Source organism: Anopheles arabiensis, chromosome 2, assembly GCF_016920715.1.
Source record: "Anopheles arabiensis isolate DONGOLA chromosome 2, AaraD3, whole genome shotgun sequence".
NCBI classification, from domain to species: Eukaryota; Metazoa; Arthropoda; class Insecta; order Diptera; family Culicidae; genus Anopheles; species Anopheles arabiensis.
The window spans coordinates 56,217,409-56,361,587 of NC_053517.1; the positions used below are offsets into that span (position 1 = coordinate 56,217,409).

The window sequence follows — 144,179 nt, forward strand, 5'->3', positions numbered from 1 at the left end:
GCTCAAATGAGCCACAAAACAGCTAACAAAAGATCTTTTTTCTCCGTCCCATCGCTGATCTTTGCCGCGCAAAGCCAAATTTCAAATCCTCGCTTCCAGGTTACCCATACTTTTCTCATATCAATCAATGATACGCCCGCTATGCCGAGCGGCGGTAATTTTGCAAATACAGTAGAACGTCGATTATCCGGGTAGCTCGGGACCTTACGGTTGCCGGTTAATCGATTTGCACGGATAATGGTCCAAGAAATGTCATATTCATATAAAAATTATAAAATACACTAGTTTTATGATAAATTTACTTTGAATCAATCGATAAATCGTTAGTAGAATATTATTTTAATCAATAACTATAGGTTTTACAACTGTTCATGAACAAAAATGAATTTCGAAAACACCACTAGACACTACAGAGCTGTACAAAACACTGGTTGCCCACTTGGCTAACGCTGCAAATGTTCGCTGTACGCTTGAACAGCTGTCACATTTATGCTCACGGTTAAACCGCCCGCCGGTTAATCCGTTCCCGGATAATCGACGTTCTACTGTAGATTCGTATCACCCATTTCTCTCTCTCTCTCTCTCTCTCTCTCTCTCTCTCTTTCTCTCTCTCTCTCTCTATCTTTTCTTGTTATCTACCCCCGTCACACGCTTACTCACACTACCGCACGACGCAGCTTGATCGCCGCTCTCTAGCCGCGATTCTGGCACGCACACTATCAGATGCTCTTTTCTGCCTATGGCTGGTATTATTGAATCCGTTCGTAGCGGCGGCGTACGTCCCGACACTCATTTTCCTAACGTACTAGATCAGCGGTCGGCAAAGTCCGGCCCGCGGGCCAAATGCGGCCCGCGGGCCAAATGCGGCCCGCCGCAACATTCAAACCGGCCCGCGAAAGGATTTGACTGATTTTGAAAGATGGGAAGAAACTATTCGTATATAAATTAACGAAGATCTTTTAGTATGCCATTTTATACCATCTTACTCTTTCAACTTTAACTAGAGTACTATGGAAAGACGGACCAATCAGTCTTCATAACGTTTGCAAAAATTTACTTTTTTTGGCTTATTGCAGAAAAAAAAACTAGCAGGTATAGTTTCTTTACATGTACATCATTTCAAAGGTAATTATTTAAGCTAACTTGCACAAATGAATCTAAGACTTTGCGAGCTGTGTTTTGTAAGTTACGGGGCTTTCTCGCGATTTATTGGTTGGTTCCCTTAATTTTTTAGTCGCTTCCCATATTTTTTTCCCATATAATCGTGTGACGAGCACAAATAATTCTGAGAACAGACCAATAAATCGTGGGAAACCCTGTATCTAGAATTTTTGCCATGGCCGACTAAGATATGTAAGTCGGCATGATTTAAGTTCTACCTTCGATTTTTATTTTTCGACATGATTGCTACTTCCTGATCTGTTTATTCATGTTTCCCAGGTACTATTTCACTGTGTGGCCGATTGCATCGATCTCCTGGCCCAGCTAACGCAGTAATGTAGCCACTTCTCCATCTGTCTTCATTTTAAGCTTCTTCTGCAACCTTAACAATGGAACTGGGCTTTCTTTCAATGCTTTGATTGCTGCCTAATAGCGCCAAGATATTGGCTACCAAGATGCAGAAACGGGCTTATACGACGTCCACAAACTTCTGCACGGAGTCCATTTTAGACGCTACGGGTTGCCATTCTTTGATCGCACTCGCTTCTCAACGAGGTTGGTTCACTATTTTGGTAAGAGTTCTACTGATAGAGGTGTTAAACTTAAGCGTCTGCGTGGACGGATGGGATAATCAACAAGCCCGCTCCTGGGCCGCGGCTATCGATCATTTACTAAATTTGGCCCTTTGCCTTGAAAGTTTGCCGACCGCTGTACTAGATGGTTGCTACAGTTATTCACCGCGGCGTTGTAGGACAGGGCTCAAGAAATGTGTTGCCATCTCTAGAATTTCATGTGAGCACTTTCTACCTGATTTTTCTTGCTGCTTACTAGACGCAGTTTTTTTCCACGCTGCTTACTAGACGCAGTTTTTTTTTCGCAGCTTACAAGACACAATTTTTCCACGCTGCTTACTAGACGCAGTTTTTTTTCTATTGTTTTGCTTACAAATGCGATGCGTCCTTTTTTTCCACACCTCGCTTATACGCTCATACGCGATCACTTCTACACCATGGCTGGTATTATTAAACCCGTTCGTAGCGGGAACGTACGGCGCTCACATGAAATTCTAGGGATGGCAACACATCTCAAGAGCCCGGCCCTACAACGCCGCGGTGAATAACTGTAGCAACCATCTAGTACGTTAGGAAAATGAGTGTCGGGACGTACGCCGCCGCTACGAACGGATTCAATAATACCAGCCCATGTGTCCTGTGTGTGCTTTATCTCACCGCATTTGAACTCGTTTGCACTGAACTCCTTTTTTTGTTCTTCTCAATAGAAAAATAAAACCCAATTCTCGTCGCCAATTTGTGGTACTCAATAAAACACGTGTGGTTTGCTCGGTTGATAACTATCAAGTGCTCTCTTTATTATGTGCTCATCGCACTCTCGGCTGCTGTGTTCGATGACACAGAACCAATACTTATCTAACGATCGCTATCGTTAGAAGCTCACTACCACAAACACCATTAAAAAAGTAAAATTAACAGTCTCAAATCTCCGTTTAGTATCACTAGCTGCATTGATATCCACGCTCAATTAATCGTACAATTGATGGAGCGATGTAATAATTTACCCCCCTCCACTGTTGTATGTGTGGCTGAAATAAGCTCTTCTAAAAAATTAGAGACTTATTCTACTGATAACACCATATTTGAACACAATTTATATCTCCTGATAATTATTCATATTTCTTCATTTGGAAGCTATACCGAAGCTAGCTACCATTTCAGCACGAGATACAGAGGAGCGCAAATCAGGGTGGCCTGTTTGAATTGGTTTAAATCGAAGAAGAATTGTAGCCATTGCCCAACTATCTTGAAGATACTTCCAGTCAATTATGCTCTAAATATCGATCAGAGAAGAACAAGTGCGCATTTGGTAATTGTACGATATTTGGTACAACGAAAGTTAGTTGTACCAATAATGAACCTACGGAAAAAGGCATATTTTCGATGAAGTTTAGGTAGATTTTGATGTGTAGTCGTTAAATAACTAATATTTTGCACCAAAATTGATTTTGAGATAAAATTTTGGTTAGGTGCTTGAAAATCGCTCTTAGCAAAATGGTAAGAGATACCAAAAATCTTGGTAACACAATTTAAAAGGGTGATATTTAACAAACGGAAGTGAGCAGTATGGAGCTAATGAAGCACAAATGTGTCAAAATGTTCATATTTAAAATGAAAAATCCTCCCGCGGTTTTAGAATACAAATAGACTGTTTTAGAGCAAAAATAGTGTTCGTTATAGCCATAATTGATGCTATAGCCACTTACTTCAACGATACTGACCCTACGCAATGCCCCAGGAATACTCTAAAAATGGGCTCATGGAACGTACGCACTCTAAGCGAAGCCGGAGCCTTGAAAAAACTTTATGACGCCCTAGCAACACTGAGCATGGACCTCGTAGCTCTACAAGAGATTCGTTGGCTAGGGAACGGTGTGCAGAACAGGCGTGGTAAGCATTGCTACGACATTTACTACAGCTGCCACGACCGCCACCGCGTGCTCGGAACGGGTTTCGCCGTAGGTCCTCGGTTGAAACCCGAAATCATGGATTTCAAGGCTATAAACGATAGGCTATGCACCCTGCGCATGCGAGGCAAATTCTTCAATATAAGCCTCATAAACGTTCACGCCCCTACCGAAGAGAAAGAGGAAGAGGAGAAGGACCTGTTTTACGGCCGCCTCGCTAGAACCATAGATGCGTGCCCCAGGCATGATCTCATAATCATCCTGGGGGACTTGGGAACGCAAAAGTCGGTAGGGAGCCAATGTACCTTCAATACACTGGCTGTCACAGTCTGCATGAGCACAGTAACGATAATTATAGTAGATTGGTCCACCAGGAAGTACCAAATTTGCGCGGAGGGACATCCACAAAATGACGTGGGCGCACCCGGATGGCGAATCCTTCAACCAGATCGACCACGTTTTAATAAGCCACCATCAGAACTTATCGAGGAGCCAATATCGATTCCGATCACTACTTGGTTGGATTAGTGATACGTTTTAGAATCGCTCACTCCCGTGCCAATGGGGGCGGAGAAAACACGCAGCCTCGGTTCAACACGGACTCTCTAAGGGAAATTACCGTCCTACAGGAATTCAAAGCCGCTTTAGACGAGTCTCTACTACCAGAAAACAGATATGATGATATGATAACTACGAGCAAGAGATGGATCGCACTAAAAACATAAATAATAAACTGTGCATGAAATATACTCCCACCACGTCGTGGCAACACCAAATCTGGCTGGTTCGACGATGAATGCAGACAAGTGACCGAACGTAAGAATACTTCATACCGAGCAATGCAGTAACGGCGTAGAACGCGGGCATGCGCAGAGGAATATTCACGGCTTAGACGCGAAGAGAAACGAGTTCACCGCTCCAAGAAGCATGCTTTGGAAGAGCAAAACATGTGGGAACTCGAGCAAACCAGAGAGGCGTACGGACCGACACGAAAGTTTTACCAAGCGATAGCAGGTCACCGAAACAACGTTGTACCTAAGGTAATCTGCTGTCGCAACAAGGATGGAGATCTGGTTAGTAACCATCCAGAGGTCCTCTTGCGATGGGCTCAGTACTTTGATGAATTACTCAACGACCAGTTCAACGAGCAGCTAGAAGCGCCACTAGCCGATAGTGTCATGCTACTGCCACCTAGCATAGAGGAAAACACAAAAGGCTATCCACCGGCTGAAAAATAACAAGGCACCCGGAACCGACGGAATTGCAGCTGAACTGTTCAAGAATGGAGGTGTTTGACTAGAAAACAAGATTCATCAAATTGTTACTGAGGTGTGGGATAGCGAATCGATGCATTGTGATTGGAATCTCGGCATCATTTACCCCGTATACAAGAAGGGAGACAGGTTGGACTGCAACAATTACAGGGGTATTACGGTGTTCAATACCGCCTATAAAATATTCTCCCTGATCCTTCAGGATCGCCTTACCCCTTACGTCAAAGAGATAGTAGGAAACTATCAAAGAGGATTTCGAAACAGAAAATCAACCACTGATCAGATCTTCACCATGCGGCAGATCTTGGAGAAGATGGCTGAAAACAGACACGACACATACCATCTCTTCATTGATTTTAAAGCCGCATATGATAGCATAGCCAGGGTAAAACTGTATGACGCTATGAGCTCATTTGGAATCCCGGCCAAACTGATAAGGCTAGTTAGAATGACAATGACCAACGTCATTTGCCAGGTGAGGGTGGATGGAAAAATCTCAGGACCTTTTGCTACCACCAAAGGTCTGCGCCAAGGGGACGGGCTTGCCTGTCTCCTATTCAACCTGGCGCTAGAGAGGGCCATCCGTGACTCGAGGGTGGAGACTACGGGAACCATCTTCTATAAGTCAACCCAGATCCTGGCATACGCTGATCATATAGACATCATTGGTCTGCGGCTCTCCTATGTAGCAGAAGCCTACCAAGGGATCGAGCAGGCGGCAGAGAGCTTCGGATTGCAGATAAACGAGGCAAAGACCAAACTGATGGTGGCAACATCAGCGGGCCCACCAACAAATAATCAGAATCTACGTAGGCGTGACGTGCAGATAGGTGAACGCACTTTTGAAGTCGTCCCACAATTCACCTATCTAGTACACCGGTGGACAAAAAGATAGGAAATTTTTTTTTTGTGTTTTTTTGCGTGCAATAGGTTTGTCATTGCCAACAGTTGTTGTTGTTGTTAGTATGGTTTAGAGAGGCTTTGGCTCCTGCGGAGTTCGTTGGCCTCTTATCGCCAACAGATCGAGGCGTATGTTGTTGTTAGTATGGTTTAGAGAGGCTTTGGCTCCTGCGGAGTTCTTTCGCCTAACGTTCGAGGCGTACTGAATTTGCAATCGCTGTTTGTTTGCCTTTTATACTCGCATTTGTGGTGCGCTACTTATCTGAGTTTTGAGTAACGGCAGCGTTTTTCGGTAGTATAAAAAGAGATCCAAACCGTGTTGCGCTTCATTCTTCATTCAGTGGTAAAGGTGAAAGTTTGCGATTTGAAAATTGCAGGTAGTAGCATAGTTTCGTCGAATCTTCCTGGCATCGAACGTCTTACCGGTAGAGAAAATTGGGACACTTGGAAGTTTGCGGTACAAACCTTCATTGAGCTCCAAGATCTCTAGTGCGTGGTAAAGCCGACAAAGAATGACGACGGGAGCTACGTAGCCATGGATGCAGTTAAGGATCGCAAGGCAAGAGCAAAAATCATCCTTTTTCTTGATCTATTGAATTATGTGCACGTCAAGGAAGCAACTACAGCAAGAGAAGTTTGGGCTAAGCTGGAGAGAGCTTTTGAAGATTCTGGTCTTACTAGAAGAGTCGGACTGCTCCACAAGCTGATAAAAACGGATTTGTCGTCTTGCGAATCCATGTCCGAATACGGTAACCACATAATTTTGCAAGTTCATCATGGGTCGCGGAAAGCACTGCACTCCAGAGGAGCGGAAACATATTCAGGGTTTGAATCGTGAGAACGTGCCTATCAAAACCATCTGCAAGGCGTTCGGCCGTTCGCGGACGTTTGTGGACAACGCCATTCGTAACGAGGATACGGGTAAATCCACAGGTCGTCCGCGAAAAACAACGGCTGACGTTGACGCGCAGATGGTTGAGATAATCAGGGCGGACCCTTTCAAAACTTGCAATCGTATTAAGCAGGAGCTTAGATTGCAAGTTTCGGCGAAAACGGTGTCGCGCCGTTTACACGCCGGTGGGTTCTGTGCCCGGAAACCACGAAAGGTTCGTAAGCTAATGCCGCACCACGTAGAAGCGCGCATTCGGTTTGCCGAAGAGCATTTAGCTGCATCCATCTTTTGGTGGAGCAAAATAATTTTTTCGGATGAGTCCCGAATCAATCTGGATGGTTCGGACGGCACTAAATACGTCTGGCGCCTTCCTAAACAGGCGTATCATCCAAAAAATACTATAAAAACCCTAAAGCACGGAGGCGGCCACGTAATGGTGTGGGGTTGCTTCTCCTGGCACGGCCCGGGTCCTTTGTTCCGTATCAAAGGGACACTGAACTCGGAAGGGTATAGAAACATACTACGTCGTAAGATGTTGCCACACGCCCGACAAAAATTCGGAGACGAAGAGCATTACATCTTTCAGCACCATAACGACTCAAAGCATACATCGCGATTAGTTAAATGTTTTTTGGCAAACGAGGATGTGCAAGTTCTACCGTGGCCTGCGTTGAGTCCAGAGCTCAACCCGATTGAGAATCTGTGGTCAACTCTCAAGCGTCAGCTTAAGAACAAGCATGCACGTTCTGCCGATTCGCTATAGAGACGCTGCAAGGCTATGTGGAAACGCATAGACAGAAGCGAATGCCGTATTCTCATCGGCGATATTGCCCTACGCTGTGAGGAAGTGATAGCGGATAACGGTCAACACATTGACCGTTAGAATATGTTTCCGCTCTGTGGAACACCGCAACATCACCTCCCAACAACCACTTAAACAGTCCTTTTCAGGGCTACCAAATATTTCCGACAAGAACCATGTTTTTCGGTCACAGAAAAAAGTTCCTATTTTTATGTCCACCAGTGTACCTATATAGTACCAGTACTCACATACGCCTCTGAGACATGGACACTGTCCAAATCTGACGAAACCCTCTTAGCCGCGTTCGAGAGGAAGATGCTCAGAAGGATACTTGGCCCCGTATGTGTGGAAGGACAATGGAGGAGCCGCTATAATGACGAGCTATACGAGATGTACGGCGACCTCACTGTCGTACAGCGTATAAAGCTCGCCAGGCTCCGGTGGGCTGGCCATGTTGTACGCATGGAAACGGACGACCCAGCTCGTAAATTCATTTTAGGCCGTCCACAAGGACAGAGGAGGCGTGGATAACGGACTGGAAGACGAAGGCGTGAGACCGTGAGCGGTTTCGGACACTCCTGAGGCAGGCCAAGACCGCAAAGCGGTTGTAGTGCCGGATAAGTAAGCCACTTACTTACTTGATATACTGATATACTTACCCTAAATCTGATTACTTACCCTAAATCTACAGAATGGAATCTTATGAAGCGGTGCCTGTTACCATTATTGTCGGGATAAATATAACTCCAAAGCCTCACCAAGCGTCAAATGTCAAAAGCATCGGCCCATTTTGCCCCAAGCGTAACTGCCCATTTTGCCCCACGTCAAGCATTTTTGTATTTTTTGTTACATTAGTAAAAATACGCATTCATTCGCCTTACTTTCTTGAGACAAATTGTATAGAAATATCATATCTTTAAAAACATATCATGTAAAACTTCAACGCATCCCTGTGACACTGGTTTAATATCATTTTCGAAGTGGCAAAAATTACATCAATATGCTAATAAACCTTATATTTCATTTTTCTTGGTTATTTGTTTTGTAAGGGTTATGAAATTTACATGGTGTTCATTGAACACTCTAATAAATACATTTTGAGCAGAGAGTGAAATATAGTGAAATAATGATGAAATAAGAGGGGCCCATTTTGCCTCACATGCCCATTTTCCCCCGCTTTTCCGACTGACACGGCAGGTAAACGTCGACCAGCACATCACTAGTAAACATACATGTCAAAAATTAGCAAATACCCAAGCGAGTGAAAATGTCACTTTTCGGCTGTGTTTTCGATTGATATTTCGTGCACGATTTGACAAACGAAATAGTGTACGAGATTCAGACTTTTTTCGGCACATAACTACAACCGCGTGCAATGGCATATTTGCTATCTTCATTGCACGTCTAGCGTTAGACATTTTGAAGTTTAATAGTTTTTACATTGTTGGTGTTTATATGAATGATACGATACGAAAGAACACAACTGATTTAAATGCAAACTGCACATAATAGTCAAAAAGAAATACACATAACCTGCTTCAACGCTTGGCTTGGAGAGCGAAATGTTACGAATGGATGAACCACACATACTGTCATATATTGCTTGTTAAATTATGAGAGTGTATGAGTTATCGTCCGAAAATTTCCGCTTGGGATGTTACGAATGGAAGAACCACACATACTGTCATATATTGCTTGTTAAATTATGGGAGTGTATGAGTTATCGTCCGAAAATTTCTGTTTGGGTATAACGCTTCGAAAATATCTTATTTACAGGAATGTTTTTATATTCTAATCGATTGAAATAAATTAAAATTTATTATCTTAAAACCATAATGACAAAAAACACAAAAAAGGCACCTAAGCAACCGCATATTCGCAAAAATATTCGCATTGTTTATAATTTTGCTCTTGTTAACATTACTTTACACTTCTGTGGGACCATTGCCCAAATAACCAAATCGGCCTTAACCCATTGTAAAGCCACTTCAAACCCACGTGGGTTAGTGGTGGTCGATTCAGCCGTTAACCCACCAAAATTTAGAACAATTGGAGCTGTCAGTTCTAATAATATGTATTTGTTATGAGTTTATAGTATGCTGATATTTTGTATAACGAATAACTTTAATCATAGTAACCTCTTATTCACTGTGGTTATAAGTTTCTATCTGAAACAAATTCATTCTGTTCCTAACCATACAATTCACTGGTTGTTTGCACTACTGCCAATAGGTTATGGGCCCAGAATAGTACGATATTTGAAGCAGTGTAATTTTCAATCAAGTGGTAAGAAAGCGAAGATGAATTCAAGTTTCACTGGATCCTCAAGCGCTGCAGGTAGTAGCATAGTTTCGTCGAATCTTCCTGGCATCGAACGTCTTACCGGTAGAGAAAATTGGGACACTTGGAAGTTTGCGGTACAAACCTTCATTGAGCTCCAAGATCTCTAGTGCGTGGTAAAGCCGACAAAGAATGACGACGGGAGCTACGTAGCCATGGATGCAGTTAAGGATCGCAAGGCAAGAGCAAAAATCATCCTTTTTCTTGATCTATTGAATTATGTGCACGTCAAGGAAGCAACTACAGCAAGAGAAGTTTGGGCTAAGCTGGAGAGAGCTTTTGAAGATTCTGGTCTTACTAGAAGAGTCGGACTGCTCCACAAGCTGATAAAAACGGATTTGTCGTCTTGCGAATCCATGTCCGAATACGGTAACCACATAATTTCAACTCAATGGAATAGGCTTTGCGAATTCCGAAGAGTGGATTCCCAAGCGAGTGAAAAAGTCACTTTTCGGCTGTGTTTTCGATTGATATTTCGTGCACGATTTGACAAACGAAATAGTGTACAAGATTCAGACTTTTTTCGGCACATACCCAAACGAATGAGAATGTCACTTTTCGGCTGTTTTTTCGATTGATATTTCGTGCACGATTTGACAAACGAAACAGTGTACGAGATTCAGACTTTTTTCGGCACATAACCACAACAGCGTGCAATGGCATATTTGCTATCTTCATTTCACGTCTAGCGTTAGACATTTTGAGGTTAAATAGTTTTTAAATTGTTGGTATTTATATGAATGATACGATACGAAAGAACACAACTAATTTAAATGCAAACTAAACATAGTAGTCAAAAAGAAATACACATAACCTGCTTCAACGCTTGGCTTGGAGAGCGAAATGTTACGAATGGAAGAACCACACATACAATCATATATTGCTTGTCAAATTATGAGAGTGTATGAGTTATCGTCCGAAAATTTCCGCTTGGGTTGGAACGCTTCTATTAGCTGGTTTGTCTGAGCAATATCCTCAAATGATAATGGCTTTGGAAAATTCAGGTATAGCCATCACTGGAGACGTTATTAAAACAAAACTTTTACAAGAAGTGCCAGCCACATTCACTGAACCAGCGTTTGTTGCAAAAAGGAAAGTTTCTGGGATTTTTTTTAAAGAACAGAATCCTCCGAAAGGGCCGAGATGTCGGAAATGTTCCAAGTACGGCCATATAGCAAAGGATTGCTACAGTTCGAAAAAAATAATACGTTTTGCACAGTGCTTTCTACTATCGGTGCTACCAATGGCGAAGGTTGGTATTTTGACTCGGGAGCTAGTGTTCACATGACACGAAACGCGGAACTCCTACAAAATGTGAAGCCATCGAATGGTACTGTGGTAGCGGGTAACGGCGCTAATATGAAAATCACCGGAACGGGATCGTACATAGCGAAGCCTTCGTATAGTTCAAGTATTACCAGACCTATCAATGAATCTATTGTCCGTCAACCAGATCGTCAGGGAAAGGATACATCGTCGTTTTTAACAACGATGGATGCAAAGTAATTGACAAAGATGGCGATGTCGTAGATACCGGCAGCCATGAAAACGACCTCTTCAAGCTTGAAGAACGCAAGCAAGGTAAGAAATATGCTTTGGCGGTTTCATCTACAGGAAGCTTGGAGTCATGGCACCAAAGGATGGGACACCTAAACATCAACGGTGTGCGCAGCCTCGCTAACGGATTGGCAGAAGGAGTCAATATCGACGGAGGAAGCATGGCCGACTGTAAGGTGTGTCCGATGGGCAAACAGAGTCGCCACTCGTTCAGCAAGGAAGGATCGCGTGGTGCTGAGATATTAGATTTAGTTCATTCTGAAATCTGCGGGTCGATGGAGGTTAAGTCACTAAGTGGAAACCGTTTTTTTTATTGTCTTTATTGACGATAAATCCCGCAGGATGTGGATCCGGACGGCAATCCGGAAAAAAGCTTAAGGTCCTCGGAATAGATAACGGTAAAGAGTACGTAAATGCTACATTCAAAAAACATCTGAGTAAGCACGGAATAGTTCATCAGAAATCCAATGCGTACACCCCGGAAACAAAACGGTATGGCGGAACGAGCGAACAGATCGATCGTAGAACGTGCAAGGTGCATGCTTTACATGGCTAAGCTTGCAAAAAAAAATTTGGGCGGAAGCTGTGGCAATGGCTGTATATTTGCTGAATCGTCCCCTAACCAAAGGCAACGAAGTAACTCCAGAGGAAGCCTGGACAGGAAATAAACTCAACCTTTCCCATATAAAGATATTTGGAACACGTGCGATGGTCCTAGTACCAAAACAATATCGAAAAAAATGGGATCCGAAGTCAGAAGAGTGCATTTTCACCGGAATTGACGAACATACGAAAGGGTATCGGAAGTGAAAGGGCTAGGGAAGTGAAATTCATTGATGAAGGTGTCGCTATTCCTTTAGAGGAAAATACGAACATAATTTCTCTTGCACCGAGCTATCCTTTGACTGAAACACCGCCGAGTGAAGAAGATAGCGATAACGATGAACCCTTCAATGAATTTTCCAATGAGGTTGGAGATATTAGCGAAGATTCCATTTGCATTGGTTGATTCTGATGCTGCTGCTGATAATTCTGTGATCGACGTGACCCCCGTGCTCCCACCGCAACAAGATTCATATCCACCAAGGTCACCGGTGTTGAGGCGCAGGGGTCAGGAGCATAGAATTTCAACAAAAGGACTACCTAGCTTCTTTCCTTCTCAGCACGAATCCAACAGTTGCCAAACTAGTGGTTCATCGACGGTGATCCGGATCCAGGAAGGAATCAACAATGCTGAGGAAACAGAGGAAAGCAGTTCACGAGCAGCTAGAGAATTTAGTGGTATTGCCATGACCGAATCCAACGCCAGGAAGGAAGTTACAGATGACGATCCTGTTAGCCATCAGGATGCTTTGTCGCGTATCGACTCCGAATGATGGAGGGTAGCGATGGAAGAAGAGTACCAGGCGCTGATGGAAAACAACACGTGGAGTTTATCAGCGCTGCCAGAAGGAAGCAATTAAGCTTAAATGGGTTTTCAAGACCAAGTATGATGCTGCTGGAAACATCGACCGCTACAAGGCACGTTTAGTGATCAAAGGATTTTCTCAGCGAAAGGGGGTGAACTACGATGAAACATACTCGCCAGTGGTACGTCACAGTTCACTGAGATACCTTTATGCGCTCGCTGCTAGACACAACCCAAGTCCACTAAACAGCCACTAAACGGCTTCTAAACGACTCAAGTTCTCTACCTAAACGGAATATAGAAAGACTTCGTTTAGCAGACGGCAAACGACTCATGCATTCTAAAAATAGCCAAAAAGCTGGTGGCGCTCTCTGTTGGTGGGATACCCCAACCAGTTGAGCTTCATCGCTTGGAGGAGAGCTTTCTCATTTCCTCTGTACTGTTGTATGGTTTCGCATTGAAGTTATGCATCGCTAGAACTAGAACGGCGATACGATTGTTTAAATACTAAACTCCAACGAAAACTACCTGCACTAAAGCAAGTGAGATTTAAGTGATGGTCGTTGTGTTGATACCCACGTATCTGACCACACGACCATTCATATAGATTTTTGCTCAGAAAGTTAGAAGGCTATATAGGTCATGATAAGATGAAACTTGTCGAAACACATTGCAAGAAAAGGATAGCAATATAATGATGAGTTGTAAGTAATACGCCATCTATTGATCAAACCAACGAAGCTGTGGAGCTTTCTTTTTTTTTCTATGGATATTCAATTTTCCAGTCGTTTAAGCTTAAACTGTGGCGCTTGGGAATCTTATGGTAGCTCAGATGGATGCCATCACCGCTTTTCTACAAGGTGATCTAGACCAAGAGATATATATGGAGCGACCCCCATGCTTTGAGCAGCATAATAAGCGAACAATGGTGTGCCGCCTTAACAATTTTATTTGTTGCAATCTATGTGGATGACTTGATGATTTTTTCCAAATAACGTGGACATGAAAAATCAATTGAAGGTGCAGTTGAGCAATACGTTCAAAATGAAAGATCTCGGACCAGCAAAAAGTTGCCTAGGGATCCGCATTACGTATTCGGAAGATGGAATATCGCTGGATCAGGAAGCCTATATTGAAACAGTCTTAGCCAGGTTCAACATGCAAGATTCGAAAGCCACGTCCACTCCAATGAACACTGCCATCAAACTTACGTCGAAAATGTCGCCTTAAACGGAAGAAGAGCTGGAACAAATGGCGAATATACCGTATCAAGAAGCCGTAGGATGCCTAATATATCTTGCTCAATGTTCCAGACCTGACATCCTGTTTGCTGTCAAACAGCTGAGTCGGTACAACACCAACCCCGGATCAAGTCACCGTCAAACATTTGATGCGCTTTCTCAGAGGGGCATCTTCTATGAAGTTGAAATATTTCTCATCTGGTGATAACAAGATCGTCGGCTATTCAGATGCTGATTGGGCCGCTGACGCAGATGATCGTAAATCAACAAGTGGATATATATTCAAAAATCCAAGGAGGAGCGGTTTCTTGGAGTTCCAAAAGACAAGCAACTGTGGCGTTATCCACATGTGAGGCAGAGTATATGGTATTATCTGCAGCTGTACAAGAAGCGTCCTGGTGGCAGGGACTCTTAACGCAGTTTGGTAAGCATGTCCCAATCAAGTTGTTTTGTGATAATAAAAGCACAATATGTATTGCTAAAAATGGTGGATACACACCAAGAATCAAACATAATTGATATTAGACATCATTTTATATGAGATGTGTTGGATCGAAAAATTGTGCAGCTCGATTATTTGAATACCGAAGATCTGGTTGCAGATGGATTACCGAAACCACTACAACGCATTAAATTAGAACGTACCCGGACATTTATGGGTATAACAAAATAATCGGCTGAAGGAGGAGTGTTATGAGTTTATAGTATGCCGATATTTTGTATAACAAATAACTTTAATCATAGTAACCTCTGATTTACTGTGGTTATAAGTTTCTATCTGAAATAAATTCATTCTGTTCCTATCCATACAATACGCTGGTTGTTTGCACTACTGCCAATAGTATTGACCTTGCCCGCGCTTGGTCCATCTTTTCCAAATATGTTGACTAGGAGAACATTGATCAAATACGGACTAAGGTCAATATGCTGAACAGGATTTTGCACACATCGATCGAAACACATCGATTACTTTAACTCATTCACTTACATCACAGCATAACTCCGGCAATATTATAAATCTATGAACTGTGCACTTACCTGCGAAATGGATGAGTTCATTTGCATGTAAACATACACACAAATATGTTTTACAACAATCGAACTTAAACCCACACGTATAATCGCTTCCTTTGCATAATTCAACACATATTGGGGTCAAACATGTTTAGCAAATGAATTACCCGTGTATAAAAAATTACTTTAACAAGATTGAAGTGGCTGCTTCTGAGGCCGTGTGGTTTAACCCACCAAACTGACAGTGTTTGGTGGCGTTTTCGGTATCTTGGTTATTTGGAAAGCCATTACAATTACAAAAAACATGCAATAATAATAATAATAATAAATTTACTGCTTAATCAAGGAGAAGGGTTGTTGTTATACTTAGTTGGTATAATGCAATTTCGAAATAATCTAACGATGCGTTTTTCAATGCAGCTTACACATGTTGTATTCATTATTATTCTAATAAAGTTCGCAAAAATCATACACATTGTTGTTGGGATTGATATTTACTCTAAGCATAACACATTTATTGAATATAGTGTCTTCTGTCTAACGTAATGTTTAAATTTCAGCGAGTAGTTTCAAACTGTTCTTCATGTGATAAAATATAGATGGTCCGTAAATAGGCAATGTTTTGAGCTATTATTGATATAAATAGGTTTATTTTGTTCTCTCTTGTCCTGTTTTTTGTTCATTTCAGATAGTTGCTCCACATTGAAGTTGAAGTGACTGTAGGTGAATTTAGTTGTTTTTTTTTTAATCTAGAAAAGGTTAATCGGAAGGTTACTTAATGCTGTATACATAATGTAACTCCATCCTAAACGAGATTAAGTCAAGCAGTTTTATCGAACGAAAACTGGTTAAACTGTTAAGATTACTGGATTATTGGCTTTAATTGATTATTTCAATAACACAATATCTTCAATGCAAAAAAGATACAGAAAAGCAGTAAATAGATCAGGATCATATCGTAGGCAGTATTAATGTAGTTTAACGGGATGAGATAAACATGATGCTGCGGGTTGCTTCTGTCCAATCTCAGGACTTCATGTCTAGATATTTGTTGGTAGCTGTTCATCTCGAAAATGTTGAATCCTGCCAATCAACCTGTAAAGATTCTGTTGTGTTTATTCAAACAAACTTGATAACAATATCGACTATAATTTAAAATGGGAAGTGTGGTAGATGTATATTACCTCCTGTTCATCCTGCCCAAATATTGCCGGGTTAAGATATCCACCACGCTTTCCGAATCTATAAGACAAAGATGACAAAGGTAGTTTAAGTTGTAACACCGATTTGCCTTGGTGATGGGTAAGCTAATAGTTTCGAATGGTGTAATTTAAACATATCTTAAATGTTTGTCAGTTGTCATTGGTGTGCCTAGCAGGCCGCATAAAATTATACCCAAAATAGCAGCGATCAAAATGAGTTTAGTTAAAGGACATTACAAAGAAAAGAACATTTTTGTTTGGTTCGGGCTTGGTGACAGCGGCTCACCTGGGTCTAGCGTCAGTCGAGTGTGCTCTGTCGATAGCTTCTAAGATGAAATATCCAATAATTTTATCAAGTCCCGAGTGAACACCATTAATATTGGGAGGGAGTTCACTTCGTATTAACCTACAAGAAAACACAAAGACACACACAGAAATTTGAGAGAAAAACTGGCACGAGCTTAACAGAACATAGAACCCGGAATGAAACATAGAAATATAAATTAAAAAGTGTGCTCATTTTACAAGTAAAACAGATTCAAATTTGAAAGTGAATAAAAAGAACATATCTAAGGAAATACAGCTGGTCCCTGAGATACACGATTAATGGGGACCGTAAACGGCCGCAAAATACCGCGTATCTCGAATTTCAGCGTCAGTCGAATTTCGTGATTTCCAGGCTAAATATAACTAATTTTCGTGTAACTTTGCACGCAGGGGATGGTCTTAGCCACTTAATTAATTATTTGATATTATTCTGTCTGAATTTAACAGTTTCAAACCTTTTGAATTAGTTTTAAACATTCGATTAAAAGCGAAATTATATGGTATATGACAATTTATGTGTCCAATCAGTACAAATTATTCAAAGAACTGTCAAATTTAGAAAACCACGTATAAGAGATATCGTGTATCTCGGGGACTATCTGTACACAGGTTTACCTTTAAATTTACGCCAGGATAGATTTATTTCATTAGCGCAATAAGCACTGACTTATTATTAACATCGATTTATTGAACTGTATCTGAAATTTATTACTTTTAATAAACCACATTTTTCCAAACATTTCTTATGGAAAAAATCAAGTTCCCTTAAAACATACTATTGCATGTGCATATGCATGTTTGCATTTAAAAGCGCGTGTTTAAGTTGATATTAACATTTATAATCAAGTGTACATTCGTACTGTCACAACGACAAACATTACTAACGTGCGTTACAGGAAGTTGACGACATGCTTCCGTATTCCGTTTTGTGTTTTCTAGAGATTAAGCTAAGTAACTACTGTCTTTCTTATCGCATCAGTCAGCAACAAGCGGTGCACACATGGCCTATTATTTGATCTTAAGAAACTTAATTTAAGTTACTGGATAAGATCGTTTAGTCTTTAGATATCTTGGAAACCCTGTGCTGTGTAGTCGACGCATACTTGTGTAGTGTGCTGCATTTTGTGAATGCAGTATTGTGCTCTCTGATTACTGTACCTATTTTAGTGAGACCATATCTCGAACCATCGCGGTTGAGGCAGTGACTGAATGCCATACTATAATCAACAATCAGAAAGATGGGTCTTGAAGATATTTCTTCTCCGGTGTTTACCATCGATAGCAACAAAGTATCAATGCCGGATATTGCAGGAAAGACTCATACTTTTGACGAAGTGATAGATATTATAGGTTGGTAGTTTGAGGTAGAATAACATTTCTAAAAATAAAAATTGTTGTTTCTTTTTTGGATGGAATGACAGGTTTTGGTCAAACCACATTGCAGATCTTTATAGCTTCTTCTATAATAATGATGGCAGTCTTGAATGAAACAATGGGTATTTCAATAGTAATTCCAGCGGCACAGTGCGATCTTAATCTATCGGCCACTGATAAAGGCATATTGACTGGAGTAAGTTTTGCTGGTAAGTATTCGACTGTTAATGAATGAATGTGTTTTACTCCGTATTTATGTGGAGGCTTATTTATGTTATATTTTTATTAAGGCGAGGATAGCTGAAGTATAGCTAATTTCTACTTGAGTTTGGTTTTAATTTTTAATTATGTGCATTTGCCTAATACTGATTCGAGCACTTGTCTAGTTCGCGGTGATCAGACGAGGCTTTTTTTCAGAAAGAACGGTTCAAAGAGGACGAATTGTTTAAGCAGTGGCGGGCTTAACGGTGGGCGGACTGGACGGCCGCCACGGGTCCCGGCTAGGGGGCCCGGTTAATGTGAACTTTCGACATTGACTCAATTCCACCCCCTCCGTTGACTGCTATAGCTAATGTTCATATCGTTATAGTTGATTATGTAGCCATTTTATACTTAAATAATAGTGATTTTTAAATGTCACACAAAATCAGCTTTTGTTTTTCATCATAAACCAAAACTATGCATGAAAAATGAGCTAGACGGCCTCGTCCATCGATAGAAGAAAGTTTATTTTACGAACACACACATTCTTGACGCATTCAACACACTTGGTCATACACAAATGCACAATTTAAGGCGTATCGAGTACTAGTCGAGCAGATATGGAAAAAATAATTTTGAGCAAATGTCACGTTGGTTGGGGCATGTTGTACAAAAGTCCTACTATTGATATTATTGAGCAGTCAATTGTTTCGTTTTCACCCAGTGCCAAAACGTGTAATTTTCATAAAATTCTTAAAAGTAGTAAAAAATCATTCCCCATAGTAAATAATCAGTTCTGTTGGCAGTATTGTAGCAATACCTTGCTGATACGGAAGTGGATCCGAAGCCTCTACAACTTAGAATCTCCACCTCCTCCTCCACTCCTACTCAATACGTCCCCGTCGTACAGAACGGTAAGGCCGCGGGGCCACGGAGCATTCTCAAGCTGAGAAAACATTCTCAAGCACTTTAAGCATTTAAGTTTCTCAAGCATTCAAAACATGTTCTCAGACGTGAGCTCGTGGCCGTCTTCAATTTTTTTCACTCTGAGAAACTGATAAAGCCACTCAAGCTTTATTTGAAGCTTTAAATAGAAATTTAGTTTTTGATCACAATTTTTTTAAAAAAATTTCTTTTATAAACATTGAATACGTTTTCCAAAGTGATTGCCGAAAAACAAATAGCACAATTGCTCATATTTCAGTTAGCCGATCGCTGCATCGTCCACACAGACAAGTCCACAAGATTCTCAAAACCGATTTTGTTCCGATTCGACAAACGCTGAGAACGAGGATTTCTCAAGAGCACTCATGAGTGCTTGAGAAAATGAGCGTTGAGAATCCCCATGGCCCCGCGGCCTAGACTGGAGGTCAGCGGAGAGGCCTTGCAAGCCACCCTCGCAAAAACTTCACTGCAATGAATAATCGACAAGAAAAAGTACCGTATCGGACCAATCGATCTAGACCCACGCAAGGAAAAAGGACTTACGATTGGAAGCTCGGGACATGCAACTGCAAAACCCTCTCATAGGATGTAAAGACCCGAATTACGTTCGATGAGGTCTGGTCGATCGTCAATATTCTGTGAAGTTAGGCCCGTACATGTCAAATCCAGTGCATGCATCTTCTGGAGTCCCGCAGGGCAGCAACCTGGGTCCTTTGCTGTTCCTTCTTTTCATCAACGACGCGACGTTGATCCTTCCGGCTGTTAATCATCTACTGTACGCTGATGACGCGAAAAATTTTCGTGTTTTTCGTGAACCAGAAGACCACGCCCGACTGCAAACTTCATTGCATGAGTTCCAGTGTTGGTGCAACCGTAATGCTTTATCCCTTTGCACAGACAAATCCCCAGTTATCACTTTCAGTCGTTCTCGCTGTCCATCATTATATATCCGCTTGATGGACAGCCCTTGGCGCGAAAACAATGTGTTAAAGATATAGGCGTTTTGCTCGATAAAAACTAGCATTTAAGGATCAGCTGGATCACGTAGTAGCCAGTAGCAATAGAGTGCTAGGACTAGTTATCAATATGACTCGCGAGCTGAACGATATACCTTGCACCAAGGCGCTCTATTGTTCACTTATCCGGTCGTTGATGGAATATGCAAATATCGTATGGTGGCCAACTGCAGCGTGTCCGTTAGCACGACTGTAATCAATCCAGCGCAAAATTACACGATTTGCACTTCGCTCATGGAATCAAAGGCTCGATTACCGGACTAGGTGTTTACTACTCGGGTTACCTACCCTAAGTGAGCGAATACGAAAAGCCAGGTTGTCGTTCAACACCGGAGTTCTCGACGGCCGTATTGACTCTCCGTCACTACTGGCTGCCATCAACCTGTACGTTCCTGCCAGGGCGCTCCGGACTCGGGTAATGTTGGCCCTCGACGACCGTAGAACGCAATTTGGATCCTCGGACCCGTTCCTTCTCATGTGCCGAGCTTTCAACGCCGTCAGCGACGATTTTGAGCCGAGGATTTCGCCAACTGAGTTTAATGATCGTGTTTCTGTGTTAAATTTTGTTCCATAGTGCTCATTTTTATGTTCTTTGTTATTGTAATCCATTATAAACCACACATTGTAAAACATTGTAAACAATGGTTCGAGAGGGCATTACTGTCCATCGATAGACAAATAAACAAAAACATAAACAACACGATCTACCAGATCGGTGAAGAGGTGCGCGAGCTCGGTACTGCGTTCATGGTGCTGGGTGCGATGCAACAGAGAGTGATCGAGTGGTGACCGATCAGCGAACGGATTGCAGGTTAAGGATTCGTGGCAGATTCTTCGACCTGAGCATTATAAATGTGCACAGTACGCACCTTGGGAGCATCGATGACGAGAAGGAGGTCTTCTATACGCAGCTGGAGAGGGAGTACGACCGCTGCCCTAAACATGACGTGAAGGTCGTCATCGGAGATTTTAATACTCAGGTCGGGCAGGAGCAGGCATATAAACCAACAATCGGAAGTTTCAGCGTCCACCAGCTGACAAACGACAACGGCCTTAGGCTGATAATCTTTGCCTCCTTCAAGCATATGAGCATCCGCAGCACCTTCAGCATGCACTCCGCATTATTTACACCTGGAGACACCCGAGGGGTGATCAAAAGTCTCAAATCGACTACGTTCTGATTGACGGAAGGCACTTCTCGGATATTATCGACGTTAAAACGTATAGAGGTGCAAACGTCGACTCGGACCATTTCCCTGGTCATGGTAAAGCTGCGTCAGAAACTCTCCGTGGTTAACAACCAACGGAGTCAGCCCACTCCTAAGGCTCAACCTGGACCGGTTGAAGTGTGGTGGAGGGATATGCGACAGCACTCGGGGAAGCAGGCCGACAACAACATCGCTGCGATGCCCCTCGCAGACCACTGGCATATGGTAGAACGAGTCATCAGCACCGCAGCCGAACACAAGATCGGCCGCTTACCACGTAGAGAGAAAAAGGAATGGTTCGACGAAGAGTGCAGACGAGCACCATCCGAGAAGAATGCAGCGCGCGCCCGCGTGTTACGGCATGAAACCCGTCAGAACGTGGAGATCTACAGACGACTGAGGAAACAGTAAACCCTACTCTTCCAGGCCAAACAGTGCCGTTTTGAAGAGTCAGATGAACAGCTGATGGAGCAGCTTTCTCAGTCGAGGGACACCCACTTGTTTTATAGGAGATTGAAGAAGGCATGGAGTGGGTTTACTCCTAAATCCGCAATATGCCGGGATGCGGAAGGAAATCTCCTGACGGACGAGCGGAGGGTGATCGTAAGGTGGAAGTACTACTACGAAGGACACCTGAATGGATCAGAGACCAGAGAGGATGACTCAAGTGGCAGAACAATGCAACCACCAAAGCAACAGCACAGCAGTATAAACAGCGACAGCATCGATGCAGACGACGAGGTGCCCCGCCATCTCTGGACGAGATAGCCAGCGCCATCAAGAAGCTTAAGAGCAATAAGTCTGCTGGCAGTGATGGACTTGTGACCGAGCTGTTCAAATTGGGGTCGGAGAGGCTTTTCGTCGAAATGCATCGTGCTGATCGTGAAAATCTGGGAGCTGAAGGAACTACCGGAGAAGTGGAAGCTGGGTGTCATTCACCCAGTCTACAAAAAGGGCGACAGGCTGGATTGTTCGAATGTTCGAGCCATCACAGTCCTTAATGCCACCTACAAGATCCTGTCCAAGATCGTGTTCTGCAGACTTGAGCCCGTTGCTACAAATTTTGTCGGCAGCTACCAAGCTGGGTTTGTTCGAGGCAAATCCACCACCGACAAAATTTTTACTCTACGGCAGATCCTTCAGAAGTGCCGCGAGCGACAGATCCCTACGCACCCCCCTGTTCATCGATTTTAAGGCGGCCTGCGACACCATAGACCGGAAGGAGCTATGGAGCGTCATGCAGCGGTACCACTTCCTTGGGAAGTTGATCCGGCTGTTAGAGGCCATGGTGGCAGTGAGAATGGGGTGCAGTGCGGAACGTCGGAATCGTTAGAATCTCACAGGGCTCTGAGGCAAGGTGACGGACTCTCCTTTCTGCTCTTTAACATCGCCCTGGAAGGTGTCATACGAAGCGCGGGGCTAGTCAACGACATCCATGGAACGATCCTCTACCGGTCTCTCCAATTTCTGGGCTTCGCGGATGACATCGACATCATCTGCAGGACAACAGCAAATGTGTGTGAGGCGTACACCCGATTCAAACTTGAAGCAGCAAGAATTGGATTGAGAATCAATGCGACGAAGACGAAGTACCTGCTTGCCGGAGACTCAGACCATCTGGAAAGCAGTGTATTAGTTGACGACGACAATCTCAAGATAGTAAAGGAGTTCTGCTATCTTGGAACGGTCGTTACTTCGGACAACGACAACAGCAGCGAAATCCGGAGACGAATTGTGCAGGAGAATTGTGCATACTATGGGCGTCACCGACTGCTGAGTTCCAGAAGACTTCGAGCCCCCACGAAATGAGAGATTTATCGCACATTGATTTGCCCGGTGCTCTACGGACACTAATCCTGGACCATCCAAACGGAGGATACAAACGCTCTGGGCGTGTTTGAGCGACGCATCCTCCGGACCATCTTTGGCAGTGTATTCGAGGACAAGGATGAACCACGATCTTATTGAGCTGTACGGCGAACCGAACATCCTGACGGTGGTGAAGGCTGGCAGGATACGATGGCTGGAGCATGTCATGAGGATGCCGGCCTCATGCCCCACCAAGAAGGTGTTCAACAGCGATCCCCAGTTCGGCATAAGGCGCAGGGGAGCACAGCGAACTCGATGGCTGGATCAGGTGAAGCGAGACCTGTGTCATAATTTCATATTTTATTTTATATGTCTCATTTGTCCTTTGTTTTATGACATTTTTTACACGTGGATCGTTTAACAATTGGTACAATATCCATTGTAACAGGGAATTTGTATTCCTTTATTCAAAGTTTTCTCCTATCTCTGATAAGCTTTTGCTAATGCTGAGTTTTAATGGTTGGAACCGTACCGTACAAACCGTACAAACAAAATTCAGTGTTATTTCAATAAATTGTTACGAATCATGTCGTAACTCTTCTACTTCTTCTTCTTCTTTTTTTGACATAACAACCGTTGTCGGTCAAGGCCTGTTGTCTAAACCAACGCCAACCTGTGTTCCGCGGATTGAAAATGATTTTTAAATAGAAAAGCTCGGTACATATAGTGCAATTAAATTAAATTATTCATCAGACCAAATTAATTCAATAAGATTAAATTTGCAATAACCACGTCTAGAATAAGATTTAACATACTTTCGATTACAAGGTTTTCGAGGATTATATAGACATGTTCAGCGAGTTTTAGTTTATTCCAGGCATATAATAAACTCTTTCAGTGAGATGTAGCATTGTTCCCAAGTAGGCGTTGACAAGATCAGCGATTCTGATGAACGATTTAAGCTTTGTGAGCTGGAGTTGAATCCTGTTTCAAAAACTGTTTTTAGCTTAAGCCTGTAAATGACTTTTGATAATGAAAAACAATGGCAATTTCTCTTTTCGAACAAATTTGAATCTGCTTCTGCGACTTTGATCTCTTTCTACTTATGTACCGTGAATTTAATGTTAATTTTGATCGTCATTAACCTGACTGCTAGGCGGCCTACTATGTGTTAATTTATTTTTACTGCGTTTAATTTCACGTTTATCGTTTTGTGTGCCTATTTTGTAACCTCGCTTCGAGAAGGCCACATACGTCCCGTTGAATTTAATAAATATCAAATATCATATTGGTACCATTATGATTCAAATTACGGAATGATTCCAAATCCGAACGTTAATTTAATTGAATTTATTCTTAGCCAGCCTCTGACCATGCCGATTTTTAATTTTATATACCATGATGTCAATAGTTGGTCTGCATTTCATTGATTCTTATTCGCAACTAATCACGGTTTGCGATGGTTCGCTGTTCCTGACCATCTGCTTGAGTTGATCTTTCTTCGCAACCGTTTATGAACTTTCTTCTCATTTTCTTCGTCTTCATTTCGGCAATCCATTTGTCTCGCAATTGTATCTATTTATCGCTTTCCCTCTATCCATGGCGCCATGTGGTGGATTTACGGACGTCTTTTCAAGCAGTCCTTGACAGCTTGTTATTATGTAAACATTGTGCTGCTTAATCTCCACAAGGATGGTATCGTGCAAACATTCCTAGTAAGATCTGATGTCACGAAAAATAAATATTTTTTTGTTGGTCAGTTTACCACTCGAGAAATTCTACGTAGTTTTGCGTAGAATTGTAAGTTTTTCAACAATTCATCTTAATCTGATCAAAATGTACTGAGGTACTTACACCGGTATTCATTTTAAAGGTAAAAAAAAGTTACATCTTTTTTTTCATGTTATGCTCATATTTCAACGAGAAAAAAACCTTTAAAATTATGCCGAGAATTCGAAGGAAAACTGTTAATGTAGTACTCAATTTCGGATAGCCGAAACAAAATTGTGATTTGTTGCTGTCAGGATTTACAATGAAAACGTCCGTAAGAGCTTTAAACTGTAAAAAATGAATGAAAATATCGATAAAATAAGATGAGTATTTTTTGGAACGGTGGAAGAAAAACTGTTGAAAATATATTTTTTTCCCTTCAAGAAAGATTGCCTGAATGGTCCGTAATTCGAAGCAATTAAGTAGTTTATAAATAAAAGCATGTTAAAGTGATGGAGCATATTAAAGTTGTGTAGAAATTAATTTCATTGCACCCCCCCCCTTCCGTCCTAGAAGGATTTTGTTATGGGGCCCTGGCTACCATAACGCCTAGGGCCTCGAAGAGGCTTGTTCCGCCACTGGGCTTAAGGAACAAAAGTTTTGAATTAAAGAATTTTTCGTAACTCGACTGAAAATGAGACACACGTTTTTAAAGATTTAAATTAACTAGCTCTGAGCTATTCTATATGTTGAGAATTTACTGTTAATAGTTAAGCGGTCGGCCAAGGTGAAACGCACAGCGAAATTTACTATTTGACTAGTGACCGGTAAAATCCCGCTAAAATTTGCGAGATATCAGGTGCCATATACTATTAGAATATTGTTGAAATTTTTGGTTATTTTTACATTACTTGCATGACATTGAATGTATTCACTGTAGTTTTTCTGCATTATAATTTACTGTTTTTTTAGTGGATTTAAAAGCAAAAAAATATCAAATTTATAGTATTACGTAAGCTACAATTTGTGCTGTTCTTACTTTTCGCTGGATGCTATAATTATAACTGCCGAAACTATGGGCGAACAAACTGCTTACCCTCACAAGCTGCTTTCATGCGAGGTCGCTGACAGTTTGAAGTTGTCGCAATTGGGAAACCTCATGCGAGCTTGCAGACTACTCCACTTATGCGGGCTATCTGATAGGTAAAGCTAAGGGACCGTCAAACATTGCGAGGGTTGTGAGTAGTATCATCTGCTCGAAATCTTATGGTATTTTAAATAATCTTAGTTTTTTATTCATTGATTATTTTTGTTGCAGTGTTATTTGTCGAACGTCAACTCGTACGACTTAACAACATGCTCGTTATGGGTTCAAGCTTCAAATGGACCGTGCCGCCATACGTAGGACTGACTATCCTGCTATGTGGGGGATCAATAAGTCACTAATAGCCGAGCCCACAAGTAGTAGATGATACAGACAGGCCTTGACCGATAACGGATGTTGAGCCAAAAAAAAAAGAAGAAGTTATTTGTCTAAAAGATTACTATTTCAATTTTTGTGGTTTTTTTAAAAAAAGAATGTCAAAATTCAGGGGTTAATGCGGACTGGAGGCAATAGCGTATCTCGAATTTCGAGGTTTTCAGTCTAATTATAGCTCATTTTCGTATAATCTTGCTTGAAGTGGTAGGTTTTAGTCACTAATTAGTTATTTGATCTGATTTCAACTGAAGATTACAATGTTGCACCTTTTTAAATGGTTTTAAAAATTCTAATTTATTTTGCATTTGACTATTGATGAATCAAATCAGTACAATGTGCTCGAAGAACTGTCAAATTTAGAAAATAGCGTAAAGCAAAATTGCGTATATCCAGTATGGCGTATATCGGGGAATACCTGTATAGTGAAATCGCGTATATCGGGGAATACCTGTATATTATTAAGTGAAAAATTCACAAACTGGAAGAAACTTTGAAATTATTTTGGTTCCAATGGAGAACATTCGTGTAAAGGGTTTCAGTGATTTCTAAACGGTAAAGATAAGTGTTAATGACGAAGCCGGTCTCTTGGTACAATCTTCTACTCGTACGACTTAACAACATTCCGTTATGGATTCAATCCCCAAATAGACCGTGCCGCCATGCGTAGGACTGACTCTTCTGCTGTGGGGGGTAATCCATAAGTCACTGAAATTCAACTCCTCAAGTGGGTACAGGCAGACCTTGTCCGACAACGGTTGTTTAGCCGAAGAAAAAGAATGTGTATACGTTCATAAAATCGCCATTTTCGAATCTTATGAAGAATCGTGCTATGGAAACGCAAAACTGTTCGCGAATCTTTTTTTGACAGTTGAAGAGCAAAGATTCAACATCAAACAATCGTTACAATCGTGGAGAGTTACCAATTGCCTGCCAACTATGTAATACAATCTAAACTCATTGGTTTAACCCTATTCCAGGCAACCGCCTATCCGGGTAGCCGTATCGAATTTGATTGCTCATTTCTCTAATTCTAGGAATCTGATTGACTTGAAATTTGGAATATGTGTGTCCATCTTCCAATGGATTTTTTCGTAGTATTTTTTGGGTATAATTAACCTGATTATTAGAATTAAATTTTATCGATCGATCATAAAGTAACGGTTTTTATTCAAATGGAAACTCATTAATATTTTTAATTCCTTGTAAAAAAATGTAAAAAAATATAAGAGACGTGCAACATACAGTTTTCCAAACTACTAGAGCAATTTTGCTGTGAAAATTTTGTAAAGTACTGAAAAAATATTTTTTACATTTTGTAGATCTTTTCAAAAAAATCCTGTCAACTTTGAAAAGCTATAACTAACAAAGGGTAGCGAGTTGAATCAATTTATGCACAGCTATAGAAACTGCATTAGTTTGTTTAATTTTCATCCTAATATTGCATCGATATTGGATTGCGCATTCAAAAGTTATAAGCTTCCAAATTCGCTGGCTACCCGGGTAGCCCGGTTGCCTGGAATATGATGTGTTTTTGGATATCAGTGAGAGGGTTAACTTTGATTTCCTGACAACTATTGAATATGTGCTTTTTAGTTGGAACGTTTTTCCATACAAAAAAAAATTGAATTAAAAAAAATGGTGCTCATTCCGAGTACCTAATACTTGAATGATATTATAACAATAAAGGGTTTCATGTTTCATCTCAAGACTGCAGAACCCCTTGCAGAATCAGTCTTAGCCAATGCCAAGCAGCGGCGGATCTAACGGTAGGCGGATTAGGTGGTCGTCTGGGGCCCCGCCGATTTAGGGGAAAATCTCTAGTCTGTAGTATCTGCAAGTGGACAGAGTATAAGCGACAAGGGCCCCCAGAAAGATGGTCGATGGTTCCCCGTGGCTGGAGAACCATTTGCACCCCTCGCCCCATTTCGGCATCAATTTTAGGGCCTGTGACCGATTCCCCGCCTAGGGCCCCCGATTCCCCTAATCCGCCACTGATGCCAAGACTACGGTATGATGCTTGAAAACGTTGACTTTACCTGAAAACGTTGATGATACCTGAATTCATCGGATGCAATGCTGAATTTCCGGCACAATTCTCGAACACACTGTTCCACACCGAGGATATGCGGTTGAATAAATTGTTCACTCGTATTTGATACATTAGTACATCAGTGTACTGGAAACACAATTATTCTTTTTGTAACAATGTGTATTTTCGTAATGTTGCTGTTGCTTTTCTGTTGCTGTTGCTTATGTCATGTCTCAATTACATATCGGTTGATCAACATGGTTTCGTACCTAAACGATCTGTAACCACCAAATTAGCTCAGTTCGTTTCGGAATGTCATACATCGTTTGAATCGGAATATCAAATGGATACAGTGTACACTGATTTCCAAGCTGCGTTTGATAGCATCAATCACAACATCCTTCTTGCAAAACTCGCACAGCTTTCACCTCTTGTCATCGATTGGTTAAAATCATATCTTATGGACAGAATGTATTCTGTAATAGATAACATCTTTTCGCAACCATTCACAAATACGTCGGGAGTTCCCCAAGGCAGCAACTTGGGGCCGCTATTATTAACACTCTACATAAACGACGTGACTCTTATTCTCCCAAAACATTCTGTACTACTTTATGCTGATGATATTAAACTTTTTTCAGTTATCAGGTCAATCGATGACTGTTTCGCGCTCCAGAACAATCTCAACCTATTCAGCAATTGGTGTGTGGCAAACCAACTAAGCCTCTGTGTGGATAAATGCAGCGCGATTACATTCAGCAGGAAACGAAACCCTTTCAACTTTTGTTACTCATTGCACAATTACAATTTGTCTCGCGTGTCATCAGTCAGGGATCTTGGTGTGATCCTTGATTCATCACTATCCTTTCGCGAGCATTACCATTATATTATTAGCAAGGCCAATAGGATGTTAGGATTTGTAATCAGGCAAACTCTTGAGATAAAAGATCCAATATGTCTGAAAGCATTATATACCGCATTAGTACGTTCCATCCTAGAGTCTAATTCAGTTCTTTTCTCCCCATCCTGCACGTGTGGACGGCTAGGATAGAAAGCATACAAAAAAGATTCTCCAGAATAGCAATACACCGATTACAATGGGCTTCATCACAACATTTAGATTACCTGTCACGGTGCATGCTTCTTGGTCTACAAACCTTAGAATATAGACGTCGGGCATTGCAAGCTACTTTTGTCGCGAAGTTAATCAGTGGGGACATAGACTCTCCCTACCTGCTTGAAAAGCTGAATCTTTCTGCTCCTGAACGACCTCTCAGGATACGTGAGCTGTTAAGACCTACGTTATCAAGATCTGCACATTCCTACAATCCGCCTATTAACCAAATGATACATAGCTTCAACAAATACCAAAGATTCTTCGACTTCAATATTAGTTTAGCTCAGTTTAAAACCAATTGTCTCTCGTTTCCTTATTGATAGCGCTGTAGCTAAGTTTGTAGATGAATTAAGGATTTATTATATAAGTACGTGTTCCAGCAAATCTATGCAAGATACTAAATGAGAAATAAATAAATAAATAAATAAATAAATAAATAAATAACTTATCACATTCTTCTTTTTTTGTTAAATTGATTCGTTCCAGTTAGAAAATGCAAGGGAACTTTTAAGATACAAAATCGTTTAATATATATTGCTCTCGAGCACATAAACTACATACAACTTTAGAACCAATTTCATGCTGCGTTAATTTTGACTGTTTAATGCAGTCAACGTTGCTAGATGTTCACACCTTTTGCCGTTGAATGCCACTAAGCTATATGCGGGATAAAGGAACCAAACTCATTCTATTTTTTTGTATTCTTCCTTCCTTTACATCCAGGCATTATCGTTTCGTCACACTTCTGGGGTTATATTGCAGATACAAAAGGTCGTCGTAGGACGCTAATCGTGTCACTGCTGTTAACCGCAGTCTGTTCTCTGGTGTCCAGTTTATCCATCAACTACACAATGATGGTGGTTATGCGCTTTCTGGTGGGAGTTTTGTAAGTGTATATCGAATATCGTCGGATCGTCAATTCACATGGTTTGTTTTTGTTCTTTTTAATTTTAGCATTTCTGCACCGTCGGCTACCATATTCGCCTATCTGGGAGAATTTTTCAAAACAGCAAACCGTACCCTGGTAATAACTTATGCAAGCACTGCAGTGGGACTGTCTGCCGTTTTTACAGCAAGTTAGTTTTCACAATAACACGTACGAGTTAATAGAGATTTTGACTGAATTTATTTTTTACTTGATGATTTCTTATACTATGTATCGTGCTCTTCTTACAACAGCTGCTGGATGGTATGTGCTATCGTTGCACTGGATGCTAGATATTCCCGGGACGGAACTCACTATAAAACCGTGGCGTCTCTTGTTTTTTGTGTACACCATACCCACGTTGATAGGAGCATTTTGGTTAATGATTCTTCCTGAAAGTCCAAAGTTTTACCTTTCGCGTGGACGAGAATCGGAAGCATTCGAGATTTTGTTGCGGTTGTATCTAGAGAATCATCCCCATGCAGCCGTGGATGATTTTGCCGTTAAACATATAGCGCCTGAAGCGGGACAAAAAGATCGCAGTACGTCACTCAAAAGGACCGGTAGTTGCTGGAAAGTTGCGTGTAGCGTATGGAACCAAACGGTTCCACTCTTTCAGAAACAGAACGTTATTAACTTCGTCATTTGTTGCGTGGTGCAATTTGGACTGTTTGTAGTGTAAGTACATTTAAGACGACGGCTAATGAAATCTAAAAATAATTTGCAACATGATTTGTTTTGATTTGTATTTCAGTTCAGCTGGAATGGGGCTTTGGTTTCCAGATATAATTAATCGTCTAACTACAACAAACGTTTCAGATATTTCTGTCTGCGAAGCACCTCGAAGTATCAGCAAACCCTGGCTACATATTGAATGCTGAGACAATCATCGATGAAGCGTGCAATGACAATATCAATGAACGTGTGTTCATCTACGCTATTAGTTTGGGTATATTGTATACAGTGGTGTATCTAGCTATGTCGGTACTAATGCGCAAGCTAGGACGTAAGTGTTTGGTAGCATTCAATTTATTCTTTTCCGGATGTTCTGGGATTGTGTTGCAGTTTGTAGCCAACCCCTACATCACTATTGCACTGTTTTGCTCGTTTTTGGTATTTGCTGGTACATCAATTTCTATTCTTAACGGCGCAACTGTATCAATATTTCCAACGAATGTTCGTGCGATGGCCGTTTGTTTGAGCCTGATGATGGGACGGCTAGGCAGTGTTTTCGGAAGTAACCTAGTGGGACTTATCTTGGAGGAAAACTGTACGCTAACATTTTATCTATTTGCCAGCGGTTCAATTATCTGCGCCGTTCTAACATTATTTTTGCCCAGTTAATAGACACTTTAGCTTTAAGCAACGAACGATCTAATATGTTTGTCAATTGTAGCACTAAAAGTAATGAAAAATATTGCACCTTAGTGTTAATTTTATATTCAGAAGGAACGGCTTCAGCCGTATTGCTTAGTGACAAATTTGTGTAGTAAAACAACCCAATTTGAATAGACGGTACACAAATATGAGTACACAAATAAAACATAAGAATAACTTGTTTATGCCTCATTCGTACTCAATGATAAAAAAGCTGCATTTTACAATCAATTTTGATGGTGGCTTTATAACATGCAAGTAGTTTCAGTAGGTTCGGTTGACATTATCAAACGGAGTTGGAACGACATCAAACGGTACAGCAGGCAATGGATTTGTTTTGATTTTGCGCGAGATCAGTATCGTTTATTCCCCAAATACTGCGATTCTTTTACTTCTTGGTTTTGTGGCCACTTCTTCGAATATCATATAACACGGTTGGTGGGACGTCACATCATCCGATATTGTTATGCGTACGCGTTCTTGCATGACATGAAGTTCGTATTGATTTATTTTTTTATCCATTCAAAGGAAAGCCGAGTTTGTGATACAACAGGGACACAAGACGACGCGATCAAAAGTTTTGTTGTAGAATGTTATTTCAAAAATGTGCTTTATGAGATAAGTTCTATTTGATAATGTTATGATTAGAAAGGGAAATATTCGAATCTTAAAATAATATATGAGAAAATAATAACAAATCTTCAAAGCTTGTTTTTATTGTTGTTAAAAATAAAGTTTTACTTTATATTATTTAACATTGAATGCACATGAATTGGCGTACAGTTTTCATTTGCGTCGAATGTATGAGATCATAAGTATTGTTTTAATTACTCTTTCTAGTAATACAAGATCAGGGCAACCCAAACTGCGGAATGGTGCTTAAATGTAGGCTTCAAAGGCAAACAATGCACTGCAAATAACCAATTAGTTATATTTCATATTAAAAAAAGCAAATTTAGCATATATAAATAAAAAATATTCCCTAGTAGTATTATCATTGTCCAAGTAAATTTACATATCTTCAGTACTTTACTGTAATGCCATACAATATTTTATTGTTTTAAAATAAAAAATATTGCCTTTCAATTTGTGTTTTTATTATCTATTTAATAAAAAAAACAATTTAAACACAAATTCTTCATGTTACCACGGGGGAAAACGAGAAAGATAAAGGTTGTTCTCGTGTTATAATCATCAACAACATGCCCGTCATGGGTGCAAGCCCTGAATGGACCGTGCTCCCATACGTACGACTAACTACGTAATCAATAAGTCACTGAAAGCTTAGTCAGTGAATCCCACTAGTGTTACAGGCAGGCCAAGAAACACTAAAAAGGTTTAAATTCGGTAAACCACCCCCCCTCTCCCCAAACACTATCATATGTCTCATCGTTTCATTAGTTTTACTTAAAATATAACTTAGTCGCAGTCTTCAGAATTTTTTTTAATTTTTTTAAATGATTTAATACTCATGTATTTAATCAAACATGGGTTTTCATTCAATTAACCCATTAAATTTCATTCAATTACGATGAAAAAAATTACTTAAAGTTGTAAGTAGTGCGAAAAATGTTGCAGAATAGAGAACCATGATGAAACTCTATGATTACCACATCAATGAAAGATTACCGCCGAACTTGTTAAAGAGCCAGTAATTTGAATTTGTATGAAAAGGTTACAATAACAACAATAACAGCTAGAGGTGATCGACATATCATCAACACATCTAGCAGCGGGGAGAATGCGGTGTGGCAACTTAAAGACAGTGCAATCTTGTAGGTCAGACACTGCAATCTTCTTCCGATACGAGTAGGAACGGACAGCAGCATTGTAAATATTTTTTAACTTGGCCGATGACCGGTTTGTGGGTTACTTAGCCTTCCGTAATCGCTCATCCCAGAATGTGCAATGAGTAAATGTTTCGATTTGCTGTTTTCGGACCTTTCGTAAGATGTTTCAATCAACGTAGGTCAGAGTAAAGTAAACCGATGTAAATAAAAAAGAAAAATGAGTGAATCTGCAGCTGCAAAGAATGCCAGCACTTTCATGAAAAAAGGAACAAATATACTGATAGTACGTAATCGTTGCCACGACGCGATTCTTCAATAGTGAGAGCAAAAGGTCAACGAATTGGAAAGAATGTAAAAACCCAGGAAAACTAGTATTCGTATGCCCCCGCTGGTTGAATTCGAGACAACCTATTACACTTGTGTACAATTGCCTGTTTATTACGTGTGTGTAAGAAGGACAACCATCTCTAAATGGAAGAAGAAGGTTAAGCGACATTATGTACTCCGGAAGCACCGAATCAACAAAAAAGGCAAACGAGTAGAAAGATCGCATGTAAATGTTATTTCCTTCGTTGTTACGGAGGATACCGTGAAGCACACGCACCCTGACCTGTCATCGTTATTAATGTGAGTGAGTTTATTTACGGCTTGCCAGCCTTGACCAGACTCAAGGATGATTGCGGATGCTTTAAGGCAACGCCCTATGAACAACTGACAACACGGTTGGTGGGGATTATTAAGCGACATATCGTAACCCCTCTCACGAAGAAAGCAGTAGGTGGTGCATAATTTCAACCTTTCGAGCACTAACCTGGGTCTAGCATGTTGGGCATGCTTAGTTTCAAGCTCCTGGAGGTATCTAATTGCGGCAGCTACAGAGGCAGCGTCACTATCTTGCGGTCGGGCTGCAACTAGTGTGCTAAGGTCGGCAATCAGGGCGAATATCATAAGAGCCACCAGCAAACGCTGAGTAAAAGTGCCTGACGCCATCGTCGAGATCTAGTGTATGAATGATCGCTCAGAAACCTAGAATATCTGTAAGAGATAGAAAAGCAAGTCCTGTTAGAGCCAAGCCCATGGGATGGATAAAAAAGGAATGTACAAAGAAAAAGATTCTACGACGTTACACCAATGAAATAGCAATCAAACAAAAAAGAAAATATAATCACCACATTTTATATTAATGCCTTTCATAAATTGTGGATTTCCCTGAAGCATGAACATAAATCGTAATCGAAGTTCTTGCTTTTTATTATTTAGGAGGAACGGTCCGAAAATGCTGTATTGCCTTAAGTTCTTGGTTTTTAATCCTAATTAAAAATGTTAAACTAAAAACTTTACTGACAGTTTTACAATATTAAATTTATAAGTGAGATTGTTCATTAGATGGAGATGGTGTTATGGCGATTGGCCGATGTGCTGCCCTAAATGTTATGTATGGAATTAATTATATGGCGGGGTCTTTTACTTGTATCACACTTTGTGCTCTGTGTATGTTTAATGTTTAATATTTAGTAAACGAAAAGGACGTGTCTTATCTTAGATTTTAATGTTGCTACCAAGGAACCGTCATGTAACTCATATTTTGAACTACCGGGAGCTTTCACAACGGCTAGAAAACACATTTCTTGCATAATACTGTCGTGGTCAAACACGAAGCTTGTGGCCGATTGTTGAGTCTTCAGGGCATACATATGGTACACTGGTCCAACAAAAAAAGTTGGAATTCAAATGTGGCAAATTAACATATTTGCATATAAATTAGTAAAGTGTATATTATACTTCATTTATCATAACACTATTTTTAAGAAGCCATACATGTGGAACACTATAAATTGTGTACCACTATAAATACATATCATTACTAATTATTATTGTCATAATAATCAGAGGTGAAAAAAAATGACAGTCTTGTATTTTGTTTGTGATTTTTCACCCACATTTTTAGATGCTAACGTCATGAAACTTTTCCATCAATGTTTTGTGATTTTTCATAAACTCTAGTTGAATATTTTTGCATATAACGACGTCATGATCGTATGAGTGATGTAATTACTGTCAAACAATTGTTACGCGTTTGCCGTGCATGACTTATTGTTGAATACCATTTGATAGCCTTCTTGTGCGATTGTATTTGGGCAATGTATGCAGGAATTCACAGAGAAACTAGTGAAATATTTAATTAGCTATTACTCATCAAGCTTGGCAATGACCTTCCTTTCCACTGGGGAAGGGAAATTCTGTTTACCTATTTTTGGGGGCATGACCAAGGTTTCTAAACAAATATGGACTGTTTATGCGTAATATTAAGTTATGATTAGCACTTCATGAATTGTAAACACTTAGAAAGACTCGTATTGCGTAAAAAACTATCGTTTGCAGAAGATTTAGCATGAAGGAGAATCTCGATGAATCGTTACCAAATGAAACGTAAAATTCTGCTATGTGAATTCGGTGGAAGTTTAACAGCGTTATTAACGTCATCGACCAACAAGAACAAAACTAATATTGTTGGGACCGGAGCTGGACGGAGTTGTGATCGTGAAGAATGTATATGATGTGGTATACATGCGTAAGGATTGTGTAAAAACGTACATGCATGAATATAAATATGCGTGCATGTAGGCTTGAAAAATGTTATCATCAAATTTATCATGACAATCGATGTGTTTGTATTATTTATCAATATTTGCTTAACAACGTAGCGCAAGCTCGAACCACCAGACTATTAGAAGAGCAAAAACAAAAAAAACAGATGGTTATCATTTAATAATGATATCTTGCATTTACTTTTACAAAAGAGAACTACAAAAGATTTGTATGTTTATGATGAAATGTATTATGATAAAATACTCGAGTGCGCTAAAGCACACTCAAGAGAATCTTTTATTTTTTGATTAATAAAAATATGTAGCCACAAATGAAATTCACTATATTATTCACAAAAACACAATACATTCAATAAATAGTGACATAAGACACTTCAAAATTTGTTTTGAGCATGAAGAATGATAAATATTATCTGCACGTCAACTTGTCATTATTTGCTAACATGCAGTGAAACCAAACTATTTTTTTCAAATAAATGTGTTTGTTAACTTCACATTGAACTTATGGTAAAATATTTAATGTAAAGAATCACCTTTTAACTGTCACGTAAGTAGATTGCGATGAATGAATGAAACGCAGAATGTACGCTTTCACTATTTAGACAAGCACTATTAGCACCGAATGTTTTCTTCAAACGAATATTTCGATCTAACGCCGGAACCGCATGCAGACCAGCTTTTTATACGCGATTTATTCTCACCGGAAGTGTCATCAGCGGTGTGATCCTGTTGGGAGTGTAAGCAACACAAACTCTCTCCAAACCGTTTTTAGAAAGTTTTTTTTGCCCTAACTGTGAACGAGTTGATGAGAAATCATTCTCTCTCCATGTCCTTATGTTGAGGTGTGCTGTGCAGTGTGCTATGTTTTTACCAGGCCCAGTGTAAAATACTCACTAGTTGAGCTATCGAGAGGAAAAGAGTTTCCGCGCAGGGTTTCACGCGCTGATAAATAACTTTTCCTCTGTTGCGCGTACTAGGACGACCCAACCCAATGCCCTTTGACGGTGAAAAGAGATTACAGATTCAAGAAATTTGAAGCCTAGGTTGTAAGATTTGCAGAGAAACGAAAAGAGAAAGAATATTGGTTGGTATGAAATGCTCTTGTGAGTGGCTGAAATAGTGAGTACCAACTTGTTGATCGGTTGCGTGCTATCGGATTTCTTAGCGCACTTGCATCGATTTGGAAAGTTAATTAATTCGTGAAAAGGCGAACGCTGTCCTATCAGCGATCTCGAGGAGCTAATGGGATGGACTTCGGTAGAGGCAACTCGGTTAACTAAACGGTTTGAAACGTCGAGCACAAAATGTATAGTCAGACATCATAAGATTTAACCAAGCATTTCTATATGTAAACTTGACTAAACCCAAAAGTGATACAAATTGAAATGAAATCAACTAATGATTCCACGTTCGAAACATAATTTGTGACATTTTCAGTACGTAACAACTGGTTCAATCAAGTTTTTCCAACGGTGGCTTATCAGTTTTAACCAGGTTGTTATCGTATGATGTTGCGCACTATCTACAGTGACGAGCATTCTAGCAATTACGCATTCACGCTAGACTCAAATGATATATTAGATCGGAACCATGTGATACAATTGAGGAAAATCTACGTATCTATTACATGTGGGCTATAAATTAATTTACGTAATCAACAAGCGATAATCAGTCCGGGTTTCCGCTTCAATAATGCGAACCGTTACTCATATTATTCAGTGAAAATCAGACTGTTATTTATGTTTTTATTTAAAAGAAAAGAATCTACGCAGCAGTTATTATTTAACTCAGTAACTAAAACTCAGTTGAAACAATAATTTTAGAAAAAAAATTGCTGGTAAATAACGAATTCGTACAGTACATTTTTATTCATTCTGTTGAGCCATTCAATATGCACATATCAAGATATATCATTAAAAAAACATTTTACTTATTGAATTTTCACACTACACATCACCTTCTTAAGAACTTGGTATAATGTTAAATTGGTAAGATGTTATGAAATCATGACTGGTAACTCATGATAAAAAAATAACGCATAGTATACTTTTATCCTTAATTTTCTGTTCAATTTCAATGCGAAATGAAAATTGCGCAACTTTTAAAGAATTGGTTGAAGAAGCGAAAATAAATTGATAAAATCGACATAATTGAACATCGACTTTGTTTTCAACCATGTACTATGCCCGTGTACATGACTAAACAATAAAGTTTTTTTTACTATTAATTTTGCTATTCAATTTAGTTCAGAGTGAAAACACGCAATCTCATGAACGGATAGCAAAATATATACAATCAAAAATTCCTTACTTTCGCAGGTAATGGAAACTTAAGCCCAATGGTTACTTCCGCATACTCTTAATAATTCATTACCCCACGTGGGCGACCGTTGAACCTCATTGCATATGTGACTAGGATTAGGGCAGTAACCATTATTGCAATTACTGCACTTACTTAGAACAGTGCTCTTCAATCTTTTTAAAAACGCGGACTACTTGGCGTTAAAAATGGATTTGCCGCGGCCTACATCAATCGAGGCCATACATTTTGTAGACTTATTTCAAAGTTTTAGATCAATAATATGTTTAAATCTTATTCTTGATAAGCCTGTAGACCAGTGCCAGGTTTACAGTGTCGAGGGCCCTAAGCAGTAAAAATTATTGAGGCCCTCTGTACATGATTACCGGGGGGTACCGGGAATCCGTCTTGGATAATGTAACATTTAAACTTAAAATTTGTTGTTGCTGGAGGGGGGGGGGTTGGGCTCAGGGTTCGTCCAGCACGGGGCCCCAACGTCCATCACACGCGGGGCCCTCCTTTCTAATACAGTGCCATATTCTATCAACTGTTATAGATGCTGGACTAAAGATATGTGGGGCTCCTCATCGACGCCCCCCCGTAATTGCTTACTTTGCATACCGTTAAAATCGTCACTGCTGTAGATAATTTAATCTTTATTGTGAGAAACATTGCACAATTTGAGCAAAAAGCTTTTCTTTTTTTATGGATTCCTTCGCGGATCACGTCTGTTAACGACATGGACCACAGGCTGTAGACCACTGACTTATAGATGACGTAATTACATTATCGTCAGCAAGTTAATATATAAGTCGTAAGTAATCTAGAAACAATTATAAGTATGAAAGCTAAATTACATGCATAATTAGCATAAAAACACCTTGTCTAAGTGTCAACCATTAAGATATAGTTATGTATCACGTTTAGGATAAGTTGACACTATTATTGAATTTAATAGAATTAAAAATTCTTACTTTTTCTTTATTCCCAAGGACATTTTTTTTAAATAATCCAATATCAATTCATACAGGCAGCGAGGACAATTTAAATGCTACAAGGTGATTCGGATTTTTGCAACGTGGCAGCGCGGTACTCTGTTGGAAACACGTGTAGGCTCTTACAAGGCTGGACATGACAACATGATACCCATAGTCTCTCATACTGTAATGCCCAGGGGCGGTCCCGTGGTACAGTCATCTTCTCGTAAGATTTAATACCTGTTCGTTATAGGTTCAAGCCCCATATGGACCGTCCCCCATAGCATGGACTGTTGTGACTATTCGGCTACATGACACTTGCTAAAAAAATCGAAAGCATGACCACGTTACGCCAAATAGAAGAAGTAAGTAATGGCTGGAAATTGAAAAACTGACAAACTTGTAAAACTTTCTGGGACATATCACCATTTTACTAAATACTAATCAAAATGCATTGGTCATCTTAAGTACCCAAGAGATCCCCACACTTACGTCAACGAAAAATAAAAGTAATTTAGTTTATGGTAGCCGATTCAATCTCACCCATTGCGTCTCTGGCCTTCTGACGTAGTACCGAGGCTAATGACGTCAGTTTGGTGGAACAACCCAAAAGATTGGATGTTGTTTTTGGCGGTATGCTAAAATATTATTCATTTAGAAAAAAGGAAAACAAATATGCAATTATTTTTATTGTAATAGCGTAAAACCATTTACTTGTTCCAAAAGCGTAAAATTACGTATGTAAGAGTCAGTACTTATCAAGTTCAAAGTTGAAAAAGAATAACGGATTTAAATCTATCACTGTCAAGACCTCGAGGTAGATCGACCGAAAGCAGTCATCCGCATTCCAGCACTAATGTTATGATACTGTTGACGATGTCGTTGGCATGGCAGTGTCAAGTGTTGCGTCTGCTCAGATTTAGTCAATGAATGGAAAGATCAGACTATGCGAGAGTTACACATGAACACATGTAGAGGAGCCGCAACAACCCGCGTAACAAACATGAGCCGAAGTGCAGGTGCAGGTAGAAAACTGGGCGACTTTGATCTTCATTCGTTATTTTCACGGTCTCGAGTGCTCGTAAATCGAGAGTAAGGAGAACTACGAGCTGTTATGCAATGGCAAATACGAGTCCGTGTGCCATCGAAGCATGCAAGGCAAAAGACACAACCATTAAAGTGCATGTAAGCAAGTAAGTGATTATAAATATACATGATACATGATTACATGATACATGATTATATATATATATATATATACATATATATATATATATATATATATGTATATATATATAATAATAAAAACAAAATAAATAAGTAATTATTTATGTGTGTGTGTGTGTGTGTGTGTGTGTGTGTGTGTGTGTGTGTGTGTGTGTGTGTGTGTGTGTGTGTGTGTGTGTGTGTGTGTGTGTGTGTGTGTGTGTGTGTGTGTGTGTGTGTGTGTGTGTGTGTGTGTGTATGTGTGTGTGTGTGTGTGTGTGTGTGTGTGTGTGTGTGTGTGTGTGTGTGTGTGTGTGTGTGTGTGTGTGTGTGTGTGTGTTTGTGTGTGTGTGTGTGTGTGTGGGTGTGTGGGTGTGATTGTGAGTGTGTTTGTAAATGCTATCAACAAAATCTGCATCCACAGAGCTCAATGGAATCAATCTCCATCATATCTATCCATTCATTCCGGCTCGGGTGGACAACGTTCATGACCAACGAACCGTCAGTAGGACAGCGCTGGATGTGTTTCAACGTGTGCGCTTGCATCTCGAGGGCACGTACACGCGCAGATGCACGCGACTCATGAGAGCAGGGTCAATGCAGGTGAACTGAGGGCATGTTTGTGCTGCAAAACTTGTTCAATGTTGATGAATTATTTATCCCCTTGAGATATTTAGTATTGTATCTTGTGTTCTAAATTGTATTGCAATTGTTGTGTTCTTACCAACCTTTACGGATTACCTATATCTTTGGTACTTTTTAATATTTGAGCACTGCACATACTAATCAGCAGAATAGCAGAATAGTGTATATATATATATATACACTATACTACATATATATATATATACTATATATATATATGTATATATATATATATATATATATATATATATATATATATATATATATATATATATATATATATATATATATATATCTCAGGGAATGTTTGGTATGTTATGACAATGTTATGAATGTTACCCATAAATTTATATTGTTAGGAACGATTAAAGACATTATGGAAAAAAATTGGCCATTTCTTGGCAAACAAATTCACTTGCAATCAAAATAATTAAGACTGAAAGACTTGAAATGGTACATCAATAAAGGTTGAAAATCATTAATATTTCCTCATCGTGTTTAAAAGTAGACTTAGTCAACAAATTGTTCTCTAAACACGAACAAAATAAATGATAATTTATCATTCGTATGTTTGAGCGTTGTTCTTTTAAGTTCAACGGAACTCATTTTGGACAAATCATACTTTTGTCATTTTATATATGTAACCCATATTGCTCGACACATTAATTATGACCGCAAAGAAGACTCTTTCGCTCATTTAATCCTAGATGTACCATCAAAAGTTTGATTTACTTTTATTTGTAAATTTCTATACAAGATGTAGGATAATAATATTCCGTTAAAAAAAACTCAATAAATGTGCCGGTACATGCATTTAGAAAAAAAAAAACAATAACAGATGTGAAAGATCTTCTCGTCCGACATTCTCTTTGCGTTGAAAATTATAGTTGGCTATATTCAGCTTTTTAACTTTTTTTTTACTTTTATTTTAAAATTACTTTTCGGTTAAATTAATAATAAATTGTTAAAAAATTTAAAACAGAATAATATTTGATTTTAGTTTTTTTCTTGAGTAGCACAAGCTAAAGATACTAATCAGCTAACGGATGAGCATCGGCTTTTAGTCGCGATCTCGTGTGCTGACGAACGTACGAACAAGTAAACGAACGAATAACGAAAGAACGATGGAAGGTAACGATCAGCGCAGTGAGGTGGAGGCGACACGTAGTAGCTGCATTTGGAGCTTATATAAAGATCAGAACATTTGCTCTGATCCTATTTGCACTATTACTCTCCAGCATACAAGATCTTCTGTTGCAGGGGTTTGTAATAACACCACTATCAGCAAAGATCTCTAGCTCGTTGAACATGATGCAAAAGTAATTTTTGAATCATTACAAAAACTAAGATAATTTCCAGAAGCGTTAATCGTATGTGCATTGATATATTGATAAAAAGTGTATCCAATGATGTTTAATGTGCTTCAAATGTAGTCCGTTATCTAATGAGTAGAAGTGGTGTTGAGTGATAGTTGAGTTCAAGTGAAATGTGTATTAGACCTTCATATAAACTTTGAAAACTGTGTAAAAAATTGATCTTAATTTATAGTGAATGTTAAAAGTGATAAAGTGAAAGGTGCAAAGTGAGTCCCTAATAGTAGCTAAGTACTCAAGTAATGCAACTTCTAGCCTTGGCAGCAATTAATTCTTTTTCATTAGTATTCAATATATTTCAATGATTAAACACAAAATATTGTTATTAGTAATATTTAAAAGTTAGTATAATATGTTCTATTTGCCTGAACAGCGAACGAAACTCATACAAATATAGCATAACAAACAAAAAAACAAATTCTTTTTCTTTTTATGCAATCTAGCAATATTGAAGATTTTTTTTAAATATTTCTTTAACTATGACCAGATCAATCAAAACACAAAAACAAAAACATTTATTTTACAAAAATTAGTAGATGGGTTACATACTACTACAAGAATTCATTACACTACAGTTGAACTGTTGGTTCGATTTCAAAATTCTTGGTGATTTTTCTTAGAATGCGAAAATATGGAAACCCCATTGGAAACGTGTGGGTGCTTACATTTAAATTAATGATATGATAATTATTGATAAACAAACTCTGATATAATTTCTGATCCAAAACATAATTTATTAACGGTTTAAGTTTGGTTATAGCAAAACTGGTACATTGTTGAGTGCATGCCTATTTTCTTTGTTTTTTTTTATTTAAGAAAAACATTGCAATTGTTAAATGGTTTAAATACGACAATCTCCATTGGAAAACGATTTAAAATGACAACAACGCCAGCATTCGCAATCGTCTCGAAAAAAAAACGTAAGTAACTTTTTCTGTGTTTTTTTGTTTCACGTGCCTTATTCAGTTAAAAATGTAATGGGTGACATTTTTTTATTCAAAGTCTAGTGTAAAATGTTGAAAGGGTGTATAGTTAGATTAAAAACGTTTCACCTTATTTTAAAGCACTTACATATTTAACGTGAAGTTATTTTTTTGCACTGAATAGTCCGCTAAAAAATCCTCAGTGTTTATAGTAAGTACAGCGAAAGACGTCACGTATGTTAATCGTGTGTGTTTATTACCCTGTGTTTCTTCTGAGTATCTGACCTCTGGGATTTGGCTCACTTGTGTGATATGCGAGAGCAAAGATAAAGGGATAATTTAGAAAGACTGTTTTAATAAATTTATAAAAACGACCAAACTCAATGTTACTTGAGAATGGTTACAGTGGAGGACGCACCTACATTTACTCACATTGCTATATGTTCTTGGCAATATTAATGATGGTCAAAGGTTAACGAAATGCAAAGCCTTGTCTCCCGGAAAAAAACTAGATATTGTCACATTACTAAACAAAACGTAAAATTTAATTACACAGTCTACAGTGTTCGCCACAAAGATTTGCAGCTTTGTGTAGTAGTCAAGTTTTGTCTAGTATCAAGTGTTTGATTTACTGTTGTCTTAAACGAGAGGGATAAGAGTAAAGCACATTTCGTTCTATGTTAAGCGATTGTAGAATAGATATTGGACACTCTCCGTAAAGCTTATTGTTAGAATTTGTTTTGAATGATTTGTGGAATAAAACGAATGAGGTGTTTGAATGTTTAATTCATCTATTTTATATTATCGCAAAGGATTAGATCTTTTTCAGAATTAGTAAAAAGTGTATGAAAATTAGTTTGCTTCATTATTGTTTCCATATTATACTAAGCCAACGATCTCACTTGCATAATGTAAGAAACTTAAAAGTCTAGCATCATGGGACTATATATATCTGATCGTTAAGTTCAGCTTAGTGTGTATGTCAGTCAGTGCATGTAAGTCTAAAAATCCTTGAAACTCTAGACGCCTTGTCCTTCTGACCGTTGTGCAATACTACACTAACGCCATACACACCTACAGTTATCGATAATAGCTCTGAATGTGTATTATATTGCTTTCGTAAGCATTTTAAATCAGTTCGAGTACGAAAGTTTTATCTCGTGAGATATCAGTACCTCAATTAAATGGGAATGTATGATGAGAATACGGATGCCTAAGAATCATTGAATTAATTACAAGATTTATCTTTTCTCACCGTCTATCTCACAAACTGATATGACTCCACACTCTTATCAATCTTACAAAGAAGGAAGGAGCTAATATCTGAGAATAATCAATTAGTACTATGAAAATCAAGGCAATCATAAGATATGTTTTGTCTCTTTTGTGTTATAATTAGTTCGAAAGTATGGGATATGAAAGTCTTTCAAGATGGATCATTTAAAACTATTTATGATGAACATACTACTGATGGATATGGTCTTCTAGGTACCTATTGTTTTTAAAAACATTTGTTGAAAAGAATCTGAGCAAGGATTTTTCAAGCCATTTAAAATAATAAGCAAGTGTTATTTTTACTTGATATAGGCAGCAAAATTTCGCACTTCGTGTAAATCTTGATTTAGCGTACGTATCTTGCGCTTTAATCATGAACTGAGTGAAGCTAGCTATTAAAATGTGATATAGTCTAATTAGCATTGTATTTCATACATACAAGAAAATAACAAGAAAGTTGTGCAAAGGGGCGGATAATAAAACGTGCAAGATATCAGACATTTTGCCATCGATCCAGACCACTGTGAAAGTAACCGGTTTAGTAGTTCATTGTTAACGCCGTACGAAGAGTTTTGTACTACAGGATATAGGACAAAAGCATGCGATAGATGGTAAACTTATAGTCGTTTAATTCTGTTTCGATTACGGGGTTGATCACTCAAGAGCTATTCACGTGCAAAAACGAGCTATTGCAACGTGTTCGACACCGACAACAACAAGCTTGTATCGTTTGATTACTCATATAAACAAAGAGTTAACCACAATTCATTGAGAAAAACTCAAATAGGTCACATAACTAAACTGATGCTAAGGTCGGGTTCGTCGTCTATGATTAACCGTCATGTGTCAGGTCAGTTGCGGAAGTGAAATGATTATCTAGTTCCTTGTATCTTGATCGGAAGGCATAGTATACGAAACATGTGGTACATTTGAATGCAGGAAATTTTTCTGTTTCGTTGTAGAGTGGCTGTTTCAGTCAGTGTAATGATGTGGTATGGAATACCGGTAGTAATACAATTACAGTTATTTTCAGTCGCATATGTTTACAGGTTTTAAATGTGCAATTTACGATATAAGAAGTTTGATCATCATACTATATTATAAGTTTGAGGGAAACGTGCACTTAAAATGTTTATAGCAGGTAGTTCCTTCAGGAATATTAGTACCAACACAACTCTTTTTGATATTGGATTCATAGCGCTTCATGGTAACACTGATTATACATGCAGACAACTGATGCGTTAGATTGATTTGCAGGGAACGTCCTGTTACAGTTCATGGGAATCATATTCCAGCTTGTGGCTGGAAAATATGCAAAAATCATAACCACAGGTTTGCGATGTAGTACTTTTATCTTCAGTACAGTGCTAACATCTTCAGGCAGTTAGTTAAAAAAACATTGCAGATCGATATGCTAGTTGTGTGCATAAATAAATCAATAGTAAATCATAGTTAATAAAATAAAAGTGTAAATGAAAATGTTTACTATTCACCTGATAAATGGAAGATGGGAATATATATAATCAGCATCATTACGTAGACGGAACGTTATGTGAGGTGAAAAGGGTTCATATGGATTGTTTATACGGTTCACTTGGTCTCAAGGGTACGAAACATTCAACTTTATGTTTACTGTAGAAAGCCTTTGACTTACCCGGCTGAAGATGAGGATTGTTCAGTTCAATGAAGTTAAAGGCCTCAGTCACTTGTTTGAAACGTGACCAAGATCATCTTGCCCCACTTCGTCATACATTGGTTGACACGCATTCGGTTGATTTCCCATTTCTGCCGGTCTTAGGGCATTAAACCTATGGAGTCAACACAAACAAACACTTGCCTTGAATAATGACATTGAGAAGCTATACTTGTTATTCGGTGAATCAGCAATTGTGTTTTTTTTAAGTGGATTGAAATGAGTGCACATTTTGATTAGTTAAATTATTAAAAAGGCTATTGTAATCTTTTTCTTTTTTCTTTTCTCTTTCCTTGATCGACAATTTGTAATAATGTTTCATAGGTGTTGTTAAGCTATGTTGCCTTGGAGTGTTGTTCTTGACACTAGCGTATGCAGTCATTGTGATAGATCCCACCGAAGTAATTGTCGAAGACGTATGTGTTAAAATGTGTAATTTCTAGTACTGAGTCTTACCTTTATTTAATGTTAATATTGCATGTTTCTGTATATACATATGTTTAGAAACTGTCCATGTATGAAGGATCCTATTTAAACCGCTTATGGAAGAAGCCACCGTTAGAGGTTTTCATCAGTATTTACGTGTTCAATGTTACCAACCCGGTGGCCTTCATGCGGGGCGAGGAGCGCTTACGTGTACAGGAAATAGGGCCGTACGTATACCAGGAATTTTTGGAACACCGCAACTCTACCTTCAACCAGAATGGTACGCTTAGCTTTGTACCCGTGCGAAGACAGGTGTTTGTACCGGAACGATCGGTGGGTGATCCGAAGCAAGATCGTATTATGATACCGAACATAGCGTTGTTAGGTGTGTCAAGCGCTGCCTATCGCATGTCTACGTTTGCCGCATTTGCAGTAGCCGCTGCTCTCAAGCCTCTCGGCATGTCGCCTATTCTAAACATTACCACTCATGATCTCCTCTGGGGCTACGATGATCCTCTGGTAAGGATTGCTTCAACCTTGCTGCCAGATATAATTCATTTTCAAAAATTAGGCGTATTAGATCGGGTAAGTTACGCCATTTAATAGAGCCCTATCTTTGATTCTGTATCAAACGGAATATTTAACGCTGATATTGACCTTTTCAAACTATACTTAGGCTTTTCATTCTATGGTTGTAGATGTTTGACGATGGATTCGATACGGTCACCATAAATTTACCCCAATCGGTACATAACCAACGACACGATGCGGAAATCGACATATTACCTGAAGATATCTCGGATGATCTGATCGTAGGCTTAGAAGAAGAATATTATCATGATTTAATATCGCGTTCAACAACCGAAGAACTGATCCGTGACTATTCAATTGACGTTTGGAATGGATCTCCTGGTCTAGCTCATTGGGGTTATGTCGCAAAGGATCATTGGGATGCGAATAGACGGTAAAGCAAACATTTGCTTAAATAAATAGAGCAATTGAATTGTATATATATTTTTTTTTTTAGAAACACACCATGTAATACCTTACAAGGTTCATATGATGGCTCAGTTTTTCCTCGAAACATTTCTAAAACAGAAGTATTTAAGGTGTATCGTAAAGCTTTCTGTCGCACCTTACCGATAGCATTCGAACGCGAAGGCGAAGTGGATGGCATCAAGGCATACTGGTTCTCAATTAAGGAAAATGCATTCGAAAGCTCTATGGATGATCCGTACACATCGTGCTACTGTAAAAACAATCGATGTTTACCAAAAGGACTAGGGGATTTGAGTCCCTGCTGGTACAGTGAGTAAATTAATGATATACCATAGAAAGATTAGTTCTATTTAACATGTTGCTTTCAAAATGTTTCAGACATACCCGTAGCGGTCTCCTTACCGCATTTCTACAAAGGGGATCCATCTCTTTCGCAAGCGATTGATGGGTTAAGCCCAAACAAGGAAAAACATGACGCTGTTATCATTATGCAACCGGTTAGTTATAACAATAACAAAATGATGCAACTAAACTCAGCTGTACGTTTTCCACTAACTATTGCACCATCTCTATCATTTGACAGCAACTTGGTATTCCTATGAAAGCAAACATTCGTGTACAGATCAGCCTATTAACAAACGTAAGCTTCAATTCAGAGCTAAGACCATTCCACAATACTGTGATTCCGTTGATATGGGCTGAAATGGTAAGACAGTAGACAAACAAGCTTTGATATATTACATTTAATTTCATTAACCATGTAAATTCATATGTCCTTTCAGTCTTTAGAAAAGCTCACGCCAGAGTTAATACTTCTGCTCAACTTACTATTCGGTATTGCACCTTATTTGCAAACAGGATTCGTTTGCGTACTAGCATTGCTGGGAGCCTCTTTAATTGCAACTGCGGCGTTAGTATTGCTCTGCTCATCTGATGCGACTACATTCGAATATGATCCAAGGAAGTCTATCAGATACTCTACTGTAAATATAATCCCATATCCGTTGAGAAAAGAATTAGAGAAATATGGAGAAACTGAAGTTATACGTCGCGAGCCGCTACTTATTGAAAATGTCGCATGATGTTTTCCATGATTTTGATGTGATCGTGAAGGCTTACTGCTCTGCGATTCTATGTGTAATACGAAATAGTTGTGATGGAAAAGGACTGAATTTCTATTCTTATAGAATAGATTACTACCTGCGCCCACGGTTCTAACAAGGGACAGTAACCAATTCCTCCATATGGTTTAAAGGGTTTTGAGTCAAATAATGTACTAATTAATCTACTCGGTGAAATGATTCAGATAGTTCGGGAAAGTTATCAACGTTACTATGGAGGTTTGCAAGCATATAGGGGAATATAGCCAACTCTCTCTTACTTGAAAGCCGATGGGATTGTCAAATAAGATGGGTTTTCAAATTAGAGACCTAAGTATATAAAATTGAGAGGTCGATGGATCGCTTGATTTTGGTCCACCATTTTCAAAGCTTGTTTTTGACAGTTATATGAAAAGGTGTTCACAAACGATTCCACATAGCCAAACACTGTTTAGGGCCAATTGCGCATTTTCTCTACAAATCCTAGTGTAACTAAAAATTTCCTTCTCATGTACGTGGCATGAAGTAGTTTTTTAAGTACAAACATTATGAACAAACATTGTAAAAATGACCAAAAAAGCATTCAGACCACTGTATGCACAACAACTAAAACCTCAATGCATGCTGCGATGAAACTATTGAAGCTTTTCCATCTAGTTGTCAAAACTTTCCCACGCTTTTTGATCATATGTTCTGGATGAATCGACCTTTGTATTAAATAGACTTTGTTAGAGACGTTGAAAGTGAAAGACAAGTTCATAAATGCTAGAAATATTTAGGGATAGAATATTTAGTATGCAACCTTGATTGATGCTATAGGAAACTGCGAACACGATTTTCAATAAGAGGATGCAGGTATTCCCCGATATACGCCATACTCGATATACGCAAATTCGTTATACGTGATATTCACAGTTCTTCGAGCAAATTGTACTGATTTGACACATCAATAGCCAAATGCAAATCAATATTCCTATAAATTACCTTTCGGTGGAATTTCAAGAATCATTTTAAAAGGTACAAGAGTGTTATCTTCCGTTAGAATCAAATCTAATAACTAATGTAGTGGCTAAAACCAACTACTTAAAGAAAAATTACACGAAAATTCTCTATAGTTTGACTGCAAACTTCTAAATTCCATGTACCCGAATATTCGAGATACGCGATTGCCTCCGGTCCGCATTTGAATCCCTATACAGTCATTATCCGATAAACGCTATCGTACGGGACCGAGCACAATAGCGTATCTTAAGTTTTCGCGTATAGCGGATTCCTATGGAAAATAGTTTACACTACCGGTTCGAGGGTTGAAATATATCGCCACAAATTTATGCATTAATGTTTTTTGTTGTAAAACAGGTATCTTTTGCACAAATTTAATGCAAAATGCTTTAAGAACATTAAGGAAATCCAAAAAGAGCATAAAATATTTCAATGAATTAAAATAATCGCAAACACACAGAGCTGGCAAATTTAGAGGAATCGCGAACTGCGAATTCGCGTATATCGAGTATCACGTACCGCGGATAATTGCTGTACATTATTCAATGGCAATGGCAGAACCGTTTGTGTATGGTAAGAAAAACACAGATTTCAGAGGTTTTCTAAATTCGATGGGCAAAAATCTACTAAAAATGAAGATACTATGATGGAATGGGAAATGATCAAATAAGAGGGGGATTTCGAATTGGAGAGGTCTCAGGTTAGAGAGCAAGGATTATGTATTAAGAAGGTGAAGTCTTATCGCGTTTGCCTACCGCATATCATGACGAATGTTATCGTTCTCCTATCCTCCCCGACTCTAATATCCGAGCCCCTAGAATTGTTATGTCAAGTCGTGAATTGTCAATCTGTTCTGAATCTGTTCGTTGTATGCGAAACGCTCTGGGGAAGAGTTCAAAAAAGGTATGGAGTTTTGCATCCAACTATCAAGCCAAAATGTATAGCGATTTCGTTGGATTGGCGGACTGGTAGATATGGAGTAAGGGTTGCTTCCCAATTTTGTTTGAATCTTTGGATTCCCTAGCTGACAAATGAAGACTTGTCAATGTACACTGAACGGGCCAACTCGTAATAATTTATTGACCTTCATCCAGCTATGGAGCGGTCGGTTCAAGGGCTATAGAATTTATGTTTAAGAATCACGTGATGTATTATGAGTTTAAGGTGTATAAACTCTTGTTTTAGGATCGTTATTAGGAAATCGTAATTAATGCGCAATTACATGTAGTAGGACTAACTATTCACTATGTAAGTATTTCTTACATCCTATCCGATTCTACATCATTTTTTATTATTTCTTCTGAACAACATCTGACGTACTTCAACATCTGACGTAAGGTGTAGATTTATAATGGGGTGTTCAAAGTTTTTGAAGAAATTATTTGACAAACGTCTATCTTTAGTCATTTGAGACAGGTGTTTAGAAAAAGATTTAACGAAGAAAATTAAAGACGGAGGGAGGGGTGATTTGATAACAAGGTAGGACTATGAAGGACACTATTAAAATATGTATAGTCAAATATGAGGAGAAATGTTGCTGCAGAGAAGATATAGTAGGGTAGAAGATGTAAAACAAAAAAATGTTTCAATAGCAGGACATTACAATTACATACAGTAGAGCGTCGATTATCCGGGCAGCTCGGGACCGGACGGTTGCCGGTTAATCGATTTGCACGGATAATGGTCCGAGAAATGTCAAACGCATATAAAAATTATGAAATTCACTAGTTTTATGATTAATTCGCCTGGAATCAATCGATTAATCGTTAAAAGATTATTATTTTAATCAATAACTACAGGTTTAACAACTGTTCATGAACAAAAATCAATTTCGAAAATACCACTAGACATTACAGAAATGCACAAGAGAACTGGTTACCCACTTGACTATCGCTGCAAACTTTCGCCGTACGTATGAACAGCTGTCACATTTATGCTCACGGTTAAGCCGCCCGCCGGTTAATCCGTCCCCGGATAATCGACGTTCTACTGTATGTGTCATTATTTTGCACTACGACATCAACAACGTGTATGTTATTACCCCGAACTCATAAAACATCACGAGGTTCTTAAAAAAATCAAAGTTTAATTTCTACAGCACTTTTATTGCAAATTACTTGATTTGAAATCCTGTGACACATCGAAGAAGTTCGAACACTCATTATTTAAGAATCATTGTGATACTATTATGATAGTTAGGTAAATACACTCGTTTCAATGAGGATGGTAAATTTTTACAAAATATTTTTCAATTGTTACAAAGGAATAATAGTGCGTGATAAATAATGCAGCTTTAGTCAATCAAATTAAAGATTTGTGTTAGTAGAATATTTCAATGTAAATGTACAAATAGCGAATATGGTGGTGTAAAAATGGTATATTTTAAAGGAACGTTTTTTTATGGATATGCAGTTATGAAATTGTATGGATGAAAAATAAAACATCGAAAAACATAATACTAATCAATAAAGAAAGAATTATGTTGGACTATCGAAAACAAGGTTAAATATGTTCATTCGAATCGTTCCGAGGTTTTAGTAAGGCTTGAAAGGAAGAGTATGAAATATGAATGAGACGGCTAGTTTATTAGCTAGATGCTGAAAGGGATCAAAAACACATTTCAAGTTTTTCAAGGTGACCGCTGTTGTGTGCGACAAAAGAGGTTGCCTACCCCTGGAAGCCGACAGGATGAGTGCCGATCGGGACCACCCGTCCGGCAAAATGAGTGTATTTTTGAGTGATTTGAGTGACGCTGTCGAAATACAGTGCCCCTTCGACGAATGAGCTACACCCTCGCGCGAGCCCTCCCCCTCCCCACCCGTAACGCACGGTGCGCTCTGCAGTTCTCAATGTGTTTGTGTTCTTTCGAGCCATGCTACCAACACATGTAAAGATAGTTGTTTCTTTCGTTTTTCGTTTTCTTTCATGCACTTATTCTAAAACTAAACACAAACACTGTCATTTTTATTACATTAAACACTTTATTGAAACATAAAGTACACACTAAAGTACACATTTAGAATCCTTCATACTCACGAATGACGTCATACCGGGTCGAGCCAGGCTGCGGGAAACTTGTCGACAATCTGCGTTGACTCTGTTCAGTAAATTCTTACCTGTCTATCCACGCACTGCATGTGCGTCTGTGCACACTGTTTATTCACTGCCCGTCCGGCAAAATGAGTGTATTTTTTGAGTGATTTGAGTGACGCTGTCGAAATACAGTGTCTCTTCGACGAATGAGTTACACCCTCGCGCGAGCCCTCCCCCTCCCCACCCGTAACGCACGGTGCGCTCTGCAGTTCTCAATGTGTTTGTGTTCTTTCGAGCCATGCTACCAACACATGTAAAGATAGTTGTTTCTTTCGTTTTTCGTTTTCTTTCATGCACTTATTCTAAAACTAAACACAAACACTGTCATTTTTTATTACATTAAACACTTTATTGAAACATAAAGTACACACTAAAGTACACATTCAGAATCCTTCATACTCACGAATGACGTCATACCGGGTCGAGCCAGGCTGCAGGAAACTTGTCGACAATCTGCGTTGCCTCTGTTCATCAAATTCTTACCTGTCGATGCCCGCACTGCATGTGCGTCTGTGCACACTGTTTATTCACTGCACACTTCACCAAAACACACCGGCGCACGAGACTTATAACGAAATGCGCATCAACGCACAAACACTGCACGCGGGACTTAGAACGAAACGCGCACAACCAACTCCGGCAAAGCGTCGCGCTGTACTGGTGGTGTTGTACGCGTAGGAGGGGGGGACATACGGAGCGATGGTTCGATGCTGTAGTGTAAGCGAGACAACACGATGTGACGAGCAGCTCCAAGTTGAGCTCGCTGAAAGAAGACACACACACACATTCACAGACGGCTCGTCAAAGCACGGTATTTGTATTGGTGTTAGTGAAGCGCGCGTGTAAAACAGAATGCGAACTCTCATCGCAGCGCGTTTCTCCGTGCTTCCTCAAGCTTCCTCATACCCCTCGGCCTGAATCACTCAAAATTTGGGGTCTCATTGTTTGCGTGGACTATATGAAAGAAAAATCGTGTTTTGTGGCATATTCAAAGAAATATTCAGTAAATTGCTTAAAATGCCCATTTTGCCCCACTTTCCGTTAAGCAATACACAACTTATTTTTGAACGCACTATGGGTGTTACAAGTAAGGCGGCCCCATATAACAATTTTTACCACAAATTCACCTCAAAACCTCTTGATTTCAGCAAAACAAGAGGTTTGGTGAATATGACGTCATATGCAAACGGCGGTTTGCGTAAAAAGGGGGTGGGGCCACGGCCGTGCGTGGCTTATACCTGTATCCGCTCTGTTCGCTCTGTATTTGTATTTATGTGTGTATTGTGCACAGCTGTTCTTGGTGCGTTGTGGCTTTTAATCTGAGGGCGGATCTTCGTTTCTCTCGCACGTTTTTTTTCGCTGCGTTTCTTTGCTGTGATTGAAGAGAATATTGGAGGAAGAGCGTAATCATTTAGGTTTTCATACTTTACCGGCGTTGTGTTGGATCTACCGTCAATGTTTTCGGCTATCTTGGTTGCACGTACCTGCCTACGCTATGATTGAACAAAATACTATTCAATGCGTTCTTGTTTCTTGCCATCAATCTCTACGCAAAATAAGTGGCCGAGCGAGTCTTGGAGATCGAAAGGATTCTTTGAGTTCGCTAGAAGGTCTTGAGAAGTAAAACCCTAGCGCGCTCGCAAGTCAATTTGTCTTTGTTTTCTCCTCCATCTGAGAATCATGAATGTGGCCATTTAGGGCCAAGCTACTAGCGATGTATAAATTTGAAAGAAAAAAAAACACCGGAATCGCTACCGAATTACTCCACAATAATCGCAAGTTGTGAAAGGTAGATGCAATCTCGGTAATGTTTGGTGTCATCTGTTGTAGCCGACCAGGACTGGCCGGTTGCGTTAGTCGGTAACTTCAGCCGTCGTATTCGTTGGATCCATCCGAAGCCGATTCCAAACAGCTCGTGACGGTTGCGGATGGCTTCGGTTCCAGGCGAATGCGTCGATGGGCAAAGGTAGTCATTCAAACTTTCCGATTTTACGTAAAAAACGGCCGTAAATACAAACGGTACCGTTTCGCAAAAAGTTTTTTGATTGATTCAAACGATCATCAGCGAAGACCTACCGGCTTTTTAAATAAGAGCGGCATGTATTAAAATTGAGCAAGCTATAGCAAGCGCAAATATTCTTGCTCTTCGTATGTGTGGCTCTTCTCTTATCCCTTTAGCTACTCTCTCTCCATGTGTTGTCACGCTCCTTGTTTTATATCACTCTTTCTCTTTCTTTGTCACCGCTCATTATAGCATCCTCGCTCTCCGTATGTGTTGCTGTTTGCTTCCTACATAGCTTCTTCTATTTCTTCCTCATCCTTTGTTACTCCTCGCCATGGCATTCTCGCTCTCCTTATGTGTTGCTCTTCGCTTCCCCCTTTATTTCATTCCCCTTTCTCTGAATTAACAGAGCCTCTCGCTCGTAGCAACCTGTTTCTCGCTACCTCACACCCCGTTAGCCATAGAAATAATTCCACATTGTTATATGGGGGCGTTCTACACACTTAAAAATATTTCACGATCTCGGTTAAAAAAACTGCCGACATTCGTCGGCTCTTTCGATTCTTGCTGATATGTCAGTTGAAAATTTCCCATTGCCGATAATCAGTACCATTTAAAACTGAAATATCAGTTAAATAAATATTTCAACCGAAACTCGGCAACACAACATACCGATAACGTACGTTAAAACTGCTGTCACCAAGGTCATCCGTCAAAATAACCGAAATTTCGGCTATGCTATTTGAGTTAGCCGAGGCTCGGTTTTCTATCTGTCATTCATCATTTTGTCGATGCAGAAACCTTTCGCAGTGATTTTGTGTTATAAAATTAATAGTGTGAAAAATAAATGAAAATATGACACCCAGCATGAAGAAACCGATCATCAGTAGCGTACGATCGGACACGGGTGGGTTAGGAAGCTCTGTCAACGCACGTAGCCAGTGCACATAAGATCGTCGCTCGAAGCAGTCCTTATCCAAGGATTACCGGATGCTAGTCCGATTGGACCAAACTTTGCCGGCCCGTTCGGACTTCCAGGTTTCATTTCCAGTTACCTTCACGAGGTAAATATCTAAATACTCGACCACGTGACTTCTAATCAGGGTTCACTCAGGCTTGTTTCACTCTGCCCGCTTTACAGAACCGTGTCTGTACCGGTGCCCGCTCCATGCGCGGCCCATCTTCCTGCACCTTTACTACATCCAGACGCTGAACACCATCTGGTGTTGTACCGGCGCCCGTCCCTGCGCTTCCCATCCCACCACAACTCTCATAATGGGGGGGGGGTGACTTCCTGCCGTCCAACTACAGATACGATGGTGGCATCATGCTGAAAAAAATGTACACCGGCAATCAACATGGGCTCAGGCTGCTATGGCTATGGCTCAATAAATCATTGTTTTTATTTTTATAACTCAAACTAATTTTTTATCCAAATAAAACCACTAAAATAAAAAAAAGATTGTTTTTATAATTAGCTGAAATCTCGGATTGCTCTAACCGAAAATCTCGGTTAAACGTAAACGTCAAAACAAAATGTCAATTGCATTTTAACCGAGATTTTGGCAACAGAAATTTAACCGAGATCTTTGCCGAGATCTCAGTTGTGCAGATCTCGGTAAAATTAACCGAGATTCGGCAAAAAGTTTTAAGTGTGTAACACGCCACAACACCACATCCAACACGAAAAAACCAAGGTGTTATAAATGACAAGGTGAAGTTGTTCAGAGCAAAATGACATTTCTCGACTTGACATATCTCTTCCTGGGGCTCCAGCAAGGATAATGTATTTAGAAGGTTGATTTTTATCGCTTTTGCTGGGCGACATTGTTGGGGACATCTGTCACTCTCTGCATACAAATTTCATTACCCCGCACCAGCCCTCCCCGATTTTTATACCGGAGCCCCCGGAAGAGAAATGTCAAGTCGAGAAATGTCATTTTGCTCTGAACAACTTCACCTTGTCATTTATAACACCTTGGGCTTCAGTATAAAAATCGGGGAGCTGGTGTGGGGTAATGAAATTTATATGCAGAGAGTGACAGATGTCCCCCACAATGTCGCCCAGCAAAAGCGATAAAAATCAATCTTCTAAATACATTGTCCTTGGAAAAAACCCATATAATCATATGGAGGTGCACTGCCAGACACATACAAATAAACAAGACAAACATGTCAAATCCCATACATTTTTCATGTTCGATTGCTGCTAGAGCGCCGGGTTAGGCTGCGCTATGGCACCAATCGAACACCACATCCGACACGAACCAACCCATATAATCATATGGAGGTGCACTGTCAGACACAAACAAACAAACAGACCAAACATCAAATACCACACATTTTTCATGATCGATGTCGTGTTCGATTGGTGCTAGAGCGCCAGGTAAAGCGGCGTTCTGGCACCAATAGAACGATACAAACAAATACGACTCTGTTCGATAGGTGCCCTATTAGTTGTTTGATGTGTAAAGGCCTTATTACCGTAACAATAGACGATGCGCAATCTCAGATTGCGCATATATTTATCTGTCAAACGAATCGGTTTGATATATTTATCTGTAAAAAAAAATTATATATCTCGGACAAATACAGGTGTCCCCCGAGATACGACTGTATTTGGGACCGAAAAAGTGTCCCAAAACAAGGCGTAAGGCCCGTGTCTGTGCTCCATCGCATGCGATTTTATCGCACGTGCTGTCAAACGCTTTTTCGTATAATATTGCGATTAATTGGATGATTTGAATAATGTAACGATCATGAAAAATTAAGTTGAGATTGTTCCTACAAAACACCACACATTTAGTTTGACAGATAAAATCGGATGCGGCGTCCGACGAAATCAAAAATTTTTGATTCCGTCGTACGACGAAATCGCACGTCCGACGTTATCTGTCAAATCCCATATAAATTTTTTACAGGCCTTCCGATAAAATCGCATCCGATGGAGCACAGACACGGGCCTAAGTCGAAAAAGTCGTATGTCGAATATCTATGAATATAAAGTTTATAACCGAAGTTGAAGAGTTTGAATCTATGATATCGTGTATTTTATTTAAAATAATGTTCGATAATGTAATAATTATATTTTAAAAGACGTACACAATATAGATATTCAAGATAGAGTAGTTGTAGAATCTTTGGAAATGTGTGTATAACGGTTATTATCCCAGAAATTCAAAAAAATACATCCATTTCTTGTCAATGACAACTTTTAACTGTTAAAATCAAAATCGTCGTATCTGCGAATCGTCGTAACTCGAGGGGGTCGTAACTCGGGGGACGCCTGTAATCTTAAAAATTTATGCGAAATCTTGGCGCAATCTGAAATTGTATGGAAATGACATTTATAGCTTAGGGTTGGCTATGCGAAATGACATATGTTTTGATAAACGATATACAGTCGGTTCCCGAGTTACGCGGTTTCTGCGTTCCCGGCGAATCCGCGTAACTCGAATATCCGCGTAAGTCGAATTTCACGTTTTTTGAATAAAATACTGTAGGAGGTGAGCTGAACGTAGGGACATAAGGACGTAAGGACAGCAGACACAGATTCACGTGTTTTTCTGTTAACAGTTCAGCGTGAATTGACTTCTCTATTATTTTTGTTGACAGTTCACATCTTTTTTGACATTTGTATAAATGCAAAGGTATGTACATATGTGTCATTTGACGTTTAATGCCTACACATGACAGTTCGGATTCTGTTTGTCTACAATACTATTCATTAATCAGAGTTTTTGATTTTATTTAGTACTTTTATACACTGTATCATTTATTTGATATGATTTGTGCGAAAAATTCTAATATTTCTGGCTTTTAAGCGGTTTCAATATGTTAGCAAAAATGCAATTCATACTGAGTAGTAGTAGTACAGGTGTCCCCCGAGATACGACTGTATTTGGGACCGAAAAAATGTCCCAAAGCAAGGCGTAAGTCGAAAAAGTCGTATGTCGAATATCTATGAATATAAAGTTTATAACCGAAGTTGAAGAGTTTGAATCTATGATATCGTGTATTTTATTTAAAATAATGTTCGATAATGTAATAATTATATTTTAAAAGACGTACACAATATAGATATTCAAGATAGAGTAGTTGTGGAATTTTTAGAAATGTGTTTATAACGGTTATTAGCCCAGAAATTCAAAAAAATACATCCATTTCTTGTCAATGCCAACTTTTAACTGTCAAAATCAAAATCGTCGTATCTGCGAATCGTCGTAACTCGAGGGGGTCGTAACTCGGGGGACGCCTGTATTTGTTTATTGAATAATTACATTATTGCGCGTATCGCATTTTTCCTACAATTTATAATGGATCCGTCATTTTAGACTCTCCTCATTGTTCTTTAATATTCGTTATATATAACATTGTTGGAGTTCTATTTTGATAATTCTAGGAATGGTTTTTTGAGTGATAGTGAGAAAATTATCACAAAAACCCACTGAAAAGTTTTATGTAAGATCTAACCTATAACTATTTATGGCCTAAAGTAACCTATCTAATCCTACGTAATATCTATATCTTACTAACTAACTAAGACCCAAGCGCCACAGATTAAGCTTAAACGACTGGAAAATTGAATATCCATAGAAAAAAAAATTAAAGCTACACAGCTTCATTGGTTTGCTCAATAGATGGCGTATTACAACTCATCATTATATTGCTTTCCTTTTTTTGCAATGTGTTTCGACAACTTTCATCTTATTATGCCCTATATAGCCTTCTAACTTTCTGAGCAAAAATCTAAATGAATGGTCGTGTGGTCAAGATACGTGGGTATCAACACCAACGACCATTACTCAAATCTCACCTGCTTTAGTGCTGATGGTTTCGGTTGGAGTTTAGTATTTAAACAATCGTATCGCCGTTCTAGTTCTAGCGATGCATAACTTCAATGCAAAACCATACAACAGTACAGAGGAAATGAGAAAGCTCTCCTCCAAGCGATGAAGCTCAACTGGTTCGGGTATCCCACCAACAGAGAGCGCCATCAGCTTTTTTGCTATTTTTAGAATGCATGAGTCGTTTGCCGTCTGCTAAACGAAGTCTTTCTATATTACGTTTAGGTAGAGAACTTGAGTCGTTTAGAAGCCGTTTAGTGGTCGTTTAATGGATTTGTGGCACTTGGGTTTGTGGTGGTCGATTCAGTCGTTAACCTACCAAATTTTAGAACAATCGGAGCTGCCAGTTCCGATCCGATGTATTGACCTTGCCCAACCTTACCCACCTTTTCCAAATAAAAAAAAAAACTTTGTGGAAAAGTTTGGTCAAGGGTTGGCTAAGGTCAATATGCTGAACAGGATTTTAACTCCTCGATTGATTAAATTCATTCACTTACATCACAGCATAACTTCGGCAATATTATTAGTCTATAAACTATGCACTGACCAGCAAAATGGAAGAGTTCATTCGCAAGTAAACAAACACACGCATCCGCATCTTACAGAAATATGTTTCACAACAAAAGAACTATAACACACAAGCTTCATTGCTTTCTTTGCACAATTAAACACATTTTGGAGTGATACATGTTGAGCAAATGAATCACCCGTGCATAAAAAAACTGACTTTACAAACATTCAAGTACCGCCTCTAGATGTGTGGTTTAACCCACCAAACTGACAGTTTTTTGGCTTTGTTCGATGCAACTGGATTTTTAGTACAGGAAATTGGTGGCATTTTCGGTATCTTGGTTATTTGGGCACGCCCGGATATGCGAATAACACGGATAATGAGTCAAATGATATATTTTGTCACCAATTCGTGATTAAATTGTGGAAAATTCGCTTATTTTTTGATAAAAATAACCCAGTTTTTATTAACTTCATGTTTGCTCAATGAGAAAATTTGTAATTTGCCATGAAATATAGTGTTTTTGTTACGATAATGTGCTCTTTTATTATTATTATTATTATTATTATTTATTAATCTTCAACGGGCCGTATGGCCTAATTAAGATGTAACAGTTCAATAAAAAAAAAAAATACATAGCAAAAACAAGATTTGCATCGCAATTCACTGCGGCCACGGCAAAAGCCGGAGACGTTCCTTGAAGCACTGAGTTGAGATGTCGAAGTCGAAGCAATCCGAGACAGTGTTGAAGACAGCCGACATGCGGAACATAGGGTCTGACCGACTAGCACTGGAACGGGGTTGAGCGAGCCGTAGAGTTTCTCTAGACCTAAGTGTTCGGGATGGTGCATAGATATCGACTCGATGCAACAATGGCGATGAGTCGATAGAGCCATTTAGCAATCCAGCGATGAAAGAACACTGTGCATTGCGTCTTCTGACCGAAAGAGGTTCAAGGCCTAGAAGACGGCACCGCGCAGCATACGGAGGAAGATTATTGCGATCCTGCCAGGGAAGTAGGCGTAGGGCATATCTCGTGAGCTTACGTTGAATCGCCTCAAGTCGAGCAATTGAAGAAGCGGTAGTTGGGCTCCAGACTACGCACGAATATTCCAGAACCGAACGAACGATACAGTTGTACACAGCTTTGACGCACATGGGATTACGGAATTCATTAGTTGTCCGGATAACCACGCCAAGTAATTGATTTCCTCTGGCTACAACGTCATCGATATGCTGTTTAAAGTTCAAACTAGAGTCAAGCAGAACGCCCAGGTCTTTGGCATGATTCTGTCGATTAACTGCAGTGCCGTCCATGAAGTAGGTCCCAGTCACTGGGCTCCTGCATCGACTAAAAGACACACAGTAGCATTTCTCGATGCAGATAGTCAGTCCATTACGCTTGCACCACGAACAGAAAATTTCGATGCAGTCTTGCAGGAATGTACAATCACCTGTGTTGTTAATAGGCGCAAAAATTTTTGCGTCGTCGGCAAACAGACTGATACTGTCGGGAGGTAAAGCGAGGGTAACATCGTTGATAAACAATATGAAGAGAAGCGGGCCAATGTTGCTTCCTTGTGGCACACCCGAGCTGCTGACTATTTCTTTGGACATGTGCTTATCAATTTTCACGGTGTATGTGCGATTAATTAGGTACGACTTAAGCCACTGTACGAGCGGGCTGGGAACTCCTAGCTTATCGAGTTTAGCGAGAAGAATTGCGTGCGGAAGAGAGTCGAATGCTGCTTTTAGATCGGTATAAATTGCATCGACTTGAGCTCCGGCATCAATTTGACTAGTGCAATAGGTTACAAATTCAACCAGGTTCGTGGTAGTCGACTTTTTGGCACGAATCCATGTTGATACGGACTTAGGTAGCTGCGGCATGCATGTAGCAGATTTTTGTATATCACTAGTTCGAACACCTTGGCAATGGCACACAAGGATGTAATACCCCGGTAGTTGATGGCATCTGTCCTGTCGCCCTTTTTGTAAATAGGAACCATCCAAGATTTCCTCCATGCTTTGGGAAAGTAGCCATTGGCTAGCGATGCATTGAACAATTTTGCAAGAATAGGTGCTACTGTCGTTTGACAGCGTTTCAGCACGGTAGAAGGAATTCCGTCGGGTCCAGGAGCGAAGGAAGGCTTTAGTTGCGCTAGCGCAGATAAAACGATCTCACTGTCGATGAAAGGAGTGCTCATGTTAATTGCTCCAGCCGGAGTGTTGACGAGAGCAGCATCAATGGTATCGGTATCATTCATGGCCGGTGAAAAGCAATCTGCGAAGCGATCCGCGAAGAGATTGCACATTTCATTAGTGTTGGCACTTGTTGCTCCTTTGTACGTAATGGATTTCGGTGTATGCGTGGATTTTGTTTTGCTGTTGTAGAAGCGCCAAAACGAGTCAGGCCACCTGCAGAGGTTACGTTGAATTTTTCTCAAATATCTGCGAAATCGAAACCTGTTATAGCTGCAGTATAAAGAGTGCGTGTCAAAGTAGATCGAGCGAGATCTTTGGCAGCGGCGCGTTTGGTAGTGACGATAAGCAGCTCTTTTTACACGTTTGAGTCGTTTGAGTGTGCGGTCCGCCCAGGGGGGGTTAGGTTTAGGACGCTGAACTGGGACGCATACAACAAAAGCTTGCAGCATGAAGGACGAGAATGAACATACTGCTACGTCAAGTGAAATAAAATTGGAACAATGAAAGCTATTGTTAAACATTGATATCATGTCGTTCAGTTTCACATAGTCAGCTTTAGCAAAGTTATAACGATAAAATGCGGTTGTCGTCGAGTTTTGTCGAGTCGTCGAATTGCGTCGGGTCGACGAGTTAATACGTATATTGAAGTCTAACGCCGGATGGTAGGAGTCAAGAGGTACAAGCGGAACAACACTTGGAAAGACAGGCGAACACAATTTAGCTGCAGCATTGTTAGCGTAGAGCAGGTCAAGCATGCGTCCGTGCGAATTATTGATGTGATTAAGTTGCACTAATCCGTTAAATTTAAATCCATCCACAAAGGTGTTGTTGGCCAGTGAGCGCGCAGTTGGTTCATAGTGCGTGATTGATGAGTATGCTGGCGAGGACGAAGGATCAGCTGTGGACCAGCTTATGCTAGGCTGATTGAAATCGCCAATAACAAACAGCAGATCCGAAGGCTTCAGTGTGAGAGTGAAGCTGCTGATACAATCATGTAGAGAGCGAAGAGTCGATATCTCGGAGCTAAGCTGCGGTGGAATGTATACTACCATGACGTACAGATGTGCGTTATTACAGGCGACGCGCACACAAATATACTCGAGAGAACGATCACGGGAAGGTAATTCTATCGACTCGTATGCGTTAGAAACGGCTAGCAAAACACCACCACTGCGAGAGCTAGAGCCGCTGAGAGAGCGATCACAGCGGTAAACAGAGAAGTTGTTGTTGAAGAGAAGAGCAGATGGAATGTTGTCAACAAGCCAAGTTTCCGTGAGTGCGATGAGATCGAAGTCAGCCTCCGATACAGCTAAGTGAAATTCTTTTGTTTTAGTACGCAAACCTCTAACGTTTTGATAATAGCAGCTTAAATACTCAGCGGTAGCGTTCTCATTGTGGCGGTTGGATAAAGCGGGTAAACGGTAAGTCAATTGAGCTGCGTTGTCAGAGCATGAGGCTTGGCGTGTTTGTTGCGTGCAATGAGCGGAACTTCGTCTAGTTGAGAAAAAAGCGATCGATTGTAGACTGGTGTAGGTGCGGAGATGAAGCACGGTGGTTTTGGGGCGGTCCAGAAACAAGTGTTGAGTTGGGTGCTTCCAAGGTATCATTCACCGGGGGGTGACACTGTTGTGATGATGTTGTTTCAGGATCAGGTGGAGTAGACGTGCGTGCGGCTAAACGGTGAGTCGTTGTTGGTGTGCGTGTGGTGTAGCGGTGTTCAGTACTAGTAGCTGGTGTGCGTGTAGTAAAGCGGTTTCGGGTGGCTATAGGAGATGAGGTTTGGTGGTCGTGTTGACGGGATTGAAAAAACTCACGTACACCGATACCGACGGGCCAGGTGGATGGTGTGAGTGCCGCATCTCGAAGGATAGCCGGGACCCTCACTTTGAATGAAAGCCAATTCATGCTGTCCACACTAACCCCTCTTCTCAGCAGGCAATACGCTATAACGTCATCGGTGGCTAAGCGACGCTTTACAGAAGCGACCACTTGTTCCACAGTGACGGCCGTTGATAAGCGGGATAGGCGGATCCAGATCCTATCTGTGAATGGCTCACGAGGTGCAGCTTGAAGCGGTGATGATAACGGATCGGTTCCCACCAGTTCATGCGGTTGTGTAGGTGCCGGCTGGACGGCAATCGTGGTGTTGGTGTATGCGTTTGGCGATGACGCGGCACAAAGGGTGTTGCCGCGACTGTTTACAATTTTGTTTACACCAGGAGATGCCGAATCCTCGATTATACGCCTCCGCTTTCTACCAGTAGCTGGTCGAGGATCAGAGTTCCGATTGTGAGGCGTGGATGCAGTTTGAAGGAGGGTAAAACCACTGCGAACTTCGGCGACAATAGGCTCAACGAGCTTGCCAATAGCTGCTACAGCTGAGTTGAGGGCGGCTTGGAAACCGACCTGGGCGCCTATTTCTTTTACGGAACGGCAGCGCGGATTTTTAAGCATGTTAGTGCAGCCAATGCAGCTCCAGTGCAGGTCGACATTGGACAATACTGCGTCAATCAGCTCGGGGGCAATTTGCAACAGCCGCGGTGGAACGTAGCGTCACAATATGCACAACTGATGATGCAGCCGGTGGCCTCTAGCGGTTCAGCACACGAGAAGCAAATAGCCGCCATCGCGAAATCACGCGTAATCACAGCACAACACTGCTAAGCCGAGCAGGAAAAAACAGCAGGAAACCACAATTGTGATGCAGGACTAAACAATTCGCCAAGACGAAGCGATGATGTTAAACAGTTTAATAGTCCGTAGAAAAGGCAACAATGCGATGCGACGCAGAAAACACAAGAGAATTATTGAAAAATCACGGAGCGCGACGGAAATGCGGCCGAACAATTTAACCGCTTTTTCAAATATCCTCCTCACAACGCAATGTCACCTTAGTATTTCAACAGCACGGATAAACGGAAAGCCGGATAAAAGGTACCCTGTATTTTTTTAATGTATTTATTTGCGTGTTCAGAATAATTTCTATTTACTAGGGTAGATATTTACAAAAATTCTAATATAGCTTTACATTTACAAAAGTAGTGCACACTTAAGGACGACTCTATCTCATCATCGTTGTTATCAACGATGTGGAAAATGTAGTTAGCAAACAACCTAAGAATACATATACGTATTCCCAGACTAACTCCTGCTAGTTCTGGAAATCGCAGACTGTTTATTTATTTATTTATTTATTTTATTTTATTAGTTGCTCGGCCACGTTGGGTTACAGCAATAGTGCTTACTGACTATAGTATACAATTATTCGCGAAGGAGTTGGAAGGAGTTTATGGTACGGAAAAGGAGCGAAGACGGGATCGGTAGACAGGATAGGATAGATTGAAATCGAACAGATCTGAAGTACTATTAAAAGACGACATAGCTCTTACAAAAGGCTCATTGCGAGCAAAACGTGTACGACATATATGTAACTGGAGACGAAAACGATAACGTTAGGTGCGACAAGGTGCATAACAATGTAAGCGCGATAGAAGGGAAGGAGTATCAGTCGTATTGAGCAATATGCCAGCAACGAAAGAAGCCTGGGCGACCGAGAGGCGGTGCTCCAACTTCGCAAGGCCTAATAGGGTGCATCTATCGTCATACGAAGGAAGCGGAATAGAGTGATGACCCAGCGACCTACGAAATACGATCCTTGTAAAACGTCTCTGGATCCTCAATCCTTTGGAGCAGAGATAGTTGGATAGGAGACCAGATGACACAGGCATATTCTAGTACGGAACGGACCCAGCAACAATAAAGGGACTTAAGACAAAAAGGATCACGAATTTCAGTGGACATGCGACAAATATAACCAAGACTTTTGTTGGCCTTGTTGATGACATAGTCCGTGTGCTTTTGGAAAGAGAGACTCGGGTAGAAGAGACGCCAAGATCCTTAGACAAGAACACACTGGGAATAGGGGCATCACAGACACTATAAGCATGAGTTATACTTGTAGATGATCAGAAGAAAGGCAAGACAGAACATTTTTCAGGACACAGGACTAAACCGTTAGAAGCACACCATGTAGAGAATTTACAGAGCCAGGATTGAAGGACTAGACAATCAGCTGTAGAAGATACAGGAAGAAAAATTTTAACGTCATCCGCATATAGCAAGAAGCCGTTAGGAGGAAGGATCGAAGTACAGTCATTGAGGAAGAGAATGAACAGTAAGAGACTAAGGACACTACCTTGTGGGACACCCGAAGAACTAAGAAAACATTCAGAGAAAGAGCCATAGATTTTAACTACATATGAACGATTCTCAAGATAGGAGTTGAACCACGGCAATATAGAGCCACCGAAACCAAATTTTCGAAGCTTAGCAACAAGTAATGATAGAGGTATACTGTCAAATGCCGCTTTGAAATCGGTATAGACAGTGTCTACTTGCTTACCACTAGACAGGTTGTGATGTAGAGAAGACAAAAAACACATTAGGTTGGTGGACACTGTGCGATTGGGCATAAAGCCGTGTTGTTCCGTAGAAATATAATTTTTTACACAAGGCATTACAGATAAATGGACAATTGACTCGAGGATTTTAGAACACGCACAAATAATAGAAATGCCTCTGTAGTTAGATGCTAGTGTGCGATCACCTTTCTTATAAATGGGAACAAGCCAAGCTAGTTTCCATTGACTAGGAAAAATCCCTACACTAAGCGAGCGAGAAAAAAGACGAGTGAGAATAGGAGTGAGGGTATTGCCACATTTTTTCAAAACACAGGCAGGGATGCCATCGGGGCCTGGTGAAAACGAAGTTTTAAGTTTGGATAAAGCGGATTTTACTAGACTTTCGCTTACAACGACTGAATTACATGATATCACATCAGAGGGCGTGTAAGACAAGCCTACGTCCAAAGGAACCTACAAAGAACTGGGATCGACAAATACACTAGAGAAATGTTTGTCAAACAGGTTACATATATCAGGAATGGACGTAGCAGAGGACAGATCAAGAAACAGGGTGGATGGAAGGCTAGCAGAGCCTCGCGTAGAGTTCGCAAAACGAAAGAATGACCCAGGATCAATAGAGAAGCGCATTTGAAGACGCCGGATGTAGCGACGATACAGATGGCGATTAAGAATACGATAAGCCTTAGCCGCATATTTATATACACAAAGATTGTGTAAAGTATTATTTAAACGGTAGGCGCGTTGAGCGCGGTTTTTGTCGGATTTTAATAGACGTAAAGTTCTGTTCGACCACTTAGGATTAGGAGCGGGCTTAAGGAGAGGACAGCAGGAAGGGAAGGCGGAAGTGATTACCTTAGTAAACGCAGCTACAGCATAATTTATGTCACAGTCAGCATCAATAAAGGACCAATGGGTATCGGCTAAAATACGATGAAGCTTTTGGTAGTCCAGCTTCCTAAAATTGAACGTACGAGCCGTAGGTATTCGTTGAGAGGATGCAGGGCGAGAGTGCGCAAGGAGCACACTTGTCTCAAGAGCAGGATGATGATTGTCTAGCGCGACGAGTGGAACAGGCGAAACTATGACGGGGGAGCAGCGCTCCAAGAAGGCAGCATTGGCAAATAGAAGGTCCAATTGTCTTCCGCGTATATTTTTTATGCCAGATAATTGCAGCAGACCGTTTACCGACATTCCATCAAGCAGAGAAACATTTTCATACGCCAGTAGGAATGAAGTGATTAACGCACGACGGTATGCTGGATTAAGACGGTATGCATATTGTATTTGTGTGTGCCGATTCGATGTTTCATTTTACTCTCAGTGTTTAAATGAAAGTAAATAGGACTTCTGTTACCCAGTTAGAACATGTACTGTGCTGTTTTATGCCTGTTAAACTTTTCGTTCTTCCAGCAAGACCGTTGCAAACGGTAGTGATTCGTGGCCACGGAATGGTTATCTGTATACAGAGTAGACTGCAATTACTTCTCCTTTATTCTCCAGAAGTGATTGACCGCTAGAAATTTAACCAATATAATCTTCCTAATAGTAAATTCGTCCACTTTTCCACGTTAACTATTAGCCGTTTTTTTGTAAACACTTTTTCATGAAACTGTCAAAAGCGAGCTGAAAATGGCAACCTAGCAACGGGCTTTGCATCGACCTATTCTCCTTAACACTCTGGGCGCTGGCATTTTGAAAACAGTACAAGATAAGAGAGCGATGAGAGCGTTTCATTGGCTTACGATCGTTCACTCTCTTTCCGATCCTCACATACGATGCCACTTCTGCAATATGCGCTCTCTCTTTCTTCCCGCTGCAATGCGCTCTGCTGAGAGTTGCTGAGAGACCAATCACAGAGGAGAGGAGTGAACAAAGCTGTGATTCCAAAGCGAGCCACACAGCGCCTAGAGTGTTTATAGATCTTGGCTATGAGTGACAAGTGACAAGTGAAAAGATAGGGGCCTCCTGGAGCTATTGACACAATTTCTTGCTGCAGCAGTGCCCAAGCCCCCGCCACTCTTCTACAGCAAGCAAATTTGTGTTCCAGACTTTCCATTTGAGGACAAAACGAACATTGATTGGAATCCCTTCTTCCCATCCGAAACAAGAGCTCTCCATGTTAGACTTTACCATTTGCCTGCATGTACAAGTGTGGCTCGTTGTTGTGCTGATAAATCAAAACTTTGAATATTATCCCAAATTCTACAACAAAGTTGCTGATTTACATGTGCTACTTTGGCATCTGATAGCTAGTCCACAAGCATGCGACGAAGTTTACTTGAAGAGGAGTTTGAGACATATTCAGCGGGTATATATGCCAGTTGTCTTACCACAATTTTTAGGCAGGGATACCAGGTTGGAATGGTGGCCAGATTCGGCGGAATACCAGCTTGGACGATATGAGGCTCGCTGTATTTGAGGGAGCTGCACTCTGCTCGGTATCGGTTTGTCCAGAGGGCATATGCAGTTATTCATGGTATGTGCAGGTTCAGTCCACCTCGCTTCCGTGGTGAAGCCAGTTGCTGTAGTGGAAATCGGATTCCTTCATTGCCATGCCAAAGAAATCCTCCTATTATGATGGAGACTCTTGCCGTGTCTAATGCTCGAGCACCACATATTGAAGTCACGTACCATAGCTTGGGGAGTAGAAACGTGTTCAAGAGTAGCTAGCACTTTTTGCACGATGTTTAAACTCCTCATGCGATGCAGCCAAACTAACGAGGCGAAGTGCTGGATCACGGCATCCCAATTGTGTCCCATATCGTCACGGATATTCTTCTTCTTCTTCTTTGGCTCAACAACCGATATCGGTCAAGGCTTGCCTGTACCCATTTGTGAGCTTGGCTTCCAGTAATTGATTCCCCCCCATAGCAGGATAGTCAGTCCTACGTATGGCGGCGCGGTCTATTTGGGGATTGAACCCATGACGGGCATGTTGTTAAGTCGTACGAGTTGACGACTGTACTACGAGACTGGCTCAAACCCGGTACTACGAGAAAGGTCACGGATATTATTAGAACATAATATACCAAGCAGACGCAATATTTCCACGATATGCAGCCACGGAACAGATATCCTTGATGGTGTGGTCAGTCCTATGTCGAGCGCTGTGGTTTTCTGCACGTTGAGACGGGCTCCAGAGACACAGCCAAATGCCTCAAAGAGGCTCACACGCTCGCACACGCTCTATTTTGTCGGGAGATGTTGTCACCACCGAGATGTTGTCGGCATATGTATTGATCAGGTTATCCTGATCGCAACAAATACTTTATAATCTTGTGATGCGGGTTGAAGGTAGAGGATAAAAAGGTGCATGGAAAGGGGATCTCCCTGACGGACGGAACGAAGGATCGGGAAAGAAGGAGAGAGAATTCCATTGATAAGGATACGGGAGGTGGAACGTTCACCAATTGTTCTCAAAAACCGCACTAGTCCCGAATTGAAACACTCACTTTCGTTTCCTCTGCAAATCTACCACCCTCTCCATAACGGAAATAACAGTCTGAAAAATGTTGCATAGTTTATTACAACACTTTTGCTCTGTCGAGATTATCTCCCACCTACCGATGATGCCATCGATTCTGTGTTTGACAATCCGCGACAGAAGCTTGTAATCTACGTTAGGCCCGTGTCTGTGCTCCATCGGATGTAATTTTATCGGAAGGCCTGTCAACATTTTATATGAAATTTGACAGATAGCGTCGGACGTGCGATTTCGTCGTACGACGGAATCAAATTTTTTTTTGAAAAGGAAAGGACATGCATACCGGACACTTTTAACTTTGTTTTCAGTGAGGAAGCAACATAACATAACATAATCGATACGTGATCCAGAACCACTGGTGACATAAGAAAACTCTACCGCGTATCCTCGGAGAGCCTCCCAGCTGTCACACAAAGCCATGTTATTTACCGCGTTTCGCAAAGAAAGGCTGAAATTTATCGCGCCCGTCACATCCTTCGATTCCAACACACAGTTGAAATCGCCCGCGAGTATAACATGATCACATGCATTCCGCAGATAGAATGGTTAATGATTTGTTTGTATCCATTGCGACAAAATTAAAATCATGGTTGTGTAGTGGTGAGCCCCTTGGGAGGCCGACCAGGCTTACGCTTGGTCACGCTCGTAAAGCTAAGTGTGGATGAACTTGAGGCGTCACTCTCGTTATCCGTCTCCGAAAATTGTTTGCGTTTTACTGCAAACTGTTCATCTAAGGAGCAGATGGGAAAGGAGGAGGAAGGAATTATGAGCGGTACTTTGAACATTTTAGCCGTGCAGTCCACTCTCTTGTGTTTGTGTGCCGTGGCGGCTAGAGCGGTGGCATCAGCAGCGGCAGCAGAAGCAGCAGGTGCTTCAGCAGCGACAGCGGCAGCAGAAGCAGCAGATGAAGCGGCAGCAGAAGCAGCATGTGCAGCGGCAGGAGCAGCGGCAGGAGCAACAGCAGCAGCGGCAGGAGCAGCGGCAGGAGCGGCGGCAGGAGTGTCGGAAGAGGCAGCGGCAGGAGCAGCGGCAGATGCTGTGGCAGACGTAACTGCAGCATGCATAGCAACCACCGTAGTGCTTGAAGCATAATCATTAAAATTCGCTTTTCCTTGGGGTTGCTCTTCCTTGGCTATTTTGTTAGGTTTGGGGCTTGACGGCCGAACGTTAGAAACCGGCACGATCAGGATCACCAGTCGGTTAGCTATTTTTGATGCGCCTGCTGGACGTTGCGGAGCTGCGTTTTGAGCAGCACTTGACGAGGGCGGTGTTTTATTAGTAAGCGTAGTGATTCTTACCTTTCCTCCACGTCCGCATCCTTTAGTGTTAGTGCTTGCCACTGATGGTGAAGTTGTAACTTCTGTTGGTGTGGGAGTCTGCCGTACGGCTCCAGCGTATGATTTTTCGTTGTTCCGAAAGTGACACACTGTTTTGGATGCAGCTGAGACCGTGGTGTACGGCCTCATTGCAGTGATGATGTGATCCGTGATACGTGATGTGATGCAGTGATACGGCCTCAACATGGTATGGGCTTAGCCAGTTTAATGCGGACTATGCGCACACCCGACGGGATTCCATCTAGCCACGTTTCTGAGCCCCAAACGCCGGGAACAATTATTATTATATTTATTATTATTTATTTATTTAAATTTGTTGGCCTCTAGGGTTTTACAAATGTGTTCTTATAATCTAGGGAAACATAAGGGATGAGGATTCACGAAGACGGGAGCGGAATTGGGAAACTGGGACGTTGAAGTCGAATAGGAGATATGAATCGTTGAAGGCAGAAAGAGCGCGCAAGAAAGGGTCATTCTGGCCATGACGAGTTTGGCGGGAAGGAATAAGGAGCGGGGGTCGGTCACGAAGACGACGTGAGGGGGCATAGATAGGAATCGAGGATAGGAGGGCGGGAACATCCAAGTCATTGGAAAGGAGGCAGGCAATGAAATATGACTGGATGTGATAAATGCGCGTTCTTAATGTCTCTAGCCCGAGCAAACGGCATCGGATAGGATACGAAGGAATTCGATCCGATCGTCCAAGAAAAACGACGGATAGCGACACGAGTGAATTTCCGCTGGATTCGTTCGATCCTATCGACCAGTGTTAGGCCGGCAGGCCACCAAACTACCGACGCATTTTCAAGTATCGGGCGGACCCAACAGCAGTACAGGGACTTTAAACACATAGGATCAGTGATCTCAGAGGACATACGAATAATGAGACCGAGCATTTTATTGGCCTTATTAAGGGTGATTTCGATGTGTTCTTGGAACGAGAGTTTCTCGTCGATCCACACTCCAAGGTCCCTTGTGACAGTAACTCTGTTAAGTACAGTGTCACAAAGAACGTAATCGTGCTCGATCTTATTGGACGAGCGGCCATATGAAATCACACAACATTTATCCGGAGACAGACTAAGACCGTTAGAGTTACACCAAACATTAAAACAATCTATGTAATCCTGTAGACGCGCACAATCAGTTAACGAGGTCACTGGTAGGAAAATTTTGATGTCGTCAGCGTAAAGCAAACAACCATCAGGAGGAAGAACATTAACACAATCGTTGATAAACAGTATGAAAAGTAGGGGACTAAGTACGCTGCCTTGGGGTACCCCAGAAGAGGCAATAAAAGGCTCGGAAAAACTATTTTCGACTCTGACCTTATAAGATCTACCGTAAAGGTAAGATTTAAGCCAGGATAGAAGGGGATCACCAATTCCGAGTTTCTCGAGCTTAGAAAGCAAGCTAGCGATATAGAGTCAAAAGCTGCTTTAAAGTCGGTATATATAGTATCCACTTGAGAGCCACGCTCCATGTTGTTAAAGATCGAGGATACAAGGCACATTAGGTTAGTAGAGGTTGAACGTTTTGGCATGAATCCGTGTTGATATTCTGAAATTACACTTGTAACACACGAACGAATAGACGAATGAACAATTGACTCAAACACTTTGCAAGACGAACACAATATGGACACACCCCTATAGTTAGCACATGAAAAACGGTCGCCCTTTTTGTGGATTGGAATGAGCCAGGCTTTTTTCCACAGTGACGGAAAATAGCCATCCTGTATTGATCTATTGTATAATCGGCAAAGTAGAGGAGCGAAAAATGTAGAACATTTCTTTAATAATGCTGATGGTATCCCATCAGGACCGGGGGAAAAAGATAGTTTGAGTTTGGATAGGGCAACCAACACAGAATCAACATGAATTGAGACATTATTACACGAAATCACATTCGACGGTGTATGAACAAGACAATCAGAAACATTAACTGGACTGCTGCTGGGGTCAACGAAAACACTAGAAAAATGTTTGGCAAAAAGTTTACTCGAGTCTTCGGGAGAAGAAGCGGACTCATTATTAAGGGATAGGTTGGAAGGGATGCCATTCTGTTTCTGACGCGATTTACAGAAACGCCAGAAAGACCGCGGGTTCGATCTAAATTGGACTTGCAGCCGTGCTACAAATGATGAGTAACACCATCGATTGTAGGAGCGGTATGCATTTGTAGCGTAATTATGGATACGTAAGGTGTAATTATTGCGGTTATTGAGAAAAATTCGGCGGGAACGACGTGCCTCGGCTCTCGGCGATCTGAGCGTCCTATTCGACCACAGGGGGTAAGGTGGGGGTTTGAGACGAGGACAACATATAGGGAATGTGGAAGTAATAACAGTATTGAAGACAGTAACTGCATCGTCCATGCTGCCCGCATCTTCGATGAAAGACCAGTCGACATTTGATAATGTCTCGATGAAGTGGGCGTGGTTCATTCTTTTAAAATTGAATCTGCATGCCGGTGTGGATCGATGGGAATGGTGTTGCGGCGGCGTGATGGTTGAACTTGAAGAGACAGGAACGGATAATTCAAGTGCCGGGTGGTGTCGATCCAATGGGAGTAAAGGTGCAACGGAAGGGCTTATGCAGGAAACAATATCGGTAGTTGCAGCATTGGCGAAAACTAAATCAAGTTGACGACCCAATCCGTTTTTTACATCGGATAGTTGATGAAGCCCATTGAACACCATACCGTCTATGAGAGCGACATTACTCGACGATGAACGGCAAGGATATAGGTGTCTCGATGAAGGGTGGGGGAATTCCCAAGCGAGTGACGGCGTGTTGAAATCACCGAATAATATTAGTAAGTCGGTAGCGCGCATTCTTTCGCAAATCGCGCTAATATCGTCATGCATAGCGTCGAATACTGTTGATGATGAGCTTCGGTCCGGAGGAATGTATATAACACCGACATACAGTGAACGGTGGCTGAGTCTGATGCATACCCAAAGCGATTCGAGCGAAGCGTTGGTGTGAGTGAGTACCGAACACGATAGATTAGCCGAACATGCTATTAAAACGCCTCCTCCGCGAGAGTGAGAACTATTCTCTGGGTTACGATCACAGCGAAAAATCTGATAGGAGTCGTCGGTGATGAGCGATGATGGTATTGAGTCGTCTAACCATGTCTCGGTGAGCACCCATACATCGAAATCAGAGTTAGATACGGTGAGCCGGAGATCGTTTAATTTTGTGCGTAAACCTCGGACGTTTTGATAATAGAAAAACAGATCGGTTTTGGTTGTTGAATGGGAAGCTGAATCTGCTGTGGTGTTTAAATTGGTGTGCTGCAGCTGTGGTGCTGCTCTGGTGTTTACATTTGTTCTGGTGCTATTGTTTGCGTATTGTGTGATTGTGCTATTGTGGATGGTGCTATTGTTTGTGTCAACGGATGGTGTATTGTTGTGTTCAAAGGTTGGAGAGGTGCAGGCTCCTGGATCGTTGAAGGTGGGTCTCGAGGTGCTGGTCGCCAAAAATTTGGGGCTGTAGTGTTGCGTTGGTCGATGAATTCACGGTAGATGATTCCTTTGTGCCATGTAGATGCGGACAGAGCCTTGCCCTTAAGGTCAAGCGACATCCCGACTTTAAATGAGATGAAAGTCAATGTGCTTGCCTCTCTGCCGTTTGGTAACAGCTTATAGATGATGACGTCGTCAGTGTCCAGTTGAGTAGTTACCATTTCACGCATTTCCTCGTCAGTAACCGATGGGGCTATACGCGTAATGTATAGCCAGAATCTGGGACCGTTTGGGACGTTCCATGGAACGGTCAACACAACACGAGACGAAGGTGTAACGGGGGCTATACCAGTGTTTAAAACAGCAGCAGGGTTCGCATCAGGTGGCGTGAAGTCTACAAGCCTACGTTTAGGCGCGTTGCGTTGGGGTGCGTTACGGGAGGCCCAGTCGACATCGCCTGGGCGCGAGCTTAGTGGTGTGGTGGTAGTGGTGATATTTTCAGTGCTCGGAATATTCAGAGTAGTGTTGGTTGCATACGTGTTTTGCGTTTTCATAGATGTGTGAGTATCGAACATGGATAATACATCCTTGCGAATGGTATCCAAAGCGGCAGAAATACGAAAGTCAAATTCACTTAGCAGTTCCGATTTTAGGTCCATGAGTGTAATTGACAACTCTTCCAAGAAGGCACCTTTCCCACGGCGGCGAGCATCCATGCAACTAGGACACAACCAGAGCGAATGGGAATCAACCCGCTTCAACTCCAGTACTGCAGCTTCACTAATATCCAGGCACGTAAGATGGTATGAAGACTTACAGTAACCATCACACTTATATGCATCGATATCGTTTACAGGAGCAGAGCAGGATGGACACACTTCCGACATAGTTGGTAACACACTAATACAGGCTCACTCGATCCGACGATAAGCAGCAACAAAAATCGCAAGCAGTGGCGAATTTTTGAACGGATGCAAACACAAAATACACAGGACACCGATTGTTATGAGATGCTGCCAATGGTCGTAGAGCACTACGGTCCATTCACCAACTGAAGTGCAAAATACTTTGGCTGAGCACAACGTAGAAGCAATCGTAAACAGACAAACAAACGGAGCACGATCGAAGCACAAGCACAAGCGCAAGCACCACTGATGATAAGAGTACCTCAATCGTGATGATAAGAGTACCTCAAGAGTACAATCGTGAGTACCTCAACAAAACCGCCCAGTTCAGCGACAACATCCGCGTCGGGAATCCCTGGTGGCAGATCGCGCACTTTTACCTCTGTCGCATCATCCACCATCTCGATTGCGATCTTGTGCTGCTTCCCGTGCGTGACGAAGTGAATCCCGTTGTGCGCGTTCACTATGGCCAATGCACGTTCGAGTGTTGGCATAGTAACATATACTGCACTTTGTGCAGTGTTCCGTTGCACCATCTAGACATCCGCGCCAGTTTTAAGAACGGTAAACAGAAAATCTGCCGTTTCGTCTAGCGTTGGTCTAATAGGAGCTTCCGAATAATCGATACGGAAGGTGTTACTTCTGTACCGCTGAAACTTGCTCATGATGGCTTGCAAATTGATCAAACACGTCCTCTCACTTTGACGTTTACAAGCGTACTGGTATGACCGACTGAACGATCTAGTCCGCTTCGAACAAAGTTGTGGTCATTTTGCTAAGGAATGTAGATTTCCCGAGTTTCAGGGGGGATTCTAGATTTCCCCTCATAAGCTTCAAGCCTTTTTTAATATTTAGGCATGTCTGAGATTGTCTGAGATTTTCCAGATAACAAAGTAATGTTCGAGGAGCTATTCAAAATGCCGCAGACTCAGAGGATAATTGAAAATATGAGGCGTTCAACTTTACGTTGCCGCCACTGTAGGTCCGGATGTATGAACCTGGCGTGGCAACATTTCTACACATGGTACATGGTAAAAACAATACTGTGTGCCTCTTGATCTATAAACAAAACGGAAAATCACTGGGCTCGAGAGTTCCTTGACGGATCTTGACTGAGACAGGTCAGGTCTTTTGTAGAATTGGCACTGTATCGAAATCATTTACAACAAGGATAAGCAATCTGGATAACACATTCCAGTAACAGTATGAGTTCGAAATCAGTTCCAGGACTGGCATGGGTTCAGTGATATTGCTGGTATAGGTATGGAAACGGTATGGGAACAGGATCAGCTCCATGGCAGGTATGGGTTCGAGATGTAATGGCTTATGTAAGTGATTGGCCAACTCTAAGATCTGGAAACAGTTTCTGCTTTGGTGCGGGTTATGTAAAAGTTCCAGGAACGACATGGGTTTAACAACATCACACGGATCTGTATGAGGTTATTTATTTATTTATTTATTTATTTATTGAGGTTGGAACCAGGGTCTCTCTTTAACCACCTGTTACTCATGCAGGGCTTCCCACGATTTATTGGTCAGTTCCCATAATTTTGTGGGCTCGTCTCATGACTTATTCATCATATTCCATAGATTTTTGGTTCGTTCCTATAATTTATTGGTATCGTCCGATTGGATCTCAATACAATTGAACCAAAAAATTCTGGTAATCGGAAAAGAATCGTAAGAACACACCAAAAAAAAAAAAAAAAAATATGGGAACCAACCAATAAATCTTGGGAAACTTTGTAAGAATTTTCAGCAGCGATTTGAATCTTCAGTAGCGACAGTTTAGATAAGAGGCACTTGGGATTTGCGTCGTTTTACAAACAACCTAGCCTGTGCCTGAATCCTGTGCCTGAATTCTGAATCTATTAATTATCTCCAAAATTACATTGCCTAATCCTGTTACTGGGTCAAATTAACTAGTTGTACTAATATTCTGCAGTTTATTCTGTAATGATCATAATTATACTATAAAATTATACTAACCATCCAAATAAAAACACGCGATAAAACACAGTTATTTGATTTCCACAAACCTAATATACTTCCAAAATATTACTAGCTCATCCCTGGAATTGTTTGGTTTTGGTTAAATTTGTTTTACAGTTCTTCTTTATTTATTCGTTCAAGAAGACATTTGCCATCTTTGATATACATTTAATTTTGAAGTCTCGTTTAAAAAGTATAGTTTTTCTTATAAATAAACGATTGGAAACGATTTTTGTGGATGGAAAAATATTTCCCTTGGTCGTGAAAGGGTTAAGGATTAAAAACAGAGGACAAAAAAGTGTGATCAGTCAAAAAAATAAAGGAAGAGCAATATCGCTTCTTGATTACCCCTTTCTCCTGCCTCCGTTAAAATTGTTTGTGATGTTTTAGAATACAGTAGAAATATTATAAAAAAACGTACAAATGCTAACTATCAAAATGCTTAACGAACAAGTAATGTTATGTTACACAAATTGATAACTGAAAAAGCTCTTTGACTATCGCTGTTCTTGTAAAAAGCAACAGTGTATTATCGTCGCACTCGTAAAAATAATAGACAGGCTTTTTTATTTTTCGTTTCCGTTTTCAAAAGTAGCAAAAACATTCTTGAAATAGATCATATGAAACAAACGATTTTTCATGAAATTAAGAAGAATGTATATTCGATAAAATAATAGTATAAGGTGAGAAAAATGTAAGGAGCTATTTCACAAATTCTAATAATTTGAATTGCAAATTATTAAGTAGCGAGTATCGCAAAATGCAGCTAGACATTAAATTGTGTATTAATGCGAAAGTCGAGTTTTTTTTTATTTTTTACAGCCAGTAAATCCAGAGAAAAGTTGTGTTTAAGAACAAAATGCGTATGTGATTTCCAGCATTGTGAAAGTCTCAAGTCGTCTATAAATAATGTTAGTGATATATACGGGAAATTTGTCGAGAAAATAATGGTTCCTATTATGGTAAGTTCATCAATGTATATAATGACAACTTAATTTGGAAGAGTACGACGGTATGAAATTTCCAGCTAAGTTTTTTTTAGCTCTAAGGGGCGAGCTGTTAAAAATTTAACAACTTGTACGTTGCACTAAATGGTTTTCTGTTGAATTTATATAGTAGATTATTGTATAAAAACTTATGAATCTCTCAATTTACACCAATCATACATCATAACGTATCTAAAATAATATCACAATCGAATTGCTTCTTTACATTTAAATTTAAAACTGCGCAGTTTAATTGTTTTGGATAGTGTCGACTATCCATTGACGGTAGAATGAAATTTTTGTGTATACATCAGGATAATTTTTGAACGCGCATCCGGATCCAAATGATGTTATTCCAACCAGTACCCACGGACCTCGCTTGCTGATACGACATTGTAATGGACCTCCAGAGTCTCCCTATGGATGAAAATGATGAAAATAATGTCATTTTTTATATCTTTACAAATGACGATTACTAACTGACTAACTATAAAAAAGTAAGTTTTATTAAATTATTTCCTATGTGAAGTCTCCCGTAAGTTTAACAAATGCTGATCCTTAATTCAACGCAAATGCAATTCAGTTTTTGTTAAACGTATACATACCACACATGTTCCGCCAGCTCCATCTAGGTTTCCAGCGCAAAGATGACCACGATGTAGTTTGATAAAATCTCCATATGCTTCTTCACACCTATTGAAATGCATTATATGTTAAATAATATAAAAATCAACATAATTTTGAGTTTGTTAAAGATATAAGATCAGGGTAATTACTTCTTAGTGCTTTGAATTGGTGCCCGTGTTTGCAATAACACATCTGTTAGTTCATCATCGATTGTAGATTTCCCCCAACCTGTTGCCAAGCAATCCACATACTGTGATGTATCAGGCAATGCATTTGTAGGAGATCCATGATCTGTTTGAGCAACAGAAGCGAAATCTTCGAAAGGAATATTGCCTTCAGGAGGCATGGGATTGATAGCGTCCTCAGATCGGTAGTTAGGATCTTTGCGATAGAAAACTGGAGCATGAGAAAATTTATCGTTTCGTCGTCTATTGTTGCCGAATTTGCTGTTGATATTCTCTCGGTGATGATGCCGGTTGGGTGGTACATTTTTCACAAAGAGGAAGTTCCCTGAAAATTGGTGGTTGATCCATCGTTTTCCATTCTTGTCTACCCGTGAACGGGTATTGTCTACTTTGAACATATCTACTGAGAAAAGACGCCTAGAAGACCTTCTAGACTCACTTAATCGACCCGATAATGCATTGTTTGATGTCTTCAGCACCGTTTGATCATTTGCTAAATCTGAACTCGTTCGATTGGTTAAATGAGATCGCAGCCGCCCCGCTACCAATTGATTGATCAGGTATTTTGCTGTCCGTGAATGTACAACTCGGTCATCAGAGGATGCGTCTTGAAACCATTTTTTGAAGTGTCTCAAAAAATTGTCATCCCTGAATGGGACCGGCCCTGAAACGGCATCTGATTCTTCGTCTAGTGACAAAGAGTCTGTTTCTAATTCATCACTCTGTTCCACGTCGAAGTAATATCCCGGTTTGTAATTGGCATCCTGTTTTAGTTGTTGAGTTGGTCGTACATCATATGGCATGCTATTAACCGTAAAGTCAGCAAACGGAAGACATATTTTTCTTATTCGTGAGTTAGGGGATGTGTTAGCCGACTTTCCCAATTTGAGCAATACTAAAAAAAAACAGTACAACGTTTAATTGCGAATGTTGTTAAATTGAACTAATTACATTTCACACAAATTATGGTACATGAAGTGATGCACTTACCAAGATCGTGCTTGAAGTTTTGATATTTTTCGTGTAAAATTATTTTATCTACTGGTATGCGTTGCTCAAAACCAGATTCGGAACGTCGGTCATACTCTCCAAGAAGCACTGTCCAAAGAGCAGGAAGCGGAAGGTTGAACAAATCACTAATATCAGAAAAGATTGAACATAATGTTGAATGTATCTTTAGTATTTTATAGATGAGTTAAATACGGCTCAACTAAGGCTTATGAAGGTAAGGTAAAATTTAAAAAAAAAGTTTGAAAATGGATATTTTTCTATTTCGAAATACAGTCCAAATACTTTTAACGGGAATATTTTTCCTATTAAAATTAAAAACATTTAACCTTTATACTTTTTAAATTATGTACTTTCTTTGTAAAACACTAAAATATATTATATATTATAATTTACTCATGGAACTAATCAAAAATAAGACGCTTAAAAACACATTAATACGTCATTTGATATTCCGCTCTCAGCCAAGTGTGGATTACCGACCGTGAACTGTACTTGGATATTAAAACGCAACAGTCATTCTGCTACTAAGATTTCAGGCTCATAGCAAATTAACATTTCTCTTTTTCTCGTAAAACCGTGGAAAATTTTAAACACATTTAGGTGTCTTTTATGTAGACTTGAGCCTCTTGAACATAGGAGAATGGCGGCACAGTGCCTATTTTTCACTACCTTGTTTGCGGTTCTATCGACGCCCCGTCAGTTCTTGAAAAGGTAAACTTTCAGGCACCTAGTAGGGTTTTGAGACCCAGGGCTCTTTTGAGCACGGACTTCAGATCAACAACTTTTGGAAGTAATGATCCTTTGGGTAAAATGGTTAATGTTTATTGTGTTTTAGGAAATAATGTCGATTTCAGTTCAAGTTTTAATATGATGAAAACATTTTTACGCAGTCTTGTTTGATGGTAGCACATGCAATGTATTTTTTTCTTCTTATATTAAGTCATGTACCGTTCTTTCCGCAGTTAGTCTTGATATATAAAGGTTAAATATGATATAGTGATATTATAATTTAGCAGATTGCGCAGATTTACTGTTAGTCCATAGTTCGTTATGTTTCGTAATTAAGAGAACCAGAGCAGGAAAACAATGAATGTGTGGTTTTTATGAAAAATTATGTAGAAGTAAGAGGACATGTAGGTAATAGAGGACATAATAGTAGATGAATGAACATAAAACGGAAAATGAAAATGTCAATTTAAAAGTAGAATTTATTTTAACTTGTTTGGAATTTTAAAATCACGAAACACAAGTAATTATTCACTTTAAATGCTTCCGAAAATAAGTACACGGTAAATGTTGATTTGAGACAGATCAATTTGTCAAGGAGCTTTGGGCTCCTGCCGAAACTTGAAACAATAATACACTTTTGATTTTGCTGAATATTCATTTATAACTTGATCAGAACACAACAATGCATATGTCGATACACAAAACGACAATGCTGGTGTCAAATATCAACAATTTCACTATAAATAATCCAATCACTTGAGAGAAAAATAAAAATTTGTGAGCCAGTCGAAACCATATTCTATACTTCTCCAATGCCTACTTTGTTTGTAACACACATCAAACAGACTGTAAAAACTGCCAGCAAAATGATCAAAATGGACAATATGAAATTAATGATTTACTTAATGAAGTATCTTACTGTACTGTAATCCTGTTCCTGTATTAATGATGTATTTTTGAACACCAATCTTAGGAAAATGATAGTTGTTCGCCACGCGTTTCGAGGATAGCTTCATTTCACACATCACACATCCGGAGGCTGTTGTCTCTGGACTCGTGAATACTCCTGTAGATGCAATTCATGTAACTCTACCTGTCGTCACCGACACCCTGGTTACCCAAAAATCGAGCGTCTCAAGTCGTCTTACTCCGAGGGTTCAGATGGTATCCCAGCGACAATTCTCAAGCGTTGTGCTCTATTGGTAGCTCCTGTTTTGACTGAGATTTTTTACGAATCTCTGCGCACAAGGAACGTTTTCATCGCTGTGGAAGGTCTTGTGGTTAACACCCATCCACAAAAAGGGTTGCAAAAACGAAGCATTGAGCTATCGAGGTATTACTGCCTGCTACTACTGCGAGGCTGCCTGCGCCAAAGTGCTCGAGCTCCTCATCTATCAACCAGTAATAGCATCTGCCGGCAAATACATCGGCATTAACCAATACGGATTCATGCCCAAGAGATCAACTACGACAAATCTGATGCAATTCGTTAGCGACTGTTATAAGTTTATTGATGATGGTATGCAACTTGATGCCATTTACATGGATATTAAGGCGGCTTTTGATAGCGTGTCCCACAATATGCTTCTGGTAAAACTTGATAGACTCGGATTTTCACCACCTTTGGTTAAATGGATGAAATCGTATCTATGTGGTCGATCATCAGCAGTTAGATTAGGCTCCCACCTGTCTAAATCTATTGTCGGCTCTTTTCCTGCGTACCCCAGGGCAGCAACCTGGGGCCTCTGTTGTTTCTGCTCTACATAAACGACTTGTGCACGGTACTCCCGGATAAAAGTTGTCTACTCTACGCAGATGATGCAAAATATAATGCCAAATCCGTGAGCCCAAGGACCATCTTCAACTTCAAGCCAGCCTGACTGAGTTTGTCTCATGGTGCAAGCGCAACGCACTAAGCGTCTGTATGGATAAATGCGCCGTAATCTCATTCAGCCGTTCAAGAGCTCCAGCGCTATTTAATTATACGCTTGAAGGTCATAACCTTGAAAGAGTGAACTGTGTAAAGGCCCTAGGAGTCCTCCTAGATACTAAATTCTCCTTCGAAGAACAGATGGACCAAGTAGTCGCTAGTGGCAATCGGCTACTTGGCTTGATCATAAACATGACGCGCGAGCTTCGTGATTCTATGTGTTTCATGACACTGGCTGGTATTATTGAATCCGTTCGAAGCGGGAACGTACGGCACTCACATGAAATTCTAGGGATGGCAACACATTTCTTGAGCCCTGTCCTACAACGCCGCGGTGAATAACTGTAGCAATCATCTAGTACGGTAGGAAAATGAGTGTCGGGATGTACGCCACCGCTACGAACGGATTCAATAATACCAGCCACAGAATACTCCGTCACCGGTCAATGCTGGCAGTCGCCGAACCTCGAACAACCTTTGGCTCTCGCAACCCCCTTCTTTGTATGTGCCGTCTACTAAATTCAGCTAACGATATCTATGAGTCTGGAATGACTTCAGCAAAACAGACTTCACGTTTAAGTGTTCAAAATGCGTCCAACAATAACAATATATAAATGTTCTGTTCGTTATCTAATGAATATTTAAAAAAAAAATGACTCGATAGGGCTCTATAGTCCATCGAACAATAAACACTAAACTAAACTAAAACTGTTTTAGACATTTTTAAAACCCGACCTCGGAGGCGCTTATGTTTTATTGTACCTACTGAGACTTCCGGTCGATCCGAATGACTCCAGGTTGCTGGTAGAAATTCCCGGAGGTTTAAGGCGAATCAAGACTAAGCGACCGCGCAGGGTCATAGCGTGTAAATTTAACATTTAGTCTTAATTCTCGAGCCACCGACTACATTAAAGGCTTCATTCTCCGCCTTAGGCTTAAAATGATAGATCAAAATGTAGTCTGGTGGTGTAGTTTTTGACACTCTTGCAACAGGCCAAGACCGTGCAGTAGTTGTATTGGCGAATGAAGAAAGTGGGCACATAGGCTACAGACAAGTGGCTACGTAACGGTTACACCTTTGTACAACATTTCATTCAACAATCGTTTTTTTTTTCTTTTCCTTCCTGATCTACTTTGGCACAATAACTGTTGCTGTTCAGGTTTGATCCCTGCCACTAGTGGGCTTGTCCTTCAGTGACATATTTTTAACCATAGCAGGATAGTCCGTATGAGAAAAGGACTACGTATGGAGGCACGGGCACGGGCGATTCGGGGGTTTAAACCATGACGGGAATGTTGTTCGTTTGGAGTATGCTAACCCATGCATACATATTCATAAATACCCAAATGAATGCTAGACACACTTCAATTCAACTGGAAAACAAACTACCGAAAAAGTCAAATTCTACAATAATGTTTGTAGAGTTTCACGTGAAGATCAAAATTTTTATAGCAAGAGTAAAAATGTGTGAACGTTCTATGAAATATATGAACTGTTAAGATCCGCCATCTAGATATCGCTGCCCTAATCCAGTGATGTCAAACTCGTGTATGGTCGCGGGCAGCAATACAGTTAATAATACAGGGGTTGCCAGCCAATCCGATTTCGTAAAAGCATTATCAGTCAGCGTAAATACTTATTCGTGTGACGTAAGCCCTCAATTGGTCACTGTTATTTCTGTTCGGGTCTTGTAAAGTATGAATCAGGCTTAGTAAAGAATGAAATAATATCCCAATTTCCAAACTAATCCTAAATTATCCTTATTAAAACATAATAAGACAGGCAGGACGGATGGAGTGGTTGTGGATTTTATTGAATTTTAGATTCTCATTTATTAATGTCTAAAAGGGTAACTGCATGTTTGTTGTACCATTTCGTTAACAAAATATATTGATAATTTTGTGTTTTTGATCAACTGTTCGTTTCTTTTTCACCCACTAAACCATATGGTGCCTTCGTTCAAATATCACGACGGACATATCCTTGGACCTTGTTGTACCAATTATGTAGATGTAAGAGGACATATAAATAATAGAGGAAGTAATAGTAAATGAACTTCAATAAAAATGAAAATGAAAATTATAATTTAAAAGTATTGTAAGCAAAGTATGATATTTACTTATACCTAGCAGTCACCTCAATTCGATTTTTTTGATTTTGTATGCATTGCTACAGATATGTGCTTACTTTGAGGCTTTCTTTACTTTTCTTTAATCCTTACATATCATACATCATACATTTATGAGGATACTCTTCGGCTATGCGAGTGCAAAACGTTAAACCAGTATGTAAATCTCTCATGCAAACCAAGTATTCTATTTCGAAACTTGAATTCTAATCATTTGTCATTTAATAGGCACACGAAGTGCAAATGCATTCATTTTTCAACAGTAATGACTAATAACGATAGCTCATAATTAAAGCACTACATCGGCTAACACTAGCATGTTAAATGGGTATTTAATATATCGGCCTGATATTGTAGAAGCATATCGAAAAAGTACCCTAATAATGTGTGTAGTGAAGTATGCGATAATTTGATGTTGTATTTTGATATTCTGGTTATTAGTGTATTAACCAGCAAACCCCAAAGTCTGAAAATGTGTGAAAATGTGGGGAGTTCAACTTTTGCGCCACTAATCAACTATTCGGGCTTTGAAGCCGTGACGGACATGTTGTTAAATTGTACGAGTTGACGAATGTACCACGATACCGCTAACACGAGCATTACTTCCCATGAACCATAAATCACAAGACTCAAAATGTTATTTTGGCCCGGTTACAGGATTAACCAATATAATTTTGGGGATATTTAATAGCATCAGAATACGCACATTTTTTTTAAAAACAAAGCAAGTCCCAAGTGCCTCTAATGGTGTGTTTATATAAGCTCTTTCGAACCTGTAGCGACCAGAGCGCTATCTGGTGCGCACACCTAGAAGTACCGACCAAAATGTTTAACGGGCTAGTTAGGCAGGGACTGCACACAAAGCTAGAGCAGGACAAACAGTGGCATGCTCCACCGCAGCTATAAAAACGGTGGTTTGCTCCATACACGCTCTCTCTCGTCCTAAAACGTTTCAACATCGACACGCGCATATCCGTCCGGCTTAACAAATACAGTGGAGCGCCGTTTATCCGGGCTTCTCGGGACTTGACCTCGCCCGGATAAGCGAATAACACGGATAATGAGTCAAATGATATATTTTATCATTAATTCCTGGTTATGTTTTGGAAATTTTTCTTATTTTTTGATAAAAATAACCCAGTTTTTACTAACTTCATGTTTTTCCAAAGAGAATATTTTAAATTTGCCATGCATTATAGTGTTTTTGTAATGACAATGTGCTCTTATAACCGCTTTTTCAAATATCCTCCTCATAACGCAATGTCACTTTTGTATTGAACTGTCATTTCTCATCAGCACGGATAAACGGAAAGCCGGATAAAAGGTACCCGGATAAACGGCGCTCCACTGTACATTCTCTTCTCCGGCAACTCTCGATCGAGCAACAGCAATTTTTGCGTCTCTCCCGAACTCACCGTTCCGCGGCTTAGTAAAGAAACGAATAAACCGAACTCTAGTAAAACGTAAAACGTAGTTCGCAAAGCGTGTTGCGTATCCTTTCTTTAAAAAATTAGGGACATCGACACGACATTTATGGCACCCCTAAAAACCCCTCAGACCCTTCAAACTATATTCCCGTAAGTGATAGAACACTCATCCATCGAACCCATCATACCGTGAATTGAGATAACTACAATTTTGACAGGAGTTGTATATGTTAGCTAGTGAAGATTTTCATGTATAACCGGCATTTAGAAAGAGAGAGAGAGAAACTGGTTCAGATTAGTGATGTACTGTATGGAGCGCACCCACGACTCCGATCCGACTCCGACTATTGTTAGTCCGATTCCGACTCCGGCAAAATGGAACCATTTGATCCGCCCGGAATCAGAGACGTCCGGAGTCGCCCGGACTCGTCTGGAGTCGTCCAGCGTCGCCCGAAGTCGTCCAGAGTTGCCCGGAGTCGTTCGGAGTCGTCAGGAGTTGCCTGGAGTCGGAGTCGTCCGGAGTCGTCTAGAGTCACTAGGAGTCGTCCGGAGTCGTTTAGAGTCGTCTGAAGTTGTCTGGAGTCGTTCGGAGTCGTTCGGAGTCGTCGGAGTTGTCCAGAGTCCGTACTCGCTAGTGTAATTTTCATTTTCACTAACGCATCTGGCGGCGGCTGGTGGAACCTTTTTTTGGTCATCAAGGGAATGGTCGCACCGGATCTCAACATTAAGTAGTTTTTACATCGTTTTTTGTCATGAAAATGGATACAATGCGTGCAGGACATGTGCATCTACCTTTTACAAAACATTTCTCGTCTGAATTAAGTAAAGAACTTAGAAAAATAACATATTTTCTACAGCTGCTCCAAATTGTTTGGTAAAATGCTTCGGTCAGCCGCCGCCAGATGCGCTAGTGAAAATTGAAATTATACTACGGAGTACGATCAATGTAGCCCGGCCTTAAAGGCCGGGGTACATTGTCCGTACGCGCTAGTGTAATTTCGCTAATTTTTTGTAATTTTCACTAGCGCATCTGGCGGCGGCTGACCGAAGCATTTTACCCAACAATTTGGAGCGGCTGAAGAAAATATGTTATTTTTTCATGTTTTTTTTTCTTAAATCGGACAAGAAACGTTTTGTAAAATTCGTGCCAAAACAGTCGACTACCACGAACCTGGTTGAATTTGTAACCTATTGCACTAGTCAAATTGATGCCGGAGCTCAAGTCGATGCAATTTATACCGATCTAAAAGCAGCATTCGACTCTCTTCCGCACGCAATTCTTCTCGCTAAACTCGATAAGCTAGGAGTTTCCAGCCCGCTCGTACAGTGGCTTAAGTCGTACCTAATTAATCGCACATACACCGTGAAAATTGATAAGCACATGTCCAAAGAAATAGTCAGCAGCTCGGGTGTGCCACAAGGAAGCAACATTGGCCCGCTTCTCTTCATATTGTTTATCAACGATGTTACCCTCGCTTTACCTCCCGACAGTATCAGTCTGTTTGCCGACGACGCAAAAATTTTTGCGCCTATTAACAACACAGGTGATTGTACATTCCTGCAAGACTGCATCGAAATTTTCTGTTCGTGGTGCAAGCGTAATGGACTGACTATCTGCATCGAGAAATGCTACTGTGTGTCTTTTAGTCGATGCAGGAGCCCAGTGACTGGGACCTACTTCATGGACGGCACTGCAGTTAATCGACAGAATCATGCCAAAGACCTGGGCGTTCTGCTTGACTCTAGTTTGAACTTTAAACAGCATATCGATGACGTTGTAGCCAGAGGAAATCAATTACTTGGCGTGGTTATCCGGACAACTAATGAATTCCGCAACCCCATGTGCATCAAAGCTGTGTACAACTGTATCGTTCGTTCGGTTCTGGAATATTCGTGCGTAGTCTGGAGCCCAACTACCGCTTCTTCAATTGCTCGAATTGAGGCGATTCAACGTAAGCTCACGAGATATGCCCTACGCCTACTTCCCTGGCAGGATCGCAATAATCTTCCTCCGTATGCTGCGCGGTGCCGTCTTCTAGGCCTTGAACCTCTTTCGGTTAGAAGACGCAATGCACAGTGTTCTTTCATCGCTGGATTGCTAAATGGCTCTATCGACTCATCGCCATTGTTGCATCGAGTCGATATCTATGCACCATCCCGAACACTTAGGTCTAGAGAAACTCTACGGCTCGCTCAACCCCGTTCCAGTGCTGGTCGGTCAGACCCTATGTTCCGCATGTCGGCTGTCTTCAACACTGTCTCGGATTGCTTCGACTTCGACATCTCAACTCAGTGCTTCAAGGAACGTCTCCGGCTTTTGCCGTGGCCGCAGTGAATTGCGATGCAAATCTTGTTTTTGCTATGTATTTTTTTTTTTATTGAACTATTACATCTTAATTAGGCCATACGGCCCGTTGAAGATTAATAAATAATAATAATAAATGTAGATACATATGTTCTGCATGCATTGCATCCATTTTCATGACAAAAAACGATGGAAAAACTACTTAATTTTGAGATCCGGCATGACCATTCCCTCGATGATAAAAAAAATACTTCCACCAGCCGCCGCCAGATGCGCTAGTGAAAATCAAAATTAGACTAGCGAGTACGGACAGTGTCCCTCGGCCTTTAGATAGCACTGGGCTAGGGAACTGCCATGGTGCCGCAAAGTCATATAAAAGATGAAAATACCAATCCAAGCTCCATACAAACCCAATTAGTTTCAAACAATTTGGAGATGGAGTTAATTCAGTCAGCCATTTTTTCAGAGTGTCAGAGTTGTTCATTGGTAGTAATTTTATAAATACATCGAAAATGCAGCTAAAATTCTTGCAACCAGTATCGATTTTTGAACCCATGACGGGCATGTTGTTAAGTCGTACGAATTGACGACTGTATCACCAGACCGGCCCTGTGCCTAGATGCCTAGTGAAATAGAATAATCAAATTGATGATGATACAATATCTAATGCCAAAGATACATTTCTGGAAAGATAGAAATATTTATGAAGGGCCAGGAAAATGGCTGGATGAAAAATGTATCTGAAGGCCGGATTACATTGATCGTACTCCGTAGTGTAATTTTTGGCCATCTAGCGGTGACGAGTGGAAGCTAAATGCTGGTATAATTTATCTGTCAAAAATGTTTTGGGTCGTGGAGGTTATAATTTTACCCAATGAGCCTGATTAGGTTTAAATTTAAGTGGCCAAATGATTTGGAGGTGTCATCAATTAAGGTCAGGATAGTGGACTGGCGAGGGTGAGAGACTGTGAGCGGCTTTGGACACTCCTTATTGCACGAAATAATTATACCATGTTGTTTTAAAATATTTTTGCACAAGAGCGTAGAATACGGACGTTCACGGATCCAACGTTCGCCGTGGCTGGAGTTGATGGGCGCACATGGTACATGGCACAGGACAAGGGTCAGAGAAGGCGGCAAGTTCAGAAAGGATTCAAACCTCGTCCTCCAGTTCATACGATTTTGGATCATCTAGACTTGTTCAGGCAACCACCCGTTTCACACTTTACCCGGATTGTTTGAACACGCCTAGAGTCGGTACTGTCTAAGGCCACTTTTGGTGTGGATTCTTCACTAGATGGTCCATAAACAAGCCAAATTTACTATTTTAATCAAAGTGTATGAAGGTGGTCTCGTCCCATACAAATTGACAACTAATTTCGGAATCAAAAAAAGCTCCTTTTGACAGAATGGGTAAAATGAATTTCCATAGGAACCGTTCGCTTTATTCTTAGCAACACATATGTAGTACACATTGGTGTCCTCATCCGCGGCATTATTTTGATCCAAACATGGATTTTAATTAGTTCAGATTTGGTTTAGCTTACAATAAGAAATATTTTGTGTGTGTTTTTTAAGGTATTTCAGTGCAAATAACGAAGATGCTACGATTGTTTGTGTATTCGGCAAGTCGCCAGAAAGCTTGTTTGGGGAAAAGTTTTCACCCATGCTGTCAAATAGTGACGTTCAAATTTGGTCATAAAAAACAGTCTTTGAGACCACCTGGTATTCATAAACTTTAAGCGAAAGGCCACGGGAGTGACAAAATGCTGACAAATTTTTCAAAATGTGAGCTTTTGTCACTTTTTTGAGCTTTTGTCAAAACTTTGTGACCTGGAGCAGCCAGGAAAAAAAGTTGACAAAAGTTGACAAAATTTGACGTTCGTGAAAAAGCGTAAACAAACAGCTATTTGGCGCAGTTGTGACCCATTGTTATGATAATAATGCTAAAATGCATGATTCTAATTGATTTATGTACCTAGTTAGTGCTTCTTAAACAAAATATCGATGATATTCAGATGTTGGAGCTTTTTGTAGCTCTTGTGTATCTATTTGATTTTAATCATTCCGCCAAACAACACCTCTAAATGTAAACAAAAGTGTGATTGACAAATAGGAAAAACCAATGGCTACTCGAATCGGGAAGAATTATCCACCAGTGGAAAAAATTATCCAACGGTGGAAAATATTAACCGATCGGATAAATTTTTATCGACTTTCGTTGGCGATCAGGCCCAATGATGGATAGGTATTAGAAGATTCGGAGAAATGTTGCCCAGCGCTTTGTATGAATGACCGCGCGGCTACATGAGGTGAAATATACAGCGAAATGAACTATTTGACTAGTGATATATCTGACAGGTTCAGCTAAAGAGTTGGGGGAGACACAACATCCGCTTTCGAAATTCTATTAAAAATAATATCTTCTTGAGCAGAACATTCCCTAATTGGAAGAAATTATGAACTGTTGACTCAAAATTGACGAAGTACTCGATATTGAAATTATTTAATGGATTTAAATACGATTTTGTGAACGTTATTTGTTTACATTGCACATCAGCTGGTTGCTGTGATGCTTTATCCGTCAGATATTTCGCATGTCAAATAGTTCATTTCGCTGTATATTTCACCTCATGTGGCCTCGCGGTGACGATTTGTCCAACTACAACAATTAACGGCCTACTTTGTTGCAATTTATGGACGTTTATCAACATTTCAAACGGCATACAATAGCCTGGTGGAAACTTGATGTAACAGCAAGTATAAATAATTTTGACCTATAAATTATACCTATATCTAGCTTGCGCTGGTCGTCGCCAGATAACCGCCATAATAACAACTGCACTAGCGAGTACGGACAATGTCCTCCAGCCTTAGTGGAAGAACATTTGTGTTTCGTGGAACAGTCAAATAAATATTCATTAAACTGCTTAACATGTGCTCGTAGCCGGTCTCGTGGTACAGTTGTCAACTCGTACGATTTAAGAACATGCCCGTCATGGGTTCAAGCCCCAAATAGAATGTGCTGCCATACGTAGGACTGATCTTCCTGCTATGGGGGGTAATCCAAAAGTCACTGAAAGCTAACCCCATACAAGTGGTACAGGTACGCCTTGACCGACAACGGTTGTTGAGCCAAAAGAAGAAGAAGAAGCCTAACATGTCCATTTGCCCCACTTCCCCTTATTTTTGGTGGGCTTAGAGCGACAAGGGTTGTTAACCCAAATTAAAAAAAAAAGAAAATGTACCGGTTTAGCATCATTTAACTTTTAATATCCATACAAACGACCAGATAACAGTTTGTACTAGCATAAAAAGAATAACTCCTTCTACTTCATGGTATTTTGCACAATAATAGTATATTATTTTCACTATGACGTATTTTACTTTACTACAATAGGATTTGCATTGAACAATGTGGCAATTGGTACTACGTCCACAATGAAAACATTAACCCTAGAGTAATTTCCAATCAATTATAAGATTGGTATGAAGGATGATATTAGGTAGCACGACATTTATTTAAACATGCAAAAAACAAGGAAAGTATGCTTTTTAAACCATCAATAAAAATGCGTCAAAGTTTGATAAAGTTTCTAAGCTCTTAAACAAAAGTTTAGACTTATTGAAAATAATGATTATCCATTGTGGAACCATTGTTGATCCATTGTATCTTTTTATTGTTATTTTTTTTTATCTTTTATCTTTTTGTATTTTTATGCATAAAACTTGAGTTTTGTATCAAAAAACAAATTAGATCTAACTAAATTTTCAATATTCACACTACCTTTTTAAATGATTAACAATTAACAATACGTACTTGTGGATGCAATGAGCTGCAGATAGAACCCAATTACGATCAATCAATACTCCTCCACACCAATGTCCTATAAAACCGTAGGACGGATGCAGCAATTCCAAAGATACTTGCCACGGATACTGACCTTCAACTGTGGGTGTTCCGTGCATTATTTTTGGATTACGGACGAACGGCGTCAGACTGGGAGAGGTAGAGTTGGTGATAGCTGTTAATTTAGACGCATTACTACGAGGCTGACGACGTGAAGTTCTAACGCCACAGTCTATAAAGATATTAAGAAAATATATAAACATATACATGTTGAAATTATTAATTCACCCATGTTAATTTTTCCATTATTTCCATTATTTTTCCATTTGATTATTTTTATGCTTGTACAGGGTTTTTTCATGGGATCTCATAGTTGTGGGACACTTTCTTTACTCTTTCTTGAGGGAAGTAAAGTATATGTGAATGAAATTGGACTCCGCAGTAGTCTTTGGATTGGACATTGGATATTCCTGTGAGATTTATCCAAAATGGATGTCGTACAATCCAATGCCCATCATATAGAGCTTACTGGCCATAAGAATGAATCAAGAAAGTGTTCCGCAACTATGAGCACCCTTGATAAAAAAAACCTTTTAAGTATTAGCCGCGCAAGATTCAAATAACTTGCATAAATATGTATGAAAATGGACCATCGATTCTTCCAAAAAATATTTCTCGTATTGTCACTTCCTTTAAAATGTGTTGAAACATATTTTCCTTTTACATAGAACAAGTTATTTAATCATAAGTTTAAATTAAAAGAACATCTTTTTCTTGATGTTATTGCTTTTTACTATGGTCAGCTCATCCATCTTATTATGATATGTGATTATCTATTATAATTATCCTAAATGATATTCGCGTTAGACCTTCCGGTTTAATGATAAATAAATTCTTTATCATTAACACGACGAACATAGTCATCGTAACATCAATTGGCGTAATATAATTATTTTATTACCATACATATTATATTATGGTTAACTATTGGCTTTAGAATGCATCTACTAAAAGAAACTTTGATGGGATGACGTTATTGAATACACTTTCCCTTTTTTGTATCGAAGAAAATTAATTATCACATCCATTACCAATTGGGTTGTTAGTTGTACAGACTAACACAGACGATAAAACAAACAACACTTCTATAATCTTAATAACATATGACTTCCCGCGAAAGACCTTTTATACAACTGATAAGAACTTTCAACAAAATGATCTCACATGAGTAAGAGAGTACAAATAAGAGTACTCTCTATAAGAGAGTAGTAAGAGAGTACCACGCTAGTGCTGCTCCTTCTTTGGAAGTGAAAATGCCTTTGAAAGTGTGGCCTGAACCCTTATAGACGGATATAAAAATTACAACTACTTCACAAGCAGTACTATACAAGAATTCTAAAGGTGCAAACATTAGTGATGATTACACAAATAAGATAAAAATGAAAGATTATTCATGCTGGTTTCATAGGGATAGGGATTGTTACGTTAGTTCTAAATATCATCAACTACATCTATTTGATTCACGATATCTTTTTCAGGGTGTAGTTCTAAATGTAATGCAAAATATCAAGTTAAGCGATTTTTTAATTATAGTGAATAAGTTTTCATGCTCAAGAGTACAAAACACTATTGCATATGATCTTGTAATAAAATGCCAATTATTAAAAAGGTTTCACTATGTTTCTTTATATCCTAATCTATCCTAACTTAATGCAAAGACCACCAATTATTAGGGTTATGGGAAATAACATTGAAATGATAATTGTACAACAACGATAACGAATATAAAGACATCTATTGATTTGGGGTGCGAAGACTCGTATGGAACTGAACAGAGGAAACATTGAAATTGAACAGGTGAGAAGCTTCATTAAAATTGCTGATCGCTCTTAAAAGCGGATCATCCTGCCTATAGCAAACACTGCCAATCGTAACATACAAAGGAGGGCGGACACGTAAACGACGTTTTCGATTCGATTTTGTGTAACGATTTTCTTTACACAAAATATGTTGTAATTTTTTTGTCGTTTATTAAATTGTAAATACACTAGAATAAAGAAAAAAATACTAATTCTCAAAAAAAAAAATATTTTTGTTCCATAAACTAAGCTATTGCAGGAGGATGGAGTCAGTTTGCTACGTATCTTGGAGGAGGGAGGTTTCTTCCAACGTTACAGTTTGTTACACTAGGAAGTTGTTACACAATTTACAATTTTTGCGTTACGTAATTGATGGATGACGCCTTTGGCAAACAGCCACTTCTCGGAGACTTATTAAACAAACGGATCAAGATGGTAGACAAAATGAGCTACAATTGGGACAGCGGGAACTATGAAGGATGCCATCTGGGCCAGGAGAAAAGGCTCATGTCCTTGCCATTAGATCTTGATGAGTGAAGCATGCATACGTTTCGGGTACGTTCGTGGTATAAGCCTATCCCTCTTACGTTAATGGTGAATATGTAATCGTATACTATCGGCTCTACATTCGGGCATGGGCAGGCCCGTGGGCGTTGTGTGTACGCGGGCTGGGACCTCACTGTGCGAACAGTACTCTGGTTCGAAGTGCGCACTGTGCGCACAGCACACTAAATTGTGTTACTTCACCCAACACTTGTTACGAGTATGCCAGTATGTACGAGTAGCCCAATTTTTGTCACGTAACGTCAAAGCTCTCAGCGTCCTGTCCGACCAAGGGGGATTAGGAGTGGTGTGAGAAAAGGACAACACTGGAGAAAAGGGGAATAACTGTATTAACAAATGACTCAATGCAATCGTCTATTGATATGTCCGTATGTTAAAAAAAATCCTCTCTTGCAAGGCAAGTAATCTGTTTAACTTATCATAATTCAAGGTTTTCTCGTGTGATGCCGTATGACGACTATTCGGTCTAGATGGAGAATTTGGCAAATTTAATGCAAATTTTGATCATAGACGGTATGATATTTACAAGTTCATATTGCTGCCTTGTTAAGGTTGGCTAAGACATGGTCAAGTAGACGATTACAATTAATTTTAACTTTAGAACATATTCATTCAAACAATCGAAAAAACGCTATTCGCTGAAGAGATATTTGCCGGTATTGCGAATAAAGGAACACATTTTAACAGCCGTTTTAAGTTCATAATGGTTTAACCAAGTTCATTTGATGTTCGTTTCTGTTAAAATAAACGATCGTTAAAACAATTAACGACTGCTCGATATCGCATATAGGCAAACACAGGGTAAAAATAGAGCAGCATGAATAAACTACTGTCAATTTGTATCGCATACGGTCTTGACGATCGTTTGTTTAACTAAATGAACTAAAAGCGTTCGCGATGCCAAATTCGAGCAATTTTTAACGACTTTGATAAAATTTTAACGACTGAGCAGATCGATCAATCTGTTAATTTGCATCGCCTACGCAGTTGACGATTGTTTTTTTTAAGGCAACTTATCAGTCGTTAAAAATAACAAATCAACATTTTCGCTATTTTCCTTTTAAATCATGTTACTAAACAAAATGTTTGAATATTGCATTCACATTTTCATTTAAAAAGGATTCTAGGTCAGCGGTCGGCAAACTTTTAAGGCAAAGGGCCAACTTTAGTAAATGATCGAGTGCCGCGGGCCAGGAGAATGCGGTTTTATTATTATTACGCTTAAAAAATAACAATAAAAAAATCTCGTGAAAATGTATGGATCTGTTTCACTATATTTAAAACTTTGTATTGCATGTTTTGCGTAGGCAAAAGTCAAAAGCTCTCCCATCGCAAAGTCGCATGCAAAACTTTAAATAAATTTATTGCAACCAGTCTTTAGTGCATCTCATCAATATAAAATTTCGTGTGCGATTTCCTTCAATCCGAAAGTCTTATTGTCGTGTTGATACAATGTTAACCGTTATGTAATTAACGGTTGCATTTACAAAATTGACAAATTCATGGGTTTATCATAGATAATCACCCGTTCTAACAAATCGTTAATTGCATTTTGAATAGTAGTATCCCATTAGACAACAGGCAACCTCTATCAGTCACTTCACCTTGACACCTCTATCAGTCAAGCTCTAACCATGATGACCAAAAAAGTAAACCAACCAACTTAGAAGCGTGCGCGATCAACGAATGACACCCCGTAGTGTCTTATTTGGACTGCATACAGAAGTTTTTCGTCGCATGACAACGTTTCTGCGTTTTGGTCACCAACATCTTGACACTATTAGTCAAACATCAAAGCATCGCAAGAGAGCCTATTTTTGAGGTTTCAAAAAAGCTAAAAATGAAGACAGAGGTACAAGTGGCTACATTACTGGGTTATCTGGGCCGGGAGATCGATGCAACCCGCCAAACAGTGAAATAGTGCTTGGGAAACATAAACACATATATCAGGAAGCAGAAATCGCGTCCACTGGTTTCGCAATGGCAAACAGTGACGCCAAAACTCAATGCGTTCATATTAGGTGAGTTTCGGCAAAATTTCGACATGACACCCTAGTCCGCAAACTGGTACAACATCCGTCACATGTGTTCCATCGATTTTTTCTGGACCAACATGATCCAAAAGCTCTACTCTAACAATTTTGTCGCGAAAACTTGGGATGCCTATAGGCATGTCTTCGTCCATCGTGGTAAAAATTCCAAATAACTGATGAAAGGCAACTCCCAAGGTCTTAGATTTATTTGTCCAAGGAAGCTGAAATAATTACCTTTCAAATGATGTACATGTAAATAAATTATCTCTCCTAGTTTTATTCTACAGCCAGTTGAAAAAAGGCTATTGTTTTCATGTAAACGTTAAGGGGATATTGAGCACGAGTTCTAACATACCGAACGATCCGTCATTCCATAATACTTTAATTAAAATTGAAAGAGTACGATGGTTTAAAATGTTATTCTAAAAGATATACAGTAATGTGTATACGAATAGTTTCTTTCCATCTTTCAAAATCAGTCAAAATCTTTCGCGGGCCGGATTGATTGTTGCGGTGGGGCGCATTTGGCCTGCGGGCCGGACTTTGCCGACCGCTGTTCTAGGTAGTTTATAATAGTTCAAAGTGCACTGGACTGAAACAACTCTTCAATGCGTTCACGATATCAACGATATCATGTCGAGCAGGTTTTAACTTTTTGGTGAATTTTTAACAACTCTTAATTTTTAACCTTTTCTTTCACGACGCCGACAAATGTTTAAACTATTTAAAAAAGTCTTCTTTAATTGTTCTATTAGCAATAATTTTGTTGTAGCCTTCTAAGTACAAATATCAAACTAGGGCAGCCGAAAAGGCTTTAAGACATAACATAAAACATGAGATCAATGGCTTTTATGATAAAACGATAATTTTTTACCGTTTTAGGATGAAAAAACTAGAGCTTTAATCTTTGATAAAAGATAAAAATTGAATTGTATAGGCATACTGACAACGCCGTACGGTATTTGATTATTATAAACCTTCAGATTATTCAGGGGAACGGAGGGAACGTATAAGTACTTCTAACCACAATCATTATGCTAGGTATACTCATCAGCCTACTTAAATGAAACCTTGCAAAATCACCCCTAACTTGTCATTAGTGATGCTAGCATATGATTGCATCATGATAAATGAGCAGTGCCGTAGCGGTACCGTAGCAACACAAACTTGTAAATGTTTGGCTCAGTATTTAAACCAGACCAAAGAAAGATTTGAAACGCATGCAAATTGCTACGTAACGATAAGTAATAAAACATTTCAAATGACCGTCAAGTATAGGGTACTGAAACATTGTCCAACAGTTTGAAGACATTTATTCGAAGAAAGTAATAAAAAAATGCATCCCTTACAACATTGCATCCCGAATACATAAATGCGACAGCATGATGATTCGATGATTTATCATAAAAAGACTCATAAATGGAGAAGATGAACAAATCATTAATCCATGAACATTTACTTCTCCTTTCATCCGTCTACCGCTCTAGCAGGAAGTTTTTCACCGTGAAAAAATCTCTACTATGGCGATTACAACAGCCAGATCAGTTTTTTTGTTTTGTTTACTTGTTTCAGATTTCTTCTTTTTATCTCTTTGTACATAGCGATCAGGTGTATAGGTAAGGGATCGGAAAACTTTTCTGGTAAAGGGTAGGATTGGAGATGATCATGAACTCTGCAGGGCGATTGTCAAACATTAAAAATTTATGTTTCACTCATATGGTTATTTCATTCAAACATTCAAGCCGAAGCTTTTTACGTAAATGGTATTACATATTCTATACTAAAATTCTATATTCTGTTACTAGCAAGCATTATTATCGTTCATTAATAAGTTGTGTGCTAAACATTATCAAATTAAGCTTAAAGTAACCACCAGCATACATCAACATCAGCCCAGTAATTTTCAAATATAATATGTTTTCCTGTAACGTTACACAAATCAACAAAAATCAAATAAATCTCAATAAAAAGGGAAATCCTTTCATTATGGTGTTTTGAAAACTCCATTATATTTTTGCACAAGTACGTTGCATAAGTCAACAAAAAATCAAATAAATCTCAATAAAAAGGGAAATTCATTCATTATGAATTTTTGAAAACTCATTTGAACTTTTTGAAACATTCTATTTATGATATAGGCAAATCTAGCTTAGCACGCTGTGTACAGGAACACTATAGGATCAAAAGTATCCGGGTAAGTCAGTAATCAATAAAAATTGCCGATATATCCCAGGTTTGTCGACAGCAGCCTTATTGGACTACATGCAAGAAGTCGCTTCAACATTGGCAATGACAATACGTAACTCCACTTATGAATCAAAATGCGATACACATTAATAGTCGTTTAATTATGTTGCTCGATTTTTTTCCTATTTGCGATATTGAGCAGTCGTTAACTGTTTTAACGATCGTTTATTTAACAGGAATGAACATCAAATGAACTTGGTTAAACCATTATGAACTTAAAACGGCTGTTAAAATGTGTTCCTTTATTCGCGATACCGGCTATTGTTGTTAAAAAAAATGCATCAAAAGATACATACATACATATATACTTACATACATACATACATACATACATACATACATACATACATACATACATACATACATACATACATACATACATACATACATACATACATACATACATACATACATACATACATACATACATACATACATACATACATACATACATACATACATACATACATACATACATACATACATACATACATACATACATACATACATACATACATACATACATACATACATACATACATACATACATACATACATACAGTGCTCGATTGGGAAATCGCATTTGATTTGGTGAAAAAATCAATCACAATCTGAGCAATGTCTACGAGCCTCAATATTCAATATTCAGTATGGCCTTAGTGTTAGGCCTAGGCCATCCATTTCATTTCTCTGTTATGTTCTTTTACCTTAATCCACAAGTAGAATTAGTAGAGAGCTAGAATTAGATTCGAGTACCTGCTCGAAAATGACTAAACAAGGTAATGTTTGCATTTATCCCAAGGCGAATGAAAGAGATCAGGTGTTGGAATCCAGAAACACAGTGTATGTAGTCCAGGTGGTCTCATAGCATGTTTATAATAACCAAATTTAAATATCACGTTTTGACCGGATGGTTGAAAACATCTGTTTGATAGCTGCTCAAAAACTGCTATACAAAGCAAACAGCTGTCAGGCTGAAATTTCAGCCTACGAACTTAAAACGGGAAGGGCCCTATTGTCAGACAATCTTAATACGTAACAAATACCTCTCTTAACGAGTAAAATCTTGCACAGCTTGCTATTTCATTTGTATTCCTGATATAATTAAGTGGTGGAGATGTGAAATCCACATCACGATTTAACGTTGAGTCTTTATTTTTGCCTGTAGCTCAAGCAGATGATAGTTTCGAGACTAAGAATTGTTTAATATAAAACTATTGCCACTAGGTGCGTCGTATGTTACACAAGTGTGTGGTTATTTAATATTTCTAATAGATCTTTTTGACAAATAAATAGTTTTGATTTATGATTATACCGGAAAATTAAATCAATAATTCAGAACAAGCAAGACCTAGTGTGAAAAGAATAGTTTTGTCAAATAAATATGAAAGGAATGGTTACAACGATAGACCATTACTCTGATTTTAAAGAAAGTGGATAAAAAAGTATATTAAGCCGGTCTCGTGGTACAGTCGTCAACTCAAACAACTTAACAACATGCACGTCATGGGTTCAAGCCCCGAATGGACCACGCCACCATACGTAAGAATGACTATCCTGCTAAGCAGGGGAATCCAATAGCCACTGAAAGACAACCCCATTAGTGGTATAGGCAGGCCTTGACCGACAACGGTTGTTGAGCTAAATTCTTTTTTGAAGAAGGATAAAAAATAATGACAATGAAACAGTGAATCCCAATTGTTGGAACTATGGTGGTATTTTTCATTTCTTGTATTTCAGACATAAATGCCTTTTGATGTGGTATTCTACGGTCTTGGATACAGTTATTTAACTATTCATAAAATGGAAAAGAGCCTCTCGCATAATAAGTGAGTCACTGCAACGGATCAAACCCGTTATGCGAGGATCGACTGTATTACCTAACCCTACTGAAAAGCATGCACGTTGTAAATGGGTGTTTATTATTCGCTCAGTTTACCTTTAGACATACAGGAAAGCGGTTGCACTTTCTATGAGGCAGTGTTGCTTCTGCAGTTTATCATTAATCAATTATCAGGTTCATTGAATGAACCGATAAGCTACTCGAGTACAATTTACAGGGTTTTTAAAGTAAGTTTCGAATGTAAATATTGTTATTCACCGCATCCATGATGTTTTTCAACAGCTGTCAAATGGTTTATTTGTATAAAAATGCAACTTCAGTTTGAACACATGATTTTCAACACATAACAAAGAACTGTCACACTCAATCCAGGTGAAGTCGTGTTGCAAATCATGTTGTAGAATTTAAAAATTATGATGAAAATGAAATGTCATATCGATGTGGAACAACATCTTGTACGCGGTGAATAACAATGTTTACATTCGAAACTGACTTGGAAAACTCTGTATTGTTAGTAATTTATAGTATAAACAAAGAGTTGTTTACCTTACTAATCAATGATGATAATGGTACAGTATCGACTCTCATTTCCTAAAGTTATGGCTATAAGAAACTTAAGCTTTACAATCAAGGCACTAAGAGGCCATGACTGAAAGGAAACATTTTATTAGTATAATATGTCGATCCGGTTTTCAGTTTTTGGTTGTACTGTGCTTATTAGCCATTTTTTATTGCCTCATGCGAAAATCCGCATGTTACTTCCGTCCATACATCGAAGGTACCAACAAAGACGAGCGGAAGCATCGACCGTACTTAAAGAATAGGCCTTAAGGAGAGGGTGAATCAGTGAAAGTTTCTGGTATAGGCACCTTGTATGAAGTAACACAGTTTACATAATCGTCTGTCCACATTGTGAGAGCCTAGGCTGTAGGTTGGAAGGTTGTGCATAACTTTGGTTTTACATACCCTTCCTTACCCTCATGCTCGGCCATTCTATTCGCTCAAAGAGGTGTACGAGCGAAAGTCACGAGAGAAACTGTGGTGAGGACCACAAGGCGTAACCAAAGATCTTTAATATATTTTAATTAATATGCAGATGGTATACTCCCGTACCAAACCACCACGTTTATACAACAGCGCATAGCATAACTATGAATTTATTTGTGAAGAGTCATAGTTTCCACAATGCCCAGGTTAAAACGATGTTATTATTCGCGAAGTAGTTCATATATTATTTTCGTTTTTATTAGGTGTTTACAAAGAATCATTGATTGGTGGATTTAAGAAGATAACCAAAGGCTTTCGAATGCGAAATAACACAAGCAATGAAACTCTTTGGTCATGGATTGGAAAGATAATTTTCTTTGTGTAGAGCACAACCCTCGATTTTTATATGTGAACTACATATACTTTCTCATTAACTGGACGATTAAATCAAGTTTATGAATCTTTGAGTTTTGTAGTATTTTTGACGATTTTGATGTTGGTTAATGTTTTATGTGCAAGTGTATATACACATTCTGGACTTAGAATGATGATTTAAATTAAAGTTTGGTTATTTTTTTATCTTCAAGCAATATTAAAGATGATATTAAAGTTTATAACACAAAACTGCTATCATACCAAACTCGTATGCTACCGGAAAGCATGGTAATAGTAACCTACTTTATGTACATGGATTGCACCGAATGCTGCAGCCTGAATATTTGAAAGCATGTAGGAAGAAAATAGAAATAACTGTTCAATCGACTTATGCGCCACAAGCAAGAAATGTACATCAAGAACAGTTGAAATCTAGTGTAAGCAATTATTCACTAGTCAAAAATATTGCTTTTTAAGTTACGTGGACTGCATGCCTGTTAGTGTGAATCTCCTGTTAGTTGTAAGATGGGCTGTGGTGTACCCTAAGTACTACGTAGGAGGTCCTACGCATGAGCAGTTTAAACCCATATAGGCTCGGTCCATACGGGCATCGAACTCATAACGATCATGCTGTTAAATGGCAACTCCAATTCATAAATAACGATGTTTGGAAAAATTAGAGCAATAGAGACTATATGTATTGAAAAAGCTTAATTTTTCAAAAGATAATTCGGCATATAAACTAGTAAGCGTATTTATTAGCTTGCATACACAGAACAATAGTTCATAACGGTCCTTTTGTAGAAGATGATAAGTACATATATTAGTTTTGATCATATGAATGCATTCTTAGATATAACAAATTAGCACTCTATTAAATTTATTAAAATTTTCTTTACATAGTTGAATATAGTCGTGACAAACATAAGTTCAACTTTTTTTTTTCTTTAGGAAGAACTGCTATGCCATAATACTTATTATTAACTAACAGTTATTAACAATTATGAAACGACAATGAAACAATTATTAAACGAATATAACTTATATATAAATGAGAAGTTACAGCGTTTCAAATTTGAAGTCAATGCAACTGCACTATAATTGATTGATTTTAACAGGTTGTCATAGCTAACACCGGTCTGTTTAAATCTATGTCACCTAGTCCATACTCCATACTACTCAAAACTCCAACATACACCCTGTAGGACTTGTCAGAGTGTTATACCGAAATGAGGCATCATAGATGTGCCAGCAAGACTCTACTTAAAATTAAACTGCGATGTTTCCACAAGAAAAAAAGTTCGCAATATATAGAAAATCATTCATCTTAGTAATCAAGAATCTCACCTGAAAATAGCATGTTTTCTGCTCCAACGAAACCCACGACAAACAGAAAATAGACTATACACATTTTTTGTGCATTTTGCATGATTCTTTTGTCCGAGAGTGTTTTTTGTATCCGCTGTTTTTGATGCTGCCGATTGCTATAGTCGTCGAAGAAAGGGATTGCAACGTTAATTTTAAAATCTTGCACCGAAATGAGATCCAGTTTGAGACGCGATTTATTCGCTGCGTGATTATACAATTCTTTTAGCAACATGTAGAATTTTATTAATTATATTCATTCAAAACCGGAACATAATTTCCTTTGTCGTTACGTTGATCGTAAAAGTACGTTTGCATTTTGATTTCGTTAATCTTTGTGACTGATCTTATATCCTTTATAATGCTTTTTGTTGTCTTGTATTTGCAAACGATTGTAACAATGCTGTAATACAACAGTTTTGGACCAGTGTTTTCATAAAGAAATTGAAGAAATTCTGTTACTTCTGCAGTTGCATGATTACGATATGAGATTCACTTTCTCCACTTTTTTCGTCTTCTTTGTTTTATTTTTCTTTAAATCCGCTCTCATCGTGTTTGAACTGGTGCTACATGACAACACATGTTGATGTACTAATCGAGGCAGTGATTTTTCGTTCTCGTGCTCAGTTCAGATGGTTTCCGTAACAACCATTACTTCCTCATGGGTAGACTTCCGGATTTGTTTGCTTGCATGACAAGTCTACTTTAATCGTTTGCGTGTTTGTATCTGAAATTGTTATTGTTTTCATTTCACCTCCTATTTAGTGTCGCGAATTTCACTATGTGAATAGCGTTGTGGTTCAGATGAGTGCAACACGGGAATGGTTACTGTTTTGCATACAATTTACATAACTTAAAGTGATTCTCTGATAGCATTTTACAGCTAGATGTCGTGTGCTATTGCATTCGTCGTTTTCAGGAGAATCTGGATGGTAGTGCAATGCAATTTCCGTGAAAGCACCGTTTGTTAGACTGATCAATTCCAGTGTATCTTGAAGTATCCGAGTTTTGCTTGATTCTGCGTGACACCAGTAAAAAATCGGAGACAAGAGCAGTCAATCGCAAATATATGATTTATCAGCTGCTTTTTCTGGTAACTATGACACGTAATAACGTATCACAAACATAATAATATTCAATCACAGTTAAACCATGGCTCTGTAATTAAATATCAAGAAAAAAAAATGATACAATCTGCTCTAACTCGTCGTATAAGAATGAACCCAACAAATTCACGGCACTTTAAAGGGCTCTGAGTACATGATATGATTTTAGGTTATATTATTCAATTCTTACTTTACGTATACTTTTAAAAAGCCATGTTCAAAAATCTAGTAAGATTTGTCATTGATCGAGATAACCACTACAGTTAGATCAGTAATTTGGATAACAAATATGCACCCTGATATTTTTTCGAGCTAAAAGTCAAACCTATCACACACGACCTAAATGAAACGTGTTTGTTCATCCGCAGTGCAGCACCATCTCAATCGCATTTCGTGTTCGAAGCATGATCATGGAACAAATAAGTTTCCCACACATTTGTGGCTAGTGAACAGAAGAATTAGACTGATAGTGAAAGCGAAAGTACATAGCATGCTGGCCTTAGCTACCTTTATTTTACGTGCTGAAATACCCTTCATTACCAAGGTTACCTTAAGTAAGCGCGAAACCGTGCTGAATCATTTCACGTCGGCGTTTAGATACGGCTTTTCTTATTATTTCGTTGAGGCATATATACACCTGTAAGTGTAAGGGTTCATCAAATCTTTTTTTGTTAGTTTGTCTACAGTTGCATGTCTATTTATTCAGATTGTTAAATCTGCTCTGCTCAAATTTCTTGGATTAAAGTGAAATGTTTTAAAAGGTGTTTTGATGACACAGATAATACAGTCCGAACTCTCTTATTGGTCTTCAATTGCCCGCCAATTATCAAATTCGTAATTGTTAATTGGCATGTTTTTCGATACTAAATAAAACTATTTTTTATTTTTTAGATCGGGGTTTTCATATAAACTCATGTAATTCATTGTACTGTCATCCAACTAGCTAACATCTATCTTAAAAGAATGTCAACTAAAACACGTTCAACTATTCGATCCCGGATCTTGTGGCTGCAGGAAGAAAATTGCTTATTATTTAGGTATTAAGATTAAAGAAGCCTACATGCTCTATGCGTCTAAAAAAATTAAATATCTGAAATCCTACCTTATTTTTAAACGCTTTCAAATAACAAGGTATAAGTGTGAAACATTTATCATTACATAGATGGATCTTAAGACCCATAACACATACATTTACTTGTAGGCAAGTTTCATTTCAAATCTATCTATCTATCTATCTATCTATCTATCTATCTATCTATCTATCTATCTATCTATCTATCTACCTATCTAAAAATAATACAGTTTTCATAAGTTTCTACAGCATTACAAGGACAGAATGACATCTCTGGATGAGATTTTAATGCATACCAACAAGAAATTTATGTTTATAAATGAAATGCAAGAGCAATTATGAAGCAAGAGCTTTATGACAAACATTCTGTATAATGCATGTCAAAGCTCCTTATTTGATTGGCAGACGATATTCAGGTACCAACTAATGAGCAATCCAACTACAACAGATCTATCTTGCGGGGTGATACTATACTTAATTAGCTGCCATTCTAAACAGTTGGATTAAAGAATCACAGTAAGTATTTTTCATTATGCGGATAACCATAAAATAATTCTATCATTTTTATTTGTGTCAATAACATTCCACACCTCCAGGAGCTGTTTCATTTTCCTGCATTTGTTTATCATGCTTTTAAAGTTTCTATCACCTAGGTGTAGCTTGTACGTATTCTTCAGTTGCAGCAGGTGCAGCAGCGTATCATGAAAGCTAATTATTTCTCTACATCCAGTTAAACCTGATTATGAAGATAGTGACTTTCCATCTCTATGGATAGTCAACTGAATTTAAATTATATAAATGAAATAGTTAAAAGATAATAATTGTTTCATGTTTGTAAAAACAGTTAGGGTTTTATAGATTTACACGTAACCAAAATTCAACCCATAAAATGTATAAATAAAAATTGTGGAGTGAAGCTAAAAATATGTCGTAGGTCTCTGTTTGCTATATGATTAAGGGGTAGTTTTAGTACAGTAAGAGTTTGCTGACTGGGATTTGTTTACATTACTAATTACTAACACAACAACAATAAAAGGCTCAAGTGTATTGTTTTCACCGGCATTTGCTGGAGACTTATACAGTTGGCCTCCATTGATTGAATGGCGATTACTTGCCAACCATTATAAATTCAATGGATTTTAGTTGACTAATGAAGGCTTTTTAGTTGACGCGTATTTCCAAAACAATACATTTCTTAATATGCTTTGACGGTGCATTTTTTTTAAACCTGGTTATTGATACAAACACCTGCTATTTGATTGAGCTGTCAGCCAATTAAATTGACATTAAATTAAAAACTGAACTAAAATAACAACTAAAAAGCGATGAACTATTGGGTTCCAATAGTGGCCAGTGTTTATTTGCCGTAAGTAGCCGTCATAAGATCGAAGAGATCAGGTTGGTATCGTCAGTTATGTAACTAATATTAATACCCTGTATTACAGGGTTTTCCAAGTTACTTTCAAATATAGACATAGGAAAACCATGTAATACAGTAGCAGCTCAATAGGCTTTTGTTCGCGATTGAATTCTGTCAAAGTATAGTAACAGTATTTAAACCTCTGTATTTGTATAGTAACAAAGTATTTAAACCTCTATTCATTTTCATCTGCAGGATCCGGTAACGGTAAAAAGAGATATTTTGGCGTTGTAAACGTGTAAAGCATAGATTGCCATAATTGTAATAATTCTTCTTTATTTTTGTCGGTCTAACATAATTTACATTTCATGAAACTTTTTAATACGTCAATTAATGTTGCTAGTTTTTCTCTAGAGATAATTGTAAAAATAGTGTTTTCGTATTAAATATTTTTCATTTGAGAACATCTGCTATTATATTTACCTTTGCTTTAATTACTCGGTGGCATTTCAATCACAAGAAATCACAAATTAAACGATTTCTGGCATTTTTAATCCTCACAAACGGTGTTTACGTAGTATTTTATTTGCTTGATTTTTGCTCAAGCAAAATTGCAAATTTGGCCGATCTTACGTTCTTTCTTTGAACACCATCATAATTGAAACCATCATAACTTCTTTGGAATAACACGTTTAATATTGGGGATATGCTGCTACTGTCACATTAACACCAGCATTACAATGTTATTTCAGTAGCTTCACAGTAGCATAAGTTAATTCACCACACTATCTTACTTTTATGACATGAGTTTCAGAAAATGCCCTGAACTTAAATTCGGTCTATGAATTAAATTAAAGTCTACACTACACAACACGTGAGCGGGAACTGGTTCGCGGAGCAGCATAGGTCGAAAGCTTATGAGAGCATATGTTTTCTGTTTGTTTTACTGCTGACGGACGCGATCTGACTGGCAGAGCGACGGTTCATCTTATGATCGGTGGGTTTAAGTCCCACCAGTACCGGTAGTGCTGGCTTACGACAGACAGCGCTGTGTGAATAGAGTACGTTGCCGTTCGCTTTTACCCTTTTACTCATACATTTTACTCATGTATCTCTCTTCACTCTTCGCGAACTTCCTAGCGCAACGTGTAATCGTAGCGAGAGTAAGGAAGTTGTATGCAAAAGACTGGCTTACCTTTCTACAGTCATTCAGACGCTTGTTGGAAGGGATTGAAGTTTAGCCGGACTTTCAATTGCGATTCGATGAGGCTTGCAACGATCTTTGATCTAGCTACAGTTAGTTGCATATTTATAAAACCAACGAAATTGATACTGGGATGTCCAAGTCAAATACGAATGTTGACATAATTATTCACCGCCTCCAAGATATTTTTCAACAGCTGTCAAATGCTGTATTTGCCTCATAATGAAATTTCAGTTTTTACTCATGATTTTCACAACATCACAAAGAACAAAGAAATAATAAATATGATGATCGAAATAAATTATCATCTTGCATTCAATGCAATTGTATACCAATTGTAGTGCAATTTGTAATAGTCAACCTGTTAACGGGTGATGAGATCCGGCTTCAAACCCCGATGAAAAACTATTATGATGGAAATGTAGTATCAGATCGATGTGGGATTACATTTTGCGCGAGATGAATAACAATGTAAAATAATAATAATATAATAACATTATAAATTGGCTTTGAAAATTTTGTGTATTTGCAACACAATAAAATTTCAATTCTTCCACATGATTTACACAAAATACAAAAGGTTAGGCTGGCGTTCATTGTTAGGCTTCTCAATGGTAGCATTGACTGTCCAGCTTTGCTCTTGTCGATTCATCTGTACTTGCCTGCAAGAACCCTCTGTCCTAGGACGATGCTGGCCATTCCACAATGGGCATTTGCCGGGATGAAATTCAAAAAATCATCTCTGTAACAGCGAATTTCCAAACAATAGGTTTTATTACTAAGGGTTAAACTAAGAAAAATACCAAATATGAGCTACTAATCTTTTCTGGTTCTCTAGAAAAGACCTCTCAAAGTCGAGACTTGTTAAAAAACGCAGAAATTTTTTCACTGTTTTGGAAAACTTTGAGCCTTTGTAACTTTTTCAAATATGAACCGATTTTGATAAGTTAAGACATTTTAAAAAGTATATTTAGTCAGCTTTATAAATACATTGAAGATTGTGAGTTAAGTTAATTTAATGCAAAAATATACGATAATAACTGTAGAAACTTCCTAAAAATTTTCATCATTTTGATTTTTGACTTGATGCCGTTATGAAAGTGGCGTAGAGTGGCGTTGTCTCATATTTGTCTCATAATAGTGTAATATATATACTATCAATCTGTGAAAAAATATAAAGTTTGCGAACGCGGATTTTATTGAAGTTTTTTCACATCAACTTTTTCTAAAAACAGACACATGCGTAACTAGGCGGCTCCTAGTGCCTAGTGTAGCGCATTTAGTGTATTTTACAAAAATATATTCTACTTGCTTTTGATCACTTTTAATATCCATTACGAAGCTGTGTATCTTAGTTTCAGCTTATATACTTATCTGATTTGTAAATTTCTATTCTAACCTAACTTTATAATTAAATATAATGAAGCAAATCAGAACCAAATACCTTTTGGTCCTACTCCAGATTATAGACGGATGTAAGGAAAATAATTCTAAAATTATACACATAACAGGAAAACGTCATAAATGCACCAGCATCTATTGGCGTTTTGGGAGAAGAAACTCCCAAAAGTCATGACAAACTAAATATAAGGATAGAGGGGAGTATTCTATAAATACAGTGAACCCTCTCTTATTTGATACCTCTCCAATTTGAAAAACCTCTCTTATTTGAACATTTTCTACAGTACCTTGATTTTCAGTACATTTTTGTCCCTCTAATTTGGAAAAACTCAGAAATCTGTATCTCTCTTATTTGTGTATGGTGTTGCCATGGTTATTGAATAATGTATGCTCAAATTGGCAATCCTGTTCGCAGTTTCCTATAGCAACAGTTAAAGCTGCATACTAAATGTTGTGTCTCTTTCTTGATTGTATGGACCTTTCATCCACTTTCAACCTCTGTAATTAATCAGCCTCTCAAATAAGAGAGAGTTGACTGTAATATTTTGCAAGAAAGAAAATGCATCCAGAAGGACATTTTGTATAATGAGCTGTATTCCTCTGATTCGTTAACCAGTTTAATATCAGTAGCTACACACACTAAAACAAAGACAGAGTTTAACTTTACAAATGAAGTAAATACTTTGTTTGTAGCTATCGTTGAAATCTGATTTTTTTTTGGATAGTTGTAAAACCAAGAACATCGGATTTTTAGTTTTATTACCCCTTCTGAAGGCAGTACAGGACTTGGAAAAGTGTTGGATGATATTCAAAGACAAACAATAACAGGTTGGCTGATAAGTCCCCGGTCTGACACATAGATGGCGCCGCTATTATTAAATGCAAAGTGGGTTTATTATACAGGTGGGCTTATCCCGAACAAATTGACAGCCGTACTGTAGAAAAATGAAAACGAAATGACAGGAGGGGATTCGATCATTTGTTGATGTATGCGTGTGAATTCCAATGGCTATTTTGGATGATGTATCGTAGTGTGGGTGAAAAACTACGTATCACAATTGAATCCCCTCCTGTCATTCGTTCGTCCAATATGGCCTTCCCGCCAAACCTATAATCCCATCTAGTCCCTATACCCACTTTGATTAAATGCATATTATTTTTATATAGTACCAACCTTCAAATGATTCGTGTCAAAATTTGACGTCTGTATGTCAATTAGTTTGTGAGACAGATCGTCTTTTGTCAAGTATCTTTTGTTATTTTGTTGTTCCACCAAGACAACGCACCGTGCCACAAGTCATTGAGAACGATGGCAAAAATTCATGAATTGGGCTTCGAATTGCTTCCCCACCCACCGTATTCTCCAGATCTGGCCCCCAGCGACTTTTTCTTGTTCTCAGCCCTCAAAAGGATGCTCGCAGGGAAACAAATTGGCTGCAATGAAGAGGTGGTCACCGAAACTGAGGCCTATTTTGAGGCAAAACCGAAGGAGTACTACCAAAATGGTATCAAAAAATTAGAAGGTCGTTATAATCATTGTATCGCTCTTGAAGGGAACTATGTTGAATAATAAAATGGAATTTTGACAAAAAAAATGTGTTTTTCTTTGTTAGACCGGGGACTTATCAGCCAACCTGTTGTGTGCTGCTTTTCATTACGAATTTGGGAAGTACTTTATTTCAATGTACCTGCTCTATCTAATTATTTAAATGCCTATTCATGTCTTTAGTAATGTCAACTAGACGTCAGGAGCTTGAAATAGCATCCACCTAAGTTTGTATGTAAATTTTTTAACATTTGTACTACATGTGAGTAAACGTGATAAGAATTACCTACAATTGTCCTATACAAAGCAAAAAAATTATCTTATTCAAAATCATTGTTTTTTTTCATATATTATGGAACATTAAAGTATATTTTAAAATGGTTCATACTATTAGAAACAACAAATTAAAGAATAAAAACACACAAAACACTTAAAACACTATTTTATGTAGCGCCACCTGGTGGTATGGATGCAAACTACATATAAAATGTTATTTACTATCATAACACTTTACTACAAACGATAAAAACTAACAATTTCTGCAAAAATAATTTAATCCCGAAATTTGTTCTAACTGCCCATTGTGCATTCCGGAGAAAAGGATATCTTTCGCTTCTCGAGACCCGTTTTGGCGCATATGTGATGCTCTGAATGATGCGAATGATGAATCTGATGCATATGAGCCCGGCATGACGGTTGCAACTGTATTTTATCGTATCAATTTTCTATGTGCATATCGTCTGAATGTCTAGCGTCCTTGTAATGCGTTATGCTTAAATGTGAGACTATGTAAACCATGTGTTTACATAGTCGTACTGTACCCTGTGTATATAGAGTGCGCTTATGATGAATAAATAAATCGATGAATTAATAAATATACAAATATACATATATACAAATTTTCAACACATCAAAAAGAACTGTCAAACTCTGAAACTGAACTGAATTCCAGTTTGTGATGTATTTAAAATCATGTAAAAGAACTGGAAAATGTTTGTGATGCAAATTCAATATTTGATATCTATTTGCATATCGCAAGCAATGAAACATATTGATGACATTGGAAATTGAATTGGAAAACCCTGTATTGTGTTCGTATGGAAGTGGTAATCAAAGAAACCTGAAAAACTGTTTTAGGGTAATTTGCCAATTGTTGCACACTTACCGGAACAGCCAATGTATTTCTCATGTTTGAGATGGATAAAACCACATTATCCTAGTAATTTGTGTCTAGCATGCATCATTATTGTTTTAAAAATGTATGTTTATTTTTTTAGGGATAAAAATGATAAATAATGCCAAGATATACTGATTTTTAAACCTATTCAAAAATCCAATTGTTGCGCACTTCATTGCCATTTTATGCACAATTTCCAATACACTGAAATAAACAAACATGAGCCCTGAAATGAATGTTTTTCTATCGAATAATGTTTAGGACTGTCGGTTTCGTGGTACAGTCGTCAATTAGTACAAGTTACAGGGTTTCGAATCATATAAGGGAATAGTTCAATCACTTAGGGGAATGTTGCAAATCGGTAGGGGAATATTGCATGCAAGCTGTGGATGTTTGCAATCACTTAGGGGAGTTTTGCAATCGATTAGGGCAGGGGTCTCCAAACTACGGCCCGCGGGCCGCATGCGGCCCTCAATAGCGTGTAATGCGGCCCGGGACGACTTGGTAGGGGTTAAAATAAATAGTTAATTTTGTTTCTTAATTCATCAAAACAATTTATTTTTATTTTTGAAAGACGAAAATTAGGATTTGATAAAATAAAGGAGTTGACATTTGATAAACTCAGTAAATATTTTCAAATCAAATTAAGATTTGAACATTCACTCATTGTATAGCTAACATCAAAATGGCCCTCAACAATGTTATTTGTGAGGCAATGTGGCCCGCGAACTGAAAAGTTTGGAGACCCCTGGATTAGGGGAATGTTGCAAGCGTACTGTGGAGCTGTCATCAGACTGTGGGTGCCGGTGTAAAAAGCTACGAATTGATACCGATGATGTTTTTTTAAAAACATCGTTTGGAGTTGTTTTCGTGTGGGATTCTGCTGTACGCATGATAAACTAAATAAATCCTGCTGCGGAGTCATAATTAAACATGATAAGTTAGTAAGATTGACGAAAATATTTTAAGGTATTTACAGCGGCACCCACAGTCTGATGACAGCTCCACAGTACGCTTGCAACATTCCCCTAATCGATTGCAAAACTCCCCTAAGTGATTGCAAACATCCACAGCTTGCTTGCAACATTCCCCTACCGATTTGCAACATTCCCCTAAGTGGTTGAACTATTCCCTTATATGATTCGAAACCCTGTAACAACATGCCCGTTATAGGTTCAAGCCCCAAATGGATCGTGCCGCCATACGTATGACTGACTATTATCCTGCTATGGGGGGGGGGGGGAATCAATAAGCCACTGAAAGCCAAGCCCACAAGTGGTACAGGCAGGCCTTGACCCACAACGGTTGAGCCAAAAGAAGAAGAAGAATGATTAGGACAATACAAAACGCTGTTATAAACGCATGTCCTTGGTTCAAGCCGGAATTCGGCATAATAAGTATCGAACTTGCACCTGCCACCGCCAACCAATTATAAACAAAACACTGTCTACATGATAGCACGGTGAAAAAAAGACTTTGGGCTTTGCAATAAATAGGATCAAAGCACTCTGCTTGTTTCAATTCTTAAACCGTGGATTAAACTGTGTTTATTTGCAAAAAATCGATTTTTTTTCTACAGAATCGTGAGATTGAACCTTAGTTGTTTGAATACACTCAAAATAAAAACTGTAAGTTATTTAAAGGGCAAAATAAACCTTATATTGTGATGTACAATTCTTAGCGGCTTATATCGAAAAAAAAAATGGATGTTAAATCGTTCAGATTTGATTTCGCTTACAATTAAAAACAGCAGTATTTCACGTGTTTTTAGAACTATTAGTTAATAGTATGAAGATTTCAACAGTGTTTTGTATTATAAAAATCAACTTGTAAATGCATTAGTGTTGGGTAAATCTGAAAATAGGGTGAATCGTATCGGGGAGCTCGTTCGTTCCCGGGAACGTTCGCCGCGACACTCAATTTCACTCATATCATAGCCCTCTATGAACAAAAATTTGAAAACCGTCTAGGTTTAGTTCTGCCCAACCTAGTGGTACAACCCTGTCCACTCATGAGCGACGAACGTTCTTCAACGAACAAGCTCCCCGATACGACGACTGAAGGGTCGTGTATCAGTGCTTGAGTGTTGCAAGTGTAGTGGTAAATCGGAGAAACAAAAAAGAATTTCATCCATAAACCCGGTCGTTCTAGATGCAAGGCAAACACGGCTATCACTGAGCAAAGATGGGCGCTATGTAAGGATGCACATGAAACGGAAAAGTATCCCGAACTAAGCAAATTGAATGTGAAACAACGAGGAGCTTTGCTCAAGAAAAAAGGGTTGTGTTTTGTTTGCTTTATGTACGGTCATTGGAAAAATCGGTGCAAATCACAGATCAAGTGTGAAATGTGTACGGGTTTTCATCATACAACCATGCATTACGATCAAGCGGAGAGTGTAGTGAATCAAACAACATCCGATGAATTGCCAGATTCCGATGTAGTAGTGTTTAGTATGAACTAAAACTCAAGTGTTTCAACGTTGCCGAGAGTGCGTGTAATATTACAAACAGCTCTAGTAAACGTTACCTAGGGCCTATGGCGGATGGTTAGTGCGTTACCGAGCATTGTTGGATAGCGGCTCTCAGATAAGCTGCATAACACGGAAGCTTGTGAATATATTGGGTTGTCGAATGGTGAATACTAACATGCCAGTGTCAGGGATCGAGAACGTTAAGTCACCAGTAAACAAGTTTTGTGCGGTGATTGTAAAATCAATGTGTAGAAACTTTACTGTTGGCTTGCGTTGTCTTGTGTATGATGAATTAACAGGAACCCTTTCAGCGTCATATTTCAGTATTGATAATCTGAAAATACCAAGTGATCTTGACATAGATTTGCTAAATGGCATGGATCGTTTACCTTTCATCGTGAAGTCAGGGTTCGTCAAAAAATCGAATGAACTTCCAGTTGTGATGGACATTGAATTAAGATGGATGATTGGTGGCTTTATCGACAGCAGTGACAATGGCGAAGGTGTTCATGTTGAAGAGCAAGCCTTGAGTAAAATAGTAGGCTATGATTATTAATGTAAGATTCTAGAAATATAGTCTTGTTCCAACCAGCAACCTTTACACAGCTACTCTCTACAGGTTATGGGCCCAGACTCGAAAATTGATTAAAGATCCAGAATATCGAAGACTTGAATCTAGAAAGTTTAGTGAAAATGGCGCTTCCTAGCTCAAGCAATTCCTCGTCAAGTTTCGTCGGTTCGACAAGTATTCCCTCCATTGAACGTCTGCTCGGTCGGGAAAATTGGACATCCTGGAAGTTTGCTGCTAAAACGTTTCTACAACTCGAAGGACTTTGGGAAGTAGTAAAACCTGTGAAAAAAGAGGATGGAACTTTCGAAACGGTGGACGAAAAAAGGATTTGCAAGCCAGATTGAAGCTCATCCTTTTACTCGACCCAACAATTTATGTCCATATTGAAGACGCGGAATCGGCTCGATCTGCTTGGGACAAATTGGAAATGGCGTTTGAGGATAAAGGGCTTTCTAGGCAAATCGGCTTGCTTCACAAGCTGATTAAGTCTGATTTGGATACATGTGGCTCAATGAATTCATACGTGAATCAGGTAATATCCACGGCAAACCAACTAAATGCCATTGGTTTCAAATTGCCCGACTTGTGGGTAGGAATGATTCTTTTGGCTGGTTTACCGGAAGAGTATCGACCGATGATTTTGGCTATGGAGAATTCTGGTGTTGCAATCACAGGCGACTATGTGAAGACAAAACTTCTTCAAGAGAGGCCGTTGCTATGTAACGAAAATGTTCAAGCGTTAGCCACTAACAAACGTCGTGAAGTTTTCAAGCCAAAACAGAAGCCTTCTTCGTCGAAAGGTCCGCAATGTAGGAAATGTGGCCGGTATGGTCATATTGCGAAATTCTGCAAGGATGATCGAAAAGGAGGAACAACGTTGTGTACGGTGCTATCGACATTTGGAAACAGTGAAGCTAACGAGTGGATTTTGGATTCGGCAGCGTATGCGCACATGACTAGCAACAAGGATTTATTGAGCAACCTGCAAAACGCAACAGGTAAAGTAGTTGCTGCTAACGGAGGAACTCTGGACATTGTCGCTCGTGGAACTGCTATAATACAACCGAAATGCATGGAAGAGATTGTAACGATCAGCGATGTAAAGCTGATTCCAGGTTTAACATCGAATTTACTTTCGGTTAGCAGGATGGTAGAAAAGGGATATACTGTTCAATTCAACACCAAAGGTTGCAAAGTATATAACCCTAGCGGCAAGTTGGTGCTTACTGGAATTCACAACAATAATCAGTTCAAGGTGGAACAGGTAGCGAACAACATGCAGGAGGCTCTGTCGTGTAACACAGCAGAAAGTTTCGAATTGTGGCATAAACGGATGGGGCATCTGGGTGCTGTGAATCTCAAGAAACTTGCTGGTGGTTTGGCAACTGGCATCACATTGAAAAATATGGACGGTGCGGATTGCAGAGTTTGCCCGTTAGGCAAACATTCGAAGTTACCGTTTCCGAAGAAAGGTTCTCGAGCTGAAAATGTCTTGGATTTGGTTCATTCGGACATTAATGGACCGATGGAAACGCACTCGCTTGGTGGACATCGATACTACATCACGTTCATCGATGACAAGACGAGGCGTATATGATTATGATGAAACGTACGCTCCCGTGGTACGGTATTGTTCGCTGCGATACCTTTTTGCCCTGGCTATCAAGCATGATCTGATGATAGATCAAATGGATGCAGTAACAGCATTTCTGCAAGGAGATCTTGATGAAGATATTTACATGGAGCAACCACCTTGCTTCGTTGATGGACAGCGGAAAACGTTGGTATGTAAACTTAACAAAGCTATTTATGGTTTGAAGCAGGCGAGCCGAGTTTGGAACAACAAACTGGATGCAGCATTACAACGGTTCGGCCTGATACCAACTCAGTACGATCCTTGCGTGTATGTAGGTAGCGAAGGAGGTAAGATCATTATCGTTGCTATATACGTTGACGACATGATGATTTTTAGCAACGATGTGGCATGGAAAAAGCAGCTGAAGAAACATCTTTGTAGTTGTTTCCGTATGAAGGATTTAGGAGCAGCACAGCACTGCCTAGGTATAAGGATTCAACGGACAAAAGAAACCATCAAGTTGGATCAAGAAATCTACATAGAATCTATTTTAAAGAGGTTCAATATGGATAAATGTAAACCAGTGGCAGTTCCAATGAACAACAGTGAGAAGCTGACCAAGGAAGAAAGTCCGAAGAGTAACAATGAAACTGCTGCGATGAAAGATGTGCCGTATCAAGAAGCCGTTGGGTGTTTGATGTATTTGGCACAAAGTACTCGACCAGACATTCTGTACGCGGTGAACATGCTGAGTCGATTCAACAAAAATCCAGGACAAAAACACTGGAACGGAGTGAAGCATGTTATGCGCTATCTTCGAGGGACTTCTAATTTTAAATTGGTTTACAAAAAAAATGTAGATTCGAAAATTATCGGTTACTGTGATGCTGATTGGGGATCTGATCCAGATGAACGAAAATCCACCACTGGCAACATCTTTATGGCGCAAGGAGGAGCAATTTCATGGATGTGCAAGAAGCAACCGACGGTAGCCTTATCTACGTGTGAGGCTGAATACATGTCTGTATCGGCGGCGGTACAGGAAGCCTCATGGTGGCGCGGACTTTCTGCGAAACTGGCGAATGCGGATGAAGTGATTGAAATTCGTTGTGACAATCAAAGCTGCATTGCGATCGCGAAGAATGGTGGGTATCATCCACGAACGAAACACATTGATATTCGTCACCATTTCATCAAAGATGCTCTCAGCCGTGGGATTGTCACTTTAGAATATGTTAGCACGGAGGACCAGATTGCAGATGGACTTACTAAACCATTGCAACGGACTAAATTCGAGATTAGTCGCGAGTTAATGGGTATCTCTGAGGCTTGAGGAGGAGTGTTGAAGAGCAAGCCTTGAGTAAAATAGTAGGCTATGATTATTAATGTAAGATTCTAGAAATATAGTCTTGTTCCAACCAGCAACCTTTACACAGCTACTCTCTACAGTTCATACGAACATAGCAGTTTCTGATAATTTAGATCAGTTATTGCAAAGGATTTGGGAAATTGAGAAGATTTCTAACGAGCGCGCTGTTCAAACGGAAGCGCATCAATGTGAGAAACATTTAAAGAAAAGTCATTAACGCGATGTGGACGGTAGATATATCGTTCAGCTTCCATTAAGGGAAACAATTGACCAACTTGGTAACTCACGTTCGATGGCGTTACGTAGATTTTTTGCTTTAGAAGCTCAGCTGAGTCGTCGTCCAGAAGTGAAGGAGCAATATTCCATGTTTATGGAGGAATACAAAGCTATGGGCCATTGTCGCGATCAGGATGAGTCGCTCGATTTAGCCGAAGTAAACAGGTGGTACCTTCCTCGCCATGCAGTTTTGAACCTCAGCAAAACTACCACCAAATGCCGGCTTGTATTTGATGCATTGGCTAAAGTGAATGATATTTCATTACATGATGTTATGATGACGGGTCCCACTGTGCAGGCTGATTTATTCTCAGTTCAGCTGAGGCTTTAGATGCACAGATACGTGCTGAATGCTGATGTTGCCAAAATGTTTAGGCAAATCAAGGTTGACACGAGGGATACGCCCTTACAAAGAATATTTTAGCGAGCTATGCCATCAAGTCCTATTCATGTTTTTGAATTGACAACTGTAACTTAAGGGACTGCTGCAGCCCTTTTCTGGGCAATAAGAATCTTGCTACAGTTGGCTGACGATGAACAGCTACGGTTTCCGATGGTTAGTCGTGTAGTGAAGGAAAACTTCTATGTGGACGATAGTCTTTTCAGTGCGAACCATGTGGAAGAGTTGTTAGAGGTGCAGCATCAGATTGTTCAATTGTTCGATTCAGCTGGGATGCATTTGCAAAAGTGGGCGTCTAATTCGGAAGTGTTGTTGAGTGAAGTGCCGAAAGAAGATCGAGATTCATTTACGGTGTTGGGCGAGAGCATGGCAAACGAAATAATAAAAACATTGGGTATCAAGTGGAATCCTGCTACGGCTGAATTTATTTTCATTACCCCACAGATGTCGGAAAAGTTGGCCCCAACTTTCTGCATTGTTCAAAATTCTTGATCCTCTTGGTCTAGTGGCGGATCTAACGGTAGGCGGACTAGGCGGTCGCCTGGGGCCCCGCCGATTTAGGGGCCTCGTAGATCGCCATTTTATAGTATGCCGTATGGACAGAGTACTAGCGAAAAGGGCCCCCGGAAGGATGGACGTTGGGGCCCCGAGGCTGGCGAATCAATTGCCCCGAACACCATTTACTATTTACAGGGGAGCCTCAACTCGTCTTACCGCCTAGGGCCCCCGATACCCTTAATCCGCCACTGCTCAAACGTTCGAACAGTATGCGCAAATGTTAGTGGTGCTATTCTTCGATATCGGAGGCGACGTATAAATCGTCTACATACGTAAAAACAAAATCTAAAACGCCAAGGATGGAATGCAGCTGCCGTTGTAACGTTTGTGCTGCGTTTCGAAGGCCAAACGTCATGAAATTAAATTCAAATAACCCGAATGGTGTTGAAATGGCTGTTTTGGGTATGTCTTCAGGAGCTACAGGTATTTGATGGTATGCCCGTTGCGAGTCGATGCGTGAAAATATTTTTCTGTTATACAAAATATTTGAAAAATCTTGAATGTGGGGCACGGGATCTTGGTTCCTGACCGATAAGGAACGGTAATAGCATTCAAGATCCTATAGTCCCCACAGGGTCGCCCTTTCCCATCTGTTTTCTTTACGAGATGTAAATGGCTTGCCCAACAGCTTTTCGAGGCTTTACAAATACTGTTTTTGTAAGTCAAATTCTGCTTTTGCCTCACGTAACCTTTCTGGGTCCAAACGACGTGAACGGCAAAAGACGGGTGCACCGGAGATAATTATTTGGTGTGTTACGTTTGTACTGACAGGCTTGCATTTTTTATCGAGTATCATGATATCTTTGTATTCGTTTAATAGGTGTGAGAAGATATCGTTTGAACTACATGCGAATACGTGTGCTGGTAGTGTAGTAGTGATGTGTGTTTTGTTTTTGATTAGCTTGTTGCGTTTGATATCTACGAGTAGATCGAAGTGTTTTATAAAATCAGCTCCGATAATATCCGAGTCTACATCTGCTATTGTAAATGGCCATGTGAATGATTGGTTAAGACCGATGTCTAGGGTTAGGTTTTTATGCCATGCGTACCGATTGAGCTGCCGTTTGCGGTGTTTAGCGTGGTGCTGGCTTGTAGTGGTAAGCTTTCGCTGCTGCGTTGCTGCGGTGAGGATGCGTTGTAGCTGGTGCTCACGGTCTTGGCTGGGTTGATGAGAGTGTCTCTGCCAGGATGAGTGTGAGGGTGTAGAGAGAAACTCATTACTTTTATCGAGAGTAAACCAACAGATACTCGTCGAAAAAAATACACTTAGTATTTGTGTCGTAAGTGTGCTCTTTCTCACGCGAGAAGGTGTGCGTGATCGCATGGCGCTAGAAATTCGTTGTTCCCATGGCTGGCTAGACGTATGACGCTGTCTGTATCGAGAATTTCTATGTGTGTTGCTATCTGCATACGAATATCGATCAGCTGTTAAGAATTCATCTAGGCGGCGAGATAGTGCATCGACGCGGGCTTCTAAACTGCAGGCTACGGCAGGAGTATCGATCTCATTTACAGTGCAAATGACATTGCTAGGCTCTTCGAGGATTTTATCCTCTACGCTGGCTTGATTATCAAGCGATGCGGCTGGCTTACTTACTTACTTATCCGGCGCTACAACTGCTTTGCGGTCTTGGCCTACCTCAGGAGTGTCCGAAACCGCTCACGGTCTCGCGCCTTCGTCTTCCAGTCCGTTATCCCGGCCTTAATGGCGGACGCCTCCACGCCATCTTGCCACCTCAATTTGGGCCTACCACGCCTCCTCTGTCCTTGTGGACGGCCTAAAAAGACTTTACGGGCTGGGTCGTCCGTTTCTATGCGTACAACTTATCCAGCCCACCGGAGCCTGGCGAGCTTAATACGCTGTACGACAATGAGGTCGCCGTCCATCTCGTATAGCTCGTCATTATAGCGGCTCCTCCATTGTCCTTCCACACATACGGGGCCAAGTATCCTTCTGAGCATCTTCCTCTCGAACGCGGCTAAGAGGGTTTCGTCAGATTTGGACAGTGTCCATGTCTCAGAGGCGTATGTGAGTACTGGTACTGTTCCTAGCTTGTGGAAAACATCTTCGTTAATCCCTATATTCAAGAAAGGTAATAAAAATGAGGCAAGTAATTACAGAGAAGTCACCTCTCTTTCAGCATGTGCAAAACTGATTGAAATAATTGTCCACAATGCATTGATAGGACCTTTAAAAAACTATATTGCAATTGCGCAGCATGGCTTTATGCCAAATCGCTCAACATCCACAAATCTAATTGAATTTGTCTCGGAATGTACGAGTAATATCAGCAAAGGGATTCAAATAGACTGCATTTATATTGATCTAAAAGCTGCCTTCGACAGTGTATCCATTGGTATACTGATAGCAAAACTCGACAGGCTAGGCTTTCAAGCACACTTATTGTCATGGCTTCGATCATATCTGATCAATAGGAATTACTGCGTAAAGTTTGGGAAAGCTAGTTCAGATATCTTTACAAGCACATCTAGGGTTCCTCAGGGTAGCAACCTTGGCCTTTTATTGTTTTTAATATATGTAAATGATGTCTCTTTTGTTTTACCTGACAGCAGCTACTTAATGTATACAGCTGATGTAAAAATATTTCGTCCAGTTAACACTCACTCCGACCATAACGAACTGCAACGCGTGATTAAAATGTTTTCCGACTGGTGCAATCGTAATTTTCTTGTCCTTTGTATCGATAAGTGTGCTATTATCTCGTTTACTCGTGCCCGGCAACCTATTTATTATAATTATGACATAGATGGACAAACGATTAACCGTGTAGATACAATTCGCGATCTTGGTATCTTACTAGATCATAAATTAACTTTTACAAAACACATAGAAGACGTTGTTAGCAGAGCCAATAGGACCCTAGGTTTAGTACGGAAAATGACGAAAGAGTTCAATGATCCTTTGTGTATCAAAACACTGTTTAACAGTCTAGTCAGGTCGATTTTAGAATATGGATCAATTGCGTGGTGTTCTCATACCGACCGCTGGATCAAACGCATTGAAAGTGTACAAAGGAAAATGACTCAATTCTCAATTCAAGGTCTCAAGGTCAATTCTGGGACGGCTTCAAAAATGCGCTCACCTATCTGTACATCACGCCTACGTAGATTCGGATTATTTATTGGTAGGTCCGCTGATGTTGCCACCATCAGTTTGGTTTTTGCCTCGTTTATCTGCAATCCGAGGCTCTCTGCCGCCTGTTCAATCCCTTGGTAGGCTTCTGCTACATAGGAGAGCCGCAGACCAATGATGTCTATATCATCAGCGTATGCCAGGATCTGGGTAGACTTATAGAAGATGGTTCCCGTAGTCTCCACCCTCGAGTCGCGGATAGCCCTCTCTAGCGCCAAGTTGAATAGGAGACAGGCAAGCCCGTCCCCCTGGCGCAGACCTTTGGTGGTAGCAAAAGGTCCTGAGAGTGTTCCATCCATCCTCACCTGGCATGTGACGTTGGTCATAGTTATTCTAACTAGCCTTGTCATTTTGGCCGGGATTCCAAATGAGCTCATAGCGTCGTACAGTTTTACCCTGGCTATGCTATCATATGCGGCTTTGTCAATGCAATGTCAATGAAGAGATGGTATGTGTCGTGTCTGTATTCAGCCATCTTCTCCATGATCTGTCGCATGGTGAAGATCTGATCAGTGGTTGATTTTCCGTTTCGAAATCCTCTTTGAGAGTTTCCTACTACCTCTTCGACGTGCGGGGCAAGGCGATCCTGAAGGATCAGGGAGAATATTTTATAGGCGGTATTGAACACCGTAATACCCCTGTAATTGTTGCAGTCCAACCTGTCTCCCTTCTTGTATACGGGGTAGATGATGCCGAGATTCCAATCACAATGCATCGATTCGTTATCCCACACCTCAGTAACAATTTGATGAATCTCATTTTCTAGTCGTGCACCTCCATTCTTGACCAGTTCAGCTGCAATTCCGTCGGTTCCGGGTGCCTTGTTATTTTTCAGCCGACGAATAGCCTTTCGTGTTTCTTCTATGCTAGGTGGCAGTAGCATGACACTATCTGCTAGTGGCGCTTCTAGCTGTTCGTTTAGCTGGTCGTTGAGTAATTCATCAAAGTACTGAGGCCACCGCGAGAGGACCTCTGGCTGGTTACTAACCAGATCTCCATCCTTGTTGCGACAGCAGGTTACCTTAGGTACAACGTTGTTTCGGTGACCTGCTATCGCTTGGTAAAACTTTCGTGTCGGTCCGTACGTTTCTCTGGTTTGCTCGAGTTCCCGCATGTTTTGCTCTTCCAAAGCATGCTTCTTGGAGCGGTGAACTCGTTTCTCTTCGCGTCTGAGCCGTGAATATTCCTCTGCGCATGCCCGCGTTCTATGCCGTTGCTGCATTGCTCGGTATGCAGTATTCTTACGTTCGGTCACTAGTCTGCATTCATCGTCGAACCAGCCAGATTTGGTGTTGCCACGACGTGGTGGGAGTATATTTCTTGCACAGTTTATTATTTTTGTTTTTAGAGCGTTCCACCTCTCGCTCGTAGTTTCATATCTGTTTTCTGGTAGTAGAGACTCGTCTAAAGCGGCTTTGAATTCCTGTTGGACAGTAATGTCCCTTAGAGAGTCCGTGTTGAGCCAAGGTTGCGTGTTTTCTCCGCCCCCATTGTCGCGGGGGCGGGCGATTCTACAACGTATCACTAGGCCAACCAAGTAGTGATCGGAATGGATATTGGCTTCTCGATAAGTTCTGACGTTTAACAGGCTCGACTGTCGTCGGCGGCTTATTAACACGTAGTCGATCTGGTTTGAAGGATTCGCCATCCGGGTGCGCCCACGTCATTTTGTGGATGTCCCTCCGCGCAAATTTGGTACTTCCTACAACCAGATTGTTTGCTGCGGCGAACTGGACCAATCTACTATCATTATCGTTACTGTGCTCATGCAGACTGTGACAGCCAGTGTATTGGCGGTACATTGGCTCCCTACCGACTTTTGCGTTGAAGTCCCCCAGGATGATTTTGAGGTCATGGCTGGGACACGCATCTATAGTTCTAGCGAGGCGGCCGTAAAAAAGGTCCTTCTCCTCTACCTCTTTATCTTCGGTAGGGGCGTGAACGTTTATGAGGCTTATATTAAAGAATTTGCCTCGCATGCGCAGGGGGCATAGCCTATCGTTTATAGCCTTGATATCTATGATTACGGATTTCAGCCGGGGACCTACGGCGAAACCCGTTCCGAGCACGTGGTGGCGGTCGTGGCAGCTGTAGTAAATGTCGTAGTAAATGTGCGCGCAAGGATGCTGTAATAAACAATGCTTACCACGCCTGTTGTGCACACCGTTCCCTAGCCACCGAATCTCTTGTAAAGCTACGAGGTCCATGCTCAGTGTGGCTAGGGCGTCATCAAGTTGTTTCAAGGCTCCGGCTTTGCTAAGAGTGCGTACGTTTTATTTAGCGTCGGGTTGCCCCCCCGACGTTCAGGCACCCAGTTTTCCGGGATACCTACCCCCCTCCTGGTTCGCCATATGCCACCATCCGCCCAAGGAGTTGGATCTAGCTCGTGTACCCAAGCTAGGATATATGGAGGCACATATTACCATTCTGCACGACGAGGACGTGTCGGAATAGGAGTTGGATGGGAGAGCCTGTGTTATCCCTCGGAGGGCTTCGGATCCCATCCCATTACAGAGCAATGCGGATGGCATTGAAGCGATAATAGAACGAACGGTGGTTGGCAAGACGCGTAACCAAATGTTCGATAGGATGCTATCGGAATATCCTTCTCCTCCCATTTTGCGCATCTCGGTAAGCACAAGTTTACTCGGTTTCCGGTCGCCTAGCGAAAAGTCCGAGAGTAAACTTGTAAGGCATTGATTTTCCGACGGCAGAAAAAAATCGATGATCGATTTTTTTATGGTATTGTATCTATCGGCCAAGGTCGACTTGTTGCATTTTGGAATGGCGGCTTGAAAGAATTTGGCGCGAGTACCGAGAGCAACGATCACTGCGTTAAACTTGTGCTTATCGGAAGAAACGTTGTTAACATAAAATACCGCTTCTAAGCAAACGAATCTTGTTTCCACATCTTCGGAGTCGAATTCAGGAAAGCGTATTTTGGCGTATGAGCTCGCGATCTCTGCCTCTTCTAGTTCCGGTTGTCGAATAATAGGCGCTGGCTGTAGCTATGCAGGCGAATGCTGGGCTGCCATCGCTGGGGCAACCATCACCGGTGCTGGTGCGGGGTCGATCATTGTCCTTCTCTCGCGATTATCATATAGTGAAACACTGAATTTGTTAACGCGACGCGCGGAATATTTTCGATAAAATCAATAGCACTTTGCGGAGGTGGAGTGCGCGGTCGAACACTCGCGGCAATAAATTACACGATTGTAATTTTTGCGATCGAAACTAAACTTCTTCTTTTTTCGCGTTCGGGGTTACCAGGTATAGGGTTATGCGTGTCAACTACTACATACTTCGGATGTATGGATGAGCGGATTAATTTTTACTCAGGTATGGTTCAGCTCAGTTATCCGGTTCGGTACGATTACCGGTTTAAGCCGATTGCTTGCATGCTGTGTAACGCAAGTGTGGTGTGTTAGCGCAACTACACACCTGTGGTGTGGTGCAGCTTGCGTCCGAGGTACGCCACATACCTAACGAAGGATGATGATACTCCTTACTAATTTCTAGCCAGGAACATATCTTTATTTGATTTAGATAAACTTATTCGTCTGGACTTTTCGGACATGTTTTGTTTTGTATGTATGTAAAAAATGCGTAGAAAAATATATTTATCAATGAAATTTTAACTCAATTTACTAGACTTTAATTTTGCCTTGTGAACAATTCTGGTAACATCATTAATGTTCCTTTTATTTTCATTATTTTATGTTCATGCATGGTTAAAATTTTTATGTCATTTTTTTCCTTTTTTCAACCATGAAGAAAATATCTAACATACTTAAACACTTGAACACTTGAATAAAAACTTTCGGAAATTAATTTTTCTTATTAATTTTACTATCGGAATATAATATATCATTGATCAAACGCTTTGTATCTTTTTTCAATTGACATGAAATTGGTGTTAATATTTGATATCTCAATGTTTTGAAGATGATTTCCAACAGCTCACATTTGAAATGTGAACAAGATATGTTTAATTGACAGTCATGATGTAGAATTTCAAAATGTATACAGCAGTGAATTTTAGCCTTTGCTAATTGGAGTATTGTTTGTTTGTATTGTTTGATTCTTGGTCATCGTCTCGTCTTGCTTGTTGTTACAAATTACTATGATTTCGACATAGTTCGATCCGCTATAGCCTATTTTCACGTCGAATCACATCTGCCAGACGACGTTCGTACATCGAATCAAGGTTTAAAATTGGTATCATTTTAGTTAACCAGATACTGTGAGAATTGTAACAAGTGAATAGATTTTTATGCTCCAGTTAAACATCGGTTTAAAGAGTAACATTAACAACTAAAACCTCTAATTGTACGGATCACTATGGTGAGTGCATAAATTGATCCTTTAAAAAAATATATATATATATATATATATATATATATATATATATATATATATATATATATATATATATATATATATATATATATATCTATTATATTTCTGTATTACATCAAATTGAATTGTGAAGTTTAATTCAATCAATTACAGTTTAATTCAATTCATTACATCAATTTTTTCCAATATAAAATGAAGTTTAATTCAAGAATATTTGGATAGCATGCCATCCTCGGTGAATATTGACAATTTTATGTTTTAATAATTATCTTTTAAAGATTAAATCCACTTCGTAAATAAAGACACAACATTTCTGTACATTCTTAAGATTAATTTGATTTTAATGGGTATATAATTTAGTTACCATCTTGACTGCTGTTAACATCTTTGCTTGGCGCATACACTGTTTGTTCCAGTTTAAATCTATTAATATTCTTCTTAGATCAAGTTTGAATATTCATTCATCATTATCAACATATTGCCCTCAGGTTTATCTACTGAAAGATCTATATTTCATCGTAACGGAACATTATAACAAATCAACGCTCAAAGAAGCGTATGATGTATTTACGATTGTATACATTCTGTTAAAAATTGTTTGAATGTTTTTCAAAATTGGAACGTTTTTCTCCGTTTTCTCCCTCAGAAATTTCTGGCACAAGAACTGGTTTTATTATAATCTTGCCAGATCATTGTGAAGAAATATCCAATGTTACTGTTTTTGTAGTTGTTGCTAGATAAACTAATTGATTTGTTTAATGTTTATTTGTTCCAATAGCATTATAGGACACATTCTCCAATCGTAAGAAGGAACAATTCGATACGATTCTTTTAGTCATTTTGAACTATATACAGTCTGCTCCCGAGATAAGCAATTTATGCGTTCCTGGGGCATCCACGTAACCCGAATATCCGCGAAAGTAAAAGATCACGTTTCTCAGCCAAATACATTCGAAAACTTTATACCTTTGATTAAATTTAATACTTTTATACACTTTACTATTTATTTAATACGACTCATGCAGGAAATTTAGAAATTTACGGCTTTATAGAATTCAAATTTAGAAAACCGCGTATCTCCGAATCCACGTAGCTCGGGAACAGACCGTATACATCAAGGATGTTATAAGAGACCAGGTGGTGGAATAGCCCTTCTGGCAGCTATCCATTGGAGAACCCGCGTGTCACTTTTCTCAGGGTTTAAAAAGCAATTTTCAAAAATGCGTTCAATTCATAGAAATTAAATTAAAAAATCATAAGAATTTATTTGGAAAAATTGCAAATTGCAAAAAAAAATCTGAACATGTTGTTATTAAACAAATGCTTCCGCAACATGTCCGTAGACCTAGTTCTAACGGATATACATGTACTACAATATTGATATTTAAGTAACAATACGAAATATCGTGCAACTTTTGAAATCTCAGAAGTACTTCACAATATCATTGTGACACATATCAATTATTGTATGCTGGAAATAACAACTACTCAGTTTTTCGAAAAATTATAGCAATCGATATTATAAAGTTTATATGAATTGTAGCATTCAACATGTTCCTATAGAACTTATATATATATATATATATATATATATATATATATATATATATATATATATATATATATATATATATATATATATATATATATATATATATATATATATATATCAAACTGTTAAACATTGTTAATAAAGAATACGGAATGCATATATAGGCTAAATAATCGATATGCGAAGTAAGTATCTAGAGCCAAAAGTATTAGGAGCCTGAGGAAAAAAATACTCGCTCTCAATAATCCTCTTTGCTCGACATTTCAGCAGAGTTCACTTTCGTGAGCCGTCTTCTCATAACAAAAATAAAAAAAATAAAAACTCCACTGTCACTAGTTCAATGGCTACCAATTGTTTGTTTCATGCCGGTATCGAGGTACAATCGTTAATTAGTATGACTTGATAACTTTTAGCAGGAAATTCAGTACTAGAAAGTTGTTAACAACCCAAGCACCACAGATTAAGCTTAAACGACTGGAAAATCAAATATCCATTGAAAAAAAAATGAAGGCTCAATAGCTTCACTGGTTTTTGCTCAATAGATGACGTTTTATAATACTTTCCTCCTTTTCTTGCAATTTGTTTCGAAAAGCTTCATCTAACTTTGACCTATATAGCCTTCTAACATTCCGAGCAAAAATCTATATGAATGTTCGTGTGGTTAGATATATGGGTATCAACACCAACGACCATTATTCAAATTTTAATTGCTTTAGTACAAATGCTTTAAAATAGAATTTAGTATTTAAACAATCGGATCGCCGTTATAGTTCTAGCGATGCATAACTTGAAAGCGAAACTTTATAACAGTACAGAGGGAAGGAGAAAGCTATCAAAGCGAGGAAAGCTCTCCACTGGTTGGGAATCTCCTTAACAGATGGCGCCATCAGCTTTTTGCTAGTTTTAGAATGCATAAGTCGTTCACCGTCTGCTAAACGAAGTCTTTTTATATTCCGTTTAGGTTGAGAGCTTGAGGGTTTAGAACCCGTTTGGTAGTCGTTAAGTGGATTTGTGGCACTTGGGAAGTCACTGAAGTCCTGGCCCACTAGTGGTATAGACAGGTCTTACCGACAACGATTTTTGTGTCAAATAAAAATAAGAAGAAGTTGGTTTCATTAATTGAACTAAATGGTGTTTGTAAAATAAACTCTAAAGACAACGATATAAATAACCTGAAATTATTCGCGTTGGAGATGTTAAATTTAATTGTTCTGCTAGGTTTTCAAGGGCGTATAGAGCATGTGTTGAATGCATACTTGTTTGGCTTATGTGTATCATATAAAACTATCTCTTTGCAATAATAAAGCTCGTTTGTCGTGATTAATTAATTAATTAGTTCGTTGACCAACTGCCATATCTCAAATTCAGCGGGTTACTCATGAACTTATATTAACGCAAAAAACGACAGAAATCAGATAGACGAAAGTCATCGCCGCAGATAAATATATTTTATTTAGTCTAGCTTTAGTAATCCATATTAGCAACAGTCATTAGCAACATTAGCAATTCCATAAATTTAAAGAACATTCAATATTTTGTTATCGATTTTTTATTACATCGTTTTCCATGCTGCTATTGAGGCAGTGGTAATCGCTACTGCGGGCGTGCGGGCGTGCGTGCGGAAAAATCAAATTTGTTTGTGTTATTACGTTATACTGTTACACACGTAACAACAGTTTGATTCTGACGCATGCGGTTGCAAACTGTCACCCGCTGCGGGTGTCAAATTCCATACATTTTCAGAAAACGCACGCACGCCCGCATCAGCGATTACCGCTGCCTGATTGACACATTTGGTTCGGTTGTTGACGTTTAGCTACACATTATTAATGCGTTGTCGCTAACGTCATCATTGCCAAAGTCGTTTATTATGATACCCTTGCGCGTGAGTCAATTATCGTCGAATCGGTTATCCCAAAAGCCTTCAGTTATTCAAATATTTAAACACTGAAACTCCGTTAGAAGGATGTTTTGCCAAAAATGAAGTTGCCAGGAGAAGTTGTATCGTCTGAAGAAAAATACTCATGCCATAATTCACCAAACTGCTCGCGGTTTACCTCCAAAGCGCCCTAAATTTACAAAAAGAAAAAAAGAAAAATGTATTTGTTTGCAACACAAAAAAAAATGCCAGAAGAAAAGTTACGTCTGTAGCCAAATTCATACTACTTGCAATGTTCCCTACAACAACACTAGATCATTACCGCAGCACAAATAAATGACTAACCGCTAATATTCCCAACAAATTATTTTTTTTTCATTTTCGCTATTATTGAAGTTTACCAATCTTGTGAATCTTTGTTTGTTAAAATTTTGCAAACCAACGTGAGAGCTTCAGACTACAGGCGGTCCCCGAGATACACGGTACCTCTTATACTCTTATAGGATTCGGAGATACGCGGTTTTCCAAATTTGACAGTTCTTTCAGCTAATTGCACTGATTTGAAACATCCATTGTGAAATACAAAATAATTTCCGTATTGATCGAATGTAAAATACCATTTAAAAAGGTTTAAACTGTTCAATTCAGTAGAAACATATGAAATAATTAATTTGGTGGCTCCAAACACCCCCTACTTGCAAAATTTCACGAAAATTAGTGATATTTTAGCTGGAAATCACGAGATTCGACTTACGCGGATATTCGAGATACGCGGTATTTTGCGGCCTTTTAGGTCCCCATTAACCGTGTATCTCGGGGACCGCCTGTATCTCCTAATCCGCTTAAGTCGAGAACCGCGTAACTTGGGAACATAATGTAGTTAGCCCCTAACATTGGAGGAGGAAAACAGTTGCCCAGAAATATCTGTTTCCGATTCCGATTCTAGAATTGGAATCGGATTCGGAATCAAAATATCGGAATCGGCTCCAGAATTGGCCTTGATCCCGACCAAAACTTCAATTTTTCCATCACTAATAAGAATGACCATATTAACAATTTTGACGAGTAAAAGGTGGAATTAGATATCGCATGTGTTTTGTTTTGACTCTATTGAATGTTTAATATATCTATAATGAAAAAATGTATATCTAATTGAATCTTCCATGTTACGTATATTACGGAAGATTAATCATTAATTTGTAATTTGTTACCATGACCAAGCAGACTTTAAATATTCTTGCTTAGAACTTCATTGTTGGATAATGCAGAAAACCTATTTTAGTTTAAATTGCAATGAACTATGAACAATTCAGTTGATCCGAATGATTGACAAACCTTTGACATCTTTTTAAACGCCTCTTGGCACTCGTTTTTGTCTACGCCGTAGCTTGAGCATACTATAGAGAATTCATCGCCATCGATAGTGCCATCGTGTGAGGCATCTTCCAGGTCGAACATAAAGTTCATGTATCTGTAATTTTTTTTATAAAGATGTTAAATTAAACAAATATTCGATGGAAATCAAATATACTAATTATTATTATTCATTCATTCATCCATTCATTCATTCATTCATTGGACATAACGTCCAGTTGAACATTCATTATCCTCATCTTAACGTAGTTTAATATCGGTATTTTATGCATTACATGTTGCCTAATTTAGCCTTAATGTCCATGAGAATAATACAGTCTGCTCCCGAGATACGTGGTTTATGCGCTCCCGTGGCATTCACGTAGCTCGAATATCCCCGTATATAGAATATCATTTTTTTTTATAACGAAATGCATCTAATATAATTATGTATATAGTCCAAACTCACTGGTTGAACTTCGATTCCCTGCCAACTATTGAATATGTGCTTTTTAGTTGGCACGTTTTTCCATACAAAAAAAAACTGAAATTTTTCTCGGCAAGCCATGTGATTTTTGTAAATTTTGCAAAAACCGGTTTTCCATACAAACGCAGCCAACTATCGTGCGTTCAATTAAAAAGAATGCCAACTAAAAAGCGTTCAACTCAAAGTCTTTGAAAGAGAACAGGTCGAAGCTTATAGAGTAAATTGACAGAAAGCCATGGGAACATTTTGACAGTTAAAGTGAACTTTGTTTATGTTTAGCGATGGACGTTGCTATGGAGTGAACGTGAGTTTTGTTCAGCATTGTGCACTCATTTCCTTTTAGAATATTATAATAATTAGAATGCAATTAGAATATTACATGGCTGATTCAATCTCATCTATCATTCGTCCCCGGGTTATAAGCAAAGGACGGTATGCATATTGTACCAGTGTGTGCCGATTGGATGTTTCATTTTACTTTCAGTGTTTAATTGAAAATAAATAGGACTTCTTTTACCCAGTTGAAACATGTACTGTGCTGTTTTATGCCTGTTAAACTTTTCGTTCTTCCAACCAATGCAGAACCGATGCAAACAGTAGTGCTTTGTCGTCACGGAATGGCAAACAGTGAAAAAGATTATCAATGTTTATGAATACAGAACAGACTGCAATTATTTCTCCTATATTCTCCAGAAGTGGTTGACCGAAGAAATTTAACCAAAATGATATTCCTAATAGTAAATTTATCCACTTTTCCGCGTTAACTTTTATCCGTTTGTTTGTAAACACTTTTTCATGAAACTATCAAAAGTGAGCTGAAAATAGCAACCTAGCAACGGGCTTTGTATCGACCTATTCTCCTTAATAGATCTTGGTTCAACAATTGAATTCTGACTGTATTTGTTTAAATTTAAGACAGTTGATTCAATACGAATCATGCAGAAAATTAGGATATTTCTTGCTTTGAGATGATACAAAATTTTTAGTAGATAAGCAATTTACTGCAACTAATTTGACAGATAAACTATCAAAGATCATTTCCTGGATTTTCGCATTTGTGTACAAACAAAGATGCATTTTAAAATCATTTCGTTTTCGTTTTTGATTAAAATGGGTTAAAGTACTTTCAATAAATTTAAATGTATCGACTCATCTAGTTTGTAAACTTACTTGACCAAACATGCATGCTTCGGCAATATTTTTTTTTTTTTTTCATGAACTAACCTTATCGCACTTGCGTCAGGCAAAAATAAAATACTTTTTTAAGCTAAAATAATCTAGGCTGAAAATCTGAGGATGGCTTTATGGCTCTATTACATTACAAAAATAATTTCAGGATTATGGAACAGAATTTTATGAAACGGTTCAGTAATATAATATTGTACTGGTTTTCAGCATATATGTCTTGTTTTTTTCTGATTTTCAATAACACAATTGCATTTAAATAATACAAAGTTTACTGAAAATCAGTAAAATCAAAGTCAAAAGAAGTCGTTTCATTGAATATAACTCACTGTAAAACAATTTACTGAAAAAGCAGCAATTAATTGCAATTAATTCTACCTTCAATTGCAATTATCAAATCTACCTGTCAATCAGAACATCAAAACCAAACAACGCACATGATGAGGAAAAAGATGATATGGTAGGCGCTTAGAGCCACGCCGATCAAAATTCAGGTGAGATTACGGCTTGCGGGATTAATTTGAACGAATTGGCGGTCGTGCTGGTGTTTAAAATCTTTGCTACAATTGTGCTTACTGAAACTTCGTGGTGCCTAGCACTTACTGAAACATTAAAACTTGTTGCAACAACATACAGTATACAAACAGTAACAAATAAAATAAAACATGGATGAATATGAACTGAGCGAGTGGCAATCTCTGCGTATCAATAAAAAACTAAATTTAAATGAAATTTTTCGACACTTTTTTTTCGCTACCAACTACTCAAAATGAGAATGGCTTTACTGTGATTTCAGTAATCGAGCTGTCATTTTGATGTGCACCGAACATTACTGAATGATTCAGTACACTTTTTTTACTGCAAGTGCCACTGAATTTTTAGCTTAAAAAAGCAGATAAATTTTATTGAACTTCAGTAAAAATGTTTTATGTGAATACTATTTAAAATTCAATAGTCAATGTGATGGACCTTTACGTCTAGTTTTGTATGGAGTTTTGAAATGATTTCAGCCGTCAACTGTCAAACTTCATGTAATAAAGCAGGCTGGAATCGTAAACCCCCCAAACAATTGATTTGGGGGTTTGAAGATAATAGAGTATTTCCATATCCACGCAAGTTGAGAATCGCATTACTCGGGAACAGACTGTACTTTATTTCTAAAAGTGGTGGCAGTGCCTCATCAGATGCGCTTTGATCGAAAGGCCTGTTAATATTTTATAAAAGATTTGACAGAAAACGTCGGACGTGCTATTTCGTCGTACGACGGAATTAAAATGTTTTGATTCCATCGGATCGTCACATCCGATTTTATCTATCAATGTAATTATGCAGGTCATGTAGGAACAACATCGAACTTTTTTTTCAATAATGTACCTGTGTTAAACTATTAAAATTAATTAAAATAATCGCAATATGAACCGAAATAGCGTTTGACAGCAGCGTCCGATAAAATTGCATCAGGTGAAGCACAGCCACAACTCTAAACAATGATGTGATTATGTTCATAAAACTCGCTAAACATTTTTACACATTGCGGACACCGGTGTATTGTTAGCATAAACACTGGTAACGCGTAGAATTTGTTCTAAATATTTCTCCAACCAGAGTGTCCGTTCAAGTGCAAACAAAATTTCTAACAAAAATCATCAAGTTGATGATGAGGTCATATATGAATAATCGAGGATATTACTGTAATAACTGCAGCTTATTTTAGTGCATTGTAAAAAAATTAATGACATGGCTGTAGAAAACGCCATTTCTGATATTCACCTTATCTGCCAATCCATGACTGTACTAGGATCTTTGGCGTAAGCATCCCACATGTTGCACCATTCATCAACAGAAACCTGAAATAAAACAACATTGTAAAAACGTTATGATTGTAGAATAATATCCAAGCCAAATTGTATGTACATTTGTACTGCAGTATAACATCACTAGTTGGGTTTTTTAGTCGGGTTGCTCACTAGTTGACACCTCAGTATTGGGATTGTCTCCTATAGCTTTGAAGGCCTTAACCACCGGTATTATAGCCATGAAGCTATTTAGTAAAGCCATTGCGATGTATTTCATCACTTTCACCATCAGCCAAACAACCCAACTATCGAGTGCGACTTCTTTAGTGGGCACGCAATAGTATCGTAAGTAGTGTTGGGATATTGGAGATTCGGAAGATTCAAAAATTCAATATCTGGAAAAATTGATCTGATCGGATCCCGTTTTTATGATTTGAGTCTCTTGAAGATTCCATTCCGATTGCAATTGCGATTGCGTTTGCGATTACGATTGAGATTAAGATAGGGTTTGGGATTAGAATTGCGATTCGATTGAAATTTCTATCGCAATTGGAATAGCAATCGGATCGAAAGAAATATAATTTATTAGCTGACTCAGAAAAAACAGTTATTACCTTTTGGTAAATCTAAACTAAAAAAATCAGTTTTGCTTTGTTACATAGGATAATTGGGTATAAGTAATAGGGACGTCACACGATGCGTAAACTGGATTTCAGCCATACATCCCTATAATCATTTGACAGGAAGTTTACGCTCTCCCATACAAATCAAGCGTAAACTTATTGAGTTTACGCCTTGTGTGACAACCGTATAAGGCCGGAAATGCAAGAAGCAAGATTTCCTCAGCCGCGGTTAGCTCGATAATAGTAGAACAGTTCAGTTGTCATACCTGGCCCGCCTGCAATCTCGCTCGCAATTCCTCAGAAGCAAGTTTCCTTGGTAGCAAGATCGATTGACGTTTCATTATATGTGTTATATGTGTATATGTGTGTTTGTTTACTACTTATTGGAAATGTTACCCCAATTTAAAGCTTTAACCGTTGTCTCAATGATCAAATTTACACCTTCATCTCTATGATCGGCATATCCGGGTGTTCCATACATTTTGTATTAGAAATTATTCTTTTTCAAATTAAAACTTCAAGAAATTTTGTTGTATTGAAAATTTCTGCTTTTCTATTCATATTCAAGCAAAATAATCAGAATCATCCATAAGGTGCATAATTACTATTTCAATTAATATAGTGCAGCTTTGAATGCTTCTTCTTCTTCTCAAAAGAACTTTAATCAAAACTTATTAAAGATTAAAATTACAAGCTATCACTCCCATACAAAATGTAGTATATATGTATATTATATATATATATACAACTATACAAATATATGTATATATACTTGGAATTTTTGAAAAAGATACGCGGAAAATTAAACAGCAACCATTTTTCAATACAAAGTTAAATCAGTTTGAAAATGAAAATCATGATAATACATTATAGATAGATAACAAAACATGACTACATAATACAAAAATGCTGCATGAGTATGTTTAAAGGCTTGTAGCGTTTAATGTAACGTATAAAACTAAGGCCCGTGGCATTGCTTCTTCGGATGCGATTTAATCCGAATTTTTTACATCGGATTCGGAAGATAACATTTCATTGATGATTCAGGAGTATCATAAAAAGTTCAAATATTTTAACTATCTTAATATAACCAACATCAACCAGAGTTGTAACATTTTTAAGACCTACTATTGTAACAACTTAATTAAGCATTATGGCCGAAGCCGTTCTTTCTGAATAAAAAAACTGCTTTAATCATAAAAAATCATAGAATAATTTAAACAATGTTTTTTTGCCCTCCTATTGTTATTGTTAAAACGAGGATATTGAAATCAGAATCAATGTACAAATATATTTTTTTAACCTAATTCAGCGCCCCAATTATAACGCCTTCGCACCTAATGTATTTGAGATTAAACATGACCAAAATGATACCTGGAATAGCAAAATAATATATATACTTATACTTAACATATTTAAACATCTTAATAATAATATATTTTAAAGTTTTTAATAATGTGCACATAGGATGTCAAATCCTGACGAAACAAAAGCCTGAGTGCCAGGTAACGCATCGACGTGGTTCCGCGCCATCTATTGGCGGAATTGCCAGTCAGTGGAGCTTTCCTCGCTTTGAAAGCTTTCACGTTTCCTGAGTACTGTTGTATTGTTCTAACGCAGTGGTTTTCAACCTCTTTGCAGCTTTTCCTCCATGTTGGGGCATGTAGGATTTCCCTCCCAAGTTCAATAGCGGGGGTAGAAAGTGGCAACCCAAGATATTTAGCAAAATTTTGATTGAAAAATTGCCCCCCTTGGGCAAAAGTCTATATTCATCTCTTGAGGAATTCGTAGTATAATAGTATGAAGTAGTATTTACCTGCCCATCGTTGTCCTTATCTGCCTTGGAGCGTAAGCCTTCCCAGATCTTGAACATACAGTCGTGCGTTTCTATGTTCTTTGGATTACCTGCAGGCCAACCACGCAATGTACAGATTTTCTAAAAATGTGAATGTGGTGATAAAAAAGATTATGAGAAAAAAAAAACATCGGTATCCAAAAGCTGTGTATTCACATAATAGCACGCAGCAATATCGTACGCACACCACACAATAACATTTGTTTTATGAAATTTTACGCAATGTAACATAAATTTCCAAATTATATACAGTCTTTCCCCGAGTTACGCGAAATTGAGTAACGAAAATTTCTATTTTTGGCAGTTTATGTGTCAAATCAGTACAATTTTTTCCTACTGCAATGAAAAATAAATTACTATTTGTACAAAAACTTCAAAAAAAAACAAAAAAGACAGAAATAACCGAATTTTCTACACGAATCGAATTAAATAAGTAATAATGTGCATAAAAGCACTAATTTTAATCAAAAGCCATTATTAAACAAGAGTATTTTGGCTGCAAAACATGATATTCGACTTACGCGATAATCCGAGTGCGAATGCAAATGTCTCCGGGACGTATTATTCAAGTTACTCGGGGAAAAACTGTACCACAATAGTATTATGCTTAAGCCCTTACCTCAATAGCTAATTCAAAATCCTTCCGATCAATTTCCCCACTCTGGTTGACATCTGTAAGAAGTGTTATTGTTAAATTATGGTTTATTGAAACGACGCAAATGATTTACTTATTTTATAATTAATTGGTTTGTTGATTGATTGAGCGTGAACGAAACCGTCATAAGTTTTTCACTAATATGAGCAATTGCTAGGTCCATTGCTAGTTTAAGCTTCCAAGCAGAAACTTTAGCCATTAGGTAATTAGGTAAATTAGGTAAAAGGGTAAAAGTAAGGCTCAGCCCTCTGCGTCACATTGGAGTAGCGTTAAGTTTCTTAAAACATTCCCAAGCACCATTTTTAATACAGAGGCGTGCCCTGAGTTACGACCCCCTAGAGTTACGACGATTCGCATATACGACGATTTCGATTTCGACAGTTAAAAGTTGTCATTGACAAGAAATTTATGTGTTATTTTTTTAATTTCTGGGCTAATAACCGTTATGCACACACATTTTCAAAGATTACAAAACTACCCGATCTTGAATATCTAGATTGTGTACGGCTTTTGGAATATAATTATTACATTGTCCAACATTACAAGGTTTCACACTTTATCTCAAGACCGCAGAACCCCTTCCCGAATCTGTCTTAGCCAATGTCAAGACTGCGGTATGATGCTTGAAAACGTTGATGATACCTGAATTCATCGAATGCAATGCTGAATCTGCGGCACATTTCTCGAACACACGGTTCCACGACCAAGACATGCGGTCGAATATTTTTTTACATATATATAAATGTTCGTGTAGTCAGATACATCGGTATCAACACCAACGACCATTATTCAAATCTTACTAGCTTCAGTGCCGGTGGTTTACATTAGAGTTTAGTACTTAAACAATCATATCGCCGTTCTAGTTCTAGAGATGCATAACATCAATGCGAAACGATACAACAGTACAGAGGAAATGAGAAAGCTCTCCTCCAAGCGAGGAAGCTCCACTGGTTGGATCCAACCAACAGATGGCGCCATCAGCTTTTTGCTATTTTTAGAATGTATGAGTCGTTTGCCGTCTGCTAAACGAAGTCTTTTTATATTCCGTTTAGGTAGAGAGCTTGTGTCGTTTTTTGTGGGTGATTAAGAGATAGAGCTATGGAGCTTTTTAACTAGCACTCAATTCTCTTTGGAATTTTACGGCTGATTAGCACGATGGAACTTGAAGGCTTGTTAAGAAGATGTGCTGAAATTGGTGGTCTTTTGTGTAAAAATGTCAAAGACAGACGCCGTCTCGTGGTTTGTGCTCCAGTTATTAGTTGTTATTGAAGTAGCAATATTAAGTGAAGTTATTTTGATTTACCGGTAAATAATTTAAATTTCTGTGAACGTTATGAACATTTATAGGGGCCGTCCATAAATTACGTAACGCTCAAAGGGGGGGAGGGGGTTCCCTGTAGCGTTACGGTTTGTTACATAGGGGATAGGGGAGGTTCACATTCTGTTATGTAACGTAATACAATCCTATCACTGGTCACTGACAAATGATCGCCCACCTGGGTAAGTTTTGCACTTTTATTTTTTTATATCTTTTGATAGGGAATACGAACTTGACATTTATAAAATACCAAAACAGAGGTTTGACAGAAAATTGCCATGAAAAAATCCACCGTGTAATAAAGGTTTAAGAGCCGTGTGTCTCAGGTAAAGACTGTAGCTTTCAATCTTACCGTCAACAAAATTCAAACAGTTACATGTCATTCTACGCTAAACGCATCGACCTGTATATTATTGTTGGTAAACAACAGTCGTGCGGTGCTGTAAATCAGGATTAGTTGGATAATTCGGCTGCCTCGATCATCCGGACCACCCGGATGATCAAGAAAGGGAATTCGTAACGTGCAAATTGATGCAAAACCAAATTAAGGGGGGGGGGTGTTGGATCATGCGTTACGTAATTTTGGAAGGGGGGTCTCCTCCAACGTTACGTTTTGTTACGATAGGGGGGGAGGGGGTCGAAAAATCCCAATTTCAGCGTTACGTAATTTATGGACGGCCCCATAGTTCACAAATAAACATGCACATAAAGAAAGCTCAAATTTTTCAGATGTTCCCGGATATACGCTTTTAATGCGGACCGGAGACAATAGCATATGTGGAATATTAGCGTAAGTCGATTTTAAATGCTTTCGGTAAAATTATAGCTAATTTTAATATAATTTTGCTTGAAATGGTAGGTTTTAACCAATGAATTAGTTGTTTAAATCTGATTTCAACTGAAGATTACTATTTTGTACCTTTTAAATGGTTTTTAAAATTCGACAAAAAGGGTGTTTATTTTGCATTTTCCATTTGATGTGTCAAATTATTACAATTTGCTCCAAGAACTGTCAAATTTAGAAAGTAGCGTATAGCAAAATCGTACATATTGAGTATAGCGTATATCGGGGAATACGTGTATTGTTTATTTAAATCAAAACGCCTTGCTCGAAAATAAAACACAAAGAAAAATAATCCCCGGCCATTGGCATACGGAAGCTGCTTAGGCGCTATTTAGAAGGACCACCTGGAACTTTGATGATGTTTATCTACTGCAAAAGGCGAATTCAAGCAGCGATCTTTAGCTTGCCAAAATTGGCTACTTTAGCAATTTTGGTTATTTGGGTAGAAGCTCCGAAAAGCACCGAGATGAGACTTTCTGACATTGATTTTAATCGCTAAAATGAAGTCAAAAAACTTTCTTTCATAAAAAACTTTTTATGAATATTTCTGTACTTATTAGACTGTAAAAAGACTAACTCCAATTGATCGTTCACCATAAACTGCACCATAAAAATTCAAATTTTTCTAACCTCCATCGTTCTTTGCATGCCGAGGAGATTTCTCTCACCATAAATGCTGTCAGTCGCTTTCAAAGCATGCTGTCAGTTATTGTCTCAGCTGCTTTCTTGGTGTATGTAGAACCGCTCAGAGTTAAGCTAATCTTTTTTTGAAGGACGCTAATACAGGATCGCAGAAATGCTAAAAGAGATTATCTCAGCGGATAAGCAAACGCGCTTGGAGGTGTTTTTGATAACTTCAAGTTCTACGGTATCACAGTAATCTTGAATCGAGTATTTTTAACCTTGAAGTATATCAGCATGAATATAATACAGTGGGTAAAGTGGTGGGAACATTCTCGTAATAGGTAATGAACGAGAATTGATGGAGGCGCTGTGACCAATAGGAGTCTGGATAACAGGACGCCACATCGTTCTTCCCTCGCCTCCTCCCTTCCTACACACATCAAATAAGAGCCACAACAGTTCTTGCCACTTGGAGCCATCGATACCCTAAACCCGCTGCTGTTAATAATTGTATAATTGTATTAATGTTATGCCTATGGCATTTAAGTCGAATGTTTATACCAATATAAAAACTGTGGTGAACCCCTATAGGAGTGGCGGGTTCGTTGTTGTATGTGTGTTTCATAAATTAGTTTCGGAACACTCACCGAAGAAAACGTTGAACAGGTACAATAGCTTCTTCTTGCGAAAATCTGAGATAGATGACATTGTTGATTATTTTTTAGTTTCTAGCAGATCTGAAATTAAATGTAAGTATTGTCTAACTTTAAATACATTATCAAAAATACATAGAATTACTTTACCCAAGGGTATAAATACCAAGGTTTTTTTTTTCAAACAAATTAAAGCTATCCTACAGTGGTATTAGCACTATTTGGCAGCTAGCCAAATACACCGTATATCAAATATCGATCCATTTCACATGCTCCTATTTTTAACTGTGTAATATCTGATAATACAATTAGCATTATATAGAACAGTGTTAAACTATATACTACGGTCCATGGGGCTGCATGCAGCCTTTGAGAGGATATGATGTGGCCCTGACTTTGTAAAATATAAAATAAAAAGTTTTTCATTTGGACTACATAGTAAAACAATAATTTACTTTATTAAGTTGAAAAAAGTTTCAGGAACAGATTTGGTAGATTCAATAGGTAATTACTTATCGAAACCAGATTTAAATATTCGCAAACACCACATATTTTCACACTTTATTTATTTTAAGGCTCTCTGGGCAGTTCCCTTTATCACGTATCGGAATACTACTTTCCTCACTTCATTGATAATATAAATATGATAATACTCAGTAATATTCCGCTGTGATGTAAAAATCAAACACATATCTTTAAAATTGTAGAAAAACTGTGCAAAAGTGTAAAACAATGCGTCTGATGTATAAATGGGACCCACTGCTAGTCAAATAGTCTGTTTTGCTTAACAAAATGATCACATTTCTGGCCAATATTAGGTATTGAAATGCTGAAATTGAATAGTTGTAGTCACTAGTGTTTGTCGAAGGCTGCATGGGTACTTCGTGTGCCTAATTGAATGGCTATGCTCGATCATTCATCGATT

General features: G+C 39.2%; 7 protein-coding genes across 15 annotated transcripts in view; 4 read left to right on the plus strand and 3 right to left on the minus strand.

Annotated features, from left to right (window-relative positions):
• Positions 1-15,688: 15,688 nt before the first annotated feature.
• LOC120894406 (neuropeptide F) lies at positions 15,689-36,849 on the minus strand. Of its 3 annotated transcripts, none has more exons than XM_040296955.1 (5): positions 36,721-36,849; positions 34,390-34,613; positions 16,557-16,676; positions 16,253-16,310; positions 15,689-16,163 (listed from the first exon to the last, which is right to left on the minus strand). In XM_040296955.1, exons 2-5 carry the CDS (start codon positions 34,566-34,568, stop codon positions 16,131-16,133), a joined length of 390 nt encoding a protein of 129 aa, XP_040152889.1. In that variant the 5' UTR covers positions 34,569-34,613; positions 36,721-36,849; the 3' UTR covers positions 15,689-16,130. The 3 variants fall into 3 exon arrangements, with proteins under 3 accessions (XP_040152889.1, XP_040152888.1, XP_040152890.1); XM_040296954.1 differs by having other exon boundaries at positions 15,689-16,174; XM_040296956.1 differs by lacking the exon at positions 16,557-16,676.
• On the plus strand, positions 17,646-32,490 carry LOC120894405 (putative transporter svop-1). Its single transcript, XM_040296953.1, is given in 7 exon segments — positions 17,646-17,947; positions 18,019-18,180; positions 30,210-30,372; positions 30,441-30,562; positions 30,666-31,089; positions 31,166-31,249; positions 31,251-32,490. Coding segments are annotated over 7 exon segments (1,572 nt in total). The 5' UTR covers positions 17,646-17,835; the 3' UTR covers positions 31,756-32,490.
• Positions 36,850-42,526: 5,677 nt separating the features above from the next.
• Positions 42,527-50,468, plus strand: LOC120894694 (scavenger receptor class B member 1). Of its 2 annotated transcripts, none has more exons than XM_040297447.1 (9): positions 42,527-42,925; positions 43,503-43,606; positions 46,902-46,993; positions 47,082-47,588; positions 47,702-47,967; positions 48,031-48,311; positions 48,381-48,499; positions 48,586-48,708; positions 48,785-50,468. In XM_040297447.1, the coding sequence occupies exons 2-9, from the start codon at positions 43,564-43,566 to the stop codon at positions 49,082-49,084; spliced, it is 1,731 nt and encodes a 576-aa protein (XP_040153381.1). In that variant the 5' UTR covers positions 42,527-42,925; positions 43,503-43,563; the 3' UTR covers positions 49,085-50,468. The 2 variants fall into 2 exon arrangements, with proteins under 2 accessions (XP_040153381.1, XP_040153380.1); XM_040297446.1 differs by having other exon boundaries at positions 42,527-42,895.
• A 25,258-nt stretch (positions 50,469-75,726) lies between these two features.
• On the plus strand, positions 75,727-76,419 carry LOC120894855. 2 transcript variants are annotated; one of them, XM_040297704.1, is made up of 3 exons: positions 75,727-76,039; positions 76,121-76,270; positions 76,336-76,419. In XM_040297704.1, the coding sequence occupies exons 1-3, from the start codon at positions 75,744-75,746 to the stop codon at positions 76,373-76,375; spliced, it is 486 nt and encodes a 161-aa protein (XP_040153638.1). In that variant the 5' UTR covers positions 75,727-75,743; the 3' UTR covers positions 76,376-76,419. The 2 variants fall into 2 exon arrangements, with proteins under 2 accessions (XP_040153638.1, XP_040153639.1); XM_040297705.1 differs by having other exon boundaries at positions 76,133-76,270.
• Positions 76,420-78,481: 2,062 nt separating this feature from the next.
• Positions 78,482-109,361, minus strand: LOC120894854. Of its 4 annotated transcripts, none has more exons than XM_040297702.1 (7): positions 109,161-109,361; positions 104,811-104,947; positions 93,526-93,787; positions 81,165-81,310; positions 80,139-81,069; positions 79,968-80,055; positions 78,482-79,779 (listed from the first exon to the last, which is right to left on the minus strand). In XM_040297702.1, the coding sequence occupies exons 2-7, from the start codon at positions 104,890-104,892 to the stop codon at positions 79,612-79,614; spliced, it is 1,677 nt and encodes a 558-aa protein (XP_040153636.1). In that variant the 5' UTR covers positions 104,893-104,947; positions 109,161-109,361; the 3' UTR covers positions 78,482-79,611. The 4 variants fall into 4 exon arrangements, with proteins under 4 accessions (XP_040153636.1, XP_040153635.1, XP_040153634.1 ...); XM_040297701.1 differs by having other exon boundaries at positions 108,850-109,361; XM_040297700.1 differs by having other exon boundaries at positions 104,811-105,986; positions 108,850-109,361.
• Positions 109,362-118,879: 9,518 nt separating this feature from the next.
• On the plus strand, positions 118,880-119,647 carry LOC120908530 (secreted RxLR effector protein 161-like). Its single transcript, XM_040319647.1, has one exon. It carries the CDS (start codon positions 118,880-118,882, stop codon positions 119,645-119,647), a length of 768 nt encoding a protein of 255 aa, XP_040175581.1.
• Positions 119,648-131,393: 11,746 nt separating this feature from the next.
• LOC120895532 (calexcitin-1) overlaps positions 131,394-144,179 on the minus strand; it is a 13,988-nt gene continuing 1,202 nt past the window's right edge. For both annotated transcript variants that reach the window (XM_040299003.1, XM_040299004.1), the window contains exons 2-7: positions 143,249-143,338; positions 139,780-139,832; positions 139,122-139,241; positions 136,657-136,733; positions 133,197-133,332; positions 131,394-132,051 (exon numbers count right to left, since the gene is read on the minus strand). In XM_040299003.1, coding sequence (XP_040154937.1) covers positions 131,941-132,051; positions 133,197-133,332; positions 136,657-136,733; positions 139,122-139,241; positions 139,780-139,832; positions 143,249-143,309 — 558 coding nt within the window. In that variant the 5' untranslated portion in view covers positions 143,310-143,338 and the 3' untranslated portion in view covers positions 131,394-131,940. The remainder of the gene's footprint in view (positions 132,052-133,196; positions 133,333-136,656; positions 136,734-139,121; positions 139,242-139,779; positions 139,833-143,248; positions 143,339-144,179) is intronic.

What these genes read in the sequence shown, in the direction of transcription:
- LOC120894855 (XM_040297704.1), top strand. Translation starts at nt 75,744, where the DNA reads ATGTATAGCCAGAATCTGGGACCGTTTGGGACGTTCCATGGAACGGTC. An exon ending in TTTTGCGTTTTCATAGATGT is followed by an intron (nt 76,040 to 76,120) that starts GTGAGTATCGAA and finishes TTCACTTAGCAG; the next exon opens with TTCCGATTTTAGGTCCATGA. An exon ending in GCAGCTTCACTAATATCCAG is followed by an intron (nt 76,271 to 76,335) that starts GCACGTAAGATG and finishes TATCGTTTACAG; the next exon opens with GAGCAGAGCAGGATGGACAC.
- LOC120894694 (XM_040297447.1), top strand. Translation starts at nt 43,564, where the DNA reads ATGACAACAACGCCAGCATTCGCAATCGTCTCGAAAAAAAAAC. An exon ending in CATTGGGATGCGAATAGACG is followed by an intron (nt 47,968 to 48,030) that starts GTAAAGCAAACA and finishes TTTTTTTTTTAG; the next exon opens with AAACACACCATGTAATACCT. An exon ending in CTGTTATCATTATGCAACCG is followed by an intron (nt 48,500 to 48,585) that starts GTTAGTTATAAC and finishes ATCATTTGACAG; the next exon opens with CAACTTGGTATTCCTATGAA.
- LOC120894406 (XM_040296954.1), bottom strand. Translation starts at nt 34,568, where the DNA reads ATGGCGTCAGGCACTTTTACTCAGCGTTTGCTGGTGGCTCTTATGATA. An exon ending in GCCCAACATGCTAGACCCAG is followed by an intron (nt 16,677 to 34,389) that starts GTTAGTGCTCGA and finishes GTTTTCTTGTAG; the next exon opens with GTTAATACGAAGTGAACTCC. An exon ending in TTGGGCAGGATGAACAGGAG is followed by an intron (nt 16,175 to 16,252) that starts GTAATATACATC and finishes TAAACACAACAG; the next exon opens with AATCTTTACAGGTTGATTGG.
- LOC120894854 (XM_040297700.1), bottom strand. Translation starts at nt 105,063, where the DNA reads ATGTTGCTAAAAGAATTGTATAATCACGCAGCGAATAAATCGCGTCTC. An exon ending in AAACTTCAAGCACGATCTTG is followed by an intron (nt 81,070 to 81,164) that starts GTAAGTGCATCA and finishes GTTTTTTTTTAG; the next exon opens with TATTGCTCAAATTGGGAAAG. An exon ending in CCAATTCAAAGCACTAAGAA is followed by an intron (nt 80,056 to 80,138) that starts GTAATTACCCTG and finishes GCATTTCAATAG; the next exon opens with GTGTGAAGAAGCATATGGAG.
- LOC120908530 (XM_040319647.1), top strand. Translation starts at nt 118,880, where the DNA reads ATGGATAAATGTAAACCAGTGGCAGTTCCAATGAACAACAGTGAGAAG.